Consider the following 144,179-nt stretch of genomic DNA (forward strand, 5'->3'; position numbering starts at 1 on the left):
TGTGTGTGTGTGTGTGTGTGTGTGTGTGTGTGTGTGTGTGTGTGTGTGTGTGTGGAGTGTGTGTGTGTGTGTGTGTGTGTGGGGGGTGTGTGTGCGTTTGAAGTCCTCACAAGGATAGTAAAACAAAGAGAAAATCCGGACAAGAGGACATTTCACTGGGGTCCCCACAAGGAAAAAGGCTTTTTATTTTTTAGGCTTGAGGGTTAGGGTTGTGTGTTGGTTCATGTGTACGTGCCTACATGCATTTGCATCTAAACAGGTTAGGACAAAACAGTGCGTATGCAGTTCGTGGTATTCGGTCAACGGGCCTACACTAGCTATCAAGTTGAATTATCCACAGCCTAATCCATAACTTTGTACGGTTACAGCTTTAAGGACTTCTGGAAGTTGACGTTTCCAGAGCGATCAGTGAACCTACAGTTGAAGTAGCCCAGGTCAGGAAGCCTCTGTTTCTTTCTTCACAACATGTGTTTTATCACTCAGGGAAACCCATGGAGTCTTCTGGGATATGACGGGATGGATGCAGCTCGAACATATTGGCGTCTCCTTTAGCTGCTGGTGTCCCATACAGAGCCCAACAAAGACCACAGGAATGACTGTACGTATAGGTTCGTCAGGGACTGGTTTGAGACCTGGGAACATCAGCCGGGTGTAATTTAATGATCAATGAGAAGAGAAAACCAGCAGGCTTCGGACCCCATAGGGCAAGAGTTGAACACCCCATGCTGTGTATAGACCTGGGTGCCCCCCTGATAACCTGTCTAGATAGTCTCTCCTCGTCTGGACTATCTATGTCAATCTAAATGGTACTTTCGAGTGTTTTTTGTTGTTGTCTGAAGACATATATCCCTTACTTACAGCCCTATCCTGACGAGAATGTTTCCCTGAGGAAAAAATCACATCATTTCCCCTCTGCCTGTAAGCTATGGACGAATGGGAATGCCTATGTCAACAATGGCCGGTTGGATGTCTGCACACCCTGTCAACCTTCAGCCATCAGAGGAAGTATGCATCACTGTCATAACAGGGCTAAACCTTTAGCCGACGACTGAAGTAACGGTTTCTGTCGTCACAGAGGAGAAATGGCGATTGCCATAAGCTGTCATATTTGTTCATTAAATATTGTATGTTATGACAGTGCTACGTAGTGTTATGAAGTGATTTGTTTATGTACTCAGCCGTATGTTAAGTGCTCGCTAGTTACGCTCCCTAAGTGTTAGCAACTTGTTTGTCCTCAATGCAATGCACGCCTGCAGAATCCATCTATAGGATAATGACCTGTTGAGTTGTGGGGTGAGTGGACTGCTGGTGCTGTTGATCTCCGGGCTCGGTCTGAGGGGTGTGGGGGTGTGTTCTTGCGTGTGCGTGTGTGAACGAGACAGAGACAGAGAGAGAGAGATTGGGAGGGTGCAGACTTGGGTGAAGAGGGCAACTCTTCTCCCCTCATTCGACTAAGAAAGGCAGCCCAGCGGGGGAGAGGTATGTCTTTGTCCCACAGGTCAGCCTGGGGCGTGTGTGTGTGTGTGTGTGTGTGTGTGTGTGTGTGTGTGTGTGTGTGTGTGTGTGTGTGTGTGTGTGAGTGTGTGTGTGTGTGTGTGTGTGTGTGTGTGTGTGTGTGTGTGTGTGTGTGTGTGAGTGTGTGAGTGTGTGAGTGTGTGAGTGTGAGTGTGAGTGTGTGAGTGTGAGTGTGTGTGTGAGTGTCTGTGTGTGAGTGTGTGAGTGTGTGAGTGCGTGTGTGTGTGTGTGAGTGTGTGAGTGTGTGTGTGTGTGTGTGTGTGTGTGTGTGTGTGTGTGTGTGTGTGTGTGTGTGTGTGTGAACAAGAACGAGGCAGAGTATTGGTGTGAGTGTAAACTGGAGAGGGAGAGAAAGTGTGTGTGGTTCCTGAAAAGCCTTTGTGTTTCTGTTCCTTTCTTCTCCGTTTCTGTGCAGCACCAGTCTCCTTCCAGGATGCCTGTGATGCCATAAAACATCAAAGCTACTGCTTCACAGCAAACAGGTTGGCTCAACAAAAACCTTTTCACTTCTAAGCTATTGGCTCTTCCCTCTTTCAGAAGAACTACAGTTTCTTCTAACAAAATCAAGGCCTCTCTTTCTCCTTTCACTCCGTCTCTCGCTCTCCCTCTTTCTCTCGCTCTCTTTCTCCTCCGCTCACTCCCCCTCTCTCTTTCACCTTCTCCCCCACTCTCCCCCCTCTCTCTCTCTCTCTCTCTCTCTCTCTCTCTCTCTCTCTCTCTCTCTCCCTGCACTCTCTGACTGCAGTGGGGTCTGAGGTTTGTCTTCTTTGGGGAATAAGAACATCTGGGATTGTGAGTGCAGGAGAGAGCGATAGAGAAGTAAAACTCTTGGAACTGCTCTGCACATTTCCTGTGTTTTTGAGGTTAAGCAGTTTTTCCCTCTCCCCCTTCCCTTTCCCCTTCTCCCTCTCTCCCTCTTTCTTCCCCTCTCTCTCACTCTCTCTGTGTGCTTCCCAACAGTCTGGCAGGAAGACGACCTCTAACAGACGTGGAGAACCCTGTGTTTGCGTGCTCTTGTTCTCACTATCTCACAGGTCTTTGCCCTGTGTTTTGTCTCGGCTGTGGTCCTTTTTTTGTGTTGGGATGCCAGAGTTTTCCCAGTAACGGCGTGGTTTCAGGAGGGTTGTGAGTGTGTGTGTGTGTGTGTGTGAGGTGACAGGATCCCTCCTCTCTGAGCGTGTGCAGATGGTGCCGGAGAAGGGACCTTTAGGACAGCTCCAACTGCAGGTATGTGCCAACGGCTGCATGCATCACACACACACACACACACACACACACACACACACACACACACACACACACACACACACACACACACACACACACACACACACACACACACACACACACACACACACACACACACACACACTTCCAGCACTTTGTCGCACTACGATAAGAGCCTTACCTCCTGGCCAGTTTCGGTAAAAGTAGGGATTGCTCTCTTTTATTCTCTCTCTCTTTTTTTCTGCTTCTTTAACACTTACGACTAACAATTAGAGCAGTGGCGGTTTACGGGAAACGTTCTCTGGAGAGTTTTGCCGTCTCTTGAACACGGAAAAGTCGCTGCACAATGCCACGCCACTCTTCATTAATGACTTTGCTCTAAGGATGTATGGTTTAGACATTAACTGCTGCAGTAACACAGACATCCACACAGGAACACAAACCTTTCCGTTTCCGCTGTGCTTACATTAATACGTTGTAAAACACGGGACTTCCCCTTCAAGTTAACCAGTTGTTATTAATGTCATGTTAATGTTAAGTGCATGTAGATAGGCAGGGAAAATGACAAGTGTTGATCTACCACACACCTGATAAATTAGCCTAGGTGTCTTCTTAGAAATATCCAGATACATTTCAGTTTTTTTTCCTATTGGGCTATGCAGGAGGTATGCTACATTGTTAGCTTGCCTAACAATTGCCCAACTAAACAAATATGTTTTCGATTTAGCTACAGTGACTAATTACATACAATAGAAACAGCTGGCGAAATGTTAACAGACCTTTTCTAGCCTACCAGCAATCTTTCTACTCTTTCTCTTTACTATGCTGGTTGTCTCTGCTCAAAGTCTAGAAGATGAGTAGAAATAGACTCTCTAGTCATTCTATTTCTATGGTCCTAGCCTACCTTTGTCTGGCTAATAGATGAAAGGCAGCTAGCCTTCACTATGCTAACGATGTAACGTACGCCTGGCAGAATGGGTAGTGACACACGCGGGCTCCAGTCCTCGCCCCGTCTTTGATCCTCCCCCCCCCCAATGCCATTTCCAGCACCTCGCTGGGGTCACACAGATTAACCCCTTGTTTCCTGCAATGGGGGCTTGTTTTGAAGTGAAATGGAGGATGAAGGCGTTTCCGGAGCGAGTCGCCTGTAGAGTAGACTACTGGCTGCGTTTGACTGCTGGCTGATTACAGACAGACTTTGTGTTGGAGAGTTTTTTTTTCATCTTTCCCTTCAGGTTTTGCTGACTATTAGATGGAGATGGAACAAGAAAGTCGGCCATTGCTGAGGCAATCGTCTTAAAGGTATCTGAGAGACATTGAAAGACTAGAGAAACTGCCTGATTATGTAGAGTCCATTTTGTGCCTCCTATACATCAAGCCCCACCGTAAAACCAAAGATTTGTATAACTAACCCAAGATAGACTTGAGCCTGCCATTTCCAATGGGAGCAAATTAATCATAGTGGGCAGAACAAGTAAGGAGGTGGGTAGAGCCAAGCACTTGCTAGTTAGATCCTATTTGTTCGTTCTAGCATTTATTTGCATATTTCTGTTTAGGAACGCCTACTCTGTGAAGTGCGTGTGTGCCATCACTCAATTCGCACTTGCACTCCTTCTAAACAATGCAATTTTTGGGAACTTTGACAAAGGATAAAGTCTTAAAAACGCAGTCCACCCTGTTTGTTACAAATGTTAGTTTTCGAAACAGAAAACTGTACAAAGATCAAATGTTTCATCGATGAGAAAATTTGCAGAATATCGGCCAAAGTCCATCTCGCTCCATCTTCTCCCACTGCCGGCCACTGGGCTTCCTCTCATTACCATATTTGGTAGTGAGTGGAAACGCCAACCGGATGCTTCACATTTATACATCCGGTGAAATATCTGGCTCATTGTTTTGTGATAAAAACCCTTTCTCAGGCCTCCATCAAAACACCTGATACAGCTCTGAGCGCCTGCCACAGAAAACAAACCAACAGACATTGAGCCAAAATGGCGGTGGCCAGGATCCATTCCTGGATGTTGTTGACCCTGATGGCTGTCCTACCACATGCCTGCGCCCAGCAGAATCTGGTGCAGGTGAACTCAGGGGTCCAGGTTGGCCGGGGGAGGTCTGTGTTTGTGACAGACAAGGAGCTGCAGTTCAACGTGGACCAGACATCAGACTGTAAGGTCGAGGTGGTGCTCAATGAGCCGGTGACTCAGAGAGTAGGGAAACTCACTCCTCAGGTGAGAGGACCTAGTCCGTGTTACTTTTCAATGATGACAAATGTAGGCAAATCTAAAGCAAAGCGGCCATTTTGTTTCTGCTTCTTTACTAGCTACCCGTTGCAGTCTTCAGAATATATCCACAAGTGTATGACATGCTACAACAGTGCATGTGACCTACAACACATTATTAGAATGTGGAGCTATTGTAACAGTGTATTCCACCGTGTGGCTGTGCGTGCTCTACATCAGTGTGTTGCTGCGTAGTTATGTGAATTGTAACGGTGGCCTATTTTGTTGCAGGTGTTTGACTGCCATTTCCTGCCCGATGAAGTGAAGTACATCCATAATGGTAGTCCCCTGCTGGAGGAAGACACAGTCATGTTGAGAGTGTACAGGTAGGACCACACACATTCAAATCACAACTTTATTTATAATGCTTTTAGCACACGTCACACTTCGTTAACCGATATGAATGAAAACCAGGCTAGAAAATAGATGTCGTTTGTGTTCAATTAGGAGTGGCAGCGCTGGGCTTAGACAAAAAACTTGGGTCCCGCCAGGAATGCATTGAGACACGGTGCTGTTTCAGGTTTATTCGTTGCACTCCAAATTCAAAGTTTGTCATGATACGTTTTCAGATCTCAAAAGGGGTCGAGATGAGTGTGCTCCAACTCATTTCAGGTTCACAGACTCCGACACCGTGGTGGAGACGGTGGTGTTGAGGATGATTGTGGTGGAACCTGAGAGCAGTCTGGTAGAGCTGGGCAGCACTCCCCTGGTGGTCCCCCGGTTCTACGGCCTGTCCAATGCCATCGACGGCGGCATCCTTAGCATCCGCAGTCCGCCCGACGTGGCCTGCACCGTGCGGCTGCTCACCCCAGAGACCAGTGTACCCTCCCTGGGGCAGCTGGTGACCGAGGATGACCCTGGGCTGAGGAAAGGTAAAGCATCATCCATATCCCGCTACTGGTCAACACGTTGGAAATGCAATGGGATTGAAGGTGCTTTGTGAGTATGTTGTGTTGTTGTGAACATGAGTTCGAATCCCAGTTCCCTCGTGGCAGGGATGGACGATCCGATGCAGAATTTGGGTCAGTGGGCTTATTATCGATGCAGTCTTATAGGAGCACTGATTTAGTTATTGTATAATTATTTGGTCTCGATCCAGACTGGCATTACAGATGTAGCATCGTAATTTGATCACCGTGTTGCAGGAGAACTTTCCTGCAACGTAGGACCTTGCAGCCAAATTGTAGTGTGCGTCTGAGGTTGAAAAAGGCATCTGAAGGTTGTAATTTCCTAAAATGTATTAACAAAATGGCAGATTTGATTTTCCATCAAGAAAAATGCGTCAGCCCCTACATAAATATCCATGAATTATAATCCACATAATAACTCACATTTCCTGTTGCTGCAGGATTATTTTCCTGCTGTAGCAAACTGGCTCAAATTAAGATCCGACATTCGTATGGCATCACATATGGGAGCTTTTGTCCTGTCAGATAATTGATACAACTGAACAAGCACAGCAAAGAAATCAAACACTGTCACTCACTTTTTTTGTCTCTTGTGTTGAATGTAATTTTGCAAAGCCACTCTCTTTGATTCTTCTCCGTAGTTGCTCTGTATATTTAACAAGCCTCGGGTAAACTTCCATTGATTGACATACGTCTCCCAACGATCATTCACCCAAGGCAGACAAACTGGAGACCCCTGTCCAGGAAACAAGCCCTGCCTCCATGGCACCAAGGAGGTGCGTTTCCTCAAAGCCACCTGCCACGAGTTCCTCAGCTTGGCTCTGAAGTACCAGCACCTGAGTCCCCCCTCTCCGGAGATTGACTATATCCCTATCAGAGTGGAGCTACGGGACCAGGCCTCCAGAGCACTGCTGGAGGTAAGAGACTACTGTAACTGTAACATACTGTATGGCAGGGTTCCCCAATAGTTGGCCCGCGAGCCAAATTCATCCCGCGGCTGATTTTATTTGCGAATTTTTTGCTGTTAAACATAAAACATTGTATAAATCACCAGGAAATCAGCTCAAAGCTATTTTAATTTAGGAAATCTTTCCCAAGTATTTCCCAGTCTTTCCCAGTTTTTGTCAAATACTATATCTGTTTTGGGCTTCTTGCAGACAATTTGCAGTGTACAAATTATTTATAATTATGTTCTGTCCCCACAACCATCCGCTCAAGGAAAAAGATTGGCCCGCAGAAACAGGCCCTGGGTCTGTTCTAACGGGACCTACAAGTTCAAGCTGCGCCTGTGACAGTGCTATCGAGTGCCACCATCTGTTCGCTAACAGATCTCATGGTTTATTTTAGGGATATAATACAATTTCTTGTGGCAATTCTCTGTGTCGTCGTGGTAGAATCCATGGTTTTGGCTCATGCTTGAGTAAGCCAGCAACAGTCACTAAGGGGGGCGGGACCGACCGATATTTAGCGAATGAGTCCAGTGTTCACGTGACTTGTATCTGCTCTGTGATTGGATGATACAGACCGCAATGCTGAATGGGATGAGTTGTTTCACATCTAACAACAAACGTTCCCACAACTTTAGAGAACGTTCTCTTAAGAATCTCATCAGGTCAGTAATGTGTAAGGACCATTTCCAAGAGACCCATTCACTTAATGTCAAACAGAAATGACCCAGAACGTGGTTACCATGTTCTCAGAATATTCAGTATTAATGTTCTAGACATGTTTCATGGGAAGGTTGCAATAGCATTCCTGTGTGCAGTTTTCTAAGGGTTAGGAGAATATTCCATCAACGTCCTACCAAACGTACACAGAACCTGGCTGCCGTGTTCTCAGAATACAAGATATTAATGTCGCTGCTCACCTCCGTTGTGTCAACAAAACAAAAACAATAACAAATGTGCCCGTGGCACTATTTCCCCCTTCAATCCCAGCTTTAAGTAGTTTCGCGTTAGAAAAGAAAGGTGTGTTTAACCTATTCAATGCCACTAACCTCTGTCTGTCCCCCAGACGGAGGCTGTGTGGCTGCCCGTGCTGATCCATGGGGCCATGCAGAACCAGCCTCCGCAGGCCGCCTTCATGGCCTCCTTCATCCTGGAGGCGGACCAGTTCATCCTCACCCCCCTGACCACGGCCGCGCTGGACGCCAAGGATGGAGAGACCCCCCAGGAGCGCCTGGTGTTCAACGTGACAAAGCCCCCCGCCCAGGGCTATATCACCCACCTGGACGACCACACCAAAACCTGCCACTCCTTCATCTGGCAGGACCTACACGAGATGAAGATAGCCTACCAGCCGCCCAATGGTAGTCACACGGGGAGGAGGAACTATGAGGTACTGTGGTGGAGCAATAGAGCTCTTCGGCCCTTTTCACACCACTGAGCCGAGCTGAGGCATGTCGAGCCGAGCCAAGCTTCTACTGAGCTGGCCTGCTGGTTTATGAGACCTGCTTTCCAGTGCCTTTTTCATCTCCAAAGTCACATTTAGAGAGAGATTGTAGCTGTAGTACGAGTGGAAACGTTATGTTAAACTAATGCTATATCTATTCCATTTCCTGCAGGTTGAGTTCCAGGCTATTGACGGTTCCTATGTAGCCAGCCCACCCATTATGGTCCACTTCTCCATCAGAGCAGCTGAGACAAACGCACCCAGAGTCTCGTGGAACATGGGTATCTTCACATCGAAACATCACATTGAATTGCAAAGAAGTTACCATCATAAGAGATTGAATGATGCAAACCCATTGAGGAGCTTGTATTTATGTCTGTATTGTAGGCTACTGTACGAGGTTTATAGTACGACATATCAGTACATTGAGTCCACAAAGGAAATAAGGTGTTAATTCAGTTTATCCACTTGTGTGGCTGAATTATGTTTTTAAATGGTTAAATAAATCAAATCAATAAAATAAAAATACACTGATAAAGACAGGATGTTGATACCAACCTATCCTGGCAGGGTTGGATCTGTTGGAGGGTCAGTCTCGGCCAATCACCTGGGAGGATCTCCAGATCGTGGACAGTGACAACATTGATGCTGTCTACCTGGTGGCTGTGGACGGACCTCTGCATGGACGACTCAGTGTCAGAGGTGAGAGGTCAGATGGGGTGGGTTCAGTTAGGTGAAACTTTCAGAACATTGCCGATAGAACTGTGACATAGAACTGTCTTGATACGACACATCTGGAAAATGAGACAAGAAAACTAGACATTGTCACTATTCAAAGAAAATGACAAAATGTCACAATACAAAGTAAAAGAATGCACAACCAAAACATTTGTTGAATCGTTGATGCGCTTCCTTATCACAGAACATTCAGGAAAATAATTACACATTTTTTTAACCCTTCCTTGGAATTCTGTGCTGGTATCTGGAGTGCCACCCTGAAGATTCCCAGGAACGCCTGCCCTTTTCCGCCCTTTTGCTTCCATGTGTTTCCCATCCGTTGGGGACGGCGGCGCGGCTCCCGAAGCATATGTGAGGTGGCCTGCATGTGTTTCCTAATCAGGTGTAAAATGGGCCGTCGCCACTTTCGCCAGGGGCCCTCGCGCACAAAGCTGTCTTCAGCGTGCCGGCGTCTGTCCTTCCACTCCAGCGCACGGGGAGACAGGCCTTTGTTTGCACAGGCCCTGAGTGAAGCAGATTGGGGAGACTTATGTCATTTCATGCCACTGTGCACAAAGAGCAGATGCGCTGTCCCAAGAGCAGACCTGTTTTTTTTTTTTTGTTTAAGAGAGAGAGAAGACGACAGACAAGGCTAGGGACATAACCTTTCATGACTACTTTGGACAGTGAGAGAGAAGCGCAAATGCTTGTGTGGTTTTATTGAGGTTACAGTGGTGACGTGTACGACCGAGTGGCTTCGGTTATTGTCTTGAACCCCTCATAACGGACCATTTTACTCTGTCAATCTGGGCTGTGTAGAAGGCTCGTCCCTTACAGGGAGGCTGAGCTGGTGGTTTCTTTCAGCTCAGTAGTTTCCAGTTTGGACTAACTTCAGTTCCCATCGGCCAATGACTCCATCCCATTCCCTCCTGTAGGGCCATCCGATGAACAGCAGCACCTGCTCAAACAACCGTCCCACCCACACCCATCCCGCTATCACTTTAATTGCTGTTTACGTTGTTGTTATTTGGATGGGGGAGGGTCGCTTTCATACTGATTGATGACCCCCCCCCCCCCCCCCTCCCGTGATATATAGAGAGCGAGGGAAAAAAACAGAACCAAATGTTTTGGCTCCCGTTCTCCCTTATCAGAACCTGTTTGCTAATTTTCTTCATGGCTCCACTCAGTTCAGTGAGAGTTCTGGCCCACCAATACATAGTCTCTCTGGAGGACTTGGCGGGCAGAGGGAATTGCTCACCCTTGACCTCCGACTCGGGACGTCGACGCTGGGGAGTGTCAGAGCACGTTTGGTCCAACGCCTTCAGCCAAATGGAAAGCTGCCTGACTGTTCCTTCATACTCCACACTGTCCTCCGACTTGGGAACCTGTGTTTTTTGTTTTGTTTTTGGGCCTGCTGCCCACTGCCACCTTTGGGCCCAATTACCAAGTTGTTTCTCCGTTGGACTTGTAGCCATTTCCCCCATTTCCCCCGCAGTAAAGTTGCTGCTAATGAGGTTTCATGCGCGACCATTCATCACTCAATCTGTCTTGTGACCTTGCCCTTCTGTCTCCCTGGCAAGCAGGAGTGGGCCATCGTCACGTTGGGCAGCCGCCACAGCACGCTAGCCTGGGAAGGACGCCATCTTTCCCTCTCTGTTTTTCAGCGGCAGGGAAAAGCCTGAGCCAGCGCGTAGTGCCTTTAGGCAAAAGCGAAACTTGTTATTTCCAAATGACTATGCATCCAACATTAAAAAACCCCCAGCTTATTTGTGAAAAATCATTAATAAATGAAAACATGAAGTGGCTTTGGCAAGAGTGGGGGATGTTCACCTTAGGGTGCTTCTCATAACACCATGTCAAATATCCAAGTACCCAATTTCCTGATGTACTGTATGCTTAGCCTTAATATGCTGTAGTGGGGTTAACTTACAATACATGGCACCAGTAACACTACTTGACACCCAGCGTCATAACATGTTATGATACAGTCATAACCATGTCATAACAGCTGACATATCTCGTCATAACCTGTCATAGTATGGTCATAGCACTGTCATGACCATTATATTTAGACCTTTGTGACATATATTGCATTATTCTATGGCTGGTTATGACACCTACAAGTGAGTGTCAAAACCTACCACACAAAGCAAAACATTCCATTACACCGGAGTCTACTTGTCAACAGTGTGTTTGTTATTTGACATTTTCTGAAATGAACCATATTAAATGATCATTGTAATTGCAGAACATATTGGTGACAGACATGCGCCGAGCCCAGTGCGCTGTTGTTGATGACTGGGATGAATGCAGGAGCAGATTTCCTGAGCAGATATGATGGTCATAATGCTTCATGACAGTGTCATAAAGTGTATTTTCTGTTACTTAAAATATATTTAAAATATGATGAAAAGGAATAATGAAAAACAACAACAACAAATAACTTAGGAAACAAACTTTTAAATGAAAGGAAACACATTTGAGGAAATGTGGGTTTTGACACTCTTATGTACAGTCGGAAGTTTACATACACTTGGGTTGGAGTCATTAAATTAGTTTTTCAACCATCGTTTTTCAACCACTCCACAAATTTCTTGTTAACAAACTATAGTTTTGGCAAGTCGGTTAGGACATCTACTTTGTGCATGACACAAGTCATTTTTCCAACAATTGTTTACCTACAGTGATTTATAATTAAAATAATCTGTATCACAATTCCAGTGGGTCAGACGTTTACAGACACTAAGTTGACTGGGCCTTTAAACAGCTTGGATAATTCCAGAAAATGATGTCATGGCTTTAGAAGCTTCTGATAGGCTAATTGACAACATTTGAGTCAATTGGAGGTGTATCTGTGGATGTATTTCAAGGCCTACCTTCAAACTCAGTGCCTCTTTGCTTGCCATCATGGGAAAATCAATTAATGTACTTTGGTGCGAAAAGTCAAATCAATCCCAGAATAACAGCAAAGGACCTTGTGAAGATGCTGGAGGAAACAGGTACAAACGTATCTATATCAACATAACCTGAAAGGCCGCTCAGCAAGGAAGAACCAAAACAGCCATAAAAAAGACAGATTACGGTTTGCAACTGCACATGGGGACAAAGATTGTACTTTTTGGAGAAATGTCCTCTGGTCTGATGTAACAAAAATACAACTGTTTGACCATAATGACCATAGTTATGTTTGGAGGAAAAAGGGGGAGGCTTGCAAGCCAAGAACACCATCCCAACCGTGAAGCACCGGGGTGGCAGCATCATGTTGTGGGGGTGCTTTGCTGCAGGAGGGACTGGTGCACTTCACAAAATAGATGGCATCATGAGGCAGGAAAATTATTTGGATATATTTAAGCAACATCTCAAGACATCAGTCAGGAAGTTAAAGCTTGGTCGCAAATGGGTCTTCCAAATGGACATTGACCCCAAGCATACTTCCGAAGTTGTGGCAAAATGGCTTAAGGACAACAAAGTCAAGGTATTGGAGTGGCCATCACAAAGCCCTGACCTCAATCCTATAGAAAATGTGTGGGCAGAACTGAAAAAGCGTGTGCAAGCAAGGAGGCCTGACTCAGTTACACCAGCTCTGTCAGGAGGAATGGGCCAACATTTACTCAACTTATGGGGAGAGCTTGCGGAATGCTACCCGAAACGTTTGACCCAAGTTAAACAGTATAAAGGCAATGCTTCCAAATACTAATTAAGTGTATGTTTAACAGTATAACTTTAGACCGTCCCCTCGCCCATACCCGGGCGCGAACCAGGGCCCCTCTGCACACATCAACAACAGTCACCCACGAAGCATCGTTACCCATCGCTCCACAAAAGACGCGGCCCTTGCAGAGCAAGGGGAACTACTACTTCAAGGTCTCAGAGCAAGTGACGTCACCGATTGAAATGCTATTTAGCGCGCACCGCTAACTAAGCTAGCCGTTTCACATCCGTTACATATGTAAGCTTCAGACCCACTGGGAATGTGATGAAAGAAACAAAAGCTGAAATAAATCACTCTACTATTATTCTGACATTTCACATTCTTAAAATAAAGTGGTGATCCTAACTGACCGAAGACAGGATTTTTTACTAAGATTAAATGTCAGGAATTGTGAATAACTTAGTTTACATGTATTTGGTTAAGGTGTAAGTAAACTTCTAACTTCAACTGGAGTCATAACCAGCCATAAAATAACACTTTTCACGTGTCACCACGTTTAAATATGTGGGTCATGAGTGTTATGACCATGTTATGACAAGTTTTGTCAGCTGTCAGGAAATATTATGATATGATTATGACCATGTCATAGCGTGTTTCATGACACTGGGCGTCAAAGAAAGTGTTACCATGAGGACACACTACACGCTACAGTGACCCAAATTTGTACCGAAAAAAAAATATCATCAAAAAACAACATTTTAACAAGGGTTAAATACATTCCAAAATCTGATGATTTGAATCTCACTAGCCTACATAAATGGAAAAAAACTCAGAGGAAAAGTCACCTTTCCAATTCATTCATTCAAACTCGCATCTCCTCCCAGGTGGTAAAGGCTTTATGTTCCGGATACGGGACCTACAAGAGGGCGTGGTTGTCTACCATCACTCAGACAGCGACACCACCCGCGACCACATTGTCTTCCGCATCACAGACGGGCGCCACAGCATCCGCCACAAGTTCCCCATCAACATCCTGCCCAAGGATGACACGGCGCCGATCCTTATCAACAACGTGGCATTGGAAGTGCAGGAGGGCGGCGAGGTGCTGGTGGAAGAGTACATGCTGCTGGCCTCCGACCTGGACTCCAGTGATGACTACATCCTGTACCAGCTCCTCACCTTCCCCCGCGCTGGAGAGGTGGTCAAGAAGGCCCACCCACAACAGCCAGGTAATAAGATATCATCACAAATTGTATAGAAAAGCTTCATTGCTATAATTGCCTGATAACTGATAGTCCAAACCCCGTATAATTGGCATTTAAGCAAGTTAGGTTCAACCTGTGTGTGAGCGACATTGATTGCTTTTGTTGAGGTCTGATGAGGCTAACCTTCAACATGAGACAGGTAGTTAGCTCTCCTTCTGTATCTACCATCTTGCATTGAGAAAATGTCCCATTCTATGCATTCGATGTCTATGTTGATGACTGGGTTGTGATTTCCTGTAGGCGTGCCAGTGAAGAGTTTCCTGCAGAGGGATCTGTTCATGGGGATGATCTATTATAGGCACTCTGGAGAGGAGTGTTTTGAGGACACCTTCGACTTCACCCTCTCAGACAGCCATCAACCCCCAAACCTATCCCACAGACACGTAAGTGTGCAAAGATCTAAACCCGATATTCCATATGGCACATTACTGTTACGTTGCAATACTTGAAATTGGGGATATTTGAACCAGAAGTCGATGGTAAGGCAGTGAATACAGTGAAAGCCCGAAATATCATCTGAAGAAATATGTATTTATTGGATCATATGTCTATATTACAACCCCTTTAAATGTCTATTTGTCTGAAACGTTCCGTTTTCCATTAATGATCCATATTCCATTGTGCTGTCCTCTGTGCCCTCCAACCACAACACAGACTGTGGTGATCCACGTTTTCCCAGTCAAAGACCAGCTTCCGGTGGAGGTGTCTGGCAGCGTTCGCTCGGTTACGGTGAGGGAGACTGACGTGGTCTACCTGACCCAGAGTCACATCCACTTCAGGGACACAGAGCACCCAGACACGGACCTCTCCTTCTTCATCACCACACCCTGCTTCAGCCCCACACGGCCAGGGTACAGTACAACTTTTCTCTCTCTCTCTCTCTCTCTCTCTCTCTCTCTCTCTCTCTCTCTCTCTCTCTCTCTCTCTCTCTCTCTCAGCTTAGCTGAGGCCAATGAGTGCTTAATAGATATGGTTTCAGATGTATTGTTTAATGCATGAGGTTTATGACGTTTAAAGGGAAAATGCTCTTCAAAATGAAAATCATACAACTGTATGCTGAATTTGTACCAGGACAATCACGCCCCAAACCTTAATAAATGGAAATGATTAGCATCGTCTAACAGAGTGTGTTTGTGGCCCTGATTGCAGGCTACCTGATGCAGGGCGACTATTCTACACAGACAGCACCCACTCCATGAAGAAAGACCCAATGGTCCCTGTGCTAAAGTCATTCACCCAGGTGCGCTCACCAATATACTGCGCCAATACACTGTCATGCATGTAGTGTGCAGGTATATTCATTTTGGATTACAAACGCCTGTTCTTACTAAACCTCACGCAGCGACATGTGTTGTGTCCGTCAGCATGCAGTCAACCACATGAAGGTGGGGTACATGCCCCCCATCGAGGACATCGGCCCAGAGCCGCTGTTTGTCCAGTTTTTGTTCTCTGTGAGCGACCACCACGGTGGAACCACCACTGACCTGCTCTTCAACGTCACCGTCACTCCTGTGGACAACCAGGCTCCTGAGGTGGGTGCGCGGGGGGGGGGGGGGGGGTTCTCTGGTCAAGTAAAATATTTATCAACAACACCATGTTACATGAGGAAGATAAAGAAAATTTAAATGCTCGTCATGAAGGTGAACAGTGTCTTTTATGAACTGCTTCGGTATCGACGTTCTTAGAACCACGACGTAGACATTGAAACATTTCAAATGCGAAAATCCACTCCACTCTGCACCAAACAAATCCATTTACCATTCTCTTTCTCTGTCAACTCTTGTTTCTATCTCCACCTCCATTAATTTCTATCTCGTTATCCTGGACCTCCTCAGGTGTTCACCAACCTACTGAGAGTGGAGGAAGGAGGAGGGGCCTTCTTCACGGAGGAGCACCTGTTGGTGCGGGACGGGGACAGCTTGGAGGACAAGCTCAGAGTAGGGGTGCAGACTACGCCCATCCACGGGAAGCTGGAGCTGCAGGGGCGAGAGCTCCGCCAGGGTGACACCTTCATCCTCCAAGACCTGAGAGGTCTCCGAGTCAGGTGGGACATATAGTGGCACGATAAAGGGGGCTAGACGATAGAGCGAGGCAGCCCGTGTAAGGATTTGGTTTCGTTTGAGGTTAATCACGGCAACCCAATCAATGTGGGTACATTGAAAAAAATATATAATAAATGTCTCATTGCAGGTACATTCATGATGACTCTGAGACTGTGGAGGACACTGTTGGTCTAACAGTAACTGATGGTGTCAACTCTGCTCATGTATTCTTACCAGTCCAGGTGAGTAGGCTATATATACTACCATTCAAACGTTTGGGGTCACATAGAAATGTCCTTGTTTTTGAATGAAAAGCGATTTTTTTTGTCCATTAAAAAAGCATCACATTGATCGGAAATGCAGTGTTGACATTGTTGTAGCTGGAAACGGCAGATTTATAATTGAGTATCTACATAGCCGTATTGAGGCCCATTATCAGCAACCATCACTCCTGTGTTCCAATGGCACGTTGTGTTAGCTAATCCAAGTTTATCATTTTAAAAAGCTAATTGATCATTAGAAAACCCTTTTGCAATTATGTTCGCACAGCTGAAAACTGTTGCCCTGATTAAAGAAGCAATAAAACTGGCTTTTAGACTCGCTGAGTATCTGGATCATCAGCATTTGTGGGTTTGATTACAGGCTCAAAATGGCCAGAAACAAAGAACTTTCTTCTGAAACTCGTCAGTCTATTCTTGTTCTGAGAAATGAAGGCTATTCCCTTCACGGAACAGAGCAAACTGACTCTAACCAGAATAGAAAGAGGAGTGGGAGACCCCGGTGCACAACTGAGCAAGAAGACAAGTACATTAGAGCGTCTAGTTTGAGAAAAAGACGCCTCACAAGTCCTCAACTGACAGCTTCATTAAATAGTACCCGCAAAACACCAGTCTCAACGTCAACAGTGAAGAGGCGACTCCGGGGTGTTGGCCTTCTAGACAGAGTTACAAAGAAAAAGCCATATCTCAGACTGGCCAAAGAAAAGAAAATATTAAGATGGGCAAAATAACACAGACACTGGACAGAGGAAGATTGGAAAAAAAGTGTTATGGACAGATGAATCTAAGTTTGAGGTGTTCGGATCACATAGAAGAACATTCTTGAGATGCATAAAAGATGCTGGAGGAGAGCTTAATGCCATCTGTCAAGCATGGTGGAGGCAATGTGATGGTCTGGTGGTGCTTTGGTGGTGGTAAAGTGGGAGATTTGTACAGGGTAAAAGGGATCTTTGAAGAAGGAAGGCTATCACTCCATTTTGCAACGCCATGCCATACCCTGTGGACGGCACTTAATTAGAGCCAATTTCCTCTTACAACAGGACAATGACCCAAAGCACAGCTCCAAACTATGCAATAACTATTTAGAGAAGAAGCAGTCAGCTGGTATTCTGTCTATAATGGAGCATCCAGCACAGTTACCGGATCTCAATCCTTTTGAGCTGATGTGGGAGCATCTTGACCGTATGGTATGTAAGAAGTGCCCATCAAGCCAATCCAACTTGTGGGAGGTGCTTCAGGAAACATGGGGTGAAATCTATTCAGATTACTTCAACAAATTGACAACGAGAATGCCAAAGGTCTGCAAGGCTGTAATTGCTGCAAATGGAGGATTCTTTGACGAAAGCAAATTTTGAAGGACAATTATTATTTCAATTAAACATGATTTATAACCTTGTTAACGTTTTTACTATATTTATTATTCATTTTGTAACTCATTTCATGTATGTTATCATGGATAACAAGGACATTTCTAAGTGACCCCAAACTTTTGAACGCTACTGTAGTCTAGGTATGAAAGGAAAATGGAAAATGTAAGGGAAATGTAGAAAGTGCGAATGCCATCTTTCTCTTGCTCCATTGTGGCCTTCTCCCCACCCTTCCCCTACACAGATCCTACCAGTGAATGACGAGCCCCCCCAACTAGGACCAGGGCTGCTTGGGGGGCTGACCTGTGAGGAAGGGGGCCTGGTTCAGGTCACTGCTGAGTACCTGTTTGCCACGGACGCAGACAGTGATGATGCCAGGCTAATCTACATGCTGGCCCGGACCCCTGCCAGGGGGGAGTTGCAGAGAGGGGGGGTTACTGTGGACAAGTTCTCCCAACAGGACGTCCTGCAGGGACTCATCTACTACATACACACAGGTGAGGATTAGCTTGATCCCAGATCTGTTTTTGCTGTTTCGCCATTGACCTACGGACAATGACCATAGGAGTCGACAAGACAGCACAAACAGATATGGGGCCAGGCTAGGTGTGGATCATTGGGGAAAGGAATTGTTAAAAATGCAGATGTTTTTATCCGTGAGCGCAATCCATATGTAGCCTGATTTGATCGTAGCATTTAGTCTGGTTTAACCAGAAGGCATATGTAATTGCCATGGACTCCGCTCAATTAACCTCGTGCCTTCCAACAGAAGAGAAAGAGTTGGAGAGTCAACTCAACTTTTGACTCCTAGAGGTTAGAGAGGCGAGCCAGCAACCAGAGGGTTGCCAGTTCGAATCCCGGGTCTGACAGGACAAATCTGGAGGGAAGTGAGCAAGCAGTTGGAGGGTTGCTGGTATCAAATATTAGCACTTAATCCCCCACAACAACTGCTCCACGGGCGCCCAGTGGCCCTCGGCTCCAACCTGCACATGTACCGGTGAAGTCGGAAGTTTACATACACCTTAGCCAAATACATTTAAACTCAGTTTTTCACAATTCCTGACATTTAATCCTAGAAAAGAATCCCTGTTTTAGGTCAGTTAGGATCACCACTTTATTTCAAGAATGTCAAATGTCAGAATAATAGTAGAGAGAATGATTTATTTAAGCTTTTATTTCTTTCATCACATTCCCAGTGGGTCAGAAGTTTACATACACTCAATTAGTATTTGGTAGCATCGCCATTAAATTGTTTAACTTGGGTCAAATGTTTTGGGTAGCCTTCCACAAGCTTCCCACAATAAATTGGGTGAATTTTGGCCCATTCCTCCTGACAGAGCTGGTGTAGCTGAGTCAGGATTGTAGGCCTCCTTGCTCGCACACGCCTTTTCAGTTCTGCCCACACGTTTTCTATAGGATTGACCTTGACTTTGTTGTCCTTAAGCCATTTTGCCACAACTTTGGAAGTATGCTTGGGGTCAATGTCCATTTGGAAGACCCATTTGCGACCAAGCTTTAACTTCCTGACTGATGTCTTGAGATGTTGCTTCAACATATCCACATAATCTTCCTGCCTCATGATGCCATCTATTTTGTGAAGTGCACCAGTCCCTCCTGCAGCAAAGCACACACAACACAATGCTGCCACCCCCGTGCTTCACGGTTGGGTTGGTGTTCTTGGCTTGCAAGCTTCCCCCTTTTTCCTCCAAACATAACGATGGTCATTATGGTCAAACAGTTGTATTTTTGTTTCATCAGACCAGAGGACATTTCTCCAAAAAGTACAATCTTTGTCCCCATGTGTAGTTGCAAACTGTAGTCTAGCTTTTTTTATGAAGGGTTTGGAGCAGTGGCTTCTTCCTTGCTGAGCGGCCTTTCAGGTTATGTCGATATAGGACTCGTTTTACTGTGGATATAGATTATTTTGTACCTGTTTCCGCCAGCATCTTCACAAGGGCCTTTGCTGTTGTTCCTGGGATTCATTTGCACTTTTCGCGCCAAAGTATGTTCATCTCAAGGAGACAGAACACGTCTCCTGCCTGAGAGGTATGACGGCTGCATGGTCCCATGGTGTTTATACTTATGTACTGTTGTTTGTAGAGATGAACGTGGTACCTTCAGGTGTTAGGGAATTGCTCCCAAGGATGAACCAGACTTGTGGAGGTCTACAATTGTTTCCTGAGGTCTTGGCTGATTTCTTTTGATTTTCCAATTATATCAAGCAAAGTGGCACTGAGTTTGAAGATAGGCCTTGAAATCCATCCACAGGTACACCTCCAATTGACTCAAATTATGTCAATTAGCCTATCAGAAGCTTCTAAAGCCATGTCATCATTTTCTGGAATTTTCCAAGTTGCTTAAAGGCACAGTCAACTTAGTGTCTGTAAACTTCTGACCCACTGGAATTATGATACAGTTAATTCTAAGTGAATGTATCTGTCTGTAAACAATTGTTGAAAAATTTATTGTGTAATGCACAAAGTAGATGTCCTAACCAACTTGCCAAAACTATAGTTTGTTAAACAAGAAATTTGTGGAGTGGTTGAAAAACAAGTTTTAATGACTCCGACCTAAGTGTATGTAAACTTCCGACTTCAACTGGATGTGTCTTTGGGAGGGGTTAAAATAAAGCGGAAGTAACATTTTGGTTGGACCTTGTCTACAATTGACTTGACTTCACTACAACTAAAGTGATCTTAATCATCCCCTTCATGGGTATATTAACCAGTAACCAGGGAACACACTGTTACATACTTTAACTTCCTGTTTTCCTCTGACTAATAGGGGGCGAGATTGGAGCCAGTCCCGTGTCTGACTCGGTCACTCTCATAGTGTCGGACGGAGAAGCAGGGGGCATGGACAGCTGTTGCCATGGAGATGCCCTGCCACCACCAGTACCTCTCCACGGGACACTTCCCGTTTACGACCTCAACGTGACGGTGCTTCCTGTCAACAACAAGGCCCCAGTCATCACCATGGGTAACCCACTTTCACTTCAATGTCAGAAAGGGACAATACTGGGGTATGGCTTCAAATGGATACATATATAGAGACATACAGTGCATTCGGAAAGTATTCAGACCCCTTCCCTTTTTCCAGATTTTGTTACGTTACAGCCTTATTCTAAAATGGATTGAATTAAAAATGTTACTCATCAATCTATACACATTACCCCATAATGACAAAGCAAAAATAGGTTAATAGAAAAAACGGAAATACCTTTTTTATATAAGTATTCAGACCCTTTCCATGACAGGATAGTGTCGAGGCACAGATCTGGGAAAGGGAACTAAAAAATGTCTGCAGCATTGAAGGTCCCCAAGAACACAGTGGCCTCCATCATTCTTAAATTAAATAAGTTTGGAACCACCAAGACTTTTCCTAGAGCTGCCCGCACGGCCAAACTGAGCAATCGGGGGAGAAGGACCTTGGTCAGGGAGGTGACCAAGAACCCGATGGTCACTCTGACAGAGCTCCAGAGTTCCTCTGTGGAGTTGGGAGAGCCTTCTAGAAGGACAACCATCTCTGCAGCACTCCACTAATCAGGGCTTTATGGTAGAGTGGCCAGACAGATGTCTCTCCTCAGTAAAAGGCACATGACAGCCCACTTGGAGTTTGCCAAAAGACACGTAAAGGACTCTCAGACCATGAGAAACAAGATTCTCTGGTCTGATGAAACCAAGATTGAACACTTTGGCCTTAAAGCCAAGCGTCAAGTCTGGAGGAAACCTGTCACCATCCCTACGGTGAAGCATGGTGGTGGCAGCATCATGCTGTGGGGATGTTTTTCAGCGGCAGGGACTGGGAGACAAGTCAGGATCGAGGGAAAGATGAACAGAGCAAAGTACAGAGAGATCCTTAATGAAAACCTGCTCCAGAGCCCTCAAGACCTCAGACTGGGGCGAAGGTTCACCTTCCAACAGTACAACGACCCGAAGCACACAGCTAAGACAATGCAGCAGTGGCTTCAAGACTAGTCTCTGAATGTCTTGAGTGTCCCAGCCAGAGCCCAGACTTGAACCCGATCAAACGTCTCTGGAGGGACCTGAAAATAGCTGTGCAGTGATGCTCCCCATCCAATCTGACAGAGTTTGAGAGGATCTGTAGAGAAGAATGGGAGAAACTCCCCAAATACAGGTGTGCCAAGCTTGTAGCGTCATACCCAAGAAGACTTGAGGATGAAATCGCTGCCAAAGGTGCTTCAACATATTACTGAGAAAAGGGTCTGAATACTTATGTAAATTATATATTTCAGTTTTTTTTTACTGCGTTTGCTACAATTTCTAAAAACCTGTTTTTGCTTTGACAGTATGGGGTATCGTGTGTAGATTGAGGGGAATTTGATCAATTTTAGAACAAGGCTGCAACGTAACAAGATGTGGAAAAAGTCAAGGTTCTGAATAATTTCCGCATGCACAAGATGTGTGTGTTTCTTCAAAAAAAAGAAACGTCCTCTCAATGTCAACTGCGTTTATTTTCAGCAAACTTAACATGTGTAAATGTTTGTATCAACATAACAAGATTCAACAACTGAGACATATACTGAACAAGTTCCACAGACATGTGACTAACAGAAATGGAATAATGTGTCCCTGAACAAAGGAGGGGTCAAAATCAATAGTAACAATCAGTATCTGGTGTGGCCACCAGCTGCGTTAAGTACTGCAGTGCATCTCCTCCTCGTGGACTGCATCAGATCTGCCAGTTCTTGCTGTGAGATGTTACCCCACTCTTCCACCAAGCCACCTGCAAGTTCCCGGACATTGAGATTGCCTGCAATGACAACAAGCTCAGTCCGATGATGCTGTGACACACCGCCCCAGACCTTGACGGACCATCCACCTCCAAATCGATCCCACTCCAGAGTACAGGCCTCGGTGTAACGCTCATTCCTTCAACGATAAACGCGAATCCGACCATCACCCTGGTGAGACAAAACCGTGACTCCTCAGTGAAGAGCACTTTTTGCCAGTCCTGTCATAGGTGATATTGTTGCCGGTGATGTCTGGTGAGGACCTGCCTTCCAACAGGCCAACAAGTCCTTAGACCAGCCTCTCTCAGCCTATTGCGGACAGTCTGATCACTGATGGAGGGGTTGTGCGTTCCTGGTGTAACTTGGGCAGTTGTTGTTGACATCCTATACCTGTCCCGCAGTTGTGATGTTTGGATGTACCGATCCTGTGCAGGTGTTGTTACACGTGGTCGATCCTGTCTCCCTGTAGGCATCTCCCAGTACGGACATTGTAATTTATTGCCCTGGCCACATCTGCAGTCCTCATGCCTCCTTGCAGCAGGCTAAGGCACGTTCACGCAGATGAGCAGGGACCCTGGGCATCTTTCTTTTGGTGTTTTTCAGGGTCAGTAGAAAGACCTCTTTAGTGACCTACGTTTTCATAACTGTGACCTTAATTGCCTACCGTCTGTAAGCTGTTAGTGTCTTAACGACCATTCCACAGGTGCATGTTCATTTATTGTTTATGGTTCATTGAACAAGCAGGGGAAACAGTGTTAAAACCCTTTTCAATGAAGATCTGTGAAGTTATTTAGCTTTTTACGAATTATCTTTGAAAGACAGGGTACTGAAAAAGGGCCGTTTCCTTTTTTGCTGAGTTTATATGGATACACACTCTATATCGAGAGAAACATATGAGCCATATATACTTGTATAGAGAGAGACATATAAAGCTGTATATAAAGACATTTTAAACAGAGACATTTATAGGGGGAGACATATTTAGACACACACATATATGGCTCTTGATCAGGGTTGTCGAACAAATGTTGTCCTACGGGCCACATTGGGTCTTCAACGAGGTCCGGAAGTCGGCTATATTTCCTCGCCATCAAAATATACAAATAGATTGTCTATCCATTGTTTTCTGAATTTTTGATTCTCCCTGACTGCTGGCTTTAATTTTGGTGGTTATTAGCGAGCTAGAGGCCACAAGAAACTGCATAAATGTAGGTTCATTATTGTTCTCCAATGTTTTCATTTATTTTCAGTCATTTTTAAGTATTTGAAGTCCCCCCCCACCCCCCCAAAAGAAAAAATCAACATCTTGTATTTAAAAATATATATATTATTAGTATTTTTACTCCAACCAACCGCAGGCCACGTTGGAGCCTGGACACCACTGCTCTAGGTGCAAACAAGGGAATACCAGAGACACCTCATCTTTCTTTGTCTTGTCCGCTCTATGGGGAGCTGGATGCATCGAACAAGACAAGATTCCCCATCACCTCAGTTCCATTGTTGTGTAAAGGTTTAACTACTTTGTGATAATCACAATCCCCTTAATGCCGGTAAACACACGCTCAGTCATTTCCCAGCCTGCCCTCTGCTTTGAAGCGGGGAGCTCGGTGGCAGGTGGTAGAACGCATTGCGCTAGCGAGAATCTCTTAATCAGGCGAGCACACACTGTACAGGGAGAGGCAGCAGGGCGAGCATTGTGTCCCCACACACACACACACACACATGGATTCCTGGGGACGGCGAGGGAACGTCTCTCGCTAGAGCCCGAGCCAAGAAGAGGGATTGGACCGTAAAGCCCCCTGTGTGTGACCGGCAACTTTGTGGTTATCAATAGGGAACAGTGACCACTGGGAGAGAATGAGAGGACTAAGAAGGGTGTTAGGAGACGGGGAGAAGAGACTGAGGGTGGCTGTTGTGATCATGGTTTGTGTGTGTGTGTGTGTGTGTGTGTGTGTGTGTGTGTGTGTGTGTGTGTGTGTGTGTGTGTGTGTGTGTGTGTGTGTGTGTGTGTGTGTGTGTGTGTGTGTGTGTGTGTGTGTGCGTGCGTGTGCATTTGTAGGTAAAAAAGGGGTGTGTTAGGGCATTTAATGGAAATCCCTTGCTGGGTGTTGTTATGAATTACTGCATGGTTTTGTGGTGTGTTATTGCGTGCAGAGGGCACACACACAGCTGGTCGGGATTATTCCTCTGCTGTGTTGGGGAGGGGAGCTAACGTTAGCGAACTGGTGGGCGCCGAGCAGACACCAATTCCCCACGAGGGCCACCGGACAATGAAGGCCTCAGCAAACAAAAGACAGAAAGGAGCATCCCTTGCTCACAAAAGAAAACACGTTAGGCCTCCCTTCTACCCCTCTTGCTGCCAAGATTATCTATCCCGGCCCACTATACCCCATCTCCACCATCATCAGCTAATTTGCTAATCCCAGCCAAGAAAAAAATGAATATTTATTCTCAATCTTCACCGCTGCATAGCAGGCCCACAATATCTGGAGTAGTTTGCAGGGGAAATGTAGTGGTCTAATTAATTTGCATTGAATAAAGAGACCGCATCAGAGAATTAGCGGAGCGAAACAAAGAGGAATCCGGCTTTGCCTCTTTCCTTGTTTGGTGGACAATGTTTTTTCATTTTTTTTATCACCTGTTTCCCAGACATTTGGTCATTAACTACACACACACACCTCATCCCCCCCCTTGGATCAGGGTGGATCCTGATTCAAGCCTTCATCCCACCAGTGCCCATTCTCCATTCATTATTTATCAGTGCTGTAAATGGGTGCAGACTCCAGCGAGCAGGGGCATGATGGCTTTATCAGCAACCAGGTGGCAGCGTGCTGGCCGTGTGCCGAGAGAGGGAGAGAGAGGGAGAGAGGGAGAGAGAGAGAGAGAGAGAGAGAGAGAGAGGGGGAGAGAGAGAGAGAGAGAGAGAGAGAGGGAGAGAGAGTGTGAGAGAGGAGAGGGAGGGAAGATTGGCATATGTTTAGGGATGGATGGATACATTTACATTTACTGTTTTTCTCTATCATGTCTCTTAAGCTTCTGAAACCATCACTAAAAATGTGAGAGAATTGCGAGAGAGAATTGCGAGAGAGAATTCCATGGCAATTATTTCATGTGCAATTATTTCATGTCATCATTTCATGTCTTTCACTGTCATTTTGCTCTGTATGTCCCTGTCAGGTGACATGTTTGTGGTGGACGAGGGCTCCTCAGCTTGTCTATGTGGGGGAGTGCTGGGGGCCGAGGACCCCGATACGTACCCTGAAGAGCTCCTCTTCCTCCTGGAAAACCCACCCCTACAGGGCTTCCTGGAGAACACCCTGCCCTCACCAGGCTTCGAGAAGAGCAACGCAGGCCTCCGAGTGGGTCAGTGGCACACAGATCCTTAAGAGTGATAGCAAAATGTATATTTGGGTGGAAGTCCCCAGACCTGTGTCTTGAAGGCCCATAGTGACAGAATCAACAATAATCTGTTGTTCTTTTCTATCACCTCTAGCAGTTAGCAAAATTATTATCGTCCAAATTCATGAACGTTAACAGCGGTACTGTTGTTAGCAGAGCTGCATTGCAAGCAGAAAATTCCTCAAAAACACTTCAAACTAAGTTCCTTAGTTGGTGCAGGGATTATTTAAGCATGAACTATTTCCACACGTACAGTAGTCTCAACGCCGCAACTGTTTCTGTTTGCTGTAACATGGACAATAAATGTATATTGTATTGCATTGTATTCCATTGGGCACTCAGGCTTGATTACCAGCGGTAAACATACTCACCAGAGGCTTGATGGAACTACCAGAGCATTGGAATATTATTGCAAAAAGAATGACATACTCGCGGGCAAGAAAACATGGACGGGGACTTTGCGAGCATAGACGCTAGCAAACAACTTGAAGTGTTTTTGAGGAAGTTTTGGCTTGCAATATAGCTTTGCTAACGTCGGTACCACTAATACATGAATGAATTTGGAAAATTCTATTTTTATTCTAACTTGTGGCAGAAGTAAACAATGGATTATTGTGGTTTCTATCAATATAGGCCTTCAGACACAGCTCGAGGTAAGGGGGATTCCTCCCAAATATAGATTTAGCATAAACTATCCCTTTAAGCTCTTTAGTCAAAAGGTTAGCCATGGTTAGTTCAAAGTTATCCATGGTTAGTTCCAAGTTGGCCATTAGTTATCTTGCTGATATCTACCGACACAAACTATTATGACTGTTTAAAAAAAAGGTGTTTTAATTCATCCGGCTCGAAGGACAAGTAATTCAATATAAGGCTCGATAGACCAATAAGCCTTTTTAACACATTATATCATGCTTATCTGGCAGTAAAGCTTTGTGAAAAATGCGTTGTTACCACATTTGAATGACATGAATAAGGTACCGCCTAGGCCCACTCTTCTCCCGTACGCTGCTGTTGTGTTCCGTGCCCTCAGCCTCAGACGGTATGGACCATTCACACAGTGAACTCTAAGTCGACAAGAGTACAATGAGAAAATATTCATTTCTACTCATACCCTGCTGTGTTGTCGTGGTTGTGGTGGTGTGTTCAGTGTCATTCAGCCTGCTCCACCTCAGAGCGGGTTACATCAACTACGTCCAGGCAGAGCACCAGGGGACTGAGCCCACCGTGGACCAGCTGGTGATCAGTGTGAGCGACGGGAGGCACAAGTCTCCCCCCATCCCCTTCTACATCGTCATTCACCCCACCAACGACGAGACTCCCTCTCTGAGGCTTAGCAACTTCACTGTAAGTTGCCTCACGTCCACACATCTAATGCTTTTAAGTCTTTGGCCGTGTTAAGTACTTTGGAGAAATGCACCCTGCTGTCATCCCCCACTGCTCTGACATGACTTGACGGGTCTAAAGCTATGGAGTGGAATCTTTGCTTTTGCTTATCCAACCGTGTCAGACCAGGGGTTACCTCAAAGGAGGGAGAGAAGGAAGGAGGCATTTCACAGTGTTCACGCATGTCCCATGGTCTGCGACGCCGCCTTCCCTCTTTTCCTACGATGCCTCCTCCATCTCCTCATACCATACCTGCTTCATTTCCTTTCTGTCTTTCCCTTCGGACTCATCCTCCTCTTCCTCATCCCTCTTTTTCCCCACCAGGTGATGGAGGGAGGGATAAAGGAGCTGAGTCCGGCCATTTTGAACGCGTTGGACTTGGACACCCCGGTGGACATTTTGACCTTCACAGTATTGGTTCCCCCAGCCCACGGGACCCTGCTGAACGGGATCTATGGAGCAGAGTTGAGCCGCTATAAGAACATGGGCCCCAAGCTACTTCTGCAGAGCCTGATGGTACACACCTTCACCATGGAGGAGCTCAAACAAGGTGAGACACTTGATTTTGATGTACAGTGGGACAAAAAAGTATTCAGTCAGCCACCAATTGTGCAAGTTCTTCCATTAAAAAGATGAGAGAGGCTTGTAATTTTCATCATAGATGCACTTCAACTATGACAGACAAAATGAGAGTAAAAAATCCAGAAAATCACATTGTAGGAATTTTATTGAATTTATTTGCAAATTATGGTGGAAAATAAGTATTTGGTCCCCTACAAACAAGCAAGATTTATGGCTCTCACAGACCTGTATCTTCCTCTTTAAGAGGCTCCTCTGTCCTCCACTCGTTACCTGTATTAATGGCACCTGTTTGAACTTATTGTCAGTATAAAAGACACCTGTCCACAACCTCAAACAGTCACACGCCAAACTCCACTATGGCCAAGACCAAAGAGCTGAATCTGCAATAGGTAAGCAGCTTGGTTTGAAGAAATCAACTGTGGGAGCAATTATTAGGAAATGGAAGACATACAACACCACTGATAACCTCTCTCAATCTGGGGCTCCATGCAAGATCTCACCCCGTGGGGTCAAAATGATCACAAGAACGGTGAGCAAAAATCCCAGAACCACACGGGGGGACCTAGTGAATGACCTGCAGAGAGCTGGGACCAAAGTAACAAAGCCTACCATCAGTAACACACTACGCCGCCAAGGACTCAAATCCTGCAGTGCCAGACGTGTCCCCCTGCTTAAGCCAGTACATGTCCAGGCCGTCTGAAGTTTGCTAGTGAGCATTTGGATGATCCAGAAGAAGAGAATGTCATATGGTCAGATGAAACCAAAATATAACATTTTGGTAAAAACTCAACTCGTCGTGTTTGTAGGACAAAGAATGCTGAGTTGCATCCAAAGAACACCATACCAACTGTGAAGCGTGGGGGTGGAAACATCATGCTTTGGGGCTGTTTTTCTGCAAAGGGACAAGGACGACTGATCCGTGTAAAGGAAAGAACGAATGGGGCCATGTATCGTGAGATTTTGAGTGAAAACCTCCTTCCATCAGCAAGGGCATTGAAGATGAAACGTGGCTGGGTCTTTCAGCATGACAGTGATCCCAAACACACTACCCGGGCAACGAAGGAGTGTCTTCGTAAGAAGCAATTCAAGGTCCTGGAGTGGCCTAGCCAGTCTCCAGATCTCAACCCCATAGAAAATCTTTGGAGGGAGTTGAAAGTCCATGTTGCCCAGCAACAGCCCCGAAACATCACTGCTCTAGAGGAGATCTGCATGGAGGAATGGGCCAAAATACTAGCAACAGTGTGTGAAAACCTTGTGAAGACTTACAGAAAATGTTTGACCTCTGTCATTGCCAACAAAGTGTATATAACAAAGTATTGAGATGAACTTTTGTTATTGACCAAATACTTATTTTCCACCATAATTTGCAAATAAACTCATTAAAAATCCTACAATGTGATTTTCTGGATTTGTTTTTCTCATTTTGTCTGTCATAGTTGAAGTGTACCTATGATGAAAATTACAGGCCTCTCTCATCTTTTTTAAGTGGGAGAACTTGCACAATTGGTGGCTGACGAAATACTTTTTTGCCCCACTATATGTCTGAAGCGCCACTATAGTCCAAAAAGTATTTGCCTTTAGGTGACCAACAATGATTTAAACAGAATTTATTTGAATAATCGTGTACAGTTTATGGTCGAAATATTTCAATAAACTATACAGGAGCGTATGGCTTACTGTAGGCCTGTATTTTGTTTCATGCACCTGGAAGAATTGTTGTGCACTTTGTTAAGTGCATGTTATTGAACTAAAGTAGGGCAGCAGTTGCCTTCATGTATCACTGTGTCTTCGTTCGGTTTAGTGCCATATGTTTACTAATGTCGTTTGTTAGTCTATGCCTTTCTGAGTTTGAGGTTGTTGGGTTGTTATTCGGGGGGGTACAGGCATTACATCCAACTACAAGGCCAGCCTGCCCCTTCCTCCCCCTCCGGTCCCCCAGCCTGGGCTGTGCCTTCCTTCCAGAGGGCTGTGCGTTGTGTTGTCGTCGTTGTCGGGGGTCAGGCCCCTGCTGAACAGATGCTCGAGACAGAGGTCGCAGAGCGCCCGTGGTGCTGCTGCTGCCTCCGCTGCACACTGTCCTTCCAACTGCTCTCTCTCTCTCTGCTGCTGCTGCTGCCTGCACAATTACCTCACAGCCACTGTGCACTCTGTTCAGTCACTGAGCACACACACATACATGCACACACACATGCAAGTGCGTAGACACACGTACTCGTACACAAGCATGCACGTGCACATACACACACGCACATTCCTTGTAAGCAGCAGACCCATGGAAACATACAAGACCAGTCAAAACTATTTTCTACATTGTAGAATAATAGCAAATACATCAAAACTCTGAAATAACACGTTTAACACCAAAAAAGTGTTGAGTAAATCAAAATATATGTTACATTTTAGATTCTTCAAAGTAGCCACCCTTTACCTTGATAACAGCTTTGCACACTCTTGGCATTCTCTCAACCAGCTTCACCTGGAATGCTTTTCCAACAGTCTTGAAGGAGTTCCCACATATGCTGGGCACTTGATGGCTGCTTTTGCTTCACTCTGTGGTCCAAATCATCCCAAACTATCTCATTTGGGTTGAGGTTGAGTGATTGTGGAGGCCAGGTAATCTGATGCATCACTCCCATCACTCTCCTTCTTGGGCAAATAGGCCTTACACAGCCTGGAGGTGTGTTTCGGATCATTGTCCTGTAGAAAAAAAAATGACAGTCCCACGAAGCGCAACCAGATGGGATGGCGTATTGCTGCAGAATGCTGTGGTAGCCATGCAGGTTAAGTGTACCTTGAATTCTAAATAAATCACAGACAGTGTCACCAGCAAAGCACCCCAACACCATCACACCTCCTCCTCCATGCTTCACGGTGGAACCAAAAATCTAAAATGTGGACTAATCAGACCAAAGGACAGATTTCCACCGGTCTAAAGTCTATTGCTCGTGTTTCTTGGTCCAAGCAATTCTCTTCTTCTTATTTTTGGTGTCCTTTAGTATTGGTTTCTTTGCAGCAATTCAACCATGAAGGCCTGATTCACGGTCTCCTCTGGACAGTCACTGTTGAGATCTGTCTGTTACTTGAACTCTGAAGCATTAATTTGGGCTGCTATCTGAGGCTGGTAACTCTAATGAACTTATCCTCTGCAACAGAGGTAACTCTGCATCTTTCTTTCCTGTGGCAGTCCACATGAGAGCCAGTTTCATCGTCCTTAAGATGTTCCGTACTGACTGACATTCATATCTTAAAGTAATGATGGACTGTCATTTCTCTTTGCTTATTTAAGCTGTTCATGCCATAATATGGACTTGGTCTTTCACCGAAAAGAGCTATCTTCTGTAAACCATCCCTAACGAGTCACAACACAACTGATTGGCTCAAACGCATTAAGAAGGGAAGAAATTCCACAAATGTACTTTCAACAAGGCACGCCTGTTAACCTGTTAATTGAAATGCATTCCAGTTGACTAACTCATGCTGGTTGAGAGAATACCAAGAGTGTGCAAAGCTGTCATCAAGGCAAAGGGTGGCTACTTTGAAGAATCTCAAATATAAGATACACTTTGATTTAACACTCTTTTGGTTACTACATGATTCCATATGTGTTATTTCATAGTGTTGATGTCTTCACTATTATTCTGCAATAGTACAAATAAAGAAGAACCCTTGAATGAGTAGGTGTGTTCAACCGTTTGACGTCTACTGTACATGTAAGCAAAGTACCAGTTCCAACTCATATACAGCTCCCTACAAACAGTACCGACAAGCACCAGTCAACTGAGGAGCCCCAGCCCAGAGAGAGAAGGACAAACACTGTGGGCCACAGAGACAGACACATGCAGCTAGGGCCACAGAGCCCTTAACACCCTAGCCTCCCTAAACCTAGCACGCTCAGATGAGTCCTCATCCTGAACACACGTCAACAACACCAGATCCCCTCCCTCCCCCTGCAGCCTGGCATGGAACAATGGGCAAGGCGAGCAGGAGAGACCTGTCAGAGCCATCCACCAGGGCACCGCAAACAAGGAAGTGGGCGTCTGCCAAAAAGCCACATTACTTCTGCCTATGCGGCCTTTATGGACTGCGACCTGTGCCAACGCACTGATTCAAAAAAAGTCCTGATCTAAGGAGAAATAGAGAAAAAACAGGAGGAGGAGGACAGAGGAGGACAGAGGAGGACCTATTCAAGGATGTAACCTGATTCCCAGTCACTCATTCGACTGGAGGACACAGGGAGATTAAACATACTCCCGCACCCGCCACATGTGCTGTACAGGTTGTGTGTGTTGACCCCTGAGTCCATACCCCCACACCCTCAACACCCCCCTTCTGTCCCAATCCGCCACCTCCACCATCCCCAACTTCCCTTCTCTCCCTCCCACCATTCCTCTGCAGCAGAGGTAACTCTGGGTCTTCCTTTCATGTGGCGTTCCACATGAGAGCCTGTTTCATCATAGCACTTGATGGTTTTTGTGACTGCACTTGAAGAAACTTTCAAAGTTCTTAAGATGTTCCGTATTGACTGACCTTCATGTCTTAAAGTAATGATGGACTGTCATATCTCTGCTTATTTAAGCTGTTCTTGCCTTAATATGGTCTTGGTCTTTCACCAAATATGGCTATCTTCTGTATAACACCCCTAACTTGTCACAACTGAACTGATTGGCTCAAACACATTATGAATGAAAGAAATTCCACAAATTAACTTTTATCAAGGCACACCTGTTTATTGAAATGCATTCCAGGTGACTACCTCATGAAGCTGGTTGAGAGAATGCCAAGAGTGTATAAAGCTGTCAAAGGCAAAGGGTGGCTACTTGAAGAATCTCAAATATAAAATATATTTTAATTTGTTTAACACTTTTTTGGTTACTACATGATCCCATGTGTTATTTTATAGTTTTGATGTCTTCACTACTATTTTACAATGTAGAAAATAATAAAGATAAAGAAGAACCCTTGAATGAGTGGGTGTGTCCAAACTTTTGATTGGTTCTGTAGGTGAGCAAGGCTTTAGCTCAATCTGTTAGGTTTGGCTTCTTCAAAGACCGCAGCAATAGTGAAAATTGCCTGTGTGTTTGTGCGACGAGCCCAATTTGATACTGTTGAAAGAACTAGTGGAATGTGTGATGCGCTGAGAGCACTCCTTTTTCGCAACAACATATTACAGTTCTTGGAAAAGCCAGTGTCTCATTTTGACCACATTTAAGTTTTTAGTAGAATTGCTTCAATGTCTCTACCCTAAAAACACACATTTACACGTTGCTACTCTATTTACACTGTGACCGAACACCCCAGCCCAAAACCCAACCAAACTGTCCTCCCGTTACCCTCTCCCACCGTTCTCCCATCCTCTCCGTGACTCTTCCCCTCTTGGCCCCTATCTGCAGGAATGAGGATCATGTACATGCACGATGACACGGAAACCCTGAAGGACTCGTTCACTGTGCAACTGACAGATGGCCGCCACACAATTCAGGGGACCGCTCACCTCCATGTCCTACCAGTCAACGATGAAAAGCCCCGGCTGCTAAAGTAAGGATAAGAAGAACGCCCTGGGAGGAACACTCGGAGCCAAGAAGGGGATCAGGGAGGGTTGGGTGAGAAAGGGAAGGGAGGTGGAGGAAGGGGTGGAACGAATGGTGGGAGAGAGAGAAGGGAAGTTGGGGATGGGGGAGGTGGAGGATTGGAACAGAAGGGGGGTGGTGAGGGTGGGGGGGGGTATGGACTCAGGGGTCAACACACACAACCTGTACAGCACATGTGGCGGGTGCGGGAGTATGTTTAATCTCCCTGTGTCCTCCAGTCGAATGAGTGACTGGGAATCAGGTTACATCCTTGAATAGGTCCTCCTCTGTCCTCCTCTGTCCTCCTCCTCCTGTTTTTTCTCTATTTCTCCTTAGATCAGGACTTTTTTTTAATCAGTGCGTTGGCACAGGTCGCAGTCCATAAAGGCCGCATAGGCAGAAGTAATGTGGCTTTTTGGCAGACGCCCACTTCCTTGTTTGCGGTGCCCTGGTGGATGGCTCTGACAGGTCTCTCCTGCTCGCCTTGCCCATTGTTCCATGCCAGGCTGCAGGGGGAGGGAGGGGATCTGGTGTTGTTGACGTGTGTTCAGGATGAGGACTCATCTGAGCGTGCTAGGTTAAGGGAGGCTAGGGTGTTAAGGGCTCTGTGGCCCTAGCTGCATGTGTCTGCCTCTGTGGCCCACAGTGTTTGTCCTTCTCTCTCTGGGCTGGGGCTCCTCAGTTGACTGGTGCTTGTCGGTACTGCTTGTAGGGAGCTGTATATGAGTTGGAACTGGTACTTTGCTTACATGTACAGTACACGTCAAAAGGTTGGACACACCTACTCATTCAAGGGTTCTTCTTTATTTGTACTATTGCAGAATAATAGTGAAGACATCAACACTATGAAATAACCCATATGGAATCATGTAGTAACCAAAAGAGTGTTAAATCAAAATGTATCTTATTGTTGAGATTCTTCAAAGTAGCCACCCTTTGCCTTGATGACAGCTTTGCACACTCTTGGTATTCTCTCAACCAGCTTCATGAGTTAGTCAACTGGAATGCATTTCAATTAACAGGTGTGCCTTGTTAAAAGTTAATTTGTGGAATTTCTTTCCTTCTTAATGCGTTTCAGCCAATCAGTTGCACTGTGACAAGGTAGGGGTGGTATACAGAAGATAACCCTATTTGGTAAAAGACCAAGTCTATGTTATGGCAAGAACAGCTTAAATAAGCAAAGAGAAATGACAGTCCATCATTACTTTAAGACATGAAGGTCAGTCAAAGCGGAACATTTCAAGAACTTTGAAAGTTTCTTCAAGTGCTGTCCCAAAAACCACCAAGCGTTATGATGAAACTATCTCTCATGAGGACCACCACATGAAAGGAAGACCCTGAGTTACCTCTGCTGCAGAGGAAAAGTTCATTAGAGTTACCAACCTCAGAAATTGCAGCCCAAATAAATGCTTCACAGAGTTCAAGTAACAGACACATTTCAACATTACTAAAGGACACCAATAATAAGAAGAGACCTGATTGGGCCAAGAAACACAAGCAATGGACATTAGACCGTTGGAAATATGTCCTTTGGTCTGATTTGAGATTTGGGGTTCCAACCGCTGTGTCTTTGTGAGACGCAGAGTAGGTGAACGGATTATCTCCGCATGTGTCTACTCTAGATGTCTTCACTATTATTCTACAGTGTAAAAGAATAAAGAAAAACCTGTGAATGAGTAGGTGTACCCAAACCTTTGACTGGTGCTGTATACCTTCCCCTCCTTTGGTCCCCAATGTCTATGTGGCCCTCAGTGTCTTTGCTGGGGATTGAACTCTCTAATAATGTCTCTCTCTCGCTTTTCTCCTCTCTTTCTCTTTCTCTGTCTCTGAATGGCCCCTAGTATGTTTCTTTGTGTCTCTGTGGTCCTGACCATATGGTGCATCTTCTCTGTCAGAAATGCAGGAGTGGAGGTGGACTGGATGGACAGGAGGGTGATCTCCAGTGTGGTGTTGGAGGCAGAAGACCTGGACACTCCCACCAGTAAGCTCTACTACATCCTCACTGCTGGGCCCAGGTTTGGCAAGCTGCAGGTCAAGGTTAGTGCAAAGCAAAGCCCGTCTTCAAATGATACGCATAATATCAAATACGTATAACGCTATATATACTGTACATTGGTTCTTCCACTAAAAGTTTTGAGCTTAAGCCGCGACCGTTTGTGGTAGATGGTGGCATTCTGTCATTGCACCACACTGCCACAAGGGGGAGTTAGAACGCTGATCTATCGGTAGTCTAAACTGTGGCAAGAAATGTTCTTTCTGTTCGTAAAATTGACAGCTGTGCCATATAGATTGCAAAATAGCTGGGAAGAGATTTTCGATGTACCGATTCCATGGCACATGGTTTATGAATTGACACGCAATTTTCCGTTCCTCTGGAAAGCCCTAATATTAAAAACAGTCAAATGCATTCTCTCCGTCGCTCACACACACTTTAAACATTTGGATAACAAAGCATTTAAAGGCTGACATTGGTTGATTTTAATACTTCTAACAGCCAAAATTCTAACTCCACCCATAACGTTTGGACTTTTAAACATTCCCAGAAGGCATGGATTATTATAACCCACTGCAGGCCTAAAACCTATGGGGGCAAACAACGTTTCCATTATGGGCTATTAGCAGGACAAAAGACTCTTCAATGTTTACAAGAGGATAGCTCAGCTAGGTGTGAAATAACCCCCCCCCCAATTTACAATGTATTAAGTACTCTAAAGTTTTTCATTTCTAGCTACAAACATCATGCATCTGCAAAATGCTATGTAAAGCATTTACTGTACAGTATTTCTTCATCAACATCTTTATGCTTCTGTTAATAAAATAATGATAAAAATACTTTTTCAAAATGCAGATGTTTATTTCAACGATCAGCAGGACAATAGACTCTAGCTGAGTTTAGGGACTTTAAATATATGAATGGATCCATAACGAATTACCAAGGGAATAAATATCACTGAAGCATGGGACTGGTCTTGATAAATCATTCAGATCTTTTATTTGGAAATGTTAGGATTTTTTTGCTCTTCACTATCACAATATTAAAAACGTTCAAATGCATTCATGAATTAAATCGATTTTGGCCGACATGTTGCGGTTCATCTGATGTGATGAATATGAATTCGGAGGGCAGAAATGATTACATATTAAAGCATTAGACCTCTCACTAAAGGCGTCAGTCATACAAAATGTATACTTAAATAGTAGTAAGTAGTAAGAATGCCCCACCCCATGTTCAATAATGGCCTTTTTTCCCTTTAATCAGATTACAACCGCTCACTTTCCGTTATTTGAAAACAAAATCATCTTCAAAATATAATTATTTTTAAATAAGCCATAGAAAGTTGGTTGGAATTTCATTTTAATTCACCAGAAAAGACAGAACAAATAATACAACAAATATTGTGGTTAAACTCAAATATACTAATTGATAAAAAGCCTTTATCACCCCCCCCCCCCCCCAAAAGAAATAAGATGGAAATGGAATACAATGTAAAAATGTACAGCATACAGTATAGACCAGCAGTTAATTTATTTAAGCATTATCTTTAGCATTATTAGGCCTACTTTACAGTATCGTAGTCTACTATACCTATTCATTTTCCTGGGTTTTCGCATTCGGCGTAACACAGGTCGAATAGCACTGTCCGTGAACATAATCCCCAAGTCTAACAGTATTTTACCGACATTTTTAATTAATCAATGCTCCTTTCTCTTCTCTGTGTTAGAGTTTTTTTAAAGAATACAAAAGAAGCCATGCATCCCCTGATGGGCTATCAGCAGGACAATAGATTCTTACAAAGTCCACCAAATGCATTGTTTTCTAACCACATCTGGATGGATCCATAACAAATTACTATGGGAATAAATATCACTGAATGACAGAAATATTGGAATAAAGTAGGCTAATGAAGGCAACAAATTGTTGCTTAATGGAACACCCAAAGTCATCCAATTGTTATAATAGGATTTGAAGCAATAGCCTTTTTTTAAACCTGTATTATGCTTTTACTCGCAGTCACTTAGTAGCCTATTCCCGGCCGGTCACGTTGTACAGCTCCATATTTTCCTAACGGAAACCTTGACTGTTTAAGTTTTTCTTGGAATAGAAACACCATAATATTAATCAAATAAATTAAGAAACATTTCTTAGAATCAATCCCATTTACTATGTTCTTAAAAAATATATTTTAAATTCTCTAGTACAGCCAATATTAAAAACAGTCAAATGCTTCTCAAAGATGCTCTCTGGGGGTCAAACTAGCACAAACTAGCATTATTGGCCACAATGGCTGACACTTAAATAATATGCCATAGAATTCTGCGGCAGCCCGCAAGCTGTGCTGCAGTATGACATGACTTGTACAACGTAACTTTTAAAGGAAGAACCACTATAGCATCCGCAGATACGTCTGATGTTACCCTCCTGACCTACATCTGACCAAGTGTAAAATTCAAATTTGAGTGTGTTTGTGTATCCTCTTCCCTTTGTGCAGACAGAAGCTGGCTGGACAGACATTGGAGCGGGTCAGAACTTCACCCAGGAGGATGTGGAGTTTAACCGCTTGTGGTATGCCCACACTACTGGCACCGGGTTCAAAGGTCATGACAGCATCCGTTTCACCCTCAGTGACCTAGACAACGAGTCCCCTCCTCAGAGCTTCTTCATCTCAGTACGCACCATCCAGAAGGGTGAGGACAGGACAGCCTAATGGGCACAGTTTCATTCTTATGACGAGTTCTTGCTTAAATACTTTAAGACAAACAAGCACACACGTTTTTTTCAGGAAATTTGTCTTTAACATTTTGAGGTGGACCATCTCTTCTTCTCTGGAGGAGCCTCATCTTATCAACAATAATGTAACTACTTTATTAATCACATAACACATAGTCGTGTATTGTCTACAGATCTAGCATCACGTAGCACTTGGCTGGCAAAGAAAAAGGTAAATAAATAGGTAAATTCAGTCACTGAATTTTTCCTAGACAGGTTACAGCACTACCCAACAGTATACCACAGTACACCTTGTTAACCCCACCAAGACACAACAACCTGGGTGGAGCAAGGCACGGCAGCCATGTTGTGCCTCAACGCACCACACATGCATCAGCAACGTCCCAAAACAAACTTTCTCCAGCCGCTGCATCTTGGCCATGTATAATTGAATAGGTGGCTTTCCCTATAGCCAGGCCATCTTTTCCAGTTGGGTGAGCATGACATGCGAGGCGGAGAGAAGCGAAGAGAGTTGAGGAGAGGGAGTGCAATCAGGGGTGCGCTTGGCCCTCTTGGCTCGGTGCCCTCTGATCCTGGAGGAGCGAAGGTGAGAAAAGCCCACACACTCGGCACCGCAGGAAGAGCCACCTCGGAACGTGAATAATTAAAGGATGTAGGGAGTGAATAGACGTAGAGTTTTGGTTGCCTCTGCGGTTCTCTTGTTGTTGTGTTGTCGTCATCATTGCTTGCTCAAGTCACTGCTAGGCTATTATTGAAAACATACCATTCGTACAGGTTTTTGGTGCGGTTCATATTGTGCTGGCCTATCGAAGCAAGTGCAACTAAGATAAGCTGACAGTCCCTGATATCGGGCACTAACATGCTTTATTTGATGTTTATAATACACTTTTTTATTGATTTTTAAACTCAAAGAGTAAAAAAAAAATGAAGCCTTGATACATTTAACAGTATAATAGATGCAAAAAACTTGCTATTACTTGACCTAAATGACTATTCTCCTGTGTCCAGGTGACATAGTGCTGGTCACCAGGCCGGTCACCCTGATGGAGGGAGAGCGGCTCGTCCTGACCACAGACATCCTACTGGCTACGGACGGGGCTGCCAGACCGGGGGAGATGCTTTACACCGTGTCCGTCCCGCCCAAACACGGACATGTCCACGCCGTCCAGCGTCCTGGAATGCCGTTCCTCAGCTTCTCCCAGCTGGACGTGGCGGCCCAGCGTGTGTGTTACACCCATGACAACAGTCACACGGCTGAGCAGGACTCCTTCAGGTCAGACTAACACGTTGTGGTATTTTGTTTCATTTTGTGTTTTTTGTTGTTGGACATACAAGACTTAGGGGCAGATACAAACATTTCTTGAAATAGTGTATTGTCCAGTTTCTTCAGACTGACACCTTAGTGGAATATTGGATGATTGAATTTAAACCTTTCCTGTTCATTCAGATTTAATTGGATGTGTGTCTGGCTCAAATTTCAGGCACGATTATGTTAATAACAATAAAATAATAATATCTCATTTTGACTTAAAAAATATGGCATAAAATGTCTGTTGATTTTAACTGAATAAGAAAGATTTTTAGTGCCTGCCCAAAATGTATCACACAAATTCGGACGGAGTATTTGAGCATCAAAAGAAGCTCAGCAAAAAAAATGAAAAGTGTGAAGAGATGAGAGCTCTGCTACAGTATGTTTATGTGCCTCTTCCAGCCAATTTGGCAGGAGGCTTGGGTGGAGAGAGAGATGGCGGGCGTATGGCTGACCTGTCCTCTCCTCTGTCTGCTCTCCTCTCCGTCCCTGGTGTGTCTGAGGATGCTGGTTTGTCACCCAGAAGCCTGGCACACACAAACACACACTCATAGAGAGAGAGCCTGGCTGTGTTTCACCTCAGGGTCAGCTGGGAGCCAGGAGCCTTTCTGCAGCCAAGCCAGCCGAGGTTGAGAGGAGATGAGAGGGGGGAGCGCTTTAGTGGGGGCACACACACTGCCAATGCTCTCTGCCAAAGAGGGAGGTGATAGCCATCCAGCATGGGGCAGCAGTACTGGTATTTCTTAACTGACACATTGAACCCAATAGAGCAATCAGCCATGTTATCTACCCGCTTCTCAGCACTCAAATACAAACTAACCACATCTTTAGATCCAAAGCATCCATCTATTTAACTGTGACTATTTCTACTGGGTTCTACTTGGTTCTGGTCAAACCTATGTATATGAGCGCACGCTGTATTGGTGTGTGATACAGAATGTTCCATTTGGAGGGGGACTGGTGGCAGTGTGTGATGGCAGCGGTTGGCGCATCAGATGGGGCCACACCTGAGCACACACCTGTACGTCAGAGCAGGGGCCTGGCCCAGGCCCCAGGCAGAAGGTGTTTTCTATGCCCCCCTCTTCTGGTCACCGTGACAGCGGATGATGAATGGGCATTATTAGGAGAATGATAATGCCGGCTGGTATCGGTTGCCATGGCGGCCAGAAAAGGAGTGTACAGAGTACAGACAGGCATCTCTGGGAACAATTACCTAGCAAATATGGGATGGTAGAGATGGCAGATGTTGCACCGGTTTGGCTTAGAGAGGGGGACCTGTGTGTGTGTGTGTGTGTGTGTGTGTGTGTGTGTGTGTGTGTGTGTGTGTGTGTGTGTGTGTGTGTGTGTGTGTGTGTGTGTGTGTGTGTGTGTGTGTGTGTGTGTGTGTGTGTGTGTGTGTGTGTGTGTGTGTATGCGTGTGTGTGTGTGCGTGTGTGTGTGGTGGCCAGTGTGTTGTTCGTGGTGGCTGGTGGAGCCTAGGGCAGTTCTCAGCTGCAGGGCTGTGTGTGTGAGAGGCAGATTGACTTGGCAGAGGGTTGAACGAGGGCTAAAATCTGTCCACACACACACACACACACACACACACACACACACACACACACACACACAAACCACTGTCCCCGTTTCAGCTCCAGTACATTGTCACTGTAGCATGTGGTGAGCCACGGACCAGTCTGTGAGCACACAACAAGACTCAACCAGCTTGAAAATGGGAAAGGGGCCCTTATGATTGACTTATTGCCTTTTTAAATTGGATCTGTAATAAAGCTAGCCTCATCTGTGAATAATGTGATGAATTTTATGTTTTTAGATCACTGAGATTATATTAATTTTGGTAGTTATTTTTCAATTCTATAGCTAATTACTTTCTATCATACAGATCGTGTTTGCCTGTGGCATCATGCAAAAAATGGACCGATTACTTATTAAATTTGCACACTTTCCACATCCATATTTTGCTGTTATACAAGCTGTCCACGAGTTGGCATCTGCCCTTTGAACTGTAGCTCTATCTCCTGTGTTTTAATGGACACGTCACCGCAGCAGCCCACCGCAAAACCACAAAACCCAACTCCGTGCCTATATAAATTGATATGCCTAACTACATGCCAATAACCAAACTTCATCCGTCCACTGTTCCATTTCCTCCCCACAGCTTCGTCGTCACCAACGGCATCAGCTCCCGCAGCGGCTCCCTGCACTTCACCATAGAACACAGTGACCGGATCCCGCCGTCCCTCAACCGCAATACCGGCCTCCAACTGACAGAGGGAGCGGTGAAGTCCATCACACCAGACCACCTGGAGCTCACCGACCCAGATACTGCTGTGGGGAACCTGACCTATGCCCTCACCCAGCCCCCGCAGTACGGCAAGCTGCTCCTCAAGGGGTACCCACTGACATTACCCCGTTTTACCCAGACTGATATCAACAACATGGACCTGGCTTACCAGCACTACCAGGGCAGCCTGGCCCAGATTGACAGGTTTAGTCTGATGCCGTCTGATGGTACTAACAGAGGGTACCTGGAGTATGGACAGCTGAAGGAGGAGCCACTGGTCTTCACAATACAGGTGGGCTTTACTGGTTTTTATACTTCGGCAAATCTTGTATGCCAGGGACGTAATTCTGATCTTTTTTTTAATTTATTGGTCTTTTGACCAATCAGATCAGCTCTGAAAAAAGATCTGATTTGACTGGTAAAAAGAACAATTAGTAAAATAAATCAAAAATCTAAAAAGTTGAAAGTGTCTCAGAATATAAGCACTGATCTAGGACCAGTTACACCTTTTAGATCCTTATTATACAATGCTCCCTCCCTCACTCCAGTCCCGAACGGCTTTAAACAACTCTTAATTTCCCCCTAAGATCTTCTCATTTTGATTTCCTTTTTGTCTGTGTACTGTAACTCAGCTTTTAGCTGTGAATGTGTTCAAGCTGAAATAAACCTTGCTATAATATACACTGAGTGTACAAAACATTAGGAACACTTTCCATGACAGACTGACCCTGGGGAATCCAGGTGAAAGCTACTTATTGGTGTCACTTGTTAAATCCACTTCAATCAGTGTAGATGAAGGGGAGGAGACTTGTTAAAGAAGGCTCTTCAAGCCTTGAGACATTTGAGACATGGATTGTATATGTGTACCATTCAGAGGGTGAATGGGCAAGACAAAACATTTAAGTGCCTTTTGAATGTGGTATGGTAGTAGGTGCCAGGCGCACTGGTTTGAGTGTGTCAAGAACTGCAACGCTGCTGGCTTTTACACGCTCAACAGTTTCCCCTGTGTATCAAGAATGGTCCACCACCCAAAGGACATCCAGAAAACTTGACACATCTGTGGGAAGCATTGGAGTCAACATGGCTTCCTGTGGAATGCTTTCGACACCTTGTAGAGTCCCTGCCCCGATGAATTGAGGCTGTTCTGAGGGCGAAAGGGGGGTGCAACTCAATATTAGGAAAGTGTTCTTGCACAGTGTTTCTGTACACTCAGTGTATATGGACATGAAGGACCTGATCCTAGATCAGCATTCCTACTCTCAGACGCGTGGTGAATATGAACCCCGGCTTCTAAGCATACAGTGTCACCAGACATACAGTACACAGATGTACTAAACGTTTGCGGCTTTCATTTGCAACGGAAATAAAGTTTAAAAGGGAGAATAAAATGTTAGGGAAATAAAGGGATGGAAAGATGAATAATATCCAAACTACCAATCATGTATTTTCTTCTTCCCACAAGCAATGATTTCACCATGAGCTATCTTTGTGGTGGTATTCACTCAGACAGGGAGGAGAGAGGAGAGAGTTAACCCAGGCATCTCTACAGTGTTGCATACTAAACTGTCAGCCTGCTGGGCTGTTGTGGCCAGGTGGATGAGGCTGTTGCTGTGACACTATGTTCCTCGTGCCTCCCCTCTCCTGTGGCCCGCCACGCACTCACATATTCTAGAGCTGAACCCGGTCAGCCAGGCGGATAACCTGCTGGCCAGCCCACCCTGCCCTGGGCCTCAGTGTGTGGGTGTGGGTGGGTGGGGGTCGTAGGCAGGCACAGGTGAGGCAGCCTGGCCAGCAAATGTCCCCTTCGGTCTAGCGAGACTCTCTGTCTGTCACTTGGCTAGAGCCGCGCTACGTCACCGTGAGCTAAACTACGCAGGTCCGCTCCTCTAAATGCTCAACCTCTGGCCCCGTTAAGACTGTACTCTGCGTTCAGTACAGTGGCACTTGCATCATGAATAATATCTACAACAGACCTCACAAGTGGAGGACCTCCGAGGCTATAGTACAGGTAGTGCATGATAACACGTTCTGTAAATAACTACACTTATATCCTTAATATATTAGTCCTTATTTCTCTATAATTCTTCTCTGTATGCAGTCAGAGAGGACTTTATTTGGGCCAAACAATGTCATCATTTTTTCCATCTGATGTTTTACAAAGAATAACGTACCAGAACACAATACGCAAGTAATTGCATCTATGAAGACTTGCTGTCTCCTACAGTGGAATTAAGATACTCAACGACCAAACGGTCATTTTGTCATGAGACATAATCAGAGCACCCTCTTCTGGCCTATTGCTAGAAGTGCGGGTGACAGTAGATTTACTGTGGTCACTATCACTGGTCATGGAGACCCACACGGTGTGCAGGTTTTTGTTCCAGCCCACCTCTAACACACTTGATTCAACTAACCAGCTGATCACCAAGACCTTGATCAGTTTAATCAGTTGTGTTTGTTAGTGCTGGGCAGGAACAAAAGCCTGCGCAACATGTGGGTCTCCATGACCAGTATTGGCTGAAAAGATTTGGTATGGGCCCTCAGATCCTCAAAAGGTTCTTACAGCTGCACCATTTAGAGCACCTTGACTGGCTGTATCACTGCTTGGTACGGCATCTGCTCGGCATCCGACCGCAAGGAGCTACAGAGGGTAGTGCGTACGGCCCAGTACATCACCCAGTACATCCTGCCATCCAGGACCTCTATACCAGGCGTGTCAGAGGAAGGCCCTAGAAATGGTCAAAGACTCCAGCCACCCAAGTCATAGACTGTTCTCTCTGCTAATGAGCACAACCTTGTCCACCTCTAGGTGGAGCATGTGGACAGGAATCCCCCCAGCCTGGTGACCAAGAGGATCCCCAGTACAGTGGAGAACCTCTCAGGGGGACCAGGGGAAAAGCAAGGCATCTACATCACGTCACGTGACCTCCAGGCCTCTGACCCCGACAGTCCCGCCCAGGAACTGGAGTTCACCATCACACGGCCGCCTCACTTCGGCTACCTAGAGAACTCCCTCACCGGTAGCTCCTTTTCTTCGAATTGTATCAACTTTATAGATAAACAGAGGGGAAATAAGATTAATTACTTCAATTTTTGGTGATTACATTTTATTTATTTTTTACTTGAAATTAACTTAATATACTTACCTGGGTATGTTGAGTGAGAGGTGGTAGGTTTTGAGGATATTGTATCTAGATTGTACCTTCAAGAAAGGGGTATAGTACATGTTACAATCTTGTGGATACAAAACACGTCTTGGTGCCATTTGAAAGTACAGTACCTCACATGAAATGAGCTCCAGTAGTAGTGAATACATCAGGGTTATAGTAAAGTGTTCTGTAGTCGATGTGGGCACTGTGCAGTGTGGTGACAGCTTTTCCCCCGTTCTTTGTGTTTGCCTAGGGGCGTACATCAAAGGACGCTTCACCCAGAGGGATTTGGAGCAGCGCGCCGTGCTCTATGTCATCCCCACCGACATGGAGGTGACAGGGGACAGCTTTGAGTTCCGTGTCACTGACCCTGCGGGAAACACCATGCTGCCTGAAATGTAGGCTTTATTCCATTGGTACATACAGTATTACCTCAAACTACCTCGTAACCCTGTACATTGACTCGGTACCGGTACTTAGTGTATATAGCCTCGTTATTGTTATTTTATTGCGATATAATTTTTAACATTTTTTTTAAATCAAATATTTTCATACTTTTGATTTCTGCATTGTTGGGAAAGGGCTGGTAAGTAAGCAGTTCACGATAAAAAAAAAGGTTGAGAGACACTGCTTTATACCACATAGATACATTTGGAGGTGGGCATTTTCTGTGCACAGTTATAGTGGGTACAATAGTCCGATTCACACACAGCTTAGAATCTTCCCAAATGTCATGACTGATGCCATGTAAAAAAAAAAGAATCTGTTCTCAGGTCTGTACGTACTGTATTGTCAATGGTATGACAGTGATACTCAAAGTTGGCTGAAGCACATACAGATGGAACGAGGATAAAATAAAGAGGAGTCGAGCCACGCTTGACCTCTCCTGTTCACTCTTGACCGCACCTGTGGCCTGTCTTGCAGACTGCAGCTGACATGGTCTCGGGTGGAGCTGTCGGCTACGTGTTACCGGGTGTGTGAGAACGCAGGCATGCTGCAGGTGCAGCTGACGCGCAGTGGGAAAAGCATGGACCCGGCCTACATTGCTATTCAGGTGCAGTAGAGTGGTGTCCTGAACACAACTCACACCAGTCAACTGAACAGCCAAGCTGTGGACTAGAGCAGCTAGGGTCAAGGGTTAACAGTCCTACTCACTCATATTGAATTGACCTTGAAAAACAATGTCTGGTGGCACAGTTGTATACGTTGAATTGAATGGGACTTGAATCTAAGTCGAAGAATGTCCACCCCTCTTTCTCTGGTTTCAGGTGGAAGATGGTACTGCCAAGGTGGGGAAAGATTTCACCCACAGCACGGCCAGTCTGATCCAGTTCGATCCAGGTCTGTGATGATCCACATCAAAGAGTGGCCAGCCCTGCTCCTGTATGCGTGTGTGTGTGTGTGTGAGTGTGTGTGGGGGGGGGTTATTTGATATACCTATAATAATGTTATTAGTTGATATGGCTACCTCCTTTTCTCTCTCCCTATACGACTGATTAGGAGTCAGCGTGAAAAGCTGGAACATTTACCTGAAAGACGACGGCCTGGAAGAAAACCATGAGACGTTCACCGTGATTCTGAATGGCCCCAAGAACACTGTTCTGGGTCAGAGGAACTCAGCCAGTGTGGAGATAGTGGATCCTAGAGGAGGCGAGTTAAGAATGATTCAGTGATTGGTTATATGATACAGTTGAGGGCTGCGTTCTGATGCTCTGTACTCTGACTTGCTGTAAGCCTTCCTAGGCAGCAGAGGGTGCATGTTGCCTATGGTTAATTGGGACATTTGATTTACTGATGCAGAGTGGTGTTTAAATGTCATGCATGTGTGATGTCTGGGTTTCGAGCGTGGTGCGTCGGCGTGCCACAAGACTTTATGACAAGGAGGCCCGACCTGAATGTGCCCAATAAGTACACAAATGTGTAATTTTCTGTTTCAAACTGCTTCCTCTCTCTTGTTGTACTTTACTGGACATAACCCAGGGTCATGTTCATTAAGCGCCGAACGGAAGAAAGCAGACTGAAACAGGAAGGAACTACGTGGAATTGTCCAATAAGAAACACTCATTTTTATTTTCCACTGCAAAACAGTTTGAAATGTTTTCCGTTGTGTACCCTAATGAACATGACCCTGGTTTCACTGTCGCTCTGTCTCGCATTCTCTCTCGCATTCTCTCTCTAAAGGAATGTGCGACCCAGAGGACCTGAGGGCAGAGGCAGATGAAAAAGGAGTACCTTCAACCGCTCACGTCCCCCAGTCCCCACAGCTAGAGGAGCACGTCACTGACATTGAAACAGACCTGCTGTGGGAGGGCCGCCCCCATCCGCCAAGGGGGGACGTGCCCAACCGGAGGCCCTTCCTTGACTATGGGGATGGAGAGAGGGAGCCCCAGGATCAGGCTACTCCGTTTCACAGCCAGGCCACCAGACAACTCAGACTGCAGGGCAACAGTAATAGCAACAGTCGCACGGTGAGCCTCCGAGTTTCACCAAGTACTTGATTGGAGCCCAGCACAACGATTACAATCAACAACACAATGTTGACTTCTAGCATTTATTTTTTTGAGAAACTGATGTGAAGCTTTGGCGGTTTATTGATATTCAAATGACGTCTGCGGAAGAGAGTTGTCGAAGCCAGGCGTAAACTTGCCATTTACTATTGATTGGTTGTGGAATTTCCCCTGAAGGGATTATGTCAAATTCAACCTAGTGGTTTTATGAATAGTGCCAGCATCTATACTGCATGTCAGCTATGTCTCTCCTCTGTGATTCTAGGTCCTTCATTCAGGTGTCAGGAGAAAGAGTGAAGAGAAAGTCTGGACGGTAAGACTTTTCCATATACTGTAAACCTCACAGCTTTGGATGGAGAGTGCTGATAAGTGCACTCGCTACCGGAGCGCAACATACCTTTCCAGTCCAAATGCCTGAACATTGTTTTGAATTTCTCATGATAACGGCGTGCTCTGGTTTAGTTCTCATTGCCACAAACAGGGTCAAGCTGTTGCATTTATCAGGGAGTTGACTGTATATATGTGTCACCGTGTGTCACATTTTATTGTGTCCCCACTCTCCACTAGTTCCATGCACTCACCCCACTGAGACTAGAGGAAAGGAGGCTGCCGATTCCAGAGCCCATCCCCCAGGTGCACCCGGACCTCCAGGTGATCCCCATCTGGAGCTGGTCTGGCCACAGGGAGTTCCTCCAAGAGGTGAGGGTGGGGGATGCCCCCCAGGATGATGCCCCTGTACCCTCGCCCAAACAACACAGGGCTGGTCGCCAGCACAAGGTGAGGGCATTGTTTTAACTAAAGGGGAGCTAGTGGGGTACTAGTCCTGCCATGCAGCTCCCCAGGACTGCTGCACAGAAATATTAGCCCACAGAGAGAAGCACAAGATTGAACTTCACTCAACTTTCTAGAGCAGTGGTCACCCAACCTGGTCGATCGTATTTCAAGGCATTCCTAGGCATTCCTAGTCGATCGCCAAACATTTCTGTTAAAAAACAACGATAAAGCATTGTGTTCCTATTTTTTAAGCAATTAATCTCAGGCTGCTGGCGGTAGGTGCAACCAAGTCAGCTGCCCTGGCCCTGCGAACCGGATATGTGAACGGTTGCCATTTTGAACCATTTCATGTGTCTGGAGACTCAAACTCTTCATTCGCGCAGGACCCAGAGAGCAAATCAAGTGCACTTTAAGTTTACCGCTGGCCAATCGGATGGCTCAGATTACCGTGTCTGCAATAAAGTAGCAGGCATAAAAGAAAGCTACAGAGAAGTTGATACGGTGAGATTTTAAAACGTTTAAAACCATGACTAGAGAGAGACTGTCAAAGAATACAGCAAAGAGCTGCTGTTTTTATGAGTGAGTTCATGTTTAAGTTCTCACTCAGCGCCGTCAACACTTTGTATTCAACACTTTCATAAGCCATAAAATGCACATTCTTCCTACTTCCACTCAGCGCTACAACAAGCAGTGCAGCGGTAAAGAATGAGTAGGAAAGTGTATCTATAGGCTTACGTTGTTATTATTAGCGGCTTGGGTCATTTTTAATATGGAGGAATATTTCACTTTCTCTGTTCATGTGAGTAACGACATGAATTTGTGCATGAGGCAAAACTAATGCGGTGTGACTCGAGTTTCGCCATCAGCTGGAAGACTGTGCCCCTTTTTGGTCAGTGGAGGAAAGGGAGAGCGGAGGGACGTTGAGAGACGGACCATCAGTCTGCTGCTCTCTCCTTACGCTGAGACTGACCATCTGATGCAGGCACCATCAGCCCAATAAAATAAAAAGCAAATTATTTAAATGTATGCTCACTCAGCTGTGTACAATAACGGATATATTACTAGTGTAATCATATAGCCTACCTCAAATTTGAAATATTTATGTTTTTAAATGGCCTGAACAACAATGTATTGGCAGGGCAATTCATGTAAAGCCAATATGCGGTAATCATGTATTGGCAGTGGTGTATTCATTTTGTTTCACCAACAATTACTTTTTTTAAACATTAAATAATTTCTTTCATCTCTCTGTTTCATCATTTTCCTTCAATTCACAAGAGATTGACTGTATCTCACAGGAGAAAGCATCCGAGCGAGCGAAACAGCGCCCCCCTCTGTCTCTCTACGTGTAGGCCATCTATCTGATGTTGTCTGGTCCAAATGAGTATGACATTGTTGCCGCCCCTAACATTGAACGCAAGGGAAGCCAGCAAGCATCTGGCCTCCCTTGACCAAACAAAAAGTAGGCAAAATGAGCCAATCAACATTGAGCTAAACTAAGCGAGCGCAACTGGGGAATGGTCCTGGAGCACCTAAAAAAAGTGTCAAGGGAAGCCAGCTTGGATTTGGCGATTCTCCTATCAAATCCTATTGAGAGCATACGTCATTGACAGAAAAACTTGAATTGTTGCATCTTGTTGTAGCTATTGTCTCTTTCCTAAATTAGCCATGGATGGAGAAAGGGATTTGCCATGGATGGAGACAGGGATTTGCCATGGATGGAGACAGGGATTTGCCATGGATGGAGACAGGGATTTGCCATGGATGGAGACAGGGATTTAGAATCTCCGTACTGGACAATGATGATAACGTTGCATCTGATCCAACCATTAATTCATACACTCATACACTGAGAGGATGGAAGTTTAATATGTAGCTAGATGTAGAAAGCTAATGTTAACTAGCTAAGGTTGCCTATGAATGGAATTTAGGCTAGAGAGCAAACATTTTAACCAGGTAGCCGAGGACAACAAAAAATCAAAGTGTGTAGTGTTTGACAGAGTGATAGACCATTTCATCAACATGAAAGAGAGGAGGATGGCATTGGCTTCTCTCTACAGGTAGGGTGAGTCAACGTGCTTTTCTACTTGCATGAATGCACACACACACACACACACACACACACACACACACACACACACGCACACAGAAATCAGAACCTGGACAGCCACATAATATTTAGCTGACGTTGATTGGACAAAATCGTTTTTGGTATCTTTTAATTTGTCACTGTGTTGGACTAAGCTGAGGTGATTTGATAATGTTGAAATGGCGCTGGAATAGTGGAGGCCGCTCTTGTTTTCTTTGCGACTTGCGGTTACCCTCTGTGGTTTTAAATCAATAGTTGTTTAGGGGTCCGAAAATGTGGGAAACATTAACTTGCTTGACCACGCTGTAGGTCATGTAACTGTCTGTTACTGTACATGCAACATGCTTTGTGGACTTCACTGGACAGAGGTCGCTATCCGGGTTTTGTGACAAAACAAAGGTGTGGTTTAATGTATTCTGCCACTGTGTCTTCTTATTGTCTCGGCCTTTAGGCTTATATATCACGGTCGCAAAGCATATGAATTAACTGGTTTTTAGAGCAAACAACGCAATTATCACAACACAGGTTGTAATATGGCTTTTATTTGGCGGGGTGGATGGCTTGGCTTCCCCAGTAATTTTACCCACGCACCGCTACTGATAGATGGATAGACGGCGCCGGAGTGTGTTGTGTGTTTTTCCGCGTCATTTGGAACTTATTTTGTACATAATGTTTCTGCCACCGTCTCTTATGACTGAATAGAGCTTTTGTATATCAGGATAGTGATTACTCACATCGTACTGGACGGAGATTCTTTTCTTTAACAAGTCGGAAGCTAAAAATTTACTTCAGACACCCGACAAGACCCAAATCCCGTCATTCGCATGAAGAAGAGATGGAGATATCGGGGACGTGGGTCGGGGTGCCTTGTAAGGATCCGACTGCGAGTGAGTAATCCCCCTCTACCATCAGTCCTATTAGCCAACGTGCAATCGTTGGATAATAAAATGGATGAGTTCCGATCAAGCCTATCGTACCAACCGGACATTAAGAACTGTAATGTCTTATGTTTCACAAGGTCGTGGCTGAACGATGACATTTATAGCATACAGCTGGCTGTGTTTTCAGTGAATCAGCAAGATAGAACAGCTGCCTCCGGTAAGGCAAGGGGTGACGGTCTGTGTCTATTTGTAAATAACAGCTGGTGCACAAAATCAAATATTAAGGAAGTCTCGAGATAAGTTGTTTCCCACAGTATCTCATGATAAGCTGTAGACCACACTATTTACTAAGAGAGTTTTCATCTATATTTTTCGTAGCTATATATTTACCACCACAAACCGATGCTGGCACTAAAGCAGCACTCAACGAGCTGTATAAGGCCATACGCAAACAAGAAAATGATCATCCAGAGGCGGCGCCCCTGGTGGCCGGGGACTTTAATGCAGGATAACTTAAATCCATTTCACCTCATTTCTACCAGCATGTTAAATGTGCAACCAGAGGGGAAAAAAACTCTAGACCACCTTTACTCCACACTCAGAGATGCGTACAAATCTCTCCCTCATCCTCCATTTGGCAAATCTGACCATAACTATATCCTTCTGATTCCTACTTACAAGCATAAACTAAAGTAGGAAGTACCATTGACTCACTCAATAAGGAAGTGGTCAGATGATGCAGGTGCTAAGCCACAGGACTGTTTTGCTAGCACAGATTGGAATATGTTCTGGGATTCTTCCGATGGCATTGAGGAGTACACCACATCAGTCACTGACAGTGAAGCATGTATGAGAGTATCAGCTGTTCCAGACGACTGTGTGATCACGCTCTCAGTAGCCAATGTGAGTAAGACCTTTAAACAGGTCAACATTCACAAGGTCGCAGAGCCAAGTGTCTTCACTGATATTTTCAACCTCTCCCTGTCCGAGTCTGTAATACCAACATATTTCAAGCAGACCACCATAGTCCCTGTGCCCAAGATCACTAAGGTAACCTGCCTAAATGACTACCAACCCATGGCACTCACGTCTGCAGCCATGAAGTGCTTTGAAAAGATGGCAATGGCTCACATCAACACCATTATCCCAGAAACCCTAGACCCACTCCAATTTGTATACCGCCCCAACGGATCCACATATGATGCAATCTCTATTGCACTCCACACTGCCCTTTCCCACCTGGACAAAAGGAACACCTATGTGAGAATGCTATTCATTGACTACAGCTCAGCATTCAACACCATAGTGCCCTCAAAGCTCATCAATGAACACCTCCCTCTGCAACCGGTTCCTGGACTTCCTGATGGGCCACCCCCAGGTGCTAAGGGTAGGTAACAACACATCTGCCATGCTGATCCTCAACACAGGGGGTCCTCAGGGGTGCATGCTTAGTCCCTTCCTGTACTCCCTGTTCACTCATGACTGCACGGCCAGGCACGACTCCAACACCATCATTAAGTTTGCCGATGACACAACAGTGGTAGGCTGATCACCGACAACAATGAGACTGTGTGGTGCCAGGACAACAACCTCTCCCTCAGCGCGATCAAGACAAAGAAGAGGATTGTGGACTACAGGAAAAGGAGGACCGAGCATGCCCCCATTCTCATCGATGGGCTGTAGTGGAGCAGGTTGAGAGCTTCAATTTCCTTGGCGTCCACATCACCAACAAACTAACATGGTCCAAGCACACCAAAACAGTTCTGAAGATGGCACGACAAAACCTATTCCCCCTCAGGAGACTGAAACGATTTGGCATGGGTCCTCAGATCCTCAAAGGGTTGTACAGCTGCACCATCAAGAGCATCCTGACGGGTTGCATCACTGCCTGGTATGGCAACTGCTCGGCCTCTGACCACAAGGCACTGCAGAGGGTAATGCGTACGGCCCAGTACATCACCGGGGCCAAGCTTCCTGCCATCCAGGACCTCTATACCAGGCCGTGTCAGAAGAAGGCCCTAAAAATTGTCAAAGACTCCAGCCACCCGAGTCATAGACTGTTTTTACTGCAAGCGGTACCGGAGCGCCAAGTTTAAGTCCAAGAGGCTCGTAAATAGCTTCTACCCCCAAGCCATAAGACTCCTGAACAGCTCATCCTCTCTGGAACGCTGCTGCTACTCTCTGTTATTATGTATACACCGGTGCCCCCGCACATTGACATTGACTCTGTACCGGTACCCCCTGTATTTCGCCCCACTATTGTTATTTACTGTTGCTCTTTAATTATCTGTTATTCGTATCTCTTTCTTTTTTTGTTGTATTTTCTTAAAACTGAGTTGTTGTTTAAAGGCTTGTAATTAAGCATCTCACTGTAAGGTCTACTACACCTGTTGTATTCGGCGCATGTGACAAATAAAATTTGATTTGATTTGTTTTGAGATCATAGAAAGAGCTGCATGTAGCCACGTATCCTCTGCTAGTTAATGAGTTATTAGCCCAGTTATAGATCATTTGTAGTCAGCAATAGGGGACTGATTGCTTTCTACAAGAGCACAAAATGTGTACATTTCTAGACACCTTTTATTTTGTAAAGTGGTTTCTTGCATCAAACAACACAACATTTTCAGTCACCTTGTCTGAAGGACAAGTTGATTAACAGGTTAATATCAAGCCTACGTTGAACACCACATATTGGCTGCTACTGTAGGCTGAATGATTGAACAGCTATTTCCATGTTAAAATGTTATGGGATGCATTTTCCCCATTGTTTTTGATGGTAGGATACTGGTTGACCTACATTATGATCAAATAGCCACAGTAGCCTACTTGACCACTGTCTGAAGCTGTAACATAAAGCAGGTACAGACTCAGTGTTCACAGTAAACGTGCGCTGGAACTTGCACAGAATTTTCACAATTGTCAAGTTTGCACTCAGTAAACCTGAAATTTGCTCAGTGCCGAAAAAAATTGAGGAAACATTGGTTGGATGTTTTGGATGGACACACACAAACTGACTGGCAATCTCAAAGCCCAGAAGAGTCTTAGTGTAGTTATAATCAAATAAACTATTCCTATGTAGGTCAATCTTGAGACCACATTGAGTGTCTCGGATTCATAATTTCTTGCCGAGACCAGCGGAGTAAAAAAACGTATAATTATCAGCTTCCATTCAGTCAGCGCATAAAACCGCTTTGCCAGGCCAAATATGTACACTTCTTCCTTGAAACATGAATATTTTAACAGCCTTGATATCTATTATAGACATGTTTACTCAGTGGTGAACCTATAGGCCTTCAGTGTGTGACAGGTTTGTGTTTCTGGAAGGACATCAACGGTAATACCAGCGCACTCATGTAGCGGATAACTTTTTCTAAAACGCAAATGGCAATTGTGTAGGCTACTTTGTACATGCTTTCTCTATTATACTACATAATTGATCAATCGTAATACACCCACTACACTACTTTGATACGCATCAGTATATGCAGTGCCCACTGAAAAAAAAGTGGGTATACGATTTATACCTGCGTATACCCTCCACTATACCGATGTAGTGGAGGGTATACGCAGGTATAAATCATATACCCTCCACTATACCGCTGTAGTGGAGGGTATATGCAGGTATAAATCGTATACCCACTTTTTTTTCAGTGAGCACTGCATATACTGATGCGTATCAAAGTAGTGTAGTGGATGTATTACGATTTTTTTTTTAAATTTTATTTCACCTTTATTTAACCAGGTAGGCTAGTTGAGAACAAGTTCTCATTTGCAACTGCGACCTGGCCAAGATAAAGCATAGCAGTGTAAACAGACAACACAGAGTTACACATGGAGTAAACAATTAACAAGTCAATAACACAGTAGAAAAAAAGGGAGTCTATATACATTGTATGCAAAAGGCATGAGGAGGTAGGCGAATAATTACAGTTTTGCAGATTAACACTGGAGTGATAAATGATCAGATGGTCATGTACAGGTAGAGATATTGGTGTGCAAAAGAGCAGAAAAGTAAATAAATAAAAACAGTATGGGGATGAGGTAGGTAAAAATGGGTGGGCTATTTATTTACCGATAGACTACGATCTATCAATCATGTAGTACAATAGAGAATGTTAACCCTAAACCAACAAAACCCGAAGAGATTAAATTAGAACATCATTGAAAATAACAATATAGTTATTATAATTTGTATATTATTATAAGAATTATTGTACAAATGCTTAGCCCTTCTCTGAAGGTGTAGAAAGCACCTTGTTCACCTCTGTGTTTGAGTAAGTAATAATTTGTAGAGTGGCTCTATTTACCCTCCATATGCATTTTTAACTATTCTGAATGTCTAGAGAATCCATATGTTGTTCTGAAATATGAACACAGAAATACTGGACATTTTGAACTCTTATTACAGTGGTGATTTGGCAAAATTGCAATCATGGTCTTGAATTGGACCCATTTTTCTTGACTCGGACACCTTGTCACCCTCCCGGTCTCTGTCTTGACTCGGTCTCTCCCCCGCCTCCAATCTTGACGCAGACTTGATTTGCTCTGGTCTTGAATCGGTCTCGAACACAACACTGTTTCGAACATCCATCCATTCATTCATTCTTTCTTTCTTTCCTTCCCTGTATGGCCCAGGCTGGGAGGTCAGTGAGCACTTCCTGCCCCACGGGTTGGAGCCACTACAGGAGGCACTGCTACATCCTGAGCCCTGGCGTGGCCAGCTGGAGCAGTGCCCAACGGGCCTGCACCTTACTGTAAGGGGAGCGACATTACATCTACTACTTATAGGCCTAGGTTAAAAGTAGTAAGCTACTGCTATATAAGGAGTATCTTTAGTAGACTCTAGAAATTCTGTTGGTTCTGGAGGATAGGTGATCCGCCTATGCATTAACTACTAATGTTCTATTTTTAATGCTCTTTCTAAGGTTTGACAGCAATCTAACAGGTGTCCAGTCGAAAAAAGACATGGCTTGGTTATGGAAATTTGCTGGGAAACAGGCCTTTTGGATCGGTAAGGGGAACATTGCTACATTCTCTGTTCGCAAATGATCTTACAGCAGAACACAGAGTTGTATTTTTCCTGAATACTTGTTTCATATGTTTACAGGCCTGTCAGGCAGCCCGGGACACTGGACATGGACGGACGGCAGATCCCTGTCATTCTCCAGACTCAAGAGGGACCGAGCCCAAGAGCAGCAGCCCGAGAGTGCTGCCTCTAGATCCACATGTGTGTTAGCCCAAAGCCTGAAAACATGGATACCCATGACCTGCACCACGGCACCAGAACGCAGATACATTTGCTCATCGCCAGCACAGAATCACTGAAAAGGAATGTGGATTACCACACTTAAATACCAACACAAATATTGGCAATATTTTATTTGGGGTAGTGTGCTATAGATTTTTAACTACAGTAACTAAGCACAAGCTGAATCATTGATAGTGTCAGCTGGTTTTCCAGGGTGGTTGAAGGATACATGGCAAACCTACTAGTTATTGCATGTCGACAGAGAGTTTATTCATCATCTGAGAATCAAAATATCACCTGTAAAGGACTATCCAAATAAAGTGAGACCCAAATATACTATGGAGTTATTTTTTGGAGGAAAATGTCAATGTAACTACATTACCCTTCAGACAAAAGATAAGCCATATACTGTAAGTGGGTGCTATTCTAGGGGTGGGGGTGGTGGGGGTTAGGAACTCAATTACTGCAGTTCTACATTGTACTACGTTGTACTTCAGTTCAAACACCAAAAGGTTTCAATTCTAAAAAAAAGATGGGCTCTGACATTATTTACAGTTTACCTTGAAGCTGCTCTGTAAATTTGTTCATAATAAAAACCTTGAATCTTCTAAAATGTGTTTTCACCATTGCTACTATTCTAACATACTCTGTGCATTACTGTTGCATTCCAAGCTTGTTTTGATGCATTCCAAACTGATTTTGAAATTAATGCAAATGTTTTAGAAGACTGTTGTGTTGTGATTTGGGACATTTGTGGATTGAATTAAAATGCTCAAACCACTTGATTAACAAAAAAATACAAACATTTAGGCATATCCATATAGTTATATGGGCCTTTCTCATTTACTGTGTTTGACACAAACAGAACAGGTCCTCGGAACGATTTGTAAGTTGACAGTGTTTCTTCACGGCGCTTTATTTATGTGCGACAACGACGAAGGAAATATGGCGGCGGCCATGGTGCAAATGTCTTGTTTGTACCGTGGGATGCTAGCGGTCAGGGCAACTGGAATACGACCGCTCATCCCAGGTCTGGTGCCGTCGCATTTCAGAGCATTTTCTGTGAAGAAAGAGAAAGAGCCGGAACTGGAAGACAATCCATATTATAATAAATATCAGGAAAAGATAAAGAAACTACGAAAGTAAGCGCTAAGTCAAACGCTAGCAAAGATGTGTTAGCACCAGGCTAATATGCTAACTAGTTTGGTGTGCAACTCCCACTGATGTTTGTCACTGGATAATGAACAGGGAAATGAAATACCCAGGTGTAACAACCATGGGTAAGACCTGGCGACCGCTAAGTATTGCCTCCTGGGTTAACTAGATATATATATGTTATGTAACGGTATGTATGTATAGTTGAAGTCGGAAGTTTACATACACCTTAGCCAAATGCATTTAAACTCAGTTTTTCCCCAATTCCTAACATTTAATCCTAGTAAGAATTCCCTGCCTTAGGTCAGTTTGGATCACCACTTTATTTTAAGAATGAGAAATGTCAGAATAATAGTAGTGATTTATTTCAGCTTTTATTTATTTCGTCATATTCCCAGTGGGTCAGAAGTTTACATACACTCAATTAGTATTTGGTAGCATTGCCTTTAAATTGTTTAACTTGGGTCAAACGTTTTGGGTAGCCTTCCACAAGCTTCCCACAATAAGTTGGGTGAATTTTGACCCATTCCTCCTGACAGCTGGTGTAACTGAGTCAGGTTTGTAGGCCTCCTTGCTCGCATACGCTTTTTCAGTTCTGCCCACAAATGTTCTATGGGATTGAGGTCAGAGCTTTGTGATGGCCACTCCAATACCTGGACTTAGTTGTCCTTAAGCCATTTTGCCACAACTTTGGAAGTATGCTTGGGGTTCTTGTCTATTTGGAAAACCCATTTGCGACCAAGCTTTAACTTCCTGACTGATGTTTGAGATGTTGCTTCAATATCTCCCCATAATTTTCCCTACCTCATGATGCCATCTATTTTGTGAAATGCACCAGTCCCTCCTGCATTAAAGCACCCCCACAACATGATGCTGCCACCCCTGTGCTTCAAGATGATGTTCAAGATGATGTTCTTCGGCTTGCAAGCCTCCGCCTTTTCCCTCCAAACATAACAATGGTCATTATGGCCAAACTGTTTTTGTTTCATCAGACCAGAAGACATTTCTCCAAAAAGTACGATCTTTGTCCCCATGTGTAGTTGCAAACCGTAGTCTGGCTTTTTTATGACGGTTTTGGAGCAGTGGCTTCTTCCTTGCTGAGCGGCCTTTCAGGTTACGTCGACATAGGACTCATTTTTACTGTGGATATAGATACTTTTGTACCTGTTTCCTCCAGCATCTTCACATGGTCTTTTTCTGTTGTTCTGGGATTGATTTGCACTTTTCGCACCAAAGTACGTTCATCTCTAGGGGACAGAACACGTCTCCTTCCTGAGCGGTATGGCAGCTGCGTGGTCCCATGGTGTTTGTACTTGCGTACTATTGTTTGTACAGATGAATGTGGTACCTTCGGCGTTTGGAAGTTGCTCCCAAGGATGAAGCGGACTTGTGGAGGTCTACAATCTTTTTTCTGAGGTCTTGGCTGATTTCTTTTGATTTTCCCACGATGTCGAGCAAAGAGGTACTGAGTTTGACGGTAGGCCTTGAAATACATCCACAGGTACACCCCCCAATTGACTCAAATGATGTCAATTAGCCTATCAGAAGTGTCTAAAGCCATGACATACTTTTCTGGAATTTTCCAAGCTGTTTAAAGGCACAGCCAACTTAACGTCTGTAAACTTCTGACCCACTGGAATTGTGATACAGTGAATTATAAGTGAAATAATTGCTGGCCAATCAGATTGCTCCGATGACCGAGTCTGCAGTAAGGTAGCAGGCATAAAAGAAAGCTACGGTAAAATGTATACTGAGATTTTAAATCAATGACTAGAGAGACTGTCAAAGAATACAGCAAAGAGCTGCTGTTTTTATGAGTGCGTTCATATTATCGGTGAGATCATGGAGCCTGCCTCATATTTGAAACAACAATGCATTGGCAGGTCAATTCAAGCAAAGCCAGTATGCGGTGATATAATGTGTTGGGTCTACAGGTTACTGCACAAACCTCATTGCTACAGTGCTGTTTTTAATTGGTTATTGTTGCATAGGTTTACATTTTTTAAGTCACGTTAATAAAAAAATCACAGCGGTAGATCTCGGCATGCATTTTGACACCGAAAGTGATCTTGACTCAGAAAAGGTTGGTGACCACTGCTCTAGGCTGGCCTTTAGTCCTCAAACTCTAGGTGGCATTTTGCCGCCCTACAGTTTTCAACCATTCTCTTCACCCATGACTACCTCGTGAACTATAATCCCGACGTATTTTTAAATAATCATAGCTCGCAAACATGTGGCCCTTATATTTGGTTAGCAAGAAATAATCCTTCAAAGAAAGAAATATACACTTGATGTAGCAGTTTTCCACAGATCCATCCAGCTACGGCCTTCACCGTCTAAACCCGGACGACACTGGGCCAGTTGTACGCCGCCCTATGGGACTCCCAATCACGGGCGGTTGTGATACAGCCTGGAATCAAGCCAATGTGTCTGTAGTAACGCCTAAAGCACCGAGATGCAGTTCCTTAGACCACTGCACCACTCGGGAGCCCTTGCCTTCAAGCTACACTTTCTGAGTTACACTTTCTGATAGTGACTGAGCACAGGTGGTCGCATCTTGTCTTATGTAACCAAGCTCTGTGACATGAAGATAGATATACGCGTGTGGGAACTCTAACCCTTACCCTGTCAACGTGTGTATCAATTTAACCTTTTTGTTTTTTGAAAATGTATTTCCAACTGACATGAAAGATGAGGTCCTTTTGCTTCCAAAACCGTACCGCAACCATGCGTGTCATTGTTCACATTAAGCGTCTGGGCTCTGAACAAAACAGCCCCGTACAGAAGACCCCTTCGTCCAATGACTCTTATGTGTAATGGATCTGCGTCATGATCACGGGCTAGGCTGACCTGTACCTTAGTTTTGAATTTACATTTTCATTCTTTTTTTTTTTAGTGCCAACCCTCAGGAGTTCAATGCTCGGCTCGAGAAGCGAATTGAAGTCAAAAGGGAGCCTCTTGGACACTCTAAACAAGCAGAGTTTGTCAAAGTCATGGAGCAGGAGGTAAGTCAATGCATAACATATTTTGTTGGGTGTAATCATAATGCTTAAACATGGTCTGTTAGGCTACCCACCGTTGCTTGGGGTGCGTGCATCCTCTCCACTGTTGTGGATGTCTTTACGCTGAAAGACTGCGAGCCCATAGATGTAGCTTTGACAGTCTTCGTGTCAATATGCGCTACACCAATGTAGGGAAACACTGTTTAATTGTCTCCAATTTGATATGCATCAAATCTTACCTTATTTGCAGTTGGAGAAGCGTGACAAGCAGGCTGATGGTTCAGGCAGATTCACTAAAGACAAGGTGAAAATGAACAAATGCTGTCCTCGATAGCATTGTAAATAGCTGAAGAGGATGTGGAACGGCATTGATTGATACTATTGACATTATTGGATTGCATTTGTATACAACTTTTCACAAGGTTTTAAGAGCCCATTACTTGTTACCCATGTATGAGGGTAACTCACCCCGTACACCTGGGTGATCCCATTAATGTATTTTTTTGTTTTTGCACAGACCCTAGGATCTATCCTGAACTTGGACTTGATCCAGGATAATTCAGGAGAAGAAATTGCGGAGGTATGGGTATTTACATATTTAGAGATGAAATGTCATATCTAGGTAAAGAACCATGGTATGTTTCATGTTCTCATAAGAGTAATGAAACATATATGTTTGTAACTTTCATTCTCTGATTTCAGCTGTGGAGGCAGTATTATGCCACAAAAGACACCATCAGTGCTGTCATACCAGTAAGTTTGCTATTTTGTCAGAAAACACTTTTGCCAGTAATTTGACTTACTTTGCTTAACTATTTATTGACCGTAACAAATGTTTTCTTGTAATTGCATAATTATTCCTCCATTTTAGGCTCACACTTTTGAAGTAATTTTCAACCGAGCTAAGTCGAACCCCGCGGTAAGAATCTCACTGCTCAGTGTCTATTAGGACTGTGCTGTAATATGTCAAAATATTTGATGATAATAAAGTGTGTTTGCAATGACATTGCATACAAATTGGCAAACAAATGATTTGCCAATTTGTCTGGCATAATGACAAAAGTCAGAGCAGACGTGATTGTAACATGCAATAAAGACCACTTGGTGGCAGTATTGCTCCAATAAAGAATGCATTTTATTATTTTGAGATGTCATACTCTCGAGTTCACAATCGGAACTCTTGTTGGTTGATGGTCGCAAAGCAGAATGATGGTAATTTAATGTCAGATAGTTTAGTAAAGAAACAGTTGAAAATAGACAGCGTTGATGATGATTACAATCTGTGACTCCCCTATCTCCAGTTCCTGTATGCGTTACCCCAGAAGGAGGGCTATGAGTTCTTCCTGGGCCAGTGGTCGGACCACGAGCTCCATTTCACCTCCCTCATCAATGTCCAGGTATTATTCAAATATCCGAATGGATGTTAATATTTCATTACTTTCTGAGAAATAAATGTGCGTATTTTTTGTAGGGGTGAAATGCTTTGTCTAAAACAAAATAAAAGTTATTTGGCTGACTTTGCTACATAGCCTACGAGGATAAACCATTACATTAATATGTTTATAAAACAGTTTTATGACTGTTTTTATGAGCGCCTGATACAAAAGACAACCGAGGTAAAGTTGGTTTTACATTCAAGACATTTGCCAAAAGCCATTTACAAATGTCAAATTCAATAACTAATTCACTGTCACAGAATCATCAAACTTGATATGATTTATTCTATAAATGTCTAGCATACTTTTAGAACATTTGTTTTGAATACAAATTCCAGTTTTGATTTTATAGAAATATATACAGTCTATAAAATGCAATTTTTTAAAGCTGTATAAATCAATAAATAATTCTTCATTTGTCACAAACCTCAAACTAGGTATGATTGATTATGTAAATGTCTAGCATACTTTTACTTTTGTTTTGAATACAAATTACGGTTCGGATTTTATAGAAATAAATCAAATCTATAAGATGCCTATTAAAGCAATATAAATCAATAACTAATTCACCGTTTGTCACAGAATCATCAAACTACAGTTGAAGTCGGAAGTTTACATACACTTAGGTTGGAGTCATTAAAACTCGTTTTTCAACCACACATTTCTTGTTAACAAACTATAGTTTTGGCAAGTCGGTTAGGACATCTACTTTGTGCATGACACAAGTAATTTTTCCAACAATTGTTTACAGACAGATTATTTCACTTATAATTCACTTTTATCACAATTTTAGTGGGTCAGAAGTTTACAACCACTAAGTTGACTGTGCCTTTAAACAGCTTGGAAAATTCCAGAGAATGATGTCATGGCTGTAGAAGCTTCTGATAGGCTAATTGACACAATTTGAGTCAATTGGGTGTGTATTTCAAGGCCTACCTTCAAACTCAGTGCCTCTTTGCTTGACATCATGGGAAAATCAAAAGAAATCAGCCAAGACCTCAGAAGAAAATTGTAGACCTCCACAAGTCTGGTTCATCCTTGGGAGCAATTTTGCTAACACCTGAAGGTACCACGTTCATCTTTCCAAACAATAGTACGCAAGTATAAACACCATGGGACCACGCAGCCGTCATACCGCTCAGGAAGGAGACGTTTTCTGTCTCCTAGAGATGAACGTATTTTGGTGCAAAAGGTGCAAATCAACCTTGTGAAGATACTGGAGGAAAAGGGTACAAAAGTATCTTTATCCACAGTAAAACAAGTTCTATATCGACATAACCTGAAAGGCCGCTCAGCAAGGAAGAAACCACAGCTCCAAAACTCCCATTCAAAAAAGCCAGACTACGGTTTGCAACTGCACATGGGGACAAAGATCTTACTTTTTGGAGAAATGTCCTCTGGTCTGATGAAACAAAGCTTGGTCACAAATTGGTCTTCCAAATGGACAATGACCAAGCGTACTTCCAAAGACACCCCCAAAGTCAAGAAATTGGAGGGCCATCACAAGGCCCTGACCTCAATCCCATAGAACATTTGTTGGCAGAACTGAAAAAGCGTGTGCGAGCAAGGAGGCCTGACTCAGTTACACCAGCTCTGTCAGGAGGAATGGGCAAAAATTCACCCAACTTATTGTGGGAAGCTTGTGGAAGGCTACTCAAAACGTTTGACCCAAGTTAAACAATTTAAAGGCAATGCTACCAAATACTAATTGAGTGTATGTACACTTCTGACCCACTAGGAATGTAATGAAAGAAATCAAATCTGAAATACATCATTTTCTCCTATTATTCTGACAAAAAAAAACAAGAAACTAGGACATTAAAACACTGGTAGAATATTCATCCACATCCATTCACTTAAAAGATGTATTTTAAAGTATAAATACCCTTCTAAGACCACTGTCTTTCTGGACATTTTAAAAGGTTTGCAAATAGTTCTTTCTGCAAGGAATGTGAATAATATATAATATAATATAATGTGTGGTAGTTGCACGCCTCCCTGCTGAATTATGTAGAGCTGATTTGGGCCAGTTGATTTTTTTTTTTTTCAAGATCTTTTGTGAAAAAACTAATTTTTACATAGGCTTTGTGCTAGCAGTTTAAGAGAGAAAGAGAGCAAATAGCATAGCGACAGCCTAGTTGAAGTCCTGGTTTTTAATGGTTAGTGCCAGTAGATTACAGAGGGGTTCACATACAGTTCAGAGGCAAATCATAATTAGCCCAGATACAAAACATGTACCGTCCACTTCTCGTGTTATTGTTATCCACCCTCTGGTATCTTTCAATACCCATGCTAATATACACTGCTCAAAAAAATAAAAGGAACACTTAAACAACACAATGTAACTCCAAGTCAATCACACTTCTGTGAAATCAAACTGTCCACTTAGGAAGCAACACTGATTGACAATACATTTCACATGCTGTTGTGCAAATGGAATAGACAACAGGTGGAAATTATAGGCATTTAGCAAGACACCCCCAATAAAGGAGTGGTTCTGCAGGTGGGGACCACAGACCACTTCTCAGTTCCTATGCTTCCTGGCTGATGTTTTGGTCACTTTTGAATGCTGGCGGTGCTTTCACTCTAGTGGTAGCATGAGACGGAGTCTACAACCCACACAAGTGGCTCAGGTAGTGCAGCTCATCCAGGATGGCACATCAATGCGAGATGTGGCAAGAAGGTTTGCTGTGTCAGCGTAGTGTCCAGAGCATGGAGGCGCTACCAGGAGACAGGCCAGTACATCAGGAGACGTGGAGGAGGCCGTAGGAGGGCAACAACCCATCAGCAGGACCGCTACCTCTGCCTTTGTGCAAGGAGGACCAGGAGGAGCACTGCCAGAGCCCTGCAAAATGACCTCCAGCAGGCCACAAATGTGCATGTGTCTGCTCAAACGGTCAGAAACAGACTCCATGAGGGTGGTATGAGGGCCCGACGTCCACAGGTGGGGGTTGTGCTTACAGCCGTGCAGGACGTTTGGCATTTGCTAGAGAACACCAAGATTGGCAAATTCGCCACTGGCGCCCTGTGCTCTTCACAGATGAGAGCAGGTTCACACTGAGCACATGTGGCAGTCTGGAGACGCCGTGGAGAACGTTCTGGTGCCTGCAACATCCTCCAGCATGACCGGTTTGGCGGTGGGTCAGTCATGGTGTGGGGTGGCATTTCTTTGGGGTGCCGCACAGCCCTCCATGTGCTCGCCAGAGGTAGCCTGACTGCCACTAAGTACCAAGATGAGATCCTCGGATCCCTTGTGAGACCATATGCTGGTGTGGTTGGCCCTGGGTTCCTCCTAATGCAAGACAATGCTAGACCTCATGTGGCTGGAGTGTGTCAGCAGTTCTAGCAAGAGGAAGGCATTGATGCTATGGACTGGCCCGCCCATTCCCCAGACCTGAATCCAATTGAGCACATCTGGGACATCATGTCTCGCTCCATCCACCAACGCCACGTTGCACCACAGACTGTCCAGGAGTTGGTGGATGCTTTAGTCCAGGTCTGGGAGGAGATCCCTCAGGAGACCAGGAGCATGCCCAGGCGTTGTAGGGAGGTCATACAGGCACGTGGAGGCCACACACACTACTGAGCCTCATTTTGACTTGTTTTAAGGACATTACATCAAAGTTGGATCAGCCTGTAGTGTGGTTTTCCACTTTACTTTTGAGTGACTCCAAATCCAGACCTCCATGGGTTGATGAATTTGATTTCCATTGATAATTTGTGTGATTTTGTTGTCAGCACATTCAACTATGTAAAGAAAAAAGTATTTCGTAAGAATATTTCATTCATTCAGATCTAGGATGTGTTATTTTAGTGTTCCCTTTCTTTTTTGAGCAGTGTTTTTGTGTGTGTGTGTGTGTGTGTGTGTGTGTGTGTGTGTGTGTGTGTGTGTGTGTGTGTGTACGTACACTACCGTTTAAAAGTTTGGGGTCACTTGGAAATGTCCTTGTTTTTGAAAGAAAAGCTTCTTTTTTTTGTCCATCAAAATAACATCGAATTGATCCGAAATACAGTGTAGACATTAATGTTGTAAATGACTATTGTAGCTGGAAATGGCTGATTTTGAATGGGATATCTATATAGGCGTACAGAGGCCCATTATCAGCAACCATCACTCCTTTGTTCCAATGGTACGTTGTGTTAGCTAATCCACGTTTATCATTTTAAAAGGCTAATTGATCATTAGAAACCCCCCTGGAATTTTCACTCAAAAGTATGCTAGACTTTTATAGAATAAATCATATGAAGTTTGATGTTTCTGTGACTGAATTAGTTATTGATTTATACCGCTTTAAATGGCATCTTATAGATTTTCTGTATTTATATAAAATCTAAACTGGAATTTTTATTCAAAACAAAGGTTGAAAAAGTATGCTAGACATTTATAGAAAAAAAACATATATTTTTATGTTTCTGTGACAATCGATTAATTAGTTATTGATTTTTACCATTTTAAATGGCTTCTGGCAAATGTCTGTTGAATGTCCAAGTGTGTGAATATAAAACCAACTTTACCTCGGTTGTCCTACACACATTTCACACTTGTTGTTATTGTCAGTCAATCAAAGCAGTATTTCCTCAAACACATTTCTTCTTTTAAAACCCATTTCTTCTTTTAAAACACATGTATTTCGACTATCCGTATATCCGAAAGTAAAAAAAATAATGACATTCAAATAAATCGTATAGATCAGGACTCTCAACCCTGTTCCTGGAGAGCTACTGTCCTGTAGGTTTTCACTCCAACCCTAATCTCCCACACCTGATTCTAATAATTAGCTGGTTGATAAGCTGAACCGGGTTAGTTACGACGGGTTGGAGTGTGAACCTTACAGGAGGGTATCTCTCCAGGAACAGGGTTGGAGACCCCTGGTATAGAAGATGTACTACTATATTGTATAACACATGATGTTTTCCTGACCCTCTCCACAGACCATGGGAGAGCACGCCCCCAGTCAGTTGATCCTCTACCACTACTCAGACTTGCAGAAGGATAAGGGTGTGGTGCTCATGACTGCTGAGATGGATCCTAAGTTTATGGTAAGTTGTTTCTAACAAGCCATGGTACATGGTGCAATACAGTTCCGCTTGATCATAAAGATGTTGAAGTCAGTCTTTGAAATCAGCAGCAGAAGAATCAAATTATGCATATGCTCCACATGCAACTTAACTGTTACCCATAGTCTAATCAGACGTGTATACAAACAGCACATTAATGAATTATACCAACAGCTGTGCTGTGTGAGATGGTAATTGGTCAAGTATTTGGACTGTAGATTTAATGTAATTTTACCTATGTTATTTTGTTTGCTTATTACACAGCAGTCATCATATATAGCTTAGCTATTTATTGTGGTCCAAGCAGAGGAAAGCTTTTAACGAAACACTCTTTTGCAGACTGTACATCTGGCTCAGTGCTTGGCCAATCAGGTACAGCTGTTCTACGGAACCCAGCGGCAGGAGACCTTCCGATTGGTGGAGACCTTTAACCACAAACCAGCTGACTTCAAACACACGGCAGTGATCGCTGAGTTGGAACAGAGTGGCATCAATCCTGCACTCACCTCTGGAAACTAGATCTAAGAGTTGTCAGACTGTAAAATGATGCTCCAATTCACCACAGGATTGGAATTGCCAGGGGACATGGTCATTCATTTGGAGCCTCTTGCGTTTGCATGGGATAATGGTTGAAGTCTGTTGCTTGGGACTTATGACCTGGTTGAGCAGATTCATCAATCAAAATGTATGCTAAATTCCTGGGCATAGATGATGTAATGAGTCAATGTTATTTAATCTTATCAAAGCCTTAAATGTTCTTCCTCACCTCGCCCCTGTCAATCTTACAGTTGCACTTGACCGTAGTCTCATCTTCCATTTTTAAAGCCTAGGTTACGTCCCAAAAGCCACCCTATTCCCTAAAGATTGCATTTGACCAGAGTCCTATGAGCCCAGGTCAAGTGTAGTGCACAAAAAAAAGCAGATTAGGGTGCCATTTGGGACGCTATCCCAGTATTTTGTGTTTTCCGGTCGAAATATGCTTTTTATTTTTGTGTAAAATAACTGCAGGAATTTTGCTTTCAAAACATAAGGGAGTGTACAATGAGATCGCATACATACCTATCTAGCTTTGTGGTTGACACATGGATGAACTGTGTGTGATACAGTAAAAAAAAAAATGGTTAGACAATTTGCCTCCTTTTATTATACTGGTACTACATGGTTACATAGTTGTTACTTGAGCGATCACTAGTGGTCACATGTTATTCACCTGTTGCGCCCTTTATACCTTGTAATAAATTAGAGGTATTGACAATGCCATACTGTTCAAGCGGGGTCTTCATAACATGCAATTGTTGTATGGTTATGCCAATGCAGAGATGGTTTTCTGGTTGTGTGTACTTTGCACAATCAACGTGAACAACATTGTGAAGTCATTTACTGCAACTCAGACCAGTATAAATGTATAGCTATATTTTGACTGGTAGCCTGCCTATTTCATGGATGAGTCATGTAGGCTAATATAATCAAAACCGTGCTATTTCCTGTAATTCCGTTCAGTGGTCTGATAGGCGTCTGTTCCTACAGAGGAGTGCCGGTCTACACATTTGCTCCGTTCCATTCACAGGAGTTTATCTTTACGACGACTTTTTCTTTACATAAGGAGGTACCGACACTAATGCTAATTGTCCTCCCGCTGCAGAATGACTACGGAAGATGGTTCTGGCTGTGTAGTGTCGAGCAGGGTTCTCCACTGGCGGTGGATTTGTTTGCCCCCACCCTCCAAGTTTGAGGGAAAATATAAAAAAAATGTTGAATTGTCATTGTTGAACATAAAATAATGTAAAAACATCAGGAATTAGCTCCAAATGATTCGACCCCCATCACATGATTGGATAAACTTACAGATCAGGACAGAAGCCGATTTCATATAGATAATCAAGAAGTGTTTTGCCAACGACTTGGCTTGTCAGGTGCGTTCAGCGCAGTTCAGTCGCGGAGCCAACGAAAGGAGAACGGAGAGAAAACAACGACCCAGAGAAGATTTAGAGGTAAGACACATTTAATGTCTTGGTATTTTACCGGTTATCCTTATACTTTTAGAATTACAGCAATAACTATGGATCGTAGTCTGACAGCAGTACCATATGACCAAAGACAAATGTCGAATTAGACTATGTATTTGCACCTGTGCCTTAATCGTAACGATGGCAGCAGTTCGATGATGGTTTCACAATCCTACTGTATACACACATGGATGTCTATGCGTTCTCTGAATGAAGATGTCCTCTCATAAAGGTTGCACTTAGTTATAGCTTTAGTCGTGCGTTTTGAATAGCCTGTGTGTGTTTTGAATAACGGGCCACACCTGCGGTTTAAACCATTGCCTACATGCATAGTCGACTAACACATGAAAAATGCACTAGCACATGTCTAGACATCACTGTCTGACAAATTCAACTAATATATCCAGTTAATAGTATTGCATATTAAACCCCCTTTTTATTCATTATATAATATATATGCTATCATAATAAAAGGTACAATGCAACATTAATTTTTCCCCATGTCATGATATTTCTGAGAAATCTGTTCGAGAAGATGCCCCAACAGATAATCAAGATGGTAGAAATGTGGAGATTATAGCCCGACCTTAATAGTCCTGAAACCATGGTTTCCTCACCATGGTTTCCTCTGCAAAGGCATTCATTCTTGAGTGAACACTTCTCTCCAACCCCTTTTGACTCATCCACCCATCTGTCTGCACACATGATCAATGCTCCAATGCTCCACAGATGGCGAAGGCAGACCAGCGCTTTGGGCAGAGAGATGGCTCCGACCAGAACTTTGACTACATGTTCAAGCTCCTCATCATTGGCAACAGCAGCGTGGGCAAGACCAGCTTTCTGTTCCGCTACGCCGACGACTCATTCAGCAACTCTTTCGTCAGCACAGTGGGCATCGACTTCAAGGTCAAGACCGTCTACAGGAACGAAAAGAGGGTCAAGCTCCAGATATGGGTGAGTCGTTGCAGTTGCATCTGTGCCATTCGACCCAATCTATTCTCTAGCCTGGGTGCCATGCTGTTTGTGCCATCACGCCTCTCCTTGTCCTGCCAAACATAACAATGAGTGACAAGGAGTTGACGTTACAGCACAAACAGATCACGCTATACATTCTCACCGTATGGAATTTGAAGATATTCTATTGCTATTCCGTTCTATATCTACGCCACTATGAATGTGCCATGTGGTGACGACACAGGTGTCGTTCAAGCTGTCGTTTGTTTGTCACCTGTTTTGTAGACAGTCAGTGGGCTTGATAAGACCGCACAGGAGGTAATGATCCCATTCAACCCAGGTCTACTGTATACTGTCAGTCTACATAAGCTGTAGTTACATGCTGAAAGTCCACTGCTCAAGATACAGTGCTTGAGTGTCCTGTGCATAAGGACTATATTCATTATGCGCCAATACATACAGGATACGTAAACATGTCGTTATGTGCATAATGATTATATTTTGTCCTTTTCCAGGGTACGCTTTGTTGATCCACTTAGCGTGTTTCTTTGGCCCGAGCGCCACGTTCACAGTCGAAACCCAGTCCTTGTGACTGTCTACAGCCATGACGATGTCACTACTGTACTATAGATAAATGAAATAAGCCGACAGTCATCCGCAACGCACACGTACCCACTCGCACACAGACACACAGAGGAATCAATCGAACACACATCCTTCCTGCCTGTCGGATGTCTCAATAGTAATGCTTCAGACTCGAACAATCTTTCTCCTGCAGGCCCAGGGAGAAGAAAAAAAAGAGGCAACAGAAGCTTCTGGTGAGCTTGCATCATCAGGCGATGATGGTTGTCATGGCAGCAGCTCTTCACACTGCTCCCCAACAACGAGATCCTGCAGGCAATTATAGTGGCCCCTTCGGGTGAGCGGGTAGAACCCACGGAGGGTACACAGGGACTGATGGGGGGTACAGAAGTGGGGGTCTCGGCAGACAACACTGCCAGAGTAAACTGCAATTTGTGATAAGCAGAGAGTGGTAATCAGCACAGATTGATCCCGGCTTTAAATGCCTGGCTGGAGGTGTAAAAGTAGAAGGCGGTGCACTCACACTGTGCACTCAAAACAGCTGCTGCGCTATTGATGTTTGCAGCAGCAACAACAATCTAGCGAAAAAGCTACAGTAATAGCACTTGTTTGTGATGGCAGATCGCGAGCTCCACTAAAGATGGTTTAATGAACCAATAGAATTGTCCAAAACTGCAAGCCCCACCCATCTGGCACTCCAGGCAGTCTAGAGCAAACGGTCAAAGTATTTGAAAGATTTCAAATAGTATTTTGAACCCAGGTCTGGTGGAAGGTGGCCACACATCCAGGCAAATGTGTGACTGCGAAGTGGGATGCGGCCTGCTGCAAGTTTTTTTACTTTCTCAGGGGTAAATGTGTTGTTGTTAAGCTTACCGTATGCTTGCTTCCCAGTCAGTTCGCTCATATGTTGTGACGTTTTGGTTTTCGGCAGCGTTCTGCAGGGTTTTTTTCAGCTGTTCGAGTGCACACATTTTTTTCTTGAGGCTAATCGAAGTTCGGTAGCCCTTTGTCGGTGATTGGTCAACAGTAGGGATTCTTCAATTAAGAGTTAGTTGTCATTCAATGTTTTTCCACTTGAGAAATACTACACCAAATATCTTAGTTCTATGAAAAGTTTTACGACTAAGACCTGCTCTTCAAAAAAATCACATTTTATTACAGATTTCTTTATTTATCTTAGATTAATTCAGAATATTTTGAGGAAGTGTATATTGACTATTTGTTGCTATGGCATCTCAAGAGGGACAAACTGTAATATTGCTGTTTTTTTCTCAGACATTCACTTCGCCTCGCCGAGTTCTGCTAGGAGTAAACCGAATCGAGTATGCGGACACCTTTTAGTGTGCAACCATTGTGATTGGTCACAGGCGGAAGCGGAGCATCGGAGCATGTGTCTATGTTCAGTGCCTTCGGAAAGTTGACTTTACTTTTTCTTACACACACACAATACCCCATAATGACAAAGCAAAAACAGGTTTTTAGAAATGTTTGCAAATGTATGAAAAAACAACAATCGAAATATCAAATTTACATAAGTATTCAGAATCTTTACTCTGTACTTTGTTGAAGCACCTTTGGCAGCAATTACAGTCTTCTTGGGTATGACGCTACAAGCTTGGCACACCATTATTTGGGGAGTTTCTCCCATTCTTCTCTGCTGATCCTCTCAAGCGCTGTCAGGTTGAATGGGGAGCGTTGCTGCACAGCTATTTTCAGGTCTCTCCAGAGATGTTCGATCAGATACAAGTCCGGGCTCTGGCTGGGCCACTCAAGGACATTCAGAGACGTGTCCCGAAGCTACTTCTGCATTGTCTTGGCTGTGTGCTTAGGGTCGTTGTCCTGTTGGAAGGTGAACGTTCGCCCCAGTCTGTGGTCCTGAGGATCTCTCTGTACTTTGCTCCATTCATCTTTGCCTCGACCCTGAATAATCTCCCAGTCCCTGCAGCTGAAAAACACCCCCACATCATGATGCTGCCACCACCATGCTTCACTGTAGGGATGGTGCCAGGTTTCCTCCAGATGTGACGTTTGGCATTCAGGCCAAAGAGTTCAATCTTGGTTTCATCAGACCAGAGAATCTTGTTTCTCATGGTTGGAGAGTCTTTAGGTACCTTTTGGCAAACTCCAAGTTGGCTGTCATGTGCCTTTTACTGAGGAATGGCATACGTCTGGCCACTCTACCATAAAGGCCTGATTGGTGGAGTGCTGCAGAGATGGTTGTCCTTCTGGAAGTTTCTCCCATCTCCACAGAGGAACTAGAGCTTTTTCAGAGTCACCTCCCTGACCAAGGCCGTCCTCACCCGATTGCTCAGTTTGGCCGTGCAGTCAGCTCTTGGAAGAGTCTTTGTGGTTCCAAACATCTTCTATTTAAGAATGATGGAGGCCACTGTGTTCTTGGGGACCTTCAATGCCCCAGAAATGTTTTGGTACCCTTCCCCAGAAGCCTCTGAACTCTATGGGCAATTCCTTCGACCTCATGGCTTGGTTTTTGCACTGACATGCACCGTCAACTGGGACCTTATATAAGACAGGTGACTGCTTTTCCAAATCATGTCCAATCAATTGAATTTACTACAGGTGGACTCCAAGTTGTAGAAACAATGGAAACAGGGTGCACCTAAGCTCAATTTAGTCTCATAGCAAAGGGTCTGAATACTCATGTCAATAAGATTTTTATGTATATATATTTTTTAAATAAATTTGTAAATATTTCTCAACCTGTTTTCGCTTTGTCATTATGGGGTAATTGTGTGTAGATTGCTAAGGATTTTTTTTTATTTCATACATTTCAGAAGGACGTAACGTAGCAAAATGTGGAAAAAGTCAAGGCATCTGAATCCTTTCCGAAGGAACTGTATGTGAAATCCCCATTAATTACATGAGGACAAAGTGCTGGGCTGTTTCCTACATGTTTCTGCTTATGTGCATTTGCCACACGAATGAACAGAGAGGCAGTGAAATGGCAACAAATCAGCATCCGTGCAAAACAAGCTTTCCATATTTAGATGGGAAGAAACCCCACAGCCAATTCCATTCTGAAATAGTTACATTTGGGAAAATGGAAGCTCCCGTTGGGACTATAAGAAATTGACTCCTCTGAAAGTCACTTTAGATGAGGGGATATTAGTGGATGTCTTTGGGATCAATATATGGGTTAGATTGAGTCTTTGAGTGGCTTTATTATGATTAGGGAGATGTTTGTGTGGTAACCTGGTCCCAGGTCTGTATTTTGTTGTGTTGGTTGTATGACCATAGGAGTTGGCTATATATCACAAACAGATCTGGAACCAGCCTATTGGCTAAATATCACCCACTTAAACATTCAAACCTCTCCTTCCCTTACAGTTAAATAGCCAGGACACAAATGATGTCAATTGATCAGAAGCATCAGAGGCCGTATGTGGGTCTTTCTATAACTAGTGAGCGTTTCCTAATCAGGACAGCTTGCTACAGATTTTGTTATAGAGTTCTCTCGTCATGCCTATACACAAACTTGCACTGTAGGTCCTACGACAAGCTGAAAACACACTCACACCAAAGATAGAGAGACACAACCCTCCAACACCATTCTGTTTCACAAGGCAACCAAAAAGAAGGAGCTGGCTGTCGTTGGCTACCCCTCCAACCCTCTACGCCCTCAGTTTGAGAGGCTTCCCTCTGGCCGGCACTTCAGAATGCCCATGGCCAAGAAGAACGTGTTCAAACATGAATTAGTTCCTTGTGCTGTTGGACAACTAAATGCAAAGTAAATTGTATCGGTATATGTACTTATCTATCTAGTGCAGTTGGAACAGTGGTCGTTTCTGAGTGAACGTATTAATGTCCTCTATGTTGTTAGTGGACGCAACATGACGGACTTACTGATTTAAATGTGTACGATGTGAGAATGTATGTGTGTGTGATTCATTTAACGGAAGTTGATGCCAAAGAAAAATGTCCATCCTGGATGGACAATAAAGTTTTATTCTATTATAAGTCTCTTTTTATTTTTTTAAACCTATGTTTAACCCTTTGTAATCGTTGGTGTCTTGACAGAGCTGTCCAAAATCGTGTGACATAATACATTACTTTTCTTTTCCTTGCATTTATGGCAGTGTAACTCTGTTACGGTGTAACTCTGTTGCGGTAAAACCATGCGTGGTAATTATGAGGTTCAACTACATCTGACGTTGGCTTCAATTTGGCTTTCCATGCACATTTTTCCATTAAAAAATAACCTGTTTTCTGGTTACTTTGTCATCATGAAAACAGCAATGGTGAGATTCAAATGGTGAGATTAATGCTACCGCTATTCATGGATTTATTACGTGTGCTTGCATCGGCCACGTAGGCTGCAGAAAAATCGGCATGCATCCAATCTATTTCAGGCAATGTCCACATTATTCTCACATATTTTAGAATGTAATAATAATTTGAAATATCAATGCATTGGCAAGGCCATTTTTTTTTATTCATAAAGTGGCCTACTTTACTTATTTATTTATTTTACACTTTTTCCATGCTTTTTGGGGGGAGGTGGGGTTCTATATTAGGCCCTATATGTACAATTATATAAATTATACAATTGTATAACACTGAGGTTCTTGAAAATGACATTTACATGCTTGAAAAAGTCCATTAAAGTCCTTGAATTTGACTTGCCAATGCCTGTATGAACCCTGCTTAAAGGATCCCGGGCTATAAGTGGAGTTATGGGTGAATTTGCATATATTTACTTTTATTCCTCTACGTACACTTGTGGAGCATCATGATAATCATTTTTATTTTTGTTTCAAACCATTTTGAAATGTTCATCCCAATGTCACACATTGGCCCCATTATTTATAGATTACATGTACAAGAGGGCAGATGATCCAAGAACAGCACTCCTACTCTGAGATGCTTGATACACCCCCCCCCCCCCCCCCTTCGTTAGCAGGCCGACCACATGTACTCTGCTCTTTAATTAAATGATAAGTGGCAGGCCGAGAGCTCAAACTTCTGTAGTAATTGTCAGTGTGAAATCGCAACTTCCACACATTTCACATGTGCCATTGGTTGCAGTGGAGGCTAGTGGGAGGAGCTATAGAATGATGGGCTCATTGAAATGGCTGAAATGGAATTCATGGTAGAGAGTCACCCATGTGGTTTCCATATGTTTGTTGTGTTTAATTTTGTTCCATTGATTCCATTCCAGTCATTACAATGAGCGCATCCTCATATAGCTCCTCCCACCAGTCTCCACTGATTGGTTGAGGGGAGAAAGGCTTGATCTATAATTTTCAAAGTCCCAGTCGTTCTCCTGGTATTTCACAGATGTATTGTGTGTCATGTGATTTTGCCCAGGCAACAGTTCCTCGCAGATATGTATACTGTAAGCCTAGATTTGGAAGATACGAGATAAGCATATTGCCGTCACTTTCCATCCAAGCCTCCCTTTTTCCACAACTCCTGCTAAGATGTCTTTATCTCCCGTAGCCACAATCAGTGTTTCTGTCAGAGATCTGTCTCCCGATGCAAACAATGATGTTAATGGCCGTATCTGTGCCTTTCATATACACAGGAAATGTAAAGGTAACTACCAAAATAATGGAAACACTTGAGTAAATGAGGGATACAAAGTATATTGAAAGCAGTTGCTTCCTGAGTTAATTAAGAAATTAACATTGCATCATGCTTAGAGTCATGTATAAAAATGCTGGGCACAAGTGGTCACTGAAAGGTTTGATGAGCATGAAAACGATGTAAACCATACGCCACGGCCGTTTTAGTCACCAGATCTCAACCCAATTAAACACTTATGGGAGATTCTGGAGCGGCGCCTGAGACAGCGTTTTCCATCACCACCAACAAAACACCAAATGATGGAATTTCTTGTGGAAGAATCTACACTTGTAGATTGTATGCCAAGGTGTATTGAAGCCACTGGCGCATGGTGGCCCAACACCCGATTAAGACACTTTACATCTGTTTGTTTATTTTGGCAGTTACCTGTATAACATAATATGCTATGGAACCGGGCATTTGTGTTAGCAGCTGGCTTATTTCTAACATGCAATTTTCTCTTGTAGACAGTGGTTCTTTAACATAGCACAGGGTCCACACCCTGTTTCAGCCTGTTTGCTTCTGTTTGGTTCCTAGTGTACACGACTCAGGGAAAACGTTCTTCTATCATATGATATATGAACTGTAGTAATAATACATACGTATGCCTGTCCCCTAGGATACAGCAGGACAGGAGAGGTACAGGACTATCACCACCGCCTACTACCGTGGAGCCATGGGCTTCATCCTCATGTACGACATCTGCAACGAAGAGTCCTTCAACGCTGTACAGGACTGGTGAGTGGTCTGAGACACCAGGGCTGCAGCTCAATACTTGAAAATGGCTTCCTTTGCTGATCGCCTGCTTTCATTACTCACCACTAGTGAAAAGACCCTGATTGGAGAAACCGTGTGTGTGTGTGTGTGTGTGTGTGTGTGTGTGTGTGTGTGTGTGTGAGCCTGTGTGTGTGTGAGCCTGTGTGTGTGTGTGTGTGTGTGAGCCTGTGTGTGTGTGAGCCTGTGTGTGTGTGAGCCTGTGTGTGTGTGAGCCTGTGTGTGTGTGAGCCTGTGTGTGTGTGAGCCTGTGTGTGTGTTTGAGCCTGTGTGTGTTTGAGCCTGTGTGTGTGTGAGCCTGTGTGTGTGTGAGCCTGTGTGTTTGAGCCTGTGTGTGTTTGAGCCTGTGTGTGTGTGTGTGAGCCTGTGTGTGTGTGTGTGAGCCTGTGTGTGTGTGTGAGCCTGTGTGTGTGTTTCAGGGCTACCCAGATAAAAACCTACTCGTGGGATAACGCTCAGGTCATCATGGTGGGTAACAAGTGTGACATGGACGAGGAGAGGGTAGTGCCCGCAGAGAAGGGCAAGCACTTGGCTGACCAATTAGGTGAGTTAATTGGTGGTGTTAATTGCCTTAAATTGCACTCTGAACTACCATACTGTCATCCAGCTTCTGTAGTTTCTGGCATGCCTGTGGGTGGGTTAGCCACGTTTTCCTGTTTCGCATGAGATTTGAATTAAAACCACACTGACGCATTGAGGTGGTGAAAAAATGGCGTCTACTCTAGTCAAGTTGGTAAAACCCTGTTAAGTCTTATCCCCAGGGGCTGTATAAGCAAATCCGCATCTGTTCTTCCTATAGATGTTATTAGCAGTGCTCTAGTCTTGTCAAGAGTTGGTTTGCAAACCAGTCTACACATTTAATGTCTATAATGTGTCATGTATGTGCTTTGCACCCCATATTGTGAAGGCAAGCTATTCCCCGCTAGGTGTTTCATTCAGTCATCTTCTACTAACTTGGTAGAGGAACACGCACTAACGCCCTGGACCAGAGCTATGTACTCACCATGCCGTATGTACTCATCCTGTCTGTCTGCAGGGTTCGAGTACTACGAGGCCAGCGCCAAGGAGAACATTAATGTCCGCCAGGTGTTTGAGCGGCTGGTCGACATCATCTGCGTCAAGATGTCCGAACGAGTGGACGTGGAGCCGCCTATGGCCCCCAGCGTTAAGACCACAAGGCTCACCGACAAGCCCCCCCAGTTACCTCAGAAGTGCACCTGTGCCTGACTCACACTTATAGGGCCGAGTCAAGCCATGCCGAGCCGTGCTGGGCTGGCCTGGATACCCATCCACCGTAGTTGCTGGAACCGTGCTGCAAAGGACAATGTGAAAAGAAAATGTTCAGAACAGTGCGGTTTCGAGCCGGCCCTATAGTGTGAAATAGGTAATACTGATTTGGTCACCCAGTTCTCCCCTAATACACTTGCCATTCCACTACTAGTCTTTTCCTATTCTCTGTCATTAATCTATTACAAGTTCCACCAACCTCTTTCCAAAGGTAGCTCTCCATACAATATATTTCATGACTGCAAGCTCCCAAGAACTACTACTACTACTATTACTTTAACATTACATATCTGTTTCACCCCAATAGCTTTGACCTCCAGCTGGTTCAGAGGTCAGAGAACCTTAAGCAGGGTTATACAGGTAAGCACAGCACTGCCTCTCTCCTCCTCCAAACAAAAGTGGCTTCACCACCGCACAAAGAAACACACACAGCTGTTCACGTTACGAGTTTACACGGGTGAGGAGATAAGCCTTGATAGCTGCAGAAGTTCCGAGTCATTTTGTCTCGTGCTCTTGACCGTCCTACTAACGTTTCACAAGCACTAAAGCTAAGACAAGCGAACGTAATCTGCCCCGTTGATTTTTCATTCTCAACCATATGAAGGGAGTAATAACACTGATAAAACAACAAGATGGCCAATACGTCTTGCACCACCAACACTAAAGCCAATGCCAAGTTCAGGGTGTTCTGACATTCTGAGGGACTATAACGTTCTAGAATATAGATGTTCATTGAAGAGCACAACCTTTTCCCTCCTTCCCCTTCAGCTAATATAATCTTGTAGCCGTCATGTCAGCCATGTTTACAATGTTTATTTCATGAACGTGTGCGTTTTAGAAAGCAAAACATATACTGTATAATTGAGTGTTCAGTTGTAACGGTTTTATTAGTGTTTGATGTATCTTGGGCAGATGTGAAATATTTAAATCATGTAATGTCAACTGAGACACATCGAAATACTTTGTGAAATGGGATAAAAACAGAAAATATTGAATAAATGTGTTAAAAAAATTATGGATTATAACCTAATGATGACAATGTGAAACATACTTTGCCAAATCTTTATGTATCGCATAGTAGCACGCTTTTATGTGTAACTTCCCACCATGTGTATTTTCGTTTTTTTATTGAATTGCTAGATTTGCAATAATGCTGACAATGTCTTAATATAATTATTTTCTATGTAAATTAGTAAATTATAGAGTTAGAATCTATAATGGTGTTGCTGAATTTATTTTTATGCTGTATCATGGGAAGAAATATAGACCATTTATGTAAACGTGTTACAGTAAACTCCCTGAACAAATGGGAGAAAAGCACAAAGTGATTGTACAAAATATTGTGAATGTTTGTATATTATAGGTAGATGCAATTTAGTATATTAAAGCACAAATCTTTACTTGAATTCCTTCATTTTATTTATGGGCTATTGAAGTCTGTAATATTGGTTATTTGGCTGACATTGGCTGACAGCCATGGTATATTTAAGAAATAACGCACGAGGAGGTGTGGTATATGGCCAATATACCACAGCTAAGGGCTGTTCTTAGGCAAGACGCATTGCGGAGTGCTTGGATACAGCCCTTAGCTGTGGTATATTGGCCATATACCAAAAAACCCAGAGGAGCCTTAATGCTTTTATAAACTGGTTACCAATGTAATTAGAGCAGTAGAAATACCCGTGGTATACGGTCTGATATACCACGGCTGTCAGCCAATCAGCATTCAGGGCTCGAACCACCCAGTTTATATTAGACCTTGCACCACAGGTATGACAACTCTTATTTTTACTGCTCTAATTCAAATAACATTTTATTGGTCACATACACATGGTTAGCAGATGTTATTGCAAGTGTAGCGAAATGCTTGTGCTTCTAGTTCTGACAGTGCAACAATATCTAACAAGTAATCTAACAATTCCACAAAAACTACGTAATACACACAAATCTAAGTAAAGGAATGGAATAAGAATATTTACATATCAATATATGGATGAGAAAAAAAATGATTTTGGCTGTATGTAATAACACTGAAGATTTTCTGGGCTAACAATGTAAGAAATAATACATAAAAAAACAAAATGCTGAAATGTTTCCTAAGGGCTAGAAGCGAGGTGGCCCTCTGTCTGCGCCACGTTGGTAACTAGTTTATAATAGCAATAAGGCACCTCGGGGGTTTGTGGTATATGCCCAATATACCACGGCTAAGGTCTGTATCCAGGCACTCCGCGTTGCATCCTGCATAAGAACAGCCCTTCGTCGTGGTATATTGGCAATATACCACACATCCTTGGGTCTTAAATATGCCACGGCTGTTAGCCAATTAGAATTCAGGGCTCGAACCACCCAGTTTATACATGTATTTATTCAATGACAAAATCATAGAATGAGAAAGAATCATTCTCATTATATGGACAGAATCATCACAATAGAATTCTTATTCTTAGGACCGAATCATCACTGCTATTTTTTTTTTTTTTCTGATTATCAGACAGACAAAGATCAATGTCAAGCGGGTGAAGTGACATTTTTCTTGTCTATTTTAATTCTCCCCGTCATATCACACCTGAAAAAATAATCATGAATTGGTGGTGTTGTGGAAAATTGTGGTGAGTATATTTCATGGGCATATCGCGGATCAATCATGCATGTGGATGAAATCCGTTCATGCAATGGCTGAGATAATCCCATCCAGAGTATATGAAGATATGTGAAAACGCGCACGCACACACTTCACCGGTGTATAATCCTGCTCAACCGGGTGTGTTTTTTTTTCTTCGCTGAAATGTTTTGCACCGGACTAACAAACAAGCATTAATGTATGTCGTAAAATATATTTTCTGTTTGAAGCAATCAGATGTTCCGTTGTTGCTCTGTGCGTTGTTCCCAGCGAATCATATCGCGGCGTGCACACGATTGGGTAGTGGGTTAGGTTGTCGAGACTAGTGCTAGATAACTTTCATTATTTATAAAAAAAGGTAAGTACATTTACAAACGCTGTGCATAATGGACAATATTTGTGTTTTTTATTAGTTAGTGGTATTGTGTTATACACGTTGATACAGAGGAGTTTTTGTATTCAAAATCCGACATTTCAATGGCGGTTTGGCTGCTATCGAAAGCCGGATGGGATTACTGAAAGTCGTCATGCTAGCTAACTCTTAGCTAGCTAGCGCCCGCTGTCTGCAATTTTGTATTTTTCTTATTTTGCAATTTTGTGTTTTGACTGATGACCTGAATTGACAGTGACGTAGCTAACTAGAAAGTAACAGACCCTGGCTGTTGATACCCCTTTTTTGTGCATACGTGACACTGAACTAATGTGTCTTATCCGTTTCATCATGTCACCGTATGGTACTAACGTTTTACGTTAGCTAGCTATCTTCCGAATCTTCCACTGCTCTTCGACGTTGCAAATAGTTAGCCAAGGTAGCTAGCTAGTCAGCCAGTGCATGATGTATCCACAAACACTAGCCAGCGTAACAACATAATTGCTGATCTTGTTTAGCTACAATGCGATTAGTCTGGCCACCACATTTCAGCATCAGACCTGCTAGCTAACTACTGTCACATGTCCCTCCTGATTCCCACCTGCCCCTATCTATTAGATCTGAAGGGGTTGGAAAGGTGTAGGCAGTGTGGCGACCCCCCCCCCTTAAAGTCCCTTAAACCGGTCTCACACCCTCAGATCTATAGGAATAAGTGGGTGGGGGGCTACGGGTTGATTCCGGATGCTTGCTCAATTTCACACATTCTTGGCTCTTTATGCTCAAATGCTGCACTATCTGAAGGGTTTCATGTTGTGCAATTGCAGTGAGAAACCTGCAGCTCCTGAGAGAATGCCTCAGACGAGTAAAGTGAATAGTTCTGCAGCAGGCGGCCCTGGGCAGGTGTCTGCACCAGACCACGGTGAGCCGCCACCACCCCAAGCCGAGCCCAGGGACCTGGCTGCGGGGGATGGAGGAGTAGGAGGTGATGAAGACCAGGGAGACCTCCAGATCAACAAGTCACCCAGCGATCCTAAGAAGTACAGGTAAGATCAACTTGAAATAAAGAACATTTCTAAATTCAGATATAGACGCGTAATCTCCCTCTGAAAAATCTACGGACCCAGAACTTAATTGAGCAGCTGACCAATTCCGCAATACTAGTTCTGGGTTAACCGAGATTAATGGCTACATCATCAGAGTGCGTGCGAATTTCTCTACCCGTCCCAGGTTGTGATGTTTTCAGTTTCACTGAAGTAGAACTGGCTTATCATATTCATATATTTTACTCGCTCTGAAGGTATATCGAGCTGACCAATGGCCTGAGAGTTCTCCTCATCTCAGACTTTAGCGGGGCAGACGGCAAGGACGCTTGCGGAGAGGAGGAGGAGGAGGAAGAGGACGGAGCATCAGGAGGTGGAGAGGAAGCAGAAGAAGAGGGGGATTCAGGGGAGGGCACAGAAGAGGAGGACGAGGATGCGGAAGAAGAGCACGACAGTGACTTTGAGGAGCTAGATGAGGAGCAAGAAGGGAAACAGAAGAAGGGGAGTTCAGAGAAACAGGTTGGTTTCCCTATAGCACAATGATCCAACAGCTCACAGAGGGAGCATAGCCACAAGGGTGCTATGCAACCAGCTAGTTCACTCTAGGGATAGTGTGATAAAGTGGGGGGACTGATGGAATTTATCAAATGAAAAAGTGTGTGTGCTTGCATGCTCGTGCGTGTGTTTTTTAATGTGTGTACTCATCCCTCCCGTGTCTCCCAGTCTGCAGCTGCTCTCTGTATCAGTGTGGGGAGCTTCAGTGACCCGGAGGACCTTCCAGGCCTGGCCCATTTCCTTGAGCACAGTGAGTGCTTTTAACAGGGGACCTTGTGTACTGTAGCGCTACAGAAAATGATGCACATTCTCAATCTAACACTACATTGGAACACTACCTCTAAACAACACGTCTGTCTGTTTCTCTCTTTCTTTACCTGGTCTACCCTCTAATCTCTTGACTCTCTCTCTCTCTCTCTCTCTCTCTTTGCACTCTCTCTTGCTCCCTCACTCTTTTCCGCTCTTCCTCTCTTTTCTCTCAGTGGTGTTCATGGGCAGTGAGAAGTACCCCGCTGAGAACGGCTTCGATGCCTTCCTGAAGAAGCACGGCGGAAGCGACAATGCCTCCACCGACTGTGAGCGGACCATCTTCCAGTTTGACGTCCAGAGGAAGTACTTCCGCGAGGCTCTCGACAGGTGAGCCAAGCAGCCTCAAAGGAGCAGTTCAGCCCCAAACAAACCTTTTGTTAGCTGTTTTCATGCCTCAAAAGTGGCCCTAAATCTAACTTGTCCAGGGTCATTTACAATAGTGCACACTGTTCAAAAACGTTTGCAATGGAAAATTAAAATAAGTATTTATTATTGGACAAGTGTACTCTCTGTTTCAAAACGTGTCCTTCCGTTTCGTGCCTAATGAATACGAGGTGTGCAGTTTGTCATTGGATGATCTCTCCCATTCCCCAGATGGGCCCAGTTCTTCATCTGCCCGCTGATGATCGAGGACGCCATCGACAGAGAGGTGGAAGCAGTGGACAGTGGTGAGTCGGGGAATAGTAAGAGGAAACCACGGCCGCGTCTAAAGAAGCCTCCCCCTTTTCTCCTTCATCTGCTCAGATTGGTTTCACAGAGCTGGTCAGCATGAAGGAAGGACTCAAGACGAAGAGAGACCAGTGTAGATAACTGAGACCCTTCCAATGTTGAATACCACAGCCTTTTTCCATGCCCCAGCCTCAGTCACAGTTCCCACTCTCACTCCTCTAATGGATTGTCCATGCCTCTCCCTTTGATGTGCAGAGTACCAACTGGCTCGTCCATCAGACTCCCACCGCAAGGAGATGCTGTTCGGAAGCCTGGCCAGGCCCAAGCACCCCATGGGCAAGTTCTGCTGGGGTAAGGATACACACATTGGCTGTCATTTCCCAATTATCTCTCCATCGCAAATGCTACCCAGGCACCAAAGGCTTCCGTTGTTCGACAAACATTCTAATTCTACTTTGTCCTGCTTGTAAAACAAATAGTTGGATGCATTTTCATTTGCACTTTCCTACTTGTAAATGTCTCTGTGATCGTCAAGTGATGTCTGCCTTTTAAATATGTACACGGTGAGCTTTTATTACATGCTTATGGATGGTAATGTCTATCTGCATGGTTAATAATGCGGAATAACAGTTATTTCAGTCATTCAAGTTATTACACTATGTTAAAATGTTAATTAAAGGTGTAATAACATATGTCCTCGTCTTGTCCTCTGTCTCCCCCAGGAAATGCTCAGACCCTGAAGCACGAGCCCAGAGAGAAGCAGATCAACACCTACCAGCGTCTCCGAGACTTCTGGAAGAGATACTACTCTGCTCACTACATGACCCTCACAGTGCAGTCCAAAGGTAGCTAGCCAAACGGCCAGACGCAAAGGATCCCTACTCTACTGAAGTGAATAGGGATTGTAGTCAGTCTACTGAAATTAATGAGGATTGCGGTCCGTCTACTGAAATTAATGGCGATTGTAGTCGATCTGTTGAAATCAACTTGACTCAACTGTCCTTGTCTGTCCATCAGAGACATTGAACACACTTGAGGAATGGGTTAGAGAGGTCTTCAGCAAGGTGCCCAACAAGTAAGTGCACACGGCCACATGCATGCTGTCAAACATACTCGCACTCGCTCACTCTGTCACTTTTTTGCAGCGCCCAACCGAAGCCTGACTTCTCTGACCTCCAGGACCCGTTCGACACACCAACCTTCAACAAGCTCTACAGAAGTACACAGGCTTTAAACTAACATTCATACATGTCATTTTATCAACCTGTGCTTACTTACTGACTGTACCAATTCCTCAATTTCAATCGTGTGTATGTGTGTGGCAGTTGTTCCTGTGAGGAAGGTGCATGCTCTCACAGTCACCTGGGCGTTACCTCCTCAGGGCAAGCAGTACAGGTAAGCCTCCCCTCAACAATGGCACGCTCACCTGTTGAACCGTTCAAAGACCAATTTAGCAAATATTTCCACCTCACAATTATCCTGCGCTCCACACAAACTGCTTGGTTTGTCTTGGTGTCTCCGTGTAGGGTGAAGCCCCTGCACTACATCTCCTGGTTGATTGGGCACGAAGGCGCCGGCAGCATCCTATCCTTGCTCCGGAAGAAGTGCTGGGCCCTGGCTCTGTTTGGAGGGAACAGTGAGACAGGCTTTGACCAGAACACCACCTACTCCATCTTTTCCATATCCATCACGCTCACTGACGAAGGATTCCAGAACTTTCATCAGGTCAACTGGCACGCACACACACACACACACACTGGCAAAAACGTATATACACGTGCCCATGTGTGATAACACACACAGTCTGGATGTAAAGTGCAGCCGTTTTCCCTGTACAGGTGGTTCATCTAGTGTTCCAGTATATGAAGATGCTGCAGACTCTGGGTCCACAGCAGAGGATCTATGAAGAAATCCAGAAGATCGAAGCCAATGAGTTCCACTACCAGGAGCAGGTACAGTCACACTTCCCGTTCTAACCCTCTGTCGCGAAGCTGACTTTAAGCTGTCATTGCCATGACATAACGCGTCATAAGCATGTCATAAGTGACTGAGGGCTCTGTACGAACTTCTGTCCCACCACAGACCGACCCCATAGAGTACGTGGAGAACATCTGTGAGAACATGCAGCTCTTCCCCAAAGAGGACTTCCTGACTGGAGACCAGCTCATGTTTGAGTATAACCCAGAGGTACTGCCTGTCTGTCTCACCAAGTAGTCATTGGATCATTCCTAGTTAATCTGTTATGGCTAATTTCTGGACACTCTTTGTACTGTTGCAGGCCCTAAAAAGTTAGGTCACCCCACAATATTGTCAGAACAATTGCCCATACCAAAGCCTGTACTGCAACTGTAATGCACGCAACTGTATACTTCATTGACGTGTGTGTGCAGGTGATCTCCTTGGCCCTGGCCCTGCTTACCCCAGAGAGGGCCAACCTGCTACTGCTGTCCCCGGAGCACGAGGGCTACTGCTCCCACAAGGAGAAGTGGTTCGGCACCAACTACAGCATGGAGGGTAAGAGCAAGTGTCTCTGATTAGGAGTGCTGATCTAGGATCAGGTGCCGCTTTTCCATTAATTTTGATCTAAAAGGCCAAGCTGATCCTAGATCTGCACTTCTCTGAGACACTGTGAATACCGGCCCAGGATTTGCTGAAAGTGAGATTGGCTGAATTGGACCTACAATAGCTGTTATTTTCATCATAACAAGATATTACCTTTATATGATTCTTACAGTGCTGTAGGGACGTGCCGAGTACTCTGACAAAACTAGTATCGTAACTCATTTGGAGATTTTTCTAAATACGATTTAAGTATTTTAGAAATTTTCCGTGATCAGAATAAAGTCATTTTCAGCTGCCAGCACGCATCTCTCACTCAAACCATGTGTGCTCAAAATAACTTCCCCAGACAGACACTCGCACCGCCACTCGTCTCAGGGCACAAGTCTGCCCTTCTCCGAACACGTATGAGTCAGGATCCGTAGCTAGTCATTGTAGTTCAGTCAAGGTATTTTCTGTAGACTTTGCTGAGGCCAATGCGGTCGTTTTTATCTGTCTACTTGGCATTGTTTAGTAGGCCTACTTTGTCTGTATAATTATTCCATTGCTGACGACGTCTGCCATTATGTTGTGATTCATGCTTGCTGTTATTATTTCTGCTCACCCAGGCATGTTTACCTCCAGGGGTCCTATCAAATGGCTAAATGCTCCATTGTATGAATATCTTTAAACATGTTTATATGTTAGCTTGGTATATAACACCATCCTAGAGCAGGGGGTTGTGCAACAGGTCAATCGCGAGCTTCCAGTACCACCTATGAGTAGCTCGCCAAACAATTCTGAAAGTGCGTGTGTGTTTTTTTCCCCCACGTGTTCCACCACAAACTACCGTAAACAAATCTCACACGTCACAGACACCTCAAGATCCCATTAAATTCACATTGACGTTATCCCACACCTGGTTAGCCACAATTAGTGTGACATTTGGCTTTTTATGCCATCTGCCAATTCATTTCCAGCAATATTTCCCCTGTCTGTCTGTGTGGCACATACGTTGCCAGTTAGCGTTAAAGATAACTGTCTTCTGGGTAGACAGACAGACACAAAGGCTTTTCCCTAAACCTTCTAAATTAAATGTTAACTGCAAAGTAGGCTTACAGTGCATTTGGAAAGTCATCAGACACATTTGACTTTTCCACGTTTTGTTACGTTACAGCCTTATTTTAAAATTGATTAAATTGTTGTTTTTTTTCCCCCCTGAAATCTGCACACAATACCCCCATAATGACGACGCAAAAACACATTCTCGGTGGCCGTATATTCAGCGGCTCATTTCGTGACTTGATTAAGATAGTGGGTGATGTTAATGTGGTGTGTTGGTCTGTGACTGACTGAGTGTCCTGTTCTGTACTGGCAGACCTCCCTGAGGAGTGGGCACGGCGCTGGGCCGGAGACTTTGACCTCAACCCTGACCTCCACCTGCCTGCTGAGAACAAGTTCATTGGTCAGTACAGATGATGGACATTGTTGTGCACCAATCACATTTACTCTTCAATATTCACTTTTCGGTCTATTAATGTGTACACTTTTTTTCGGGCCATATTCCTATCATTTTTTTAAATTTTATTTTTTATCAAACATAAATAAATCCTAGGATTGACACAGACAATAGGCTATATCCTGTTCCTTTGTTTCCATAGCAACGGATTTCACCCTGAAACCATCGGACTGTCCAGACACAGAAGTCCCGGTGCGGATAGTGAACAATGAGAGAGGCTGTCTCTGGTTCAAAAAGGACAATAAGTTCAAGATACCTAAAGGTGTGTCTGTGTTTATTGGAGTGTGTTCTTTTGTTTGCTTACTTTGGTAATATATATAACCCGAGGGAATTATAGTGACATGTGATTTACTCTTTTTCAATATGTGTAAGACAGAAATGTTAGTAGCTACAAGGCTATTTAACACATTTCAAATGACAATTTTCTCGTGATTTAATACATTCCCTCTTTTATTTTCTTCTGTTAGCTTATGTCCGTTTCAACCTCCTCTCCCCAATGATTCAGAAATCTCCAGAGAAGTTAGTATTTTATATGAATCAATGTCTTACAAAATCTTTGCTTTTGATTGCTATTCACAATTGCTGCTAGCTGCAAAAGTTCTAGAGGTCCTTTCTAAATGTCTATGTATTGTGCCCCTGTAGCCTGGTGCTGTTTGACATCTTTGTGAACATCTTGGCCCATAACCTGGCAGAGCCGGCCTACGAGGCTGATGTGGCCCAACTGGAGTACAAACTGATTGCTGGGGAGCACGGACTCGTCATCAGGGTCAAGGGCTTCAACCACAAGCTGCCTGTGAGTGTTGCATGCATACATACATACATACTGTACATGCATATCAAATTTTATTGGTCACATACACATGGTTAGCAGATGTTAATGCGAGTTTAGCGAAATGCTTGTGCTTCTAGTTCCAACAGTGCAGTAATATCTAACAATTCCCCAATAACTACTTAATACACACAAATCTAAAGGGATGGAATACGAATATGTACATATAAAAATATGGATGAGAGGTGATGGTATAAGAGAGTATATACAAATGAGATGAGTAATGTAAGATATGTAAACATTATTAAAGTGGAATTTTTTAAAATGACAAGTGAGTCTCTATGTAGGCAGCAGCTTCTCTGAGTTAGTGATGGCTGTTTAACAGTCTGATGACCTTGAGATAGAAGATGTTTTTCAGTCTGTGTAGATGAAGGGGAGGAGACGGGTGGAAGAAGGATTTTTAAGTCTTGAGACATGAATTGTGTATTGTGTACCATTCAACGGGTGAGTGGGCAAGACAAAAGATTTTAGTGCCTTGGAACGGGGTATGGTAACATGTGCCAGGCGCACCGGTTTGAGTGTGTTAAGAACTGCAACGCTGCTGGGTTTTTCACACTCAACAGTTCCCATGTGTGTCAAGAAGGTCCACCACCAAAAGGACAGCCAGCCAACTTGACACAACTTTGGGAAGCATTGGAGTCAACATGGGCCAGCATCCCTGTGGAACGCTTTCGACACCTTGTCGAGTCCATGCCCCAACGAATTGAGGCTGTTCTGAGGGCAAAAGTGAAGGGGTGCAACTCCATATTAGGAAGGTTTTCCTAATGTATTGTACACTCTGTCTATAAACCCATTCTGCACTTCAACAAATGTTCCCTAGCTTCAGACAACCCTAAAGCTGACCTCCTGCCAACTCAACCTCCCTGTCTCTGTCCCTGTGTTAGTTGCTGTTGAACTTAATAGTGGACCACCTGGCAGACTTCACGGCTGAGCCCGGTGTGTTTAACATGTTCGCAGAGCAGCTGAAGAAGACCTACTTCAACATCCTCATCAAGCCAGAGAGGCTGGGGAAGTGAGTTGGGTTTCAAGCACTGTGACTGCTCCACCCTGTATAGCATACAGTATCTGTCTGCTCGTTCTTTGCAAATCCACCCACTCATTTTCTTCTTATGTGTCTCTCTCTAGCTGTCTTTATCTCTCTCTCTTTCGGAACACGAGTCAGAGTTGTAAAAGTGATAAAACTACCTTCAAAACAGTAACACGGATAAATTGGTGGGATTAATTATTTGAACACATCCATTTTTTTCTCTTTCTCCCCCTCTTTCCTACATCTCTCTCCTTCCTTTCCCCTCCCTCTCTCAGGGACGTGCGGCTGTTGATCCTGGAACACTGTCGCTGGTCGGTCATCCAGAAGTACCAGGCCATCATGAAGGGCCTCACCGTGGATGACCTCATGACCTTTGTCAGCGGCCTCAAAGCCCAGCTCTACACCGAGGGGCTGGTGCAGGGCAACTTTACGAGCACTGTGAGCACAAACTGACACATTCAGAAACGCACACACTTCACCAGTACTGTAAGCCTCTTTATAAACACACACGAACACTGTCTGATGCACACAAACACTAAAACATACACACACTGTTTTTAGCTTGTCTAGAGAGGACGGACTAAAATAGCTGTTTAGCGCTAACCCCGGCGCTTGCATCCCAGATATTTCTTGCATGTTGGTTATTGTCCTAATCAAGTAGGTGATGTGAAGTAATACATTTGAATTATTCTGCTGCTATCCCTATGCTATAATAATCATGCTAATAGGCATTATGCAACTGTTCTTTGCCCACAGGAGTCAATGAAGTTTCTGCAGTATTTTATTGAGTAAGTATCCTCCGCAATCTCTTTCTTAACTCTGAAAAGCAGGTCTGTAGCCTTCAGGTTAGCGCGTTGGACCAGTAACCGAAAGGTTGCTGGTTTAAATTCCGGAGCCGACCAAAGTGAAGAAAACAAATCTGCCGCAGTGCCCTTGAGCTTAGCAGGGGGCCCTGTACAATGGCGACCCTGGCCGTGACCCCACTCCCTGCGGGTGTCTCGGGGAGAGTTGGCAAATGCAAAGAAATAAATTCAATAAAACATTTACATCACACACATGTGTGTAACAGGACAAATATAAGCCCCCTCCTTTTATTATTATCGTCAACCAACGCAGCACTTCCTTACTATTGTTATTACTTGCAATGATTGAGATTTGTGGTTGGTGTGACCTACTTTAGTTGAACGAACTGATTGTAAGTCACTCTGTACAAGACCGTCAGCTAAGTGAATAACATATAAATGCAATAATCTTCTGCGCTCTACAGCAAACTGCAGTTCAAGCGTCTGTCCGTGGAGGTCCCTGTGCTCTTCAGAGTGGTGGAGCTTCCTCAGAAGCCTCACCTGTGCAAAGTCAAGTCCCTCAACAAAGGAGATGCCAACTCTGAAGTTACTGTCTACTACCAGGTACCTAACGTTCAGCCAACGGTCGGCCAACCTTCGCCCAACATTTCCCCCGACCTTCAACCAACATTCGCTCAACATTACAGTTCGGTCTGTGTCTGTGGTCTTTTGAGGTCGATAAATAACCTGTATTTTTCTGTCCTTGTCCAGTCAGGCCTGAAGAACCTGAGAGAACACACGCTGATGGAGTTACTGGTGGTAAGTGTCGTAGCTAACAAGGCTTGACTGGAATACTAAGGGCTCTATTTACGTCCGGCGCCAATGAGGCGCAAGTGTCATACGCATGTTATTTCGCTTGCGCCGAGGTGGGAGGGGTGGCAATATTTGAGATGTGTCCTTAAATACAAGAGCAAAAGTGACAATGTCCTGCAGCCCATCCTATTTGGAAATATTGTTGTTTTAAAAAAACACATGCTTGTTTTCCGTTTAATTTCAAGCCCTAGACTAATAAGGCTGCTTCAACAGCAATGTGTCTTGTCTTTTTTTATCCTGGCCTTGCAAAGTATCCTATCCCTAAAAGGTGTTTAAATGGTCTATTCGTCAGAGTGCCTTGAATTGAAAAGACGCTGCACATCCTACCTGCGTACTTCATTTCATTTGTTCAAATATCTATCCCAGACATCCCCTCTGGTTACCAAAGATGCACTCCTCCTGACTTACTCAATAATTTAAGTATCAACGACAGGCCTAGGCTATATTTTGCTTATTGAGAATGTGTTTCACACGTACAATACAATTTACGAGAGCCTAGTATTTGATTTATTTTGGGAGAAGTGCAATGCATAAAGACGTGTAGGCTAGGCGATACTCGCTGAAGCCAATTACAACAATGTTGACCTGACTGCCGACAATCCAAACATGGGCGTTGAACAAGTACTGTTTTATATTTTTTATATTTTTTCTGTTGCTATTAGGCTATTCGTTACTGTAGCCTATGCAGTTTAATAAACTGTAGTATCAATGGACCAGGATGAGAATAGTCCATGCCTCAGCCAAATAGGAGTTGATGACAATGCAAAGACCGTCAATAACATACAAAACTTGAGGCAAATGCATGCAGTGCAGTATTAATCCATGTAACGCTTTGATTGGCCAGTGTGTGGCCAAGTTTTCGTCATACCTACGGTTTGTTTATTCATCAAAACCTAGCTCTTTCGCACCACTGCCAACTATTGAGCTCATAATTCGAGCTGTGAAAATAAATACTAATATTTCGGACACACCTCCAGACCTATAGTGCTACCGCCAGCGATTCGATTTACCATTGCGTTAGATTTTTGAAAACAGCCCTGAGTCAGTGAGTGGTGTTATGGGTTAAAGGGATACTTCAGGATTTTGCTACGCCCTTCATCTACTTCCTCATTCAGATGAACTCATCGATACCATTTTTATGTCTGTATCCTGTATGAAGGAAGTAAGAGGTAGTTTCGAGAGCCAATGCTAACTAGCGTTCACGCAATGACTGGAAGTCTATGGTATGCTAGCTGTTACGCTAGTTAACAACTTCTTTCAAACCGCATGCGGAGACATCAACATGTTATCCACGAGTTCAACTGATTTGCCAAAATCCAAAATTGTCCCTTTAATGAAGTGCTATCTTTGCTGCTCTGTTCCCAGATGCACATGGAGGAGCCTTGCTTTGATTTCCTCAGGACAAAGGAGACTCTTGGGTTAGTCCCCCCCCCTCATAACTAAAAAAATAAAGAACTAATGTGTAATAATATCTAATAAGTAACTACTACTTAATAACCACTACTTAACAGAGCAGTGTTGACTGATTTGAACTCTGACCTTGTATCCATCAGCTATCAGGTGTACCCCACATGCAGAAACACTTCGGGAGTCCTGGGCTTCTCCATCACCGTGGAAACGCAGGCCACCAAGTTCAAGTGAGTCACTAGCACTGTATATCTCTTGCGCTACACTTGATCAAAATGTTGTTGCGATACGATTATTTAATTTCGTGTGTGACGTATTGGAATATTCAACATGCATAAGGAAACCCAACTTGTAGTTGTGCGTCAGGGTCAGTGACCGCTGCTGATGTTTTGTCAGGGGCAGTTCAGAGGAGAAGGATGGTAGCGTCATGTTCAGGTCAGATGGTTAGAATTGTTGAATATAGAAGTGTATTACACAGTAGCAGTACAATATGTTTCACATAAGCCTGAGAAGGTTATCGAAAGATTACAAGAGCAAGATTTGTTTCTTAAAAAAAGAGCACAGATGCATTGAAAATAACTCTTTTTGAGAGATGCCACCCCCTTTCGGTTTTTTGAATACAAATAAGAGGCAATCTGATGCACCCGGTGTCCGTTTCTCTCCCTCCCAGCACGGACTACGTGGAGACCAAGATCGAGGAGTTCCTGGTGAGCTTCGGGGAGAAGATGACCAACCTCACGGACGAGGCCTTCAAGACCCAGGTGACCGCTCTCATCAAGCTCAAAGAGTGTGAGGACACGCACCTGGGGGAGGAGGTGGACCGCAACTGGTTCGAGGTGGTCACCCAGCAGTACGTCTTTGACCGACTCAACAGAGAGGTAAGACTGTACACGGTCACAGCCGCATGGTTTACTCCAACTCTGTCATAATGTCGACATTAGGTGTGGCTCTCCTCTGGGGGCCCTACCCCTCCATCATGTACAATACATGACCAAAAGTATGTGGCTCTCCTCTGGGGGCCCTACCCCTCCATCATATACAATACATGACCAAAAGTATGTGGACACCTGCTCGTCGAACATCTCATTCCAAAATCATGGGCATTAATATAGAGTTGGTCCCCCATTTTCTGCTATAACAGCCTCCACTATTCTGGGAAAGCTTTCCATTCAATGTTGGAACATTGCTGCGGGCACTTGGTTCCATTCAGCCACGAGCATTAGTGAGGTCGGGCACTGATGTTGGGTGATTCGGCCTGGCTCGCAATTCGGCATTCCAATTAATCCCAAAGGTGTTGTTTGGGGTTGAGGTAAGGGCTCTGTGCAGGCCAGTCAAGTTCTTCCACACCGATCTCGACAAACCATTTCTGTATGGACCATCGCTTTGTGCATGGGGGCATTGCCATGCTGAAACAAGAAAGGGCCTTCGCCAAAATGTTGCCACAAAGTTGGAATCACAGAATTGTCTATAATGTCATTGTAGGCTGTAACATTAAGATTTCCCTTCACTGGAACTAAATGGCCTAGCCCGAACCATGAAAAACAGCCCAAGACCATTATTCCTCCTCCACCAAACTTTACCGTTGGCACTGTACACTCGGGCAGGTAGCGTTCTCCTGGCATCCACCAAACCCAGATTTGTCTGTTGGATTGCTAGATGGTGAAGCGTGATTCATCACTCCAGAGAACGCGTTTCCACTGCTCCAGAGTCCAATGGCGGCGAGCTTTACACAACTCCAGCCGACGCTTGGCATTGCGCATGGTGATCTTAGGCTTGTTTGCGGCTGCTCAGCCATGGAAACCCATTTCATCAAGCTTCTGACAGTTATTGTGCTGACGTTGCTTACGGAGGCAGTGAGTGCTGAAGCACGGTTGCAACACTCACTATGACTATTGGAACCGAGGACAGTTGATTTTTACGTGTTACGTTCTTCAGCACTCAGCGGTCCCGACCTGTGAGCTTGTGTGGCCTACCACTTTGTGGCTGAGCCGTTGTTGCTCCGAGACGTTTCCACTTCACCATGACCGCACTTACAGTTGACCGGGGCAGCTCTAGCAGGGCTCACTTGTACACCTGTCAGCAACAAGGGTGGTTGAAATAGCCAAATCCACTAATTTGAAGGGGTGTCCACATACTTTTTGTATATTTAGTGTACATGCCAGGCTTGCTTCACTATGACCCGCACTAGGTGGAGGAGGGGACAGCTCAAACGTCTGGGGGAGAGAATGGGTAGGAATGTTTATTCATGCATTAACTCATCCTGTCCCACTGTGCTGCAGATTGAGGCTCTGAAGCTCATCACCAAAGCAGAGCTGGTGTCCTGGTTCATGGAGCACAGGGACACCACCAGCAAGAAACTCAGCGTGCACGTAAGTCTGCCAGCTTTGACTGTGTGTGTGTGCAAGGGAGAGGGAGTGCGTTGAGCATTCCCCATGGAATGAATGGAGATGGATCTCATTCGCTCTGTCCATTTAATATATACAGTCATTGGCACAATCCTACTCTGCTATTCCAGAGCGTACTGTAATCTCGCTCTCTCTCCCTGTCTCTGTGTGTCAGGTGGTAGGCTTCGGAGAAGAGGAGAACGACCAGGCAGGCCAGAGCAGCTGCGGCCCGAACCCCGCAGGGGGCGAAGTGGACCAAGACCAGGCCCTTAAAACCTCCTCCTACGGAGAAGTGTCCAAGCTGACCTTCCTGCCCGCCTCGCCCATGCTGGCCGACGCCACGCTCATCAACGACATCCGCGCGTTCACCTCCTCCCTCACCCTCTACCCCTACCACAAAATCCTAAAGTAAATCGGTTCCGCAAAGCGGGAGGCGAATGAAGGAGCAGGGGGAGCCATATTAGCTCAGGACAACAGGCCAGGCCACAACGCAGTGCAGTGGCGTCTTCAGAAGGGAAACCCTCCTTTCTCCCTCTTCGTTCCCCACCTTTTCACTTTCTCTTTTCATCCAAGATAATAAAATAACAGCAGCAGCAGGCACTAGTATTAATAATTGCAATCACCACTAGTTCGCTAGGCACAAAAGCAGCCGGTGTTAAACGAAATTGGTCGAGAGCTTGTCCTTTTTATTCTCACCGGTCCCTGGTGGATTGAATCGGAGGAATCACCTTTGCTGTGAATGTTAGCAGTAGGGACTCTGGGTCTGGCTGGCAGGGAGGGCAGACAGAGGGTGGAAAAGAGGAGCGGGTTCTATCATGTATCTGTCATTATCTTCATTTTGTTGTTATTTGAACTTACTATCACATATCGTATGAAACATCACCTCTAACATTGATGAAGGATTGTGTGTAATTTTAACAATGGACATCAGGGTTAACATCTGTTCACGCTGTAAGATTCTGACCGTAGAAAAGTCAAGTATGTTTGTCATGCCAGTGAGCCTGATTCCATGTTCGGTATGTGACATAGTTTGATTTGTTTTCCAGGTATGGTTTTAACTGTAATTGTGTTTTGTAAAGAAGGCTAACTGTTACTGTATACTGTAGGTTTAACATTTCAGCCCTACCTCTTGCCTTTTAAAACCACTGGACGACTGGCATGTTTTAATCTATAGCCTGTTGTTATCATCATCTTTACATGTAAATATTTATTAAATGTGAAATGTCGGATGTTTCAGGTGTTTTTTTGGTCTTCTCTTTCATTTGATATCATGCGGCGTTGATGACCAGTTCTGTTAAATGCCCATTTACAGTTGGTGCTGAAACATTGTTGATGGATGAGGTAAACTGTCATACCGTACTTACCTTGTACTGTCCCTGAAATACATTTAAAGCACTGGGATTTAATGCCAACTCTCAAAGCTGGATCCTTCGATCCCCAGTTGATCAGGTGGATATGGAACGATGCACAACCTATTGTTACCCGAGACCCTCTAGACCCATTGTGGATTGTCATCTCGTGGATAGGACCTTCATGTTTGGTGTTGGTTTTAAGTGTAAAGCTATCAATATCTACCCTGCAAATGAAAATGGGTTCCTTTGAAAGTTCCCAGAATTGGCTGGGATGTTGCAAGAATGTTCTTGTGATATTCCCGAAGGTTGCACCAAACATTACAATGTTCCGCAATTTCCAAACATGTTAGTTTTTATGAAGTTCATAGCATATTTCTTTTAGGCTTAACATAATATTCCATTGAAGTTCACGAAATACATTTTTTTTTTACCTTGTCTTGGAGTTCCTTAAATGTTATACTTTAGCAATAAGTCCTGAGGAGATGTGGTATATGGCCAATATACCACGGCTAAGGGCTGTTCCTAGGCACGACGCAGCGCCTGGACAACCCTTAGCTGTGGTATATTGGCCATCTACCACAAACCCCTGAGGTGCCTTATTGCTATTATAAACTGGTTACCAATGTAGTTGCAGCAGTAAAAATACATGTTTTGTCATACCTGTGGTGTACGGTCTGATATACCACAGCTGTCAGCCAATCAGCATTCAGGGCTCGAACCACCCAGTTTATACCTAATTCAACATGCTCAGCATGCACATTTATAGCTCAATGCATAACAAAGTGGAGTAGTATACATCTCCATTGTTTCTAGATTTAATGGCAATTCACATTTGAGGACTGTAATTGTAGGCTCACTACACGGTGATATAGACATAACCAGTCAAACATTTGGACACCTACTCATTCAAGGGTTTTTCTTTATTGTTGATACAGCAGTCAGAATGAGTCATCTAATGCTCCGTTGTGTTGACTCTCGCCATTCATTCATTCTGGTGCAGCGTGTCAACGTATCTCTCTTATCAGCTGTTGTCAAACACCTGAGTTGGAAAAGACCGGTGAATTCTACGAGATCAGATCAGAGGAACAAGAGGAGAGTGAGGAAGGAACTGTTTTGTCAGTGGGCCTCTAAAGTAGCACACACAGACGTACTCCCAGCAGTTCTAATATCAATAGATGGCTTGGCTGTATTCCAGGCCTCTTCCCAGCCTGACTTTAGATCAGTGCTTTGGGACTTAACCTTTACACGCAACCATTCACACACTAGACACAAACTATATTCACACACTACTGTTCCAGACCTACCTGAAACCAACCATGTTGTTCCAGACCTACCTGAAACCAACCATGTTGTTCCAGACCTACCTGAAGTCAACCATATTGTTCCTGCCCTATCTGAACTCAACCATGTTGTTCCAGACCTACCTCAACTCAACCATGTTGTTCCAGACCTACCTGAATTCAACCCCGTATTGTTCCACACCTACCTGAATTCAATCCCATGTTGTTCCTGACCTACCTGAACTCAACCATGTTGTTCCAGGCCTAACTGAATTCAACCCCATATTGTTCCAGACCTACCTGAATTCAACCCCATATTGTTCCAGACCTACCTGAATTCAACCCCGTATTGTTCCACACCTACCTGAATTCAACCCCATATTTTTCCAGACCTACCTGAATTCAACCCCGTATTGTTCCAGACCTACCTGAATTCAACCCCGTATTGTTCCACACCTACCTGAATTCAACCCCATGTTGTTCCTGACCTACCTGAACTCAACCATGTTGTTCCAGACCTAACTGAATTCAACCCCATATTGTTCCAGACCTACCTGAATTCAACCCCATATTGTTCCAGACCTACCTGAACTCAACCCCGTATTGTTCCACACCTACCTGAATTCAACCCCATGTTGTTTCTGACCTACCTGAACCCAACCATGTTGTTCCAGACCTACCTGAACTCAACCATATTGTTCCTGACCTACCTGAACTCAACCATATTGTTCCAGACCTACCGGAACTCAACCCCATATTGTTCCATATCTACCTGAACTCAACCATATTGTTCCAGACCTACCTGAACTCAACCCCATATTGTTCCAGACCTACCTGAACTCAACCCCATATTGTTCCAGACCTACCTGAACCCAACCATATTGTTCCTGACCTACCTGGATTGTTCCTAGCCTATTCTTTGGCATATGACACAGAGTAGAAGCAGCGGAATGATGGCTGACTGCCTGACTCCACCATATCTTGGTTGAAGGACATAAAAGCTATAACACCGATCAAAAGCTATTCATCTGAGTGTAGACAGGATTACAAATGTGTGCACATCCTTGTCATTTAAGTGAGAAGGAGAGAGAGAGAGACATCAGTTGGTGTCACGCTTCCAATCACAGTCAACCTAAATATGCAGGGAGAGCTCTGCAGATGTTGTTGTGAGGATACAGAATCAATAGACCATTTGTTTTGGTATTGTCCTCAGGTAGCCTGTTTCTGGTCTCAGGTTCAGGAATGGCTGAAAATGTATAGCACTGATCTAAAATTGACCCTAGAAATAGCACTGTTAGGAGATCTGGAGAGACCTGTCAGTCAATTTCTAATATACTAATACTCTTAGAAAAAGTATTTATCTTCAACACGCAGTCTGTAGATTCTATTCGATTAGATAGATTGAAATTGTACGTTAAACATCATAACATAGTTGAAAGATACGTGTTGCGTAGAAACACGACGTGGGTGGCCAGCAGAGATAGATGGGATGGGCTGAGGGAAGCTGAGGGTTGGGATGGGGAATTGGAGACAAGTGGGAGTGGAGTTGCTGTGTGTGAGAGAGAATGATGGGTTGGGCTGAGGGAAGCTGAGGGTTGGTATGTGGAATTGGAGACAAGTGGGAGTGGAGTTGCTGTGTGTGAGAGAGAATGATGGGATGGGCTGAGGGAAGCTGAGGGTTGGTATGTGGAATTGGAGACAAGTGGGAGTGGAGTTGCTGTGTGAGAGAGAGATAGATGGGATGGGCTGAGGGTTGGTATGTGGAATTGGAGACAAGTGGGAGTGGAGTTTCTGTGTGAGAAAGAGAACGATGGTCAAAAGATAAAGTGGGGAAAAAAGTCAAAATAAAACATAATAAAAGTACATTTGAATGACACTAAGTGGCAGTGTTTTTACAACTAATGCCGGTTTGCCTGAGGCTGATGCCGTGCAGGTGTTTGTACACATGCATATTCACACACACTCTCATTCAAATAAAAACATACAAATACACACACACACATGTAATAGTGCCAGACATGCACACAAACATATACAGTTGGCATTGCTGTTATGATTTCAGTTGCCTTGATTTTTGCTGTTTTCTTCTGTCTTTTCCTTTTTTCTCATTTAACATCATTACATTTAAGTCATTTAGCAGACGCTCTTATCCAGAGCGACTTACAAATTGGTGAATTCACCTTCTGACATCCAGTGGAACAGCCACTTTACAATAGTGCATCTAAATCATTTAAGGGGGGGTTGTGAGAAGGATTACTTTATCCTATCCTAGGTATTCCTTGAAGAGGTGGGGTTTCAGGTGTCTCCGGAAGGTGGTGATTGACTCCGCTGTCCTGGCGTCGTGAGGGAGTTTGTTCCACCATTGGGGGGCCAGAGCAGCGAACAGTTTTGACTGGGCTGAGCGGGAACTGTACTTCCTCAGTGGTAGGGAGGCGAGCAGGCCAGAGGTGGATGAACGCAGTGCCCTTGTTTGGGTGTAGGGCCTGATCAGAGCCTGGAGGTACTGCGGTGCCGTTCCCCTCACAGCTCCGTAGGCAAGCACCATGGTCTTGTAGCGGATGCGAGCTTCAACTGGAAGCCAGTGGAGAGAGCGGAGGAGCGGGGTGACGTGAGAGAACTTGGGAAGGTTGAACACCAGACGGGCTGCGGCGTTCTGGATGAGTTGTAGGGGTTTAATGGCACAGGCAGGGAGCCCAGCCAACAGCGAGTTGCAGTAATCCAGACGGGAGATGACAAGTGCCTGGATTAGGACATGCGCCGCTTCCTGTGTGAGGCAGGGCGTACTCTGCGGATGTTGTAGAGCATGAACCTACAGGAACGGGCCACCGCCTTGATGTTAGTTGAGAACGACAGGGTGTTGTCCAGGATCACGCCAAGGTTCTTAGCGCTCTGGGAGGAGGACACAATGGAGTTGTCAACCGTGATGGCGAGATCATGGAACGGGCAGTCCTTCCCCGGGAGGAAGAGCAGCTCCGTCTTGCCGGCGTTCAGCTTGAGGTGGTGATCCGTCATCCACACTGATATGTCTGCCAGACATGCAGAGATGCGATTCGCCACCTGGTCATCAGAAGGGGAAAGGAGAAGATTAATTGTGTGTCGTCTGCATAGCAATGATAGGAGAGACCATGTGAGGTTATGACAGAGCCAAGTGACTTGGTGTATAGCGAGAATAGGAGAGGGCCTAGAACAGAGCCCTGGGGGACACCAGTGGTGAGCGCGTGGCGAGGAGACAGATTCTCGCCACGCCACCTGGTAGGGCGACCTGTCAGGTAGGACGCAATCCAAGCGTGGGCCGCGCCGGAGATGCCCAACTCGGAGAGGGTGGAGAGGAGGATCTGATGTTTCACAATATCGAAGGCAGCCGATAGGTCTAGAAGGATGAGAGCAGAGGAGAGAGAGTTAGCTTTAGCAGTGCGGAGCGCCTCCGTGATACAGAAGAGCAGTCTCAGTTGAATGACTAGTCTTGAAACCTGACTGATTTGGATCAAGAAGGTCATTCTGAGAGAGATAGCGGGAGAGCTGGCCAAGGACGGCACGTTCAAGAGTTTTGGAGAGAAAGGAAAGAAGGGATACTGGTCTGTAGTTGTTGACATCGGAGGGATCGAGTGTAGGTTTTTTCAGAAGGGGTGCAACTCTCGCTCTCTTGAAGACGGAAGGGACGTAGTCAGCGGTCAGGGATGAGTTGATGAGCGAGGTGAGGTAAGGGAGAAGGTCTCCGGAGATGGTCTGGAGAAGAGAGGAGGGGATAGGGTCAAGCGGGCAGATTGTTGGGCGGTCGGCCGTCACAAGAAGCGAGATTTCATCTGGAGAGAGAGGGGAGAAAAAGGTCAGAGCACAGGGTAGGGCAGTGTGAGCAGAACCAGCGGTGTCGTTTGACTTAGCAAACGAGGATCGGATGTCGTCGACCTTCTTTTCAAAATGGTTGACGAAGTCATCTGCAGAGAGGGAGGAGGGGGAGGGGAGGAGGATTCAGGAGGGAGGAGAAGGTGGCAAAGAGCTTCCTAGGGTTAGAGGCAGATGCTTGGAATTTAGAGTGGTAGAAAGTGGCTTTAGCAGCAGAGACAGAGGAGGAAAATGTAGAGAGGAGGGAGTGAAAGGATGCCAGGTCCGCAGGGAGGCGAGTTTTCCTCCATTTCCGCTCGGCTGCCCGGAGCACTGTTCTGTGAGCTCGCAATGAGTCGTCGAGCCACGGAGCGGGAGGGGAGGACCGAGCCGGCCTGGGGGATAGGGGACATAGAGAGTCAAAGGATGCAGAAAGGGAAGAGAGGAGGGTTGAGGAGGCAGAATCAGGAGATATGTTGGAGAAGGTATGAGCAGAGGGAAGAGATGATAGGATGGAAGAGGAGAGAGTAGCGGGGGAGAGAGAGCGAAGGTTGGGACGGCGCGATACCATCCGAGTAGGGGCAGTGTGGGAAGTGTTGGATGAGAGCGAGAGGGAAAAGGATACAAGGTAGTGGTCGGAGACTTGGAGGGGAGTTGCAATGAGGTTAGTGGAAGAACAGCATCTAGTAAAGATGAGGTCGAGCGTATTGCCTGCCTTGTGAGTAGGGGGAAGGTGAGAGGGTGAGGTCAAAAGAGGAGAGGAGTGGAAAGAAGGAGGCAGAGAGGAATGAGTCAAAGGTAGACGTGGGGAGGTTAAAGTCGCCCAGGACTGTGAGAGGTGAGCCGTCCTCAGGAAAGGAGCTTATCAAGGCATCAAGCTCATTGATGAACTCTCCGAGGAACCTGGAGGGCGATAAATGATAAGGATGTTAAGCTTGAAAGGGCTGGTAACTGTGACAGCATGGAATTCAAAGGAGGCGATAGACAGATGGGTAAGGGGAGAAAGAGAGAATGACCACTTGGGAGAGATGAGGATCCCGGTGCCACCACCCCGCTGACCAGAAGCTCTCGGGGTGTGCGAGAACACGTGGGCGGACGAAGAGAGAGCAGTAGGAGTAGCAGTGTTATCTGTGGTGATCCATGTTTCCGTCAGTGCCAAGAAGTCGAGGGACTGGAGGGAGGCATAGGCTGAGATGAACTCTGCCTTGTTGGCCGCAGATCGGCAGTTCCAGAGGCTACCGGAGACCTGGAACTCCACGTGGGTCGTGCGCGCTGGGACCACCAGATTAGGGTGGCCGCGGCCAGAGCGGTGTGGACGTTTGTATGGTCTGTGCAGAGAGGAGAGAACAGGGATAGATAGACACATAGTTGACAGGCTACAGAAGAGGCTACGCTAATGCAAAGGAGATTGGAATGACAAGTGGACTACACGTCTCGAATGTTCAGAAAGTTAAGCTTACGTAGCAAGAATCTTATTGACTAAAATGATTGAAATGATACAGTACTTTGTAGGCTAGCTGGCAGTGGCTGCGTTGTTGACACTACACTAATCAAGTCGTTCCGTCGAGAGTAATAGTTTCTACAGTGCTGCTATTCGGGGGCTAGCTGGCTAGCTAGCAGTGTTGATTACGTTACGTTACGTTAAAAGAACGACAATAGCTGGCTAGCTAACCTAGAAAATTGCTCTAGACTACACAATTGTCTTAGATACAAAGACGGCTATGTAGCTAGCTAGCTACGATCAAACAAATCAAACCGTTGTACTGTACTGTAGTTCTCTTGATTGTTGGTGCATTGGGGGGTTCTTGGGGATGGGGAATGGAATTAATTGTATTTATTTTTTCTTCTTTCGGGTGGGGGACTGTGGGAGGGGTCTCGAATGGTTGAGGGACAGCTATTGGGAAACTGTGGGGGGGGGGGGATCTCGGAGGGTTCGGATTTCACAAGATTGTGATCATGAAAAAGGAAACTATGACATATATTGTATATCATTATCATGCACACTGTATTGTTTGTCCATGTTCTAATACTTTCATGTTACCCCTTTCTTGTGTTCTTTGTAATAAATAATAAAAAATATAAAAAATATGCAGGGAGACTTTGGGTATTGGTTGAAACCAACACTGTGTACTACACACTGGCTGACACAGGCATGCATTCACATTACATTTGATAATTTTAGTCATTCAGCAGACGCTCTTATCCAGACTGACTTACAGGAGCAATTTGGGTTAAGTGCCTTGCTCAAGGGATAGGAAGTAATCAGGTAGGCCTTTTTTATGACATTTCCACCAGATCAGAGAATTAAATGTTTTCCCCTTTCATGCTGAGTGGTTCATGAGGGTTTGGCCGGGGGGGCTTTACTTGGCTCATCGCGCTCTAGCGACTCCTTGTGGCAGGCCGGGCACCTGCAAGCTGACTTCGGTTTTCAGTTGAACAGTGTTTTTTCTGACACATTGGTGCAGCTGGCTTCCGGGTTAAGCGAGCGGGTGTCGAGAAGTGTGGCTTGTCGGGTCATGTTTCAGAGGACGCATAACTCGACCTTCGCCTCTCCCGAGCACGTTGGGGAGTTGTAGCGATGAGACAAGATCCTAATTCGGATCGCAATTGGAAAAAGAATATGCTTTGATGACGTCATGTTAAATTAAAAGGGCCACCACTTGTTTATTTTTAATCAACAAGGAATTGTAATTTAGCGACAAGGGAGAAATGCAATTTACCATATCATTCTGTCTGAAGGCAATTAAGTTATTTTCTATCGCCGAGGCAACTCATACTTTATAAACAGGACATCAAGGTAAAGCAATGAATTCTACAGGAGGGATGAATCAATGGAAGATTGGGCCCCTGGTCAAAGGTAGTACAAAGGGGAATAGGGCGCTATTTGGGACACAGACTAATCATCTCCCTTACATAATGTCCACGCCCCTGGGTTTCCAGGTGAACTCCATCCACGCGGCTCTGACTTGCTGGATGGTGAACCTGCTCCCCCGGATAGTGCCGGACCACTGTGTGTGTGTGTGTGTGTGCGTGTGTGTGTGTGTGTGTGTGTGTGTGCGTGTGTGTGTGTGTGTGTGTAAGGGATTAAATCCATGGTTAGTGCCCCCCACATAGGCAGGGGGAAAATCCGTGCTGACCTTGGGAGATATGAGGGCCAGAACATGGCTAATGAACTGAATTCTTTCTTCGCAAGATTTGAATCAGACAACTTTATGTCGGAGGTTAAACAAGTGGAAGCATCATTTCAAATGTTTGAGAGAGTTGTTGTTCAACAGTCTGATGTTCTAAAGTTGTTCAGGGGATGTAACACACACAAAAGCCCAGGTCCAGACAAAATGAGTGGACATGTGTTAAAGCACTGTGCTGAACAACTGGCTGGTGTTTTTCAGACATTTTCCAATCCTCACTCGACCAGCAACACATAGTATTGTGGAAAAACTCAATAATTATACCAATTCCTAAAGCATCTAATCCCTCTGTGCTGAATGACTACGGCCCTGTCGCCTTGACATCCTTACTAATAAAATGCCTTGAGAAACTTGTGAAAAGTCATATTCTCAGCTTCACCCAAAATCTTCTCGACCCATTTCAGTTTGCCTATCAGCCAGGCAGAGGAGTTGATGATGCCATTCTTACCCTCCTTAACACGGTCTATAGTCATCTAGAGGGTGTAGTCTCCTTAACACGGTCTATAGACATCTAGAGGGTGTAGTCTCCTTAACACGGTCTATAGACATCTAGAGGGTGTAGTCTCCTTAACACGGTCTATAGACATCTAGAGGGTGTAGTCTCCTTAACACGGTCTATAGACATCTAGAGGGTGTAGTCTCCTTAACATGGTCTATAGACATCTAGAAGGGGCCAAATCCCATGTTAGGGTTCTGTTTGTTGACTTTTCTTCTGCCTTCAACACAATCCAGCCCTACATTCTGGCACAGAGACTCATATGGGACTTCTCCTTAGATGGGGGGCTGGTTTTGTGGCTGTTGGACTTCCTGAGCCAACGCTCACAGCGAGTCAAAATAGGTCCCCACTTGTTGGACATACGCAATACCAACACTCCTCTCAGATGTGTTTTGTCCCCACTCCTGTCCCACTCCTGTACCTCTTGTACACTAATAGTTGTACTAGTTCCCATCCTGACAGACACCTAATTAAGTTCGCTGATGACACTGCCTTGATCAGCTGATGACACTGCCTTGATCAGCCTGTTGCACGATGACGAAGAACATCATAGCCCGGTCCTAGATGACTTTGTAGAGTGGTGTGAGGAATCACACTTGGTCCTCAATACCAACAAGACCAAAGAGATGTGCATAGACTTCAGGAAGCGTACAACACCTACCTCTGCAACATCTATCAGAGGTCAGAATATAGAGATTGTAAAGAAATACAAATACCTGGGTGTCCTCTTGGACAATAAGCTTCAGTGGAGTAAATGTACAGACCTGATCTACACAAAGAGTCAACAGAGACTGTACTTTCTCAAAAAGGTTGGATCTTTTAATGTAGACTGTACTATACTGACTCTGTTTTACAAATCTTTCATTGAGAGTTTAACTTTTTGTATTGTTTGTTGGTTTGGCAATGCCACTGTCAGCCAGAGAAATATGCCCAGAAGGATTATCAACACAGCATGCAAGGTACTTGGAGTCAAACAGACAGGCCTGGATGAGATCTTTAAGGTCAGTGCCCTCCGCAAGGTACTTGGAGTCAAACAGACAGACCTGGATGAGATCTTTAAGGTCAGGGCCCTCCGCAAGGTACTTGGAGTGAAACAGACAGACCTGGATGAGATCTTTAAGGTCAGGGCCCTCCGCAAGGTACTTGGAGTCAAACAGACAGGCCTGGATGAGATCTTTAAGGTCAGTGCCCTCCGCAAGGTACTTGGAGTCAAACAGACAGACCTGGATGAGATCTTTAAGGTCAGGGCCCTCCGCAAGGTACTTGGAGTCAAACAGACAGACCTGGATGAGATCTTTAAGGTCAGGGCCCTCCGCAAGGTACTTGGAGTCAAACAGACAGGCCTGGATGAGATCTTTAAGGTCAGTACCCTCCGCAAGGTACTTGGAGTCAAACAGACAGGCCTGGATGAGATCTTTAAGGTCAGGGCCCTCCGCAAGGTACTTGGAGTCAAACAGACAGACCTGGATGAGATCTTTAAGGTCAGGGCCCTCCGCAAGGTACTTGGAGTCAAACAGACAGACCTGGATGAGATCTTTAAGGTCAGGGCCCTCCGCAAGGTACTTGGAGTCAAACAGACAGGCCTGGATGAGATCTTTAAGGTCAGGGCCCTCCGCAAGGTACTTGGAGTCAAACAGACAGACCTGGATGAGATCTTTAAGGTCAGGGCCCTCCGCAAGGTACTTGGAGTAAAACAGACAGACCTGGATGAGATCTTTAAGGTCAGGGCCCTCCACAAGGTACTTGGAGTCAAACAGACAGGCCTGGATGAGATCTTTAAGGTCAGGGCCCTCCGCAAGGCTCGAAAAATCATTTTAGACCCAAGCCACCCCCTGTACCCGGACTTTGAACTGCTCCCCTCTGGGCGCAGGTATAGGGCACCCCTCAGCAGGAAAACCTTTTTTGAAATGTATTGGTATGTAACTGTTATGACTGTTGTATTGTCAAATTTGTTTTTGTATTTAAACGCCACGTTAAACGTGTACATGACACTGCAACAATAAAGTCAGTGTGTGTGTGTGTGTGCGTGCGTGCGTGTTTATGCTGCTCAGAGGGAGTGTGGCGATTGGAGTCCTGTCAGATCCTGTTGTCTGACGTGAAGAGCAGTTCCGTGGAGCTGTGCGTCACACTGAACTGCATCCCCCATTGCCCAGCATATGATCTCTAGTAAGCCTGTGATAATCCTTTTACTGTGGTCCCTCTCTACCTTGCAGTTAGCCACCCAAAATGAAAATACCATCCCACTAAGCACTGACGCAAATTCAGTGATTTTTTTGTTATTGTATTTAGGTTAAACATTTTCCTTTCACATTGACGAGTTCTTTCAAATCATCAGGAAATAATATATACTATAATTATTTTGTTGAAATGACATGGATTCAACCAGCTTGCAACCAGTGGGGGAGTCATTTGAACATTTGATGTGATATACAGAATAATGATATCAGTAGATGAACCTAGCTGCAGTGTAGCAGTGTATCCACTAGAGGCTTTTGATGAAGATGAGGTGCAAAATGACAGGCAGATCCAATTAACTGAGGTCACATGGTGACCAATTAACTGAGGGCAGTCACATGGTGACCAATTAACTGAGGTCACATGGTGACTAATTAACTGAGGTCAGTCACACAGTGACCAATTAACTGAGGGCAGTCGCATAGTGACCAATTAACTGAGGTCAGTCACACGGTGACCAATTAACTGAGGTCAGTCACATGGTGACCAATTAACTGAGGTCAGTGACATGGTGACCAATTAACTGAGGTCAGTCACACGGTGACCAATTAACTGAGGACAGTCACACAGTGACCAATTAACCGAGGTCAGTCACATGGTGACCAATTAACTGAGGTCAGTCACACAGTGACCAATTAACCGAGGTCAGTCACATGGTGACCAATTAACTGAGGTCAGTCACATGGTGACCAATTAACTGAGGTCACATGGTGACCAATTAACTGAGGTCACATGGTGACCAATTAACCGAGGTCAGTCACATGCTGACCAATTAACTGAGGTCAGTCACATGGTGACCAATTAACTGAGGTCAGTCACATGGTGACCAATTAACTGAGGTCAGTCACATGGTGACCAATTAACCGAGGTCAGTCACACGGTGACCAATTAACTGAGGGCAGTCACACGGTGACCAATTAACTGAGGGCAGTCACATGGTGACCAATTAACTGAGGTCAGTCACACGGTGACCAATTAACTGAGGTCAGTCACATGGTGACCAATTAACTGAGGTCAGTCACACGGTGACCAATTAACCGAGGTCAGTCACATGGTGACCAATTAACTGAGGGCAGTCACACGGTGACCAATTAACTGAGGGCAGTCACATGGTGACCAATTTACCAAAGAATACTAAAAAGATTTGCAACAAAGCTAGCCATGTCCAGTATCTGAGAGGTGCTCAAAAAAATAAAAATAAAAATTATTATTATTATTATTATTAATGATTATTATTATTACTATACTAATTCTAATAATGATTATTATTATTCATGCTAGTCATTTGCATCTTCCAGCTCTGCGGTGAGATTTCCCCTAGGTGCAGATCTAGGATCAGCTTCTCCTCACCGTAATCATTAATTGGGAAATGCTAAACTGACCCAAGGTCTAGGCCAAGGGGCAACTTCACCCTTCACTTATTTTCATTCAAAATGAATGAAGTCCAGAGCCAGAAGTACACTATACATACAAAAGTATGTGGACATCCCTTCAAATTAGTGGATTCGGCTATTTCAGCCATGCCGTTGCTGTCAGGTGTATAAAATCGAGCACACAGCCATGCAATCTCCACAGACAAACGTTGGCAGTAGAATGGCCTTACTGAAGAGCTCAGTGACTTTCAACGTGGCACCGTCATAGGATGTCACCTATTCAACAAGTCAGTTTGTCCAATTTCTGCCCTTGCTGGAGCTGCTTCAGTCAACTGTATGTGCTGTTATTGTGTAGTGGAAATATCAAGGAGCAACAACGGCTCAGCCGCAAAGTGGTAGGCCAACACAAGCTCACAGAACGGGGACCGCCGAGTGCTGAAACGTGTAGCGTGTAAAAATCATCTGTCCTCGGTTGCAACACTCACTACTGAGTTCCAAACATCCTCCGGAAGTAATGTCAGCACAATAACTGTTTGTCGGGAGGATGATGAAATGTGTTTCCATGGCCGAGCAGCCGCAAACAAGCCTAAGATCACCATGCTCAATGCCAAGCACCGGCTGTAGTGGTGTACAGCTCGCCGCCGCTGGACTCTGGAGCAGTGGAAATGCGTTCTCTGAAGTGATGAATCACGCTTCACCATCTGGCAATCCAATGGACAAATCTGGGTTTGGCGGATGCCAGGAGAACGCTACCTGCCCGAATGCATAGTGCCAATGGTAAAGTTCCAGTGAAGGGAAATCTTAACGTTACAGCCTACAATGACATTCTAGACAATTCTGTACAGGTTGGGGAAGGCCCTTTCCTGTTTCAGCATGACAGTACCTCCATACACAAAGCGAGGTTCATACAGAAATGGTTTGGCGAGATCGGTGTGGAAGAACTTGACTGGCCTGCACAGAGTCCTGACCTCAACCTCATCGAACACCTTTGGTATGATTTGGAATGCCGACTGCAAGCCAGGCCTAATCGCCCAACATCTAGTGGAAAGCCTCCCCCGAAGAGTTGAGGCTGTTGTAGCAGCAAAGGGGGGACCAACTCAGCATTAATACCCATGATTTTGGAATGAGATGTTCAATGAGCAGGTGTCCACATACTTTTGGTCATGTAGTGTCTTGTTAAATAAAGGTTAAATAAAATGTTTAAAAAAATAAAAAAGTGTAGGTTGTGGATCATCGACTGCAGTTTTGGAATTTGTCTGCAATACCTATTGTTGACCAGCAGGTGGAGGCGGAGGACCCATGGAGTGCTCACTTGCCAGCTCTATTATCAAGCTGATAGGCCATGATGGTAACATCATTGAGCAAACCCTCGGGGGAGGATACTATTCAGCTGGATGGGGTCGTGTGTGCCTTGTTTCATTGTGAAAACATTGATGTAGCAAGACATGCATTCCGTCCAAATCTTCTTTGTTTGGCCTCTGGCAGACTGGAGTCATGGTGGCTCATCCACACACAGCAGAGCCTTTGATGCCCTGGCTACAGTGGGGATTCTGCGGCACAAGTTACTGTAAGTTATTGGTCTTTATTGAGGGTTCACACTCCCTCAGCACTCTGTATCTCCCATCGAAGGATTATTACTGGAGTATTGCATTAAAAACACACACACACACACACACACATTTGGTTGTCTCTTGTAAAGTGCTTCACTTGCACTCGTAATAGTTTGTCACAAAAGCCTTTTTTGCAACTATAATGTACACAACTGTATACTTAATTGTGTGTGTCAGTGGGGTTGAGGCCCAGGCCCAGAGTGCAGAGGAGCGGGCCCTAAAGCCAGAGGAGGCCCTCCAGGCAGGGCTGAAGAAGATCCAGGATCTGTAGAGACTGCGACAGGGCAGGCCCTGTCTGGAGGCCAAAGGTAGGTCAACACCGAGACACAGTGCTAGGTCAATACCATAGGATTGTAGGATCTTAATTTGAGCCAGTTCGCTAACAGGGGGCAAATAATCCTGCAGCAACAGGAAATGTGAATAATTATGTGGATTATAATTACTGGACATTTTTGTAGGGGTTGATACATTTGGGGAAATTATGTCTTGAATATCAAAGTGGAAATGACAAACTTCAGCCTTTTTAAACCTCAAATACACTACACGTTTCAAATCTCCTGCTTTGCAGGAAGGTTCTCCTGCAGCAGGCTGATCAAATTAAGATCCTACATCTGTAGGTCAACACTGTTGGATTTGGGATTTGGACACTCATCTATACAATTTGCATTGCAGTGAGCAAGAAGTCTGTGGCAGTGTTTTTTTAAGTCAAAGGTGTCCACCCTTGAACCCAAAACAGTGAGTCAGAGGCCTGAGACTAGCCCCAAACACACCAAGCCCAAGAAACGCTGGACCTTGAAAACAGTACAGTAGTTTTAGAGGTAATGGGAACTCGGCTCCCCTGTATTTGACAAATGAATAAAAGCACAGTGAAGTCTGAGTATCACATGTCTGGGCATTCAACAGTATTTAATCACTTGTATTTTTTGTTGTTGTTCTGTCATTTGCATGCTATTTGTTAAGCAATCATGTCCTACAGGCTTCCTGTGAAGAATTTGTCAGAATCTGTTTTTAACTGACTTGCCAAGTTTAAAGGTTGAAATAAAAATACAAACATGTAAATGGTGTGAAACATGGTTCCTATTTTTAAATGATATTATTATCATTATTATGGATTTATTATGGACCATATTTACCCGCGCACACTGTCTAAAGTTAGGTGGAGTGTGTCATCAGTTTATTGTATAAATGATACAATAAAAACACTCATCTCTATTCTGACTAACATTACTTTACAGAGGAAAAAACGAAACAATCACCGAATAAGATTTACACACTTCTTCAATCTGATATGAGGGGTGCATATCAATAATCTCAAGTGGCCTCCTCTGCTTCCTTCACTTCATCAGCACTGATAGGAAAGAACTGGAGTGGCAGAATCAGGTTCCCTGGTACCCACCACACAGCTCTTTAGACCAGTGCAGCCACTTCAGACAATTGAGAGGCACCCGAATTAAGATGCTTCCCTTTCTCTCTGTCTACTACATCATCGGCGAGTCAGTCTTCCGCTCCTCTTTGGTTTCTCCCCCTTTTGGGATGAGACTGGCTGGAGCCAGGTTTGGAGCTGGGGCGGGTAAGGTTATGGGTGAGGGGTCACGGGGCAGGGTGAGGAGGTCCGAGGGGAGGGTGAGGACCAGTGCTGGGCGTTCGGTGCGGAGGGTGTGTAGCAGCTGGAGGAGACGGAGGTGGATGGCGGCCGGGGAACCAGAGAGGGAGTCCAGAGATTCCTTCAGAGCCTCGCAGGCTGCCCTCTCTCCCTCTGCTGCAATCACCTACAGAACAGGGAGGAGGGGAGCCTAGGGTTAGAGGTCATGGGTCCCAAGTTGGCAACGCTTGTTGTTTCGCTTTTGCTGTTTATCCTACCTCCCTTCTGATATGCGCTCCTGCCAATGCACGCACACACACATATACGTGTGTGTGTGTGTGTAGGCTTGAATGGCTTAAATACAGAGGACACATTTCAGTTGAATGCATTCAGTTGTACAACTGACTAGGTATCCCCCCTTTCTCATTGTACACATACACACCAAAAGAACTGATGACATACCTTGATTTGGGCTTGTCTCTTAGCCTCAGCCTCTGCCGCTAGGCTTTGCTGCAGCTCAATGGGGAGAGAAAGATCCTCTCTGAAATGAACACGGTGAAGAGCGCACACACACGTCAGCAGGTGAAGACACAAGTTGACCATTCCAACATGTACCGTGTTCTTTAAACATTCGCTTACGGCACCACCAGCCAACGTGGCAACTCGTTGCCTCGTCTAGTTTCGGAAATGTTACAAATGCCTGTATGTAAATGAGCCACCGATGAAAGTCTTACATTTCTGCTCTCTCCACCTTGATCCCCCACTGACAAGCTACAGAATCGATAGCCACCTGTAGATTGAGATAAAAGAGCAGAATGATTCATACTCCACCACCCATTCACTCACAAAAATTCCTGGACAATCCATGTGATTTTACGCCGCTCAATACCAAATTCCACAAATAACCATTGTCAATATCAAATATCAATATCCCACCTGGGTTCAAATAATATTGGAAATCATTTCAAATACTTTGTCTGTGCTTGATTGAGCTTGCCTGACTTAATGGAACAATTGGATAGTCCAAAAACTGTAAACACTACCCATTTGGCATTCTAGGTTAGAGCAAAGACAAATTCAAATAGCATTTGAACCCAGGTCTGGTCAATATACAGACCCATACAAAGACTGTACAACAGGTTAGGTACCTGGATCTCCTGGGCGATCCTCTTCCTGTCCAGCAGGATGTGGGTGAAGTCGTGGTGGGCAAGAACGTCTCTGTCTGCCACCTGTACCAGGGCCTGCAGCACGGCACTCACACCCGACAGGGCCGTGCTGCACAGAGCCACATTCTCTATACGGTAGTAACACACCGCACTCAGCTCCGTGCTCACCAGATCCTTGGTCACCACCTGGACGCATGCACGCACGCACGCACACACACACACACACACACACACACACACACACACACACACACACACACACACACACACACACACACACACACACACACACACACACACACACACACACACACACACACACACACACACACACACACACACACACACAGGAAGAAACACACACATTGCAGCAGTAAAAGATTCATGCTCAGAGGAATTTTGGGGGGAATATTTGATGTAGATTGTAGTTTTTTTTTCTGTAGGCTGTCAGATGAGTTACCGTACCGTGTGAGCTGGGACCTTGAGCATTTTTAGACGGATGTCCACTTTCTGGAAAACATCGAGTAGTGGGAGGTAGAAAAGTAGACCTTGGTCCCGAATGGACATACAGTAGAGAGAGATTGGAGGATATTTTAAAAAACACACGGTGTCATGGACACGCACAGTTTGATAAGCATGTGAGCTACAGGGCTTGTTCACAGGACTTGCGCTGTGTAAAATGTTACCAATTGCCTTTTCAAATCCATTTCAGAAATTCAGAGATTGTTTGATGCATGCCTCGTACCTAGCCCAAGACAATTCTTTCATGTTTGAAAAAACGTGCCAGACGTGACATTTTCCTGTCATACCATTTGATGAGTAACCCCCCTATGTGTGTCCCTAAGACAATCCCATTACGCTTAAAACACTATGAATGACTCATCGAACGAGTCCTCAAGTAATATAATAACAAGCACAAACCTGGTCCCCTGGGTCTCCCTCGCAGTAGGTGACCCAGTCTGAAGATCACAGCTCTTTCATGCTCCCTCACAACCTGTCAGTCAACATAGTGACGAGCTGTCAATCAAGACTTTGCCATAACAGAATAACACACAGAAAGACAGCCCACTGTGTCGTTCAATGAAACATAACAGATCACACATTTTCACTCCAAAGTTGATGCTATTCTTACCCCCAAAAATGGGGGTGCTGAATCCTTGTAAACGTCGTCATTCACCAGATACTGTGCCTTCATTCTACACTATAGAAATCTACCATTTGGTGAGTGATGTCCAACTCTGAAATATTGCTTGAACATTTTTTACACAGTCATCATCAAGTTGTTTTACTGTGTCATGTGGGTGGCAGGTAGCATACCGATTAAGAGAGTTGGGCCAGTAACCAAAAGGTCACTGGTTCGAATCCCCAAACCATTCTGCCCTTGATCAAGGCAGTTAACCCCCAACAACAACTGCTCCCCGGGCACCGATGACATGGATGTCAATTAAGAAAGCCCCCCGCACCTCTATGATTCAGAGGGGTTGGGTTAAATGCTGAAAACAAATTCAGTTGTGCAACTGACTAGGCATCCCCTTTTGTTCTGTGTTGTCTATGTAAATGGAGGTAGAACATCCTTACCTTCACACAGAACCAGATGGAGATGGGAAAGAACAGAATGACCAGGGTTAGAGCCAACACCATGAGTAGCCACTCACACACTCCAAGACTCCTCGGCTTCACGCCTGGTGATGACAAATACCACGATTCACACTCACAGTAAGCTAATGTCCTTATCAAAGATATCATCATTTAAAATCAAAGACCAGGGCCCATATTCAAAAGAGTCTCAGAGTAGGAGAGACCCCCCCCCCCTCTCTTATTCATTATGACTGCAAAGGTAAAACTGTTCCTAGACCCGTATTCCTACTCTACGATGCTTTGCGAATAGGGGTCCAAATATTGATGTTTAGAAACATGTCTTACCTTCCTCCTGCCATTCACTCTCTAGTAGCGCCATGAACTCCTCGTTCTCCTCTCCCCTCTCTTTCTCTCTCACATTATCCACATCCACAACAGTAGACGTGGACTTGACTGGCCTGTCTATCTCTTTATCCGCCTCTCCGTTGGTCTCTGCCTCCCGGGTATCCCTTTTTGGCCCCTCTCTCTTCTCATGTTCCTCAGGGAGCCTCACTGTCTTGGTGCCCTTGTGATGGCGGCCCCTGGGAGTCGGAGACCTAGAATGTTCTCTCTTAGCCACCCTCCCTGCTCGCGGAGTGCGGCGAGGGGAAGCTGACTCCGGACGTTTCTCCATCCCTCTTGGAATCTCTGTGATGAGAAGAAGCATCCAACCCAAAGCTAGTGGTGGTTTCAACTGCCCTTCTCTTCCTCTGCCGCAATCACCTACGACAAGCCTATGACAAGGGCTGATAGTTGGCAATACTTGTTGTCTTTTGCTGTTTATCCTTCCTCCCTCCCTACTGGCGCCCGCTCTCGCACACACACACACACACACACACACACACACACACACACACACACACACACACACACACACACACACACACACACACACACACACACACACACACACACACACACACACACACACACACACACACACACACACACACACACACACACACACAGTGTAGGCCTATAACTTGAAACCCTATTAACATGACATAGATAGAAAAACTGTAATCTTTTGGAAAGGCATTTGAAATATAAGTTGTCGTTTTTGTCCTGTTGACATCATAGCCAGTAATGTGAGATGAATATGTGAGGATTGTCATTGGAAATAAGACAACCTTGTAGATCTGTGTGCTTGGGGAGTCACTGTTGGGAATGTGCAGACTCAGATGTTTGTCTCTTTTCCAAAAAGCTGATCAGTCAGTTTCCCCATATTTTTCTGTACAGGAAAGACACACATCCTCCCAGACACAATTTAATTAGACTGTAAATGAACCATTTGACCTACATTTTCCTTGCTGCAGTTATTCTCACAAGGCCTGGCTAGGCCTGCAAGAAACAAGGTATTTCAGTTGATTAGACATTATTAGATATAATTAGAAGATGGCTGAATAGTCTGCATTTCAGATGTTTTATTATTAAATACTATTTATTATTATTGCTAAAGCTTTTAAGGAATCTCACACCATTTTATGGATTTGTATTAATGGTTGTATTATAATAATTTTATACATTTTTGTATCAATTGTTGTAATTGTGTATAATCACTTTTGATCACTTCCAGTAACTTCCCTGGATCACTGCCCTGGCCAGAAGAGGGTCCATCAAGCAATAAGGCATGAGGGGTTGTGGTATAATTAGAACAGTAAATATAAATGTCTTGTCATATCCGTGATATACCACAGCTTTCAGCCAGTCAGCATTCAGGGCTCGAACCACCCAGTTTATAATCAATTCACCGACAAAGATACGTATTCTGTCGCCATGCTTGCGCGTGCAGTGGCTGTCTTTTACGAGAAAATGGGTCTGACTGAAGTGTGTAAAAGCCATTCCCTTTTTCTTTCTGTTGCATAGTTTTTGAACAAAACATGTTTTGAGACTAGTAATTGGATGTGAACAAGCCAAATGGGTTTTGAAGACGAAATAAATAGGTACCTAAGTAGCTAGCTATCTTAACAACTGTATGGCTTGTGCAACAATTAGCTTCGCCTCAGACGAATGTAGCTAGCTCCTGTCAGAGATTTGGATATAATGGGGGTGCTGAATCCCTAACACTGGGATTTGTTGTCCACAGAGCGGGAACGGCAGGCTATTAAGCTCTCGCCTATTCCTCTCTCTGGATTGGTGGATACATCTCGTTATTTGAATACTTTTTTGGAATATTTGATTAGGGTTGTTGACGTCAACCGCCTACATTAAATGGAGAGAGGTGCTATGCTGCTGCTATAGTTCATTTATTTTAAATGACCTGGAAACAACGTTGACTCAACCAGTGTGTGCCCAGTGGGTAATGTTGTTCAGATAGTCAAATTGCACCTGTTGTAGGCCTAATTAGGTACAGTTCGAGCCATATATTTAGATGGCTCTGGGTCCAATGGTGGACAGTGGGGGTGGATTCTTTGCACATTTCAAAGTGTCATTGTTGAGAAAATGCATTGGTTACATTCAGAATATTGCATTCCAACACCCCACTCCCCAGTTATTTATTCTCATACCCTCCTCTCTCTCTCTCCCTCCCCCGCTCTCTGTCCGACAGTTGACAGAATGACCCAGGAGCAGCTGCTCTCGTGCCTAAAGAATGATGTGCGCTCCCTGCTCATCTCAGCCAAGCAGGGCCTGACCCCAGATCAGCTGAGTCGGGACTACGTCAACATTCTGGGCCGCCCTGTGCCCCTGAGGACCCTTGGCTTCCGCAAAGTGCTGGACCTGATCCGGGAGATGCCTGACGTGGTGTACATTGACTGTCTGGGAGATTGCAACTTGGTGTTGAAGGATGAGTAGACCCGACCAGAAAAACAACTCTTCTCACCGAAGCAGACATTCCCAATGACAGACAAACAGACAAACTCAGGTTGGTTGGCAGATTGTAGAATTGAATTGATTGAATTTCTACTCAAGTACACTGCGCATTGCATGTATCCATTCAAAGCGTCCTTCAAAGCACATGCCCGTCAAACGCACCTGTGGCGAACACTTTGCGACTACTTCCGAAGTGTTTTGGTTCACAATTTCATCACGCTATTTTCAGTAAAATGTCGAGTGTAGTATTGAATGGTAGAGATAGAGTAGTCTCTTCATCATAGATGCATTATATTCAAACTAGTTATCTCTCCCTTGTCATGACAGAAATGTTTTTCTGTATTGACCTGTCCGTGTATGAAATCCAGTCCCGGTAGAAAACCCCACCATAGAAAACCCCACCATAGTGTCCAGTACTCAGAATCATGTGGCACCACTCCCCAAGGCTGCAGTCCCTTACGGCCCAGAGAGGCACCAGGGCTCTCAGCCAATGGAGCCAATCTGAACCTGAGCCCAGCCAGAACAGACAACCATTTCAGAAGCGTGTCATCAAGATGTGTGTGCTGCTGCCTTTACCTCTGTGGTGTGTTTTCAACAACGTATAAATAGTTTCCCCCCTTGAGCTTGTTTTTGATAGGGTGCAAAGCACTCCAATGTAACATTCAGGTCTATAACATCGACAAAACAAACAAATGCTGTAATTTGCGTCTGTGTTTGCGAAGCTTTGGAGAGCAAATTATGTCATGATTTTTAGAGACGCGAATCGAAAGAACTACTGAATAGCTGTTGGGAAGAGTGGTAATAAATGTAATATAGCCCCTCCCTCTTGTCATGTATTGCCTGCTGTGATTGGCCTGTGCAGCTGGAGGAGGAGCTTAGGCAGCGTATTCTGGAGAATGGGCTAGCGGGCACGGTCAGTCCACGACTGAAGCCCGAGCTCCACCAGGTCAGTCCACTCAGTCTCCAACCTCACCCAAGAGCCAAGTCTATCATTCAGAAAGACTAAGACTTTCTGACACATGGAGATCCCCCTATAGGTTGTAGCTCAAAACAGAGAGCGAATATCCATCCATGATCTCCCTGTAGAATACAAGGTCATGAAGGATTTACGTTCCATGTCCCCTGTTTCCTTTTACACAGACAAATAATCACTTTCCCGTGTGAATGCCTGCATCTTAACGAATGGCTAATAAATAATCCTAATCATTGAGCGTCTTTCAAAATACAAAGTAGCTCTTCTTTCCGATGTGTCGCAACCATTGTCCATTTCCCTGTTGCTCTGACCTTTCGACCCTCGGTTGACCCTCAGGGGTGTTTATGAAGGAGCTGCCAGTGGTCCAGAGCGGCTTCCTGAGCGACACACTCTACCGGCGGACAGTGGCGGGCGACGAGGTCAACCACTGGATGATGGTCATGAACATCCATCATGCCCCTGGGCACCACGTGCCACAACAACCAGGTCTGCTTCAAACCTCGGGCTCTAAACACAGATCTAGGATCAGATTACACCACTACCAGCACTTTTGTCCTAACCACAGCCATAGATGTTTAGAGTTAAGACAATCAAATTCTAATGGATTATTAACCAATTGTTATTACTAGAAAGTGGAGACTTTGGTGCCCATTAAGATTCAAGAAAACAGGTATTTTGGGTCTTAGTATGTCACGAGCTAGCTGGACCAAATGGGTAAAAAACGTACTGAAACAAGGAAGGGACTACCTGGTCCAATCAGAAATGCCTGTTGTCCGTTGCAAAACATTTGGCTGCGGTGTGCCCTAATGAATACAACCTAACTGGTGTGTTGAGGCAAAGGGCAGCTAAGTGTATCCAACCTAGTTCTAAAACGTCCGATAAAGTAGTGCTGGGAAAGAATGAAAGATGAAAGCCTACGCAATTGCTGCAGTTTTGTGGACAGAAAATGTCGCCCCGTTAACATATCCCAGCATCTCACAACGGTCCATATGTGTTTGTGTATGCATCATATTACAGACGTAATGTCATGTGTGGACTCACATATTATGTGTGTGGCTGCTCCGCTCACTCAGATGGTGGACATTTACGGCTCGGTGCGGTGTCGGCACTGGGCGGTGGTGCCCCCGGACGCTATTGCGAGCCCAGAGCCTGAGGACCCCCACGTCCAGGGGCCCCCGGGAGCTGGTGTCTGTGCTTGTGGAGCACGTGGGGTCGCTCTCACACTTCTACATCCGCTTTGACGAGAACCAGGAGCCCCGCGCCGTGGAGAACAGAATGATCGAGATGAGGTTAATGACAACAACGACCGCAACAGCCCTCTGCTAGACTAGAGGATTAGGGAGTTGTGGGTGGGAGTTGTAGTCATAGACATGTAGTCCACTAGCATTATTCTGTATGAATTTGCCATAACTGCTCATATGTAGTAGTCCACCATATTGTGCTCAACTATTTCTACTGTTTTCAGACCAGTGCAGATGAAGGACAGGAGAAAAGGGAAGGAAGCTATTGAGATCCTGCGGTTTTGGTGATGCCCTCTCGTTTTCTCCCTTCCTCTTTCCCTCCCTCTCTTCATCTTTCCTCTCCCTTCCTCCCTCTCTAGCCATCCTTCCTTCCCTCCTTCCAGGAGCTACTACACCTGTCTGAGCGCTACGTGCGACCCTGCCAGGTGTGCTGTGTGGTGCCCCCAGGGCATCTGGTTCTACCACGCTTGTTGTCCACTGTTTGTTGTCCACCTCAAGCAGGGCCTGGCTGGGACCAAATGGCACCCTATTTCTCTGCTCAAAAGAAGTGCACTATATAGGGAATAGGTTGCCGTTTGGGACGGAGGTCCTGTCCACAACCAAACCCTAGGCACTTGTTTTGATCTGAGAAGACCGGACATGCAGTGCACTTAAAAGGGAATAGGGTGTCACTTGGGATGTAGCCAATCTATTCTTTACTCTTGCCCAGACTAATCAACAGCCTTAAAATGTAGTCCTTTTATTTGAAGTGAATGTTTGCATCTCTGGTCTCACCATGTGTTGATGTGTTGCTCGGTGCAAGGTGGTAACAGAAGGATTCTCTCCCTCTCAGGTTGTGTTACTCAGAGCTCCCGCACAAGCAGTCCCCTCATCACTGGCTGGAATCAAGCCTTTCAGTGTAAGACCTAATATGCTACCATTTACACAATCTACCACGACTGACATTCCCATCCCTGGGCCCGTGTTCATTAATTCATTCATATAGTGTCTCAGAGTATTAGTATCCCTCCTCTCAGCTGCGTGGCCAGTTCAACCCCGTGAGCTTCTATCTGGGCGAAGGCGTGTTCGACGAGGGGATGGAAATAGAGGACGAAGACCCCACCCTGGAGCCTTGCCCCGACGCCACCACCAGCACCACTCCCCAGCGCGCCATCATCCAACCCCAGCCTAAGAGCTCCCCTTCCCACGCACACGCAGTACAGAACAACTCGTCTCTCTCTCAAGCACACACACACGCACACGCACACACACACACACACACACACACACACACACACACACAGACTGACACACACACAAGCACACACACAAACACACAGACAACTCTCCATCTATCCCCCTCTCTCTCACTAACTATAGCATTCTCTCCTCCTCTTCCTCCAACACTGTCCACATAACAGCCCTTATCAGAGTAGAGGAGGCTCAGGCAGAGCAGCCCCAGAGATGCTAGCAGCGGCCCCGCTCCAGCTTTAGCTCTCCAGCTCCTCCCTAAATGAATTACTGCCACACTCCCTCCCCACCCACAGAGAGGGGGGCGGGGTGAGAGCATCATCCTCCCCTTATGGACACTGTACAGTGTGGAGGTCTGGGGCTTGGCTGGAGGCTGGTTATTAACAGACATGGGTTTTGTTGTCGTGTATTTAAGTTTGCAGTGTTTCAAGTACATGTCAACCGTGAAGTATTTTGTCTGTAATTACTTTTTTGTTTTGTGTCGGACCCCAGTAAGACTAGCGGTTTGCCATGGGCATCAGCCAATGGGAATCCTTATCAATTAAAACATTTGGAGGCATTTTCAGCTTTAGATCTGTTTTGATTTTCGCAATTGTTCGAAAAAATGTTTGCCCTCTAGTGGCCTCATTGGTGGAATATTATTCATATCTTTCCTAATTGATACACGTTTTGGTTTTTTTTTTAAGCCAAAGAATCTGCTGTTTCTATGTCAAACGGTTTTGCTATATTTCAGTCATCTGGGATGTATACAAAGTGTAATGCTGGGAGCTAAACTCAGTATTTAATACGTTTCAACTATTATCTGACATGGTACAGGTGTCTTTTTTATTTTAAGTGCATGCGCAAGTGTGTGAGGTGTATACTTTTATGGAAGACTACCAAGAATTTGGTTAAGACTACCATGAAACACTCCGTGTGACCCTGATTTAGCCCACTGCAGTAAAAATATATTAAAAGTCCACAGTCTCATGATGTGCAGGGAGAGAATGATTGTATTTGTCAAAAATGATGTGACATAAATTAGCGGCCCTGTTGGAATTTGTCCTTCCTTCCTCCTTTCCAAAAAGTGATCACCTTCTTACACAGCGGGGTTTCTGGAAAGCCTGATAATGGTATCCTTGCCTATACCTATCCCAATGGGTTATATCAGTCACTTAGTCAAGGAAAGGAGGGAACAAGGATTTGCATATAAAGTGCAGTAGTTGAGTAATCCATATTTTTAGACCTCTAACCTTATGGGCGGGAAAAAAGACAAACAATTGGAGGAGCTGCCTGACCTCCCGGTAGGTATGACCTTTGACCCCCCCCTCCGTTACACACTCTTATCAGAACATAGAACAGGATGACATTAAAATATCTTGTTGTCATGTGTGTAATTAGCCTGGTCTCATATCTGTTTTGGGCCTACTACTTTGGTCAATCATGATGAGACCGCACAAACAGACCTGGAACCAGGCTAATGTATAATGCAACTGGGGTTAAAAAAGGAATTGTCGAATGTTTTGTGGTTGTGTTTCTCCAGGGTGGCCAGAAGGCAATCCCGTTTGCTGTGCTGTAGTGACTGGGACCAGGGCTGGACACCGAACCCCACCACCACCCACACCCCAGAGGTGGTACATCCCAAATCAAACCTGGGTAACCATGGAGACACCGCTAAGGTAAGGACAGAGGCCAGACGTTTTGGTTGCCAGAATGTACAATTTAAAAAATGTGTTGCCAAATTGAAAAGGGAATTTTTAAAATATATTTTTGTTTACATGGGAATAAAACCTGACCTAAAACATAACTAAATTACCAAAGTCCCGACTAGACTTTACTATATTCTAGCTGAGGTCCAGTTGTTTGAGTCGTTATCTGGCAACTTGCCTTTTGCTCACATGACTAAGCAGCTGGTTAGAACTAATTTCATTGGAAAGCAATTGCAGAATGCAGTCTCACCTCCTGTTGTCGTGTTATTTGTCACGCATTAGACCTCTGCCCCTGCACATCCTCCCAGGAGTCCCAGAGGCAACACACACTTAATTGTTTGTTAATTGGAAGAACAATTCCTCTCCCACCGATGTTCTCATTTGTGAACTCATTAACCAAAAGACTGGAATGAAATAAGCTTGTTTGTGCCAAATCCCTGTGAGAGGAACAAAACAAAACATAAATAGGCATTGAGATTTGCTTTTTATTTCCATTCGTTGACTTTTGCTTTGTTTTCACATTCTTCTAAAGGTACTCTCAATACAGTATGTTGTGTAATTACATTGTTAGCGCCTGAGATATGGATTCGCGTTAGCCAGTTCCGTTCCAATGATTTGGCGCTTTTCAAAGTCCCAGTTAATGCATGAATAAACATTCCTACCCTTTCTCTCCCTCAGACATTTCATCCGCCCCTCCTCCACCTGGTGCGTGTCCTAGTGAGTTGAAGCAGCCTGGCATGTATATGGTGGAAGTAAAGTGACCCCTGTGTCCCTCATGCCCCCCAAATTGAAAATCCTGAGCCTCCAAAACCCTGGACTGATGCAGACCCAGAGTGCTCCATACGGTGCACTTAACATATCACACACACACACGCGCAGTAAACTAACCATTATACACACACACACACACATGCAGTGAACTAACCATTGCATACACACACACACGATGCAGTAACCATTTAACATGCTCCCACTCCCGCACACACACACGCAACACACTAGCCTGAGCGCTAGTGATGCTTGAGCGCTAATGATGCTAGAAAAATGCAATGAAATTAGCCTGTGCCATCCACGCAAGCAGAGCATATTGATTTCGATCCTGCATCCCCACTAGCGGATGGCCCTGCACTGAGAAACTGACACCGATTCAATTAGACCTGTTACCATAGCTATTTGACCCAATTGTGTTTCCTAATTGCATTAGGCTTGATATTGATACAGTGTTACAGTGCAGTGCTTTCGATTGAGCTGTGAACAAAAGACCCGAACAGGCCATGAAGTACAACGAGCACGCTGAGCTTCACACAGAACGTGCCATCGTTCAGCAGCAGTGTTACTTCTATGTCTAGCTGTTATATGAATTTTGGGACAGATCTTAACTTGAGATGCTTAAGCAAAGCATGCATACCTCTGACTTTCACGGGAAATCGTGCAGTGAAATATAATTAGCATAATGCAAACATACCCATCAAAATGTTTACGATAGAGATATGTTTTTTTACATGTTTTGTCAGACCATGAGACATCCCAAAAAACATCTGTAGCGTCCGAACAGTTTTTGACTGTTTTCCATGTATTAAACTGTCTTTATTTTACCTTTTGGTCTACTGTGTTCCCTCTTTCCATTGTCAGGTTCAAACTGGTTGCAAAATGCTTATTAAATGTGACCCAGGTGCTGTCCAACCAAATATGGCCACACATTGGGGTAAAATGACACACAAATGTCAGAAAACCTTTTGAAATAGAGGAAGTACGGTGGACAGCAACCTGTCGCATAGACCATACCTTGTTGTTTACAATTTCAACCCCCCCCCCACTGTGCTCTCACTGGCTCCCCTGCCCTCAGGCCAAGGCTGACTTCACCCATCACCTCCCTGAGCGTCCATCACGTCTGACAGAACTACTAACTCCCCAACCATGACCCACTGATTCATCCCTTTACTCACTCGTTCCCCTCTTTTATTTATGCTCTCTCCGGTCTTCCTGCACTCTGAGGCACATCACTTCCAATAATGCATTACAGCGGGCCTACGCCGTGGCGAGGTGTACTCAGCGAGAGGGTGAATCATCCTGGAATAATTACGGGAAAACAATAAATAAAACAACAGGTGGTAGAGCGCCAAAACTCTCTTCCGCATCAAGCCGTGAGTGAGCCAAGCTGACGACTTGTTACCACTATGACTAAACTACTCTCTGCCTCATCAGGAACCACCACCCACTCACTCCTCTGCACCGCTGCATCTAAAAATGTTCCCCCTGTCAAAACGATCACTGTCAGAGGACACGGGGGAAATGATCCAAACGGCATGTCTTCTTCTACCGAGGTGCTGCCCCTGCCACGACCTCTTCCGTCCTCCATTTTGGAATCAATGGTGAGGCATTGGAATCAATTAGCCCTTTAAAACGTTTCCTTCATGTACATTTATCCAGAGCGACTTACAGTAGAGAGTGCATACATTTTCTTTGACTTTTTCGTACTGGTCCCCTGTGGGAATCGAACCCACAATCCTGGTATGGCAAGCGCCATGCTCTACCAACTGAGTGTTAATGAGCCCTGCTCCAGCGGTCCCGGAGGAGGCCTGGTCATTTAGAAGGCCTTAGCAGGTAGAACGTAGGCTGCCTTCAGGATTATGCCTCATTGCAGCTCAAAGGGGGACGGAATACACAGAAACAAGATTAGCCCTTGAAATGTGCAGCAATATGCGCCGACTAGCATCATGTTATGATGCTGTATAGCCAGTGCTTGACGGTCCATTAAACTAGTTCCCCCGAAATTACATTATTCCATAGAGAACTCTGATTATTCACTGTTAAGGGTTTATTCACATTTCCCATGACTTCTCAACGACTTTTAAGTAAATTCTCATGACTCTTATTATAGCCTACATGGAAAAACTAAACATTATTGACACTGAAAAGTTGTTGTGTCTGATCCCATGTAGGCCTACCATCTCCAGCTGTTGTGCCCTTGATCAAGGCACTTAACCTCCCACAAAGTAGAACTGCACTGTTGGTCACATGTTGTTAACATGTGGTCAACCCTCCACCTGGAGAGATCCTGGGTGTGAAGGCTTGGCTTTTGATCCAACCCTGAAACAGGCAAATCTGCTAATCACGGTCCTGTTGAGCAGCTGATGTTTAGTGGTTAGACCAGGGCTGGAACAAAAGCCTGCACACCCAGTAGCTATCCTGGAGGATGGTTGCCACCCTTGATGTGAAATATTGTAACATTTACAACCAAATACTTTTGTCTTTATAAAATGATTTCCTCAATCAATGATTCAGAGATCAAATTGATTAGGTAGGCTACTTCAAAGCAAGGTATCTAACTAGATTTTTTTTTATATATATATAAGGCTCAAATATGAATGTTTCAGGGGAGGTCTATGCACAGCAAGTTATTTGTAAATTAGGCCATCCTTAGAATATTTGTAATTGCGACAACGTTTAACATGGCTACTGTTTAATAGAGGGGAATCCCAGTTTTCCAACGGTGCGGATTTATTTAGGCTATCTACAGTACCCGTGGAAAGGCGACAGCGACATTAATGCTTAGTTGTCTATCGTTAACTAGCGAGATAACAAGCTACACGTTATGTTTTGAATTGACTATCTAGTTAGTCTGTTGTCTGACATTAGTTTATACCTGCAGCTGTAATGTCGCTCTCGCTACTCCAGCAACAGCGCACACAGACACGCACTGAAGGCTATTACGATAATAGCTGATATGAAGGTTTTTAAGTGATTGATATTATTTTAAAGTGTGCCTTCATGAATTGTATTAACAATGACCTTTTCATGACCTTACAAACCCTCATTTGACAATGTGCATCATGGGCATTCCGGCTGGTGCATTTTCAATCTACACAATCTCTAACAGCCAGCCAATGTCACTCACAGATTTGCGGCAAATGAATTTGAACAAAACGAGAATCAGGAAATTAATTCCCACACCCAATTGCTAATCAATGTCAATCCCGCCTTCATTCAACTTTGAACAACCTTTTTTTGTCTTGCTGTGTGAATCTGGGGTTGCTATAGGCTACTTTGTTTTATGGAGAAACTGGTATGCAATTCCCACAAAATTAGAAATGCCTGTAAAACGCTGCTGACAGCGCGTGCCTTAATCCAGCACTGTGTATAGCAGTGCGGGGACCAACACCAGTCAGAAATGTTGCTAACTGGTCCCTGGTCACAGATGGTGAGCTGACACCAGTTTTATTCAGTTCTTAATTAAGTGTTAACTTTAATGGAAGTGGTCCTCAAGGACAAATATTTGACTATTTGAACGAACATTAGTATTTGATTATGTATGTGACATTGCCACATAGCCTACAAGAATAGACCATTACTTTCCAAATGTTAATAAAACAACAGTTTTATAACAGTTTTTACGAGTGCGCACAACACAAAAGACGCACCGATAGCCTACATATCCGTTTAACATGTATAGCTTGTTGTTATTGTCAGTCAATCACAGCGGCGCTACAGTCAGAGGCTCCATGTGAGGTGGGACATTTCAAATGAATGCGAAATGGAATTAAAATTACGGAATGAAGTTGGCTAAAAGAGAAGGAGTAGGCTACAATGATCAACAAACATGTGTGCTGTAGTTTAATATGAATGGAGTTGTTGGTGACATGGACGGGGAGCGCAGCAAACTGGCCTCATTTTGCCTTGCTACTTTAGCTAGCTAGCTGGTTAACTTAGCCGGCTACTGTAACTAGCTAGCTTCTTTACAACGATTTGATACAGTGAAGACAGGCACTGCCAGATGGTATGATGATAACCTATGGCAGCAACACGTGGCATTATTGGCATGGCATTATAATGAATTATAATGTAAACATTATAACGAAATTGAAATAAACAAATCAGAAATGAACAGTAAACATTACACTCACAACGTTCTAATGTATAGGGATATTTCAAATGTCATATTATGGCTATATGTACTTTATTGTAACAATGTGCAAATAGTTAAAGTACGAAAGGAAAATAAAAAAAACATATATGGGTTGTATTTACAATGGTGTTTGTTCTTCACTGGTTGCCATTTTCTTGTGGCAACAGGTCACATATCTTGCTGCTGTGATGGCCCACTGGTATTTCACCTAATAGGAGTGGGAGTTTATAAAAATGTAATTTGTTTTTGAATTCTTTGTGGGTCTGTGTAATCTGAGGGAAATATTTTTCTCTAATATGGTCATACATTTGGCAGGAGTTTAGGAAGTGCAGCTCCATTTCCACCTCATTTTGTGGGCAGTGTGAACATAGTCTGTCTTCTCTTGAGAGCCATGTCTGCCTATGGCGGCCTCAATAGCAAGGCTATGCTCACTGAGTCTGTACATATGGTTTTTCTTAATTTTGGGTCAGTCACAGTGGTCAGGTATTCTGCCACAGTGTACTCACTGTTTAGAGCCAGATAGCATTCCAATTTATTCTGTTTTTTGGTTGATTTATTTCCAGTGTGTCAAATAGTTATCTTTTTGCTTTCTCATAATTTGGTTGGGTCTAAATGGGTTTCTGTCCTGGGACTCTGAGGGGTCTGTTTGTGAACAGAGCCCCAGAACCAGCTGGCTGAGGGCACTCTTGGATCCTCTCTCTGTAGGTGAGGGCTTTGTGGTGGAATGTGTGGGCATGGTTGTAGAATTTAACATCTCTTTTCTGGATTCTGGATTTTGATATCTAACAGTCCTAATTCTGCTCTGCATTCATTGTTTGAGGTTTTGCGTTGTACGCAAAGTATATTTTAACAGAGTTCTGCATGCAGTGTCTGTGGAGGAATTATTGTAATCAAAAGGAGAGACTTTTAGATTTCTTCAAAACAATCTAACTTTATTATTTAACTACTGCAGTAATGGAGCTGGTCGGTAATCACCGCTGGAGGTGATCACTGAGAACTTAACCAGCTGGTTTGAAGCACAGTATTTTATAGCAAAGTGCATCCTCCTTCCGCCTACATAACACACAACAGATGTATGGAATGGGTCACAAGGAGCCATGTCTCCCTGGTACCGTTTAGAACAGAAACATTAACTCATGCTCTGCATCGTAAATCCCCTGTCAGCGTAATCTCCCAGAGGCCCACTTTCAGTTCACACAGACACAAGAGAGTTATACGAACCCTCTATTCTATCGCATAAAACAACCTTTTGATGCAATAAAAGTATTATAAAATAAGCTTGTAATTTCCACTATATGTCTCAATTGGGTGTTTGCCTCATTTTGTGAGTTCTTGGTTGGGGAGTGGATCCCAGACCTCACAACCATAGAGGGCAATGGGTTCGATAACTGATGGAAGTATTTTTAGCCAGACCCTAATTGGGATGTTGGGTTTTATGTTCCTTTTGATTGCAAAGAAGGCCCTTATTGCTCCCCCCCCCCCCCTGAAACAAGCAGAATGCAGCGCACCAGCTCTCTCCTGAGTCACGCTAGATATCCAAATATCCCCAAAAATATATTATTCAAATAGTGAAATAATTTCAAATGCCCCGGGTATAAAAATAAGTTAAACACTGCTTTATCATTTGCTTCACAGTCTGACGAGTCACAGGTCGATTAGAAATCTATTTAGCATCTACCGAGGGTCTCTTTAGTGATTCAAATGTAATACTGCAGACCAAGAACAACGGCAGGCACCATCATCTGACCACGTTTGTCGCGTGTAATAATTTTCAAGTCACACAAAAAAGGAATGAGGAAGATATCTGAGATGAAGGGTGGATAGACAATCTAAAGTAGGCCTATGTGTTAAGTCCAAACCGTTGTATGATCTAGTCGCAAATGCCATCCCATCATCCTAATCACATTGTTACCCAAAGAAACCTAGCCCAGTGCATATGAACTGATATGCAAACATACGGTAAGTAATTACACGCGCACACACACAGTCATTAGCTGTACTCCCCCTTATATGCACTGCTGGGGTCTTCTGCTGCCGCTGCATCCGTCTCTGCTGCTGAATTCTAATGGCTTCAATCCAACTCCGCCAGCACCAATAATAAACTCCACATTCAAGAGGGGCTCTGAGCACTGGGTTATTTGAGCATTTATGTGTGTGTTTGCATTTGAGAGGCACAGCGGGCTGCAGAGCAAAATGTGAAAATGAGGAGCATTCTTATTTTAATTCTGCTTTGAAAGTATTATCTCCAATAAATTACATTTGAGGAATGAATTAATTGGAAGCAAAGTGAGCTTTTCATTTCCATAATGTCTCTCGAACACCCCCCCCCCCGGGCATATTTGGTTTCGCATACCGACTAACGCTGGCAACTGCCGCAACCGCAGGGCTCTCCAGAGGGTGATGTGGTCAGCCCATCGCATCACCGGGGGCAAACTATCTGCCCTCCAGGACACCTACAGCACCCGATGTCACAGGAAGGCCAAAAAGATAATCAAGGACAATAACCAGTTGAGCCACTGCCTGTTCACCCCGCTATCACCCAGAAGGCGAGGTCAGTACAGGTGCATTCAAAGCTGGGACCGAGAGACTGAAAAACAGCTTCTATCTCAAGGCAGTCAGACTGTTAAATGCTGTTAAATGACCAGTAGCACATTAGAGGCTGCTGCCCTATATACATAGACTTGGAATCAGTGGCCACCTTAATAATGTTAACATATTTTGTATTACTCATCTCATATGTATACATTGTATTCTATACTATTCTAATGTATCTAAGTCTATGCTGCTCTGACATTGCTCGCCCAATATAAATATATGATTAATTCCATTCCTTTACTTGATATTTATGTGTATTGTTAGATATTACTGTTTAATATTACTGCACTGTTGGAGCGAGAAACACAAACATTTTGCTACACCCGCAATAACATTTGCTAAACACGTGTATGTGACAAAAAAAAAAATGATTCGATTTGGTTAACCTTTGCATGAGGGTTGATCATCCAAGTTCTATAGACATTATAGTGTTAGCAATAGTATTTTCTTCACACTGGTAACAAGCATTTAGTCTTTTTTCACTAGTAACTTAAACGCTCTAGCAACCTCATCAAAGAGGAAAAACCCCTGTACATGAGTGCTGGGATGGGTAACCCCACATATATAACGTAGCTGAATAAGTGGCCAATGAAGACTTGGTGGTTTATGTAACGTGGTCAGGGGGTGGGGTTGGGGGAAGAGGGCGGCGTGCCGATGGAGGGGTTTGGCCACAAATAGATGTGTATTGTTCTTGGGTCCGTACCCAAAAACATTCTCGAGAATGGGTTTTTAACCACCAGGTTCGAGATGGCAATCCACTCCTAATTCGATCAGACGTGCACTAGATACCAGTGTGCCGCCACAATCTGCAGTACTCACAGTTTACCGTAGTCAAACACAGCTCTCGTCTGTTGCTCTTTTGGCGTTGAGGCGGAGTTAATGTGTGATGTCACTAGTGAGATGACAGTTCCATTACAGGTTATTTACGAGGGCCACATGTAATAGATATGCAGATGCACAGCGCAACTCTGTCAGCAGTTGCACAATCATCTTGCAGATGGGGAGTGTGCCAAGGGTCAGGGTCTTCAAGCTGCTACCCTGAATGTAGTAGCGGGGACCCGAAGGAAAATGTGCCCCGCTGGCGGGTGAATTAAAAGTTATCCTGTTCTACTCTTGGGTACATAATTATTAAAGACTGTTATTTATTCCCATTTCATAGAAAGAAGGCTTTTTTGAATCTCTCCCCCCCCAAAGTTGGTTGTACTGGCAATGAATATTCCCTGTAATGAGATCAGTGTACTCTTCTCTATCTATTGCTGGCAATGTGTACTGGAGCTGCAGTGCTAGTGAGTGAGGACTCAGGCTAGTGAGTGTTGTTTAGCAGGCGAAGTGCGTAGCGGAGACAAGTGGTTACATCCCAAATGGCACCCTATTCCCTATTTAGTGCCCTTCTTTTGACCAGGTCCCTCTGTTCAAAAGAAGTGTACCAAATAGGGAATCGAATGGCGTTTGGGACGCATGCAGCAGGTCACATGATGGATACACTTACAGAGAGCCGGTACAATGCTGAGTCATGATCAATCATCTCCCACACACCTCCGCTGTCCCCGGGGACATGTGTTCCTCTAATACTGTCTGCATGTTGAATATACACCAACTTTCATCTCCATGTGCAGTTGGTGGGTGAGGGAGATTCTGAATAATAATGATCAACATCATTCTTATTGCCAGTTATACCCCAACAATCCCTCATCAAATATCCCTCAGGAGGATAGGTCTGTAATTTGTATTGGAGATGTCGTGCCAATTTGTTGCAAAGATGAACTCCCTCTTTCTTTCCGTCTCTCTGGCCACCTCTCTCTCTCTGATCTACTCTTTCACGCTCCCTCTTTCACACACACCAAAACATGAAGATATTTCTCAGCTGGCCAGGCCTTACAAAGCAACACCCTTTCACCCAATGAATAGCAGCTGTCCAGTTCTCCACTCTATGAACTGTATAACACAGTGATTGATGTAAGACTGAGGGAAGCATTTATGCCCCTCCCTTTGACTGAGAAAGCACAGTTGGGGGGGGGGGGGGGCAGGCCAGATAAGCAGCACCTAAGACCCAGCAGCCCAGGAAATGATATTAGCTCCGATCTGACCACCACAGACCTCGCATTCACCAGGAAGCTGCTGGTCACCATGGATACGGTCCGGCTCCTCGCCCCGGGTTGTCATTGTTCTCCTCGATGCAGACTTGGTTGTTGGCTATGAATGAGGAACAAACAACTACGGTAGCCTGTTAACATTTGCCATAATTATCCCCCAATTTAAAAGGCCAAAAGCAAGAAGATAAAAAATGTATTCTCTTAGTTGTTAGTAGTAGATGTTCGTTGGTTTATTATATGATTAACATACCAACACAAGGTTCACACTCAAACATCCATTAGGCAATTGTATTAGGGTCACATGGAGATCAATGCTATAAGAGTTGTCCTGCAGTGAATGACAATTTTACATTCCTCTGTTTTTATCCCTCCATTTCATCTAATCACCAATTGCTGTTGATGTGGAGAGTCTGGATAGAACTTACACTAACTGCTTGCTTGTGTGTAGTCATTAGTGTAATGGGTGCCTGTATGGAAGGTTGATTGAAACAAAATGCTTAGCCTTTACGCTTGGGCCTTATTATTTGCAATGGGCAAAATCACCACCATTAATAACCATTAGACAGACGAGCTGATGCCGAGTCTCTGGTGTGTCCCAAATGACACCCTATTCCCTATTTAGTGCACTGCTTTTGACCCGTAGCGCTCTGGTCAAAAGTAGTGAGCTATGAAACAGGGTGCAATTTGGGACGCCTACTCTATGTTCCTGTAAGGTCACAGCTCTCAGAACGTCTGGGTGGAATGGACTGACCCAGCACTTTAAACACAGATCTCGTTTCACACTTGGTCCTAGCATCTCTACTGATCATTACACTCTGTCCAAAAAGCACCCAAACTTCTCGGTCACATGCTTCAACAATGCCCTCCACACTACCTCCCTTCCCATGGTATTTCTATCGAAATGCTGGAATCTATACTTCTCATGTGTCACCTTTTCTTCCCTCAACTCCAGTATGGTGGCACACTTTAAATACTATGAAAAGGTATTCACATTTTTTTAAGCAATTGGAAATCTGTATAGTATATCTGTTCACACTGTTTTGAGAGACCCCCACAAATGGTCTATAGCGTTTCTAACTATTAACTACAAATCTGATTTTAACATCTTTAAACCATCTATAAGGGGACTCTCCAAATAAAGTGTCACTCTAGATCTACCTCTTTGGATATCGGCCACATGCACTGTAGATTCTGTGGCCTATTATGGTTTAGCTCAGGGGAATGTAGCCTGTAAGTGGCAACCTCCAGCATGGATCCATTCCAAACCTCATCAGGACTTCTGTGCACATCTGCCATCTTCAGGGCCGTGTTTAGTGAACTATGAAATTATTATAATGGGGAATAGAAGGGACATTGGACTGGAAATCGGATGTCATCAGAGAGTGTGTAGGGGAGTTTAACTCTTGATTGGACATGGTTTCCCATCAACTCAATCTAAAGGTAGTTGGGCACTGGTGCATATGCATAATTTGCCTATCAATAGGTCGTGTATCGTGCAATTATCGCCGGTAAGGCCTATATCTACTCTATGGCTGCATGTTGCTTACACTGAAAGTGAAATGCTGTCCACGGCATCATTCATTGGTGGGCTCTTCAGGACCTTGGACAGCTGCCCACACCACCATCTCCGGTTTCAAATAAAGAGGAGGGTTGATATCTCTGTCAATGTTTGCTGTGCCTTTTATTTTTATTGAGTAGCCTGGATTAGCCTAATTCGTGCAGGTGATTGATGGCAAATCAATCATGGGAAGCCTCTTTTTGTAATTAACATTACTGGCATTTCTTTAATTTATAGCTGAAAAGTACTGCATTCCCGAAATTAATTGCAATTATCTCGCAATGCATAACTGCATATTTTGTCTCCGATGGGTATGGCACCAAAACTAGCATTTATGTGGTAGCTACATTTTGAAACAACTGTGACCAGGTACATCATTTAAACAAAACCATATGGCTACTAGTGCAGCGACTCAAATTTGCCCCTTCAATTCGTGACGATTCTTCTTTTACTTGCACCTAGGTGTCTACTTTAAGTGGCATTGCACATTCAATCTCACTCTCCCCAACCTAACCAACTCACTCATCCACACCTCATTCATTTGATTTGGATTCCCACCTACTGGATTACTGAGGGGGTTTTTTGCGCAGAGAAGACAAGGTTCTCATGCATGACAAAAGGGGCGCAATATTGTAAGTTCCATCCTTCTTTCCAAACAATAATTTGATGCGCATTCATTATTTTGTTTTTCTCTACAAGACTGAGCGGGTGCATTTCTGCCTGATCCTTCTCGCGAGTGGGCTACATAACCGTGACGATACCTCACCGGATGATAGTGGCTATTATTGTACTCTGACCTCTATTGAAATGACTATCCAGCACCAAGACTGTTGCGTCCTTCCAGAGGCATCGCGCGGGCAGGCTACTCATTGGATGAACGTCCGCCGCAATCCGTAGCCTATTCCAGTGCCCTTTCATTCTTATCTTGTCGGAAATGCAATAACAGTTGGGGTGGCTTTTATAGTGGTAAAACTCAAGAGGAATACTGCAAGTTGAGGAAACGAACAATGTGACACGTACAGTGCCCGACAAGTAAGTATAGCCTGTTTTGTGATGCGGGACTCAATTATCGGACGACGCGGAACGACACAATCTCGTTCAATTATTCTATCCGTCCAGGAAAACCTGAACAACATTCCTACTTGGTCAAATAAATCCAGACGTTCGATTCAGGTAGGACAGCATTGTTTATGGACGTGTCTGGGATTGCTTTTGTTTATTGACTTGACAGGTCTTTAGAATATATAGAGATTATGAAAATGATTCATGCGGCGACGGGGAGAATTTAACTTCAATGTGTGCCACAGGGCTGGATCAAATATTAGGTTATAATGTGGTTCTCTTGAGTCTATTCTTGCAGCTATTTGAACGTGAAATGTGCCTGTCATGGGTATCAGTAGTGGTTAATGGAGCCCGGGGCGCATAAAATCAACTGATTGTAGAATATATATGACAAGAAACTGAACCCATTATACAGGCAGCACAAATCTGATATTTTTTTCAGTAATATTTTTTTTTACCAATCAGGTCTACTCTGAAAAAGATCTGATGTGAAAAGATCAGACGGGATTGGTCAAGAGACCAATTAGTGGGGAAAGATCAGAATTGGGGTACCAGTGTAAACAGCCCATGCAGTGCTTGACTTGGACTGAAATAGGAGCTAGTATTAATTTTGGGTGCCAGTACTGTTTATATTGAGGTGCAGGAGCTCCACAGTACTTTTGAGCTAATATTCTATAAGCGTTACAGGACCTTAAGTAGTAGAAAATGGGAGGTGCTGGTACTCCGCTCAGGTGAGCTCCTGCCCAAGTCAAACACGGATCCTATGTGTAGGCTACCATTTCCCTTTTCACCTCACACTCCACTTAACTATATCTGTGGACCATCGTATGATGGGATAGCGTAACAGCACTGACCCCGTATTCTCTCCCCCCTAAAATGAAAAACATTTGTATTTTGGGGACAAATTGCTGCTTCCATGACTGTTATACTGAAGAGAAAATTGGTTATACACACACACACACAGAGCCAAATGAATTGGTAATGGTCCAGGTCCGGATGTTGAGCCCACTGACCCATGGGAGGGGAAAAAGACAACTCGATAAGAACACGATTGATAAGGTCTCTGACTATCTTGCCATCTCTCCCAGATTCTTTCACCTCCAGCAGAGGCAATGCTGCAATAGACTGATTTCCCATGGGACTCTGCCTTGTTGTCCATACTTGGCTGACAGGATATGAGACCAAGAGACCATATCCACAACAGAGAGAGGATATGCCACGTGATACTGGTCTTACAGTGCAAGCCCAGAGGCTTCTGTTGATGGAGCTGAGAGCCCATGTCTTGAGTGAGGGTTCATTTACCCGTCTTATACGGCAAACTGCGTTGCTGAGCGTTTTCCGCTACGTTACCAATCAGTGTTTAAAGTTCAAGCAAGAACTTGATGCCGCAGTATTTATCCATGTAGAAACTCTGAAATTTAGAAAGGTAGTGAGGCGACCAGCAATCAGATCTTAATAACTATCATGTTTGAACACTGAGATTTAAGGTAACATTCTACTCCTCATATGAGGATGAATCAACTGCCACGACTCTCCAAATGTGTGACACAAGCTGTCTTTGTTCTAAAAGCGTAATGTCGCTCATATCAAGAAATATCTCTTGCATTTTAAGTTTTGAGATCTCGGTGATGATTAAAAACACATACAGCACTTCAAGTGAAAAGGCAGGCGAGTTAAAATGTCTCATTCACTAGAGGAGGACACTCTTGACACCTCGGGAGAGGGCTTCATTGACCACTCAAGCGGCTAGCTGAACTAACATGCACACTGATATGCACCACCTTTTATCAGACTCAGAAACCAAAGAGTGGAAAATCATTTATTAGTTGCTGCTTTCAGTTGTCAATTTAATCAAGAAGTGTCTAAAGCTAAATTTTTTTAAACTTGATTTTATCCCCTTCTGGTTTGGTATCGGCTCTCTCCCATACTTGGCATTGAAAATATATCACCCTCTCACCTTGCATTTTGGTCACGTTTCCAAGCCACCTCCTGACGGTGCCATGGATGTATTCTCTCTGAGAACATGAAGAGATGAGTGCTTTTTTTCAGGAAAATGGAGGAGGGAAGCATTTCAGCTCGAATACTTGGTTACAACTACCCTGTGATGGAAAAATATTGTTGCAGAAATTATATTTAAATGATTGAAAAGCCAAGTTTTTAACATTTGCAGGATCCAGGTGTTTCCAAGTGCAAAGTTAGAGGCGGCTCTATCAAAATATTCATGTGATTATCTAACAGAGGAGAGAGAGAGAGAAACCTGGAGAGTTGAGTGGGAGCATTCGACACCCAAATACCATGATGAAACCATGTTTCTCCACCAGTTCTAATGTAATTGGACAAAAAGTGACAATTATAACAAGGTTATAGCTGGAGGTCTGCTTGAAAGCAGAGGCGAATGGAAAGGGAGGACGACTGCAAATCAGTTCTGCTCTGTCTATTCAAACACTGCTATGGCATGCAAAGTGCACCAAAGGTTTGGACCATCTCTATAAGATATAAAACCATATAGAATATTTAACGATCAATCATAGCTAGCTGTTGCAGTTCTGCATTCGGGGTGAGGAGGTAGATTTTACCCAAGGGAAAGCACTTTTGTGGGGTTTTCTGTTTGCACAGCAGCTTTTTCGGGTTGGTGAACGTACGGTGCTGCTCAGCCGAGTGCTTGGGGCGATGCGCAGTGTGAGTGGAGCAGCAGAGCATTGAAACACTGCCAAGGCGAATGAAGCCTGTGAGGCCAGAGTTGGAGGCAACCTAGAGGCAGATCCCTGGCACAGCACCTCACTGGAACCTGCATGTCTCTTGGAACAGTGCTACTGTACTTGGGAGTTGCTCTTTTCTGCTAAAATAGCACTTTGCAGGGGGTTTATCTAGGGTGACGTGACTCATCAGCTACACTCCAGTTCTGTTGCTGATTTTTACTTTAGAACATTGAAGCCTTTTTCAGAAACACCTCCTATGATCTAATGCAACGTTCGTTAGTCCTTAGCCGGTTTCAAACTTGCAACCCCCTGCTTTCCACATAGCTGATGTCTTGTGAGTGTTTGGGTGCAGAATAGCTACCTATTTGTGCACCCATGTACTGTAGGTGCTGACTCCACATTCGTGGTAGTGGAGTAGGGGCGAGTTATCCACATGTAATCATATGTGATTTGAGAACGAGTGAAGCGCTATATCAATGTAATCCACCAAACGATTCATTTGTATCAAATGCCCAGGCTGTTGGTAGGGTTGTAATGTTCTAACATAGTCATTTTGGTTTCTACACTGTCCCCTTTTTCAGAACACTCCCTCTAGTTCATATACCTCCCCGTTGTAACGCCATCCCACTTCTGACACCAATCGGGGAGAGTGGGGTGAGTTGAAATGTTTTCCATTCTGTGTCACTCCATCAAGTGAAATATAGTAATCTGTCTAACATAGATATCAACATATATTTCAGGGTGTTGTGTATCCCTGGAAATAATCAGAATTCATGTCAACATTACAGTTTTGAAAACATAGCTTGTCCAAAAAAAGTGATCTCTTGGCACAACTTACCCCTTGTATGAGGTAAGTTGAGCTGGGGGCAGGGTAAATTAAGCCACCTACACATGTACTGTACTGAAGGAAATATTCCCACTCTCTTTTTAAACCATGTCTATCTTTATTTCCCAAACACAATTCAACACAATCACAATCACTTTGTCTTTGAATAATTTTAAGCATATTTTAACACCGGTGTAACACCTAACAACACACTTTGTATTTTTTTTAAACATTTTTAACATAGGCCCGGCCCTGTTGTTACACGACAATTTGCTCACTTTGCCATTGGCTCAACTTACCCCAGGGCAAACAGTTTGACTATATTAGCCCACACAACTACAAGGATGCACGTTCATGCTATGTTTAGGACCTCATATTAAAGCTTATAGAGACCCCAACTAATGTACAGTTGAAGTCTGAAGTTTACATACAAACTTAGGTTGGAGTCCTTAACTCGTTTTTCAACCACTCCACAAATTTCTTGATAACAAACTATGGTTCTGGCAAGTCGGTTAGGACATCTACTGTGTGCATGACACAAGTCATTTTTCCAACAATTGTTTACAGACAGATTATTTCACTTATAATTCGCTGTATCACAATTCCAGTGGGTCAGAAGTTTACATACACTAAGTTGACTGTGCCTTTAAACAGCTTGGAAAATTCCTGAAAATTATGTCACAGCTTTAGAAGCTTCTGATCAGCTAATTTACATAATTTGAGTCAATTGGAGGTGATCCTGTGGATGTATTTCAAGGCCTACCTTCAAACGCAGTGCCTCTTTGCTTGACATCATGGGAAAATCAAAAGAAATCAGCCAAGACCTCAGAAAATAAATTGTAGACCTCCACAAGTCTGGTTCATCCTTGGGAGCAATTTCAAAATGCCTAAAGGTACCATATTCATCTGTACAAACAATAGTACGCATGTATAAACAACCTGGGACCACACAGCCGTCATACCGCTCAGGAAGGAGATGTGTTCTGAATCCTAGAGATGAACGTACTTTGGTGCGAAAAGTGCAAATCCTTCCCAGAACAACAGCAAAGGACCTTGTGAAGATGCTGGAGGAAACGGGTACAAAAGTATCTAAATCCACAGTAAAACGATTCCTATATCGACATAATCTGAAAGGCCACTCAGCAAGGAAGAAGCCACTGCTCCAAAACCGCCATAAAAAAGCCAGACTACTGTTTGCAACTGCACATGGGGACAAAGATCGTACTTTTTGGAGAAATGTCCTCTGGTCTGATGAAACAAAAAATTTAACTGTTTGGCCATTATGACCATCGTTATGTTTGGAGGAAAAAGGGGAGAATTGCAAGCCGAAGAACATCATCCCAAACGTTGGACCTTACTTGCCTACCACTTTTCCATGTGGTTTCATCTTTCACAGACTTCATGAAATGATGACCTCTTCCTAAATAGTTGGTCAAATTATACATTTTGTGTATGGTTTCAACTTGGCTCAACTTATCCCACTCTCCCCTATGCTGCAAAGCAAGGGGCTAGTTCTGGTCCCTAGATGGTACACGTGCAACCTTCTCATTGAAGGAGTTTTCTCACACATTAGTCATTCAATATTTTGAAGATGTGGGGCTGAATTAGCTCTCGACTAGCCAGGATGTGTCCTATAAGCATTCCCATCTCATGGAACCTCATTGAGTTAAGCCCTCAAACCAGTCCTTTTCTTCGAGGCTCTTTGAGTAAACAAATGTGAATTAGGATGCTCTAAGGCGTGTGCTGAATAAGGGCTGAGCACTGCTTCGCTGCTGTACTGCCTGTGCTAGGCCTGACATCTGAAGCCGTCTGCTCGGCTAGTCGGCTGTCCTTGGAGTGAGGGAGCGAGAGAGACAGGCAGATGAGACATGCAGAAGAAAGTCAAAGCCAGCAGGAAAGAACAACATTTAAACCTATTCTGGGATGGTTGCCGTCATGTAATAATTGGGGCATATCCCATCAGCATTACTGTAACATGGTCTGAGAATACTAACAGAATACCAATACTATTACAGTAGCATTGGCTATCAAAATTGTTAAAAGGTTTTAAAAACAATTTTAATAAATGCAACAGTTGGACAATGTATGAAGATATTCCAATCCATTAGATAATGACAGAATTATAGCACATAAACTGTTTTACGTTAAGGGATTTTGGTGGGAAGTCAGGTATTCAATTTATTGTTAAATTGCACTAATTTTCTTAAAATGCATTCCTAAACATCTACAGTAAACTGTACATACACTACCAGTCAAAGGTTTTAGAACACCTACTCATTCAAGGGTTTTTATTTTTTACGATTTTCTACATTTTAGAATAATAGTGAAGACATCAAAACTATGAAATAACACATAGAATCATGTAGTAACCAAAACGCCACCCTTTGCCTTGATGACAGCTTTGCACACTCTTGGCATTATCTAAACCAGTGATGGAATGCTTTTCCAACCGTCTTGAAGGAGTTCCCACATATGCTGAGCACTGTTGGCTGCTTTTCCTTCACTCTGCGGTCTGACTCATCCCAAACCATCTCAATTTGGTTGTGGTCAGGGGATGCAGTACTCCATCACTCTCATTCTTGGTCAATCGCCACATACAGCCTCAGCTGTGGCCTCATTTATAAATGTTGCCTACACACAAAATATGCCCCAAAACATGTGCTCGACAGTTACCACGTAAAAGTTGGCATTTATAGAAACTGAATTTGACGTGAGAATGTGCTTGTCCTCCTGCAAACTTTAGACCATGCGTGCACACAGTTTCTAGTGGTTGAAGAATTGCATTGCAAGAAGGCAAAAGTAGACTTGGGGAAATGGGGAATATACACCCAGTGTACAAAACATGAACATCTTTTTGCCCACTGAACAGCCTCAAATCGAGGTATGGATTCCACATGGTGTTGAAAGCATTCTACAGGGATTCTGGCCCACTTTGACTCCAATGCTTCCCACAGCTGTGTCATGTTGGCTGGATGTCCTTTGGGTGGTGGGCCATTTGTTAATACACACAGGAAACTGTTGAGCGTGAAAAACCCAGCAGCGTTGCAGTTCTTGGCACAAACCGGTGCACCTGGCACACAATACCATACCCCGTTCAAAGGCACTTCAACCTCTTGTCTTGCCCATTCACCTTCTGAATGGGACACATACACAAGCCATGTCTCCATTGTCTCAAGGCTTAAAGATCCTTCTTTCACCTGCCTCCTCTCCTTCATGTATACTGATTGAAGTGGATTTAACAAGTGACATCAATAAGGGATCATAGCTTTCACCTGGATTCACCTGGTCAGTCTGTCATGGAAAGAGATGTTTTATTTTGCACACTCAGTGTATGATGACTTAGTCAAATAAAAAAGGTATCTAAATATAATAACAAGGTGGAATCATTTGTTGTTAGTGAAAAGGGTGAAAATCGAATTATTTTGTTTCCAATTTACAGTATTGTATTTTCATGATCACTGTAGAATACATTCTGACCATGATGGTTACATCTTCGTGAAATAGCCTATAAGGATACAACATGTCTCATTTAATTGGACCCACAGTAGTTAATACTGTAGCTAGGTCGAAAAGGCTCCTTAACAGCTTCTACCCCCAAGCCATAAAACTGCTGAACAATTAATAAAATGGCCACCTGGACTATTTACATTAACCCAGCCCCCACTTCAGCTACTCGCTGTTAATTATCTATGCATATTCCCTTTACCACTGCCTACATGTACAAATTACCTTGACTAACCTGTACCCCCGCACATTGACCATGTATATAACCTCGTTATTGTAATTTTATTGTTACTTCAAAAAAATATATACTTTAGTTATTTAATAAATATTTTCTTAACTATATTTATTGAAGTGCATTGTCGGTTAAGAGTTGTAAGTAAGCATTTCACCGTAAGGTCTACACCTAAGCTACAGGTATTTTAAAATATTTTTCCAAGCGATCCGAAGCGCAGTTTAACAGTACACCAGACAGTTCACGTTTTCCATTGACATTTGAAGGCTACGTTTGAATATTGTAATGCCACATTTCTCGAGTAGCCTAGACAATGTTTAATTTATAAACATAATACATACAGTATATAATTACCATTGCAACTTTTCTGGCCATGATGAGTTCATATTACCCTGCGCATCGCTTTTAATTGGGCCTGTTAGACAGGTTATTATAATTTCATTTCTTTTGCTCAATTCATCCTAAAGGGAGCGCGTTTATAACACTGTATAATTGAAAAGGTGAACACAGTTTATATTTTGCACTGAAGTGTGTAGGCTACCACTAAGTAGGCCTACTTTAGTTTGAATGTTTTCAGAGTAGACGTTTCAGAAATTCGCGGTCAGTGCAGCATATTTTGGTTCGGGAGAAAGTAAATGCAAAACATTGGCGAATTCAATTTGTTTACAGGTCGAGAACAATTTACAATTTGCAATTGAAATCGTCAGCCACACCAAATGTCCCTGAATATATATATATATATATATATATATATATATATATATATATATATTCTGCCAACACCTCCGAAGATATTTGATCAAGTTCCCCATTGATATTTCCTTTAGAATTACTATGTCAGTCTAATTCTAATACTTCCAAAGTATACAGCAAATAAGGGTGTTATTGTCACTATAAAAGGTGAATGATGGGCGTTATTCAGACGGAGTTATAATCCTCGTTAACGCGCACACACTTTTACGTCAGGTCGGATTTATTAGAAGAAACGGTGCATGCAGATATTTAGTGTAGCATTTAAACAACGGTTATAAAGGAGGCCCTTGGAGCTTGAAATGGCCTGGGAGCGGGATGGAGATGGAAACAGATGCTCTTTCTCTACACAGAGGAACCCTAGGATTGTGGAGGACCATCTAGACTATATCCCAATGAGATGAATCTGTACAGTAGTCATCATTCACCCAATGCTTTTATCAAGGATGGAGGGAAATCCTTCATTACACTCTGCACCTAAATGACCAGGAGAAAATCAAGTAATTGAACTGAAATGTTAGCCAATGCCCTGCTACCTTTTATTTGTGGTTAGCTGCCAATTACCTTTTGTCCTGTAAACTCAGCTCAGTCAATGTATCAGATGGGTTTTTGCAGCTCCTATCTTAAGCAGTGTATGTGTGCACTTGCGCATGATGCGGGAGTTTGTGTGTGTGTGTGTGTGTGTGTGTGTGTGTGTGTATCCCAAGCTGGAACCTAATCAATTGGTAACGTTTGCTCCCCTGTCTCCTGGTGTTAGCATTGAATCCCTGGTTTACCAGAAAAACAATATACTACAACAGTAGTATAGCCTGTCCACCCGAAAAATACTACAGTTTACTGTAGAATACTAAAGTACTTACTATACAATTCTATAGAATACTGTAGTATAGAATACTGTAGTATCCTTCGATCATGTGTAGTACTTACTGTAGAATGTTGTGGTATGATGTAGAATATTACAGTAAATACTACAGCATTATCCCCCCCCCCCCAAAAAAAATACAAAAAACCCCACTGTAATAAATACTACAGTAATGTCAAAAAAACACTACCCTTTTTTAACTGCCTATGTACAGGTTATGGGAAAAATGTGCTCTTCTAGTATTTCTCCAGTAGGTTTCCTGAAGGAGAAAGCCTCCATTTAATATGTGGAAGATCATAAAACAAAGACACTGTAGTAAATACACCAGGAATGTCCTCCAAAAAAATACATAAATACTACATTATAATACAATCTGC

At 44.3% G+C, this 144,179-nt stretch overlaps 5 protein-coding genes across 6 annotated transcripts; 4 read left to right on the top strand and 1 right to left on the bottom strand.

Annotated features, from left to right (window-relative positions):
* Positions 1-2,398: 2,398 nt before the first annotated feature.
* Positions 2,399-56,628, top strand: frem1b (Fras1 related extracellular matrix 1b). The gene is made up of 37 exons (XM_064934781.1): positions 2,399-2,742; positions 3,978-4,044; positions 4,662-4,970; positions 5,253-5,347; positions 5,634-5,893; positions 6,647-6,846; positions 7,943-8,266; positions 8,493-8,601; positions 8,891-9,022; positions 13,574-13,918; positions 14,195-14,337; positions 14,609-14,805; positions 15,104-15,194; positions 15,319-15,486; positions 15,790-15,998; positions 16,145-16,238; positions 17,886-18,138; positions 20,426-20,620; positions 25,572-25,757; positions 26,941-27,137; positions 27,501-27,726; positions 33,149-33,293; positions 35,221-35,362; positions 37,816-38,011; positions 39,063-39,327; positions 41,519-41,936; positions 44,454-44,664; positions 45,047-45,191; positions 45,718-45,847; positions 46,062-46,134; positions 46,294-46,443; positions 46,975-47,261; positions 47,566-47,613; positions 47,868-48,077; positions 55,680-55,798; positions 55,970-56,055; positions 56,152-56,628. The coding sequence occupies exons 3-37, from the start codon at positions 4,734-4,736 to the stop codon at positions 56,367-56,369; spliced, it is 6,504 nt and encodes a 2,167-aa protein (XP_064790853.1). The 5' UTR covers positions 2,399-2,742; positions 3,978-4,044; positions 4,662-4,733; the 3' UTR covers positions 56,370-56,628.
* Positions 56,629-57,213: 585 nt separating this feature from the next.
* LOC135512593 (ATP synthase mitochondrial F1 complex assembly factor 1-like) lies at positions 57,214-68,175 on the top strand. Its single transcript, XM_064934782.1, has 9 exons — positions 57,214-57,434; positions 60,344-60,452; positions 60,700-60,753; positions 60,967-61,029; positions 61,152-61,202; positions 61,321-61,368; positions 61,751-61,846; positions 66,818-66,925; positions 67,283-68,175. Exons 1-9 carry the CDS (start codon positions 57,214-57,216, stop codon positions 67,460-67,462), a joined length of 930 nt encoding a protein of 309 aa, XP_064790854.1. The 3' UTR covers positions 67,463-68,175.
* A 279-nt stretch (positions 68,176-68,454) lies between these two features.
* LOC135512594 (ras-related protein Rab-3B-like) lies at positions 68,455-79,529 on the top strand. 2 transcript variants are annotated; one of them, XR_010451437.1, is made up of 6 exons: positions 68,455-68,934; positions 69,679-69,903; positions 76,688-76,806; positions 77,262-77,386; positions 77,879-78,226; positions 78,437-79,529. XR_010451437.1 is itself a non-coding variant. In XM_064934784.1 (5 exons), exons 2-5 carry the CDS (start codon positions 69,679-69,681, stop codon positions 78,067-78,069), a joined length of 660 nt encoding a protein of 219 aa, XP_064790856.1. In that variant the 5' UTR covers positions 68,455-68,934; the 3' UTR covers positions 78,070-79,529. The 2 variants fall into 2 exon arrangements, 1 of the variants encoding a protein (XP_064790856.1); XM_064934784.1 differs by having other exon boundaries at positions 77,879-79,529.
* A 1,491-nt stretch (positions 79,530-81,020) lies between these two features.
* Positions 81,021-96,280, top strand: LOC135512595 (nardilysin-like). Its single transcript, XM_064934785.1, has 29 exons — positions 81,021-81,106; positions 81,942-82,162; positions 82,417-82,678; positions 82,883-82,964; positions 83,197-83,350; positions 83,618-83,691; positions 83,948-84,043; positions 84,415-84,537; positions 84,710-84,767; positions 84,838-84,911; positions 85,018-85,087; positions 85,219-85,417; positions 85,531-85,644; positions 85,775-85,879; positions 86,083-86,206; positions 87,609-87,695; positions 87,892-88,011; positions 88,217-88,268; positions 88,392-88,542; positions 89,463-89,590; positions 89,881-90,043; positions 90,362-90,393; positions 90,873-91,011; positions 91,159-91,206; positions 92,626-92,678; positions 92,814-92,897; positions 93,338-93,545; positions 94,947-95,036; positions 95,227-96,280. The coding sequence occupies exons 2-29, from the start codon at positions 81,969-81,971 to the stop codon at positions 95,461-95,463; spliced, it is 3,321 nt and encodes a 1,106-aa protein (XP_064790857.1). The 5' UTR covers positions 81,021-81,106; positions 81,942-81,968; the 3' UTR covers positions 95,464-96,280.
* Positions 96,281-111,775: 15,495 nt separating this feature from the next.
* nphs2 (NPHS2 stomatin family member, podocin) lies at positions 111,776-115,439 on the bottom strand. The gene is made up of 8 exons (XM_064932943.1): positions 115,079-115,439; positions 114,734-114,837; positions 114,077-114,149; positions 113,621-113,703; positions 113,138-113,341; positions 112,724-112,779; positions 112,452-112,530; positions 111,776-112,176 (listed from the first exon to the last, which is right to left on the bottom strand). The coding sequence occupies exons 1-8, from the start codon at positions 115,437-115,439 to the stop codon at positions 111,886-111,888; spliced, it is 1,251 nt and encodes a 416-aa protein (XP_064789015.1). The 3' UTR covers positions 111,776-111,885.
* Positions 115,440-144,179: the final 28,740 nt, after the last annotated feature.

Source organism: Oncorhynchus masou, chromosome 24 (assembly GCF_036934945.1).
Source record: "Oncorhynchus masou masou isolate Uvic2021 chromosome 24, UVic_Omas_1.1, whole genome shotgun sequence".
Lineage (NCBI taxonomy): Eukaryota > Metazoa > Chordata > Actinopteri > Salmoniformes > Salmonidae > Oncorhynchus > Oncorhynchus masou.

What these genes read in the sequence shown, in the direction of transcription:
- LOC135512593 (XM_064934782.1), top strand. Translation starts at nt 57,214, where the DNA reads ATGTGCGACAACGACGAAGGAAATATGGCGGCGGCCATGGTGCAAATG. An exon ending in AAGATAAAGAAACTACGAAA is followed by an intron (nt 57,435 to 60,343) that starts GTAAGCGCTAAG and finishes TTTTTTTTTTAG; the next exon opens with TGCCAACCCTCAGGAGTTCA. An exon ending in GAGCTAAGTCGAACCCCGCG is followed by an intron (nt 61,369 to 61,750) that starts GTAAGAATCTCA and finishes CCCTATCTCCAG; the next exon opens with TTCCTGTATGCGTTACCCCA.
- frem1b (XM_064934781.1), top strand. Translation starts at nt 4,734, where the DNA reads ATGGCGGTGGCCAGGATCCATTCCTGGATGTTGTTGACCCTGATGGCT. An exon ending in CAACGCAGGCCTCCGAGTGG is followed by an intron (nt 25,758 to 26,940) that starts GTCAGTGGCACA and finishes TGGTGTGTTCAG; the next exon opens with TGTCATTCAGCCTGCTCCAC. An exon ending in CCTAGAGAACTCCCTCACCG is followed by an intron (nt 44,665 to 45,046) that starts GTAGCTCCTTTT and finishes GTGTTTGCCTAG; the next exon opens with GGGCGTACATCAAAGGACGC.
- LOC135512595 (XM_064934785.1), top strand. Translation starts at nt 81,969, where the DNA reads ATGCCTCAGACGAGTAAAGTGAATAGTTCTGCAGCAGGCGGCCCTGGG. An exon ending in CTTCAACAAGCTCTACAGAA is followed by an intron (nt 84,912 to 85,017) that starts GTACACAGGCTT and finishes TGTGTGTGGCAG; the next exon opens with TTGTTCCTGTGAGGAAGGTG. An exon ending in CCTCAGGGCAAGCAGTACAG is followed by an intron (nt 85,088 to 85,218) that starts GTAAGCCTCCCC and finishes GTCTCCGTGTAG; the next exon opens with GGTGAAGCCCCTGCACTACA.
- nphs2 (XM_064932943.1), bottom strand. Translation starts at nt 115,439, where the DNA reads ATGCTTCTTCTCATCACAGAGATTCCAAGAGGGATGGAGAAACGTCCG. An exon ending in GGATCGCCCAGGAGATCCAG is followed by an intron (nt 112,780 to 113,137) that starts GTACCTAACCTG and finishes CTCAATCTACAG; the next exon opens with GTGGCTATCGATTCTGTAGC. An exon ending in AGAGACAAGCCCAAATCAAG is followed by an intron (nt 112,177 to 112,451) that starts GTATGTCATCAG and finishes CCTGTTCTGTAG; the next exon opens with GTGATTGCAGCAGAGGGAGA.
- LOC135512594 (XM_064934784.1), top strand. Translation starts at nt 69,679, where the DNA reads ATGGCGAAGGCAGACCAGCGCTTTGGGCAGAGAGATGGCTCCGACCAG. An exon ending in GGGTCAAGCTCCAGATATGG is followed by an intron (nt 69,904 to 76,687) that starts GTGAGTCGTTGC and finishes CCTGTCCCCTAG; the next exon opens with GATACAGCAGGACAGGAGAG. An exon ending in TTCAACGCTGTACAGGACTG is followed by an intron (nt 76,807 to 77,261) that starts GTGAGTGGTCTG and finishes TGTGTGTTTCAG; the next exon opens with GGCTACCCAGATAAAAACCT.